This window comes from Chiloscyllium plagiosum, unplaced genomic scaffold (genome assembly GCF_037043375.1).
Source record: "Chiloscyllium plagiosum isolate Xiang-an unplaced genomic scaffold, Cpla_swu_hap1 HiC_scaffold_6, whole genome shotgun sequence".
NCBI classification, from domain to species: domain Eukaryota; kingdom Metazoa; phylum Chordata; class Chondrichthyes; order Orectolobiformes; family Hemiscylliidae; genus Chiloscyllium; species Chiloscyllium plagiosum.
The window spans coordinates 51,789,352-51,933,530 of NW_028270144.1; the positions used below are offsets into that span (position 1 = coordinate 51,789,352).

The following is a 144,179-nucleotide window of genomic DNA, read 5'->3' on the forward strand; positions in this document are numbered from 1 at the left end:
AATACCACACTCAGGTCAATGTCCTATCATGTTGTTAACTGTCACATACACCTCACCTCTGGAAATTAACTCTTTCTTCCAAGGCTGCATTGATATCTGTAGCCAAATTGTCCTCGTGAATGCTAAACTGAGTCGTGTTAAGGTAGTGTTGCTTGAGAGCACACTCAGGAATATTATCCAACACTTTGCTGGTGAGATTGAATTGGTTACATCCTGCTTACTGGAAGAAGTCTTCCACACTGTCAAATTGTTGCTCTGTTTCAGCTGTTATAGAACTGATTGACAAGATGTGTAATTAGTTCAGGACTGCAAGCCTTTGATATATCAGTGTCTTCAATATTTCTTGCGGAATTCTGAGATGGATCGTCCGTTTGCCACTTCTGGCTCATGATAGTTGTAAATATTTTAACTTTTTTTGTCATAAAGTGCTGGACTACTGAATCATGAAGAATGGGGATGTTTGTGGACTGTCCTACTTGGGAAAGTTGTTTAGTTGTCCACCATCAGCCCCAATGCACATGGCAGGACATTAAAAGTTTGATTTGATAGGTTGGGTTGTGGGATCACTAGCTCTGAGCATTTTCTGCTTATACTGTTGTTTAGCATAGAAGAAAACCCTGTGTGGAGCTTTGCCAGCTTGGTAGTCTGTTTTTCAATATGACATTTTTTGCCATTTTCAGTTTTTTTGCAAGATATTGGATATTATGGTTTGTATCAAATTGCATCTATTTCAGCAGTTTGATGCAGTGATTAGTATGCTGGATCATTCAAAGGGTTGTTAAGAGTTGAACTTATTACTTTGTGTCTGGAGTCACATGTAGGCTAGATCATGTCAGGCTGGCTGATTTCCTTCCCCAAAGGACATTTGTGAACCAGATGCATTTTTACAATTATCTAATTGTTTTATCATTGCCATTACTGATGTTAGCTTTTTAATCAAGATTTATTTGGAAAGATTGGAGGCTTTGTTAATTAACGATGATATTAGCACAATAGAAAGGGATGTCCTAAATTCAGGAAATCAAGACATAGAAGCAGTCTAGGTAGAGATGAGGAATTATAAAGACAAGGTCACTTGTGAGAGTTGTGTACAGTAACTACATAGTAGGACAGGTGTTTATCATGGAGGATTATAGCCTATATGTAAACTGGCTACATTACATTTGGTTTTCACCATCAAGATAAGTTTAGTTACTGATCTCATAGTGAAAGCACGTTTGGGTAGCAGTGACCATGACATGTTTTACATAAAATTTAAGGGAGAGGTCTATGGGTCCAAGACAACTATTTTGAATATAAACCAGGGAAATTATGAGGGCATGAAAGCAGAATATGCAAAAGTGATTTAGGTTAAGGGATAGGTCAGTAGATATGCAGTGGCATAACTTGAAGGGATATTCCAGAGAGGGCTGAATGTATTTACATTCTAATAAATAAGAAAAATTCAAAGTGATGGATCCGTCATACATGGTTAACTAAAAAGGTCAAAGATAATATCAAACTCAAAGAAAAAACATATTATTGTGCAAAGATAGGTAGGTCAGGCTTAATAGTAAAGAATTACTAGAAGATTAATAAGCAGGAAAAATATTAAAGAAAGTGAGTCAAAAATAAATCTTTAAATCAGTAACTGAAAGGCAAATAGGAACTCAAGAAAATTACAGTTTCCAGGGAAGTAGTACTGAGTAAACTGTTGGAACTGCAAGTGGACAAAATCACCTGACGTTGATAGATTTCAACCAAGAGTCTGAAAAGAAATAGCCAGTGGAACAGTTGATGAATTGGTTTTAATTTTCCAAAACTCATAAGATTCATAGTTGTGCTTTCAGATTGGAAAAGAGCTAATTATTCAAAGTATTATTCTTTTATTCACAAACAGAGGAAGCAGAAAGCAATAATTTACAGGTCAGTTCGCTTAACGTTTGTCATAGGGAAAGCGTCATAAGCTATTATTAAAGAAGTTATAACAGGTCATTTGGAGGAGTTCAAGTGCACAGATCCCTGAAAATTGCCACCCAGGTTGATATGGTTGTTAAGAAGGCATACAGTGCGTTAGCTCTTATTGGTAGAGGGATCGAGTTTCAGAGCCATGATGTTATGTTACATTGTACAAAACTCTGGTGCGGCCGCATTTGGAGTATTACGTACAGTTCTTGTCGTCACATTATAGGAAGGACATGGAAGCATTGGAAAGGGTGCAGAGAGGATTTACCAGGATGTTGCCTGGTATGGAGGGACGGTCTTATGCGGAAAGGCTGAGGGACCTGAGGCTGTTTTCTTTTGAGAGAAGGTGAAGAGTTGGCTTAATAGAGACATACAAGATGATCAGAGGATTAGATAGGGTGGACAGTGAGAACCTTTTTCCTTGAATGGCTAGCATGAGGGGATATAGCTTTAAACTGAGGGGTGATAGAAAGTGGATAGATGTCAGAGATAGGTTCTTCACTCAGAGTAGTAGAAAGCCCTGCCTGCAACAGTAGTAGACTCACCAACTTTAAGGGCATTGAAATGGTCATTGGATAAATATATGGATGATAATGGAATAGTGTTGGTTAGATGAGCTTCAGATCAGTTTCACAGGTTGACGCAATGTCAAGGGCCAAAGAGCCTGAAATGCACTGTATTCTATGTTTTTATTCCTGATGAAGGGCTTTTGCCCGAAACGTCGATTTCGAAGCTCCTTGGATGCTGCCTGAACTGCTGTGCTCTTCCAGCACCACTAATCCAGAATCTATGTTCAAGGTAATCAGGCAGAGCTAACATTGTTTTGTAAAAGGGAAATTATGCAATTTTTTTAAGTGACTTGTGCTGTACTTAGAGAGAAACCAGCTGATACATTGTGTTTTGATTTCCACAACGCTTTTTATAGGCAACAAGGAATAAGATTTGGCCATTCAGCCCATCAAGCCTGCTCCACCATTCAATAAGATCATGGATGAACTGGTTTTAACCTCATAATTATATATCTCCATATGTCTGATAATCCTTTATCCATTTGGTAATCAAAAATCTATCTACCGCTGCATTAAAAATATTTAAAGAATCTGGATCCTTTTGAGGAAAGGAATTCCAAAGAATCACAACGCGTTGAGATTTTCTTTCCCCTTATCTCTCTCTTAAATGGGTGACCACTTATTTTTAAATTACAACCCATTGTTCTAGATTCTCTCACAATTGGTAAGGATCTTTCTACATCCACCCAGTCAAATCTTCTCAGCATCTTATGTGTTTCAATCATCCCTCACTCTTTTAAACTCTAGATAACACAAGCCTTGTTTGTCTCGCCTTTCCTCATAAGGCAAACCACTCATTCCAGGTATTAGTTTAGTGAACCTTCTCTGAACTGCTTCCAATGTGTTAACATCCTTCTGTAAATATGGTGACCATTACTGTATCCAATACTCCAGATATATAAAAAGAACAAGAGAGGTCAAAGTGAACATAGGCCCCTTAGAAAATTAACCTGTGTTGATAATTATGGTGAACAAGAACATTGCAAAGGATTTAAACAGACATTTTGTACCTTTATGGTGGAAGATACTTCAAACATCCCATTAATACTAAACAATATGGGGAAGAAATTAAGTATCACCATCACTAGAGAAATCCTGTTAGACAAACTAATGGGCTAAAGGCAGATGACTTCCTCGGCCCTGAAGGCTTGCATCCTAGGGTTACGGACAAAGTAACAAGGGTGATAGTGATTTGATTTATTGTTGGTATATGTAGCAAAGTACAGTGAAAAGGTTTTGTTTTGAGAGTACAGGCAGATCATAACATACAAAGACATACAGATCAGAGGGTATTTAGACAGAGCGAGGCACACAAGGTTATGGTTGCACAGAAGGTGCACAAAAGCAAGATCAACATTAGCTTTCAAATTAGAGAGGTCCATTCAGCAGTCAATTAACAGCAGGGATGAAGTCCTTGAGGCTAATGATACATGTGTTTAAGTTTCTGCATCTTCTGCCTGATAGCAGAGGTTGGAAGAGAGTATTACTGGGGTGGGAGAGGTCTTTGATGATGTTGACAACTTTTCCGTGGCAACAAGAAGTGTAGATTGAGTCCATGGATGGGAGGTAGGCTTGCATGATGGTCTGGACTGTGTACACAAGTTTCTATAGTTTCTTATGGTCCTCGACAGAGCAGTTGCTGTACCAAGTCGCTATGGACCCAGATGGAATGCTTTCTATGGTGCATCTGTAAAAGTTGGTAGTGGTTGCATTGTATTCCAAAAAACAATTCGATTCTGGAGAAGTACTGGAGAATTGGCAGAAAGCAGAAAGTAGGCTAACTAACCTAACATCGATTGTTAGAAAAACGTTGAAATCAATTATAACAGAAGTAGTAGCAGCACATTTGGAAAATCATAATTTAATGAATCAAAGTCATCATGAAAGGGAAATTGCGTCTAATTAACTTATTATAGTTTTTTCGAGGAAGCCTCAACCAGAGGGGATAGAGGGGAAGTAGTGTTTTACCGAGGAACCTCGATTATCTGAAGGACAGGAGCAGGGAGTATTTCGTTCAGGTAATTGAATGCTGGATAACATTGTTAGCCAAGCATTGGGACTTTACAATCTTGTTCAGATAATCTGAACTTCCATTAAATCGAATGCCGGATAATTGAGGTTCCTCTGTATTTGAACCTCAAGGAAGCATTTGACAAGGTAACTAATTGAAGGTGAAGTCATAAGTTAGGAGCCGAGGGCTTTGGCGGTAATATATTGGTGTAGATAGCAAATTAGATAATGGGAAGGACATAGTGAGTAGTGATCAGGGGTCCTTTTTAAAGATTGGTAAACTGTAACCAGTGGAGTTCCACAGAGCGCAGTACTGGGACCACAACCGTGTACAATGTATATTTAAGTCACCTTCGTCTCACCAGACCACAGGATTGTTCCCTCAATAAAGAGAGACAATTAGTGGTGATTTAATCTGAAGACCACTACACCTTAGGCAAAGGGAGAGGTTGAGAAGGAGAGTCCTTCATAGTAACCTCAGTCAATGAAAAGAATTGAACGCCATTCTGTTAGAATTTCACTGCTTTGCAAACCAACCATCCAGCCATCTGAGCTAAAACTTGGAGAAAGACAGCAATTATACTGTAGCCAAATTTGCAGACACCATAAAAATAGGTGGAAAAAGCAAGTTGCATCCCGCCAAAAGGGATGCAAACAATTTACTGTGACATTGATAGGTTAAATGGGCAAAAGGTCAGCAAATGGCATATAATGTGGGAAAATGTGCATTTTTTCCATTTTTAAAAGGGAGAACAAAAGAACAAAACATTACTTGAATTGAGAAAATACTACAAAAAGTTCTAACAGAAAAAGTCAAAGCTGGCACATAGGTGCAAGATGTAATCAGGAAGGCTAAGGGAATGTTTGCCATTATTTCAGTTAGGTTAGAATATAGGAACATCTTGCTGCAATTTTACAATTGCAGTTAGGGAGACTGTATGGAGTCATAGAATGATATAGCATGGAAACAGACCCTTCGGTCCAACCAGTCCATGCCGATCATAATCCTAAAGCAAACTAATCTCACCTGCTTGCTCCTGGCCCATATTCCTCCAAATCTTTCCTATTAACGTATCTATCCAAATGTCCTTTAGGTGTTGTAATTGTACCCATTCCCACCACTTTCTCAGGAACGTCATTCCACACATGAACCACCCTCTGTGTAAACAATTTGCCCCTTATATCATTGTTAAGTCTCTCTCCTCTCACCTTAAAAATGTGCCCCCGAGTCTTGAAATTCCCTATCCTAAGGAAAAGACAACTGTCATCAACTCTATCTATCCTTGTCATTGTTTTATAAACTTCTATCAGAACCTCATACGCTCCAGAGAAAAAAGTCCCAGACTATTCAGCCTTTCTTTATAACTCAAATCTTCCATACCCAACAACATTCTGGTAAATCTCTTCTGAACTCCCTCCAGCTTAATAATATCCTTCCTATAACTGGGAGAAAGTGAGGACTGCAGATGCTGGAGATCAGAGCTGAAAATGTGTTGCTGGAAAAGCGCATCAGGTCAGGCAGCACCCAAGGAGCAGGTGAATCGACGTTTCGGCCATGAGCCCTTCTTCAGGAATGAGGAAAGTGTGCCAAGCAGGCTAAGATAAAAGGTAGGGAGGAGGGACTTGGGAGAGGGGCATCGGAAATGCGATAGGTGGAAGGAGGTTAAGGTGAGGGTGATAGGCCAGAGTGGGGCTGTGGGCAGAGAGGTCAGGAAGAAGATTGCAGGTTAGGAAGGTGGTGCTGAGTTCGAGGGTTGGGACTGAGACAAAGTGGGGGGAGGGGAAATGAGGAAACTGGAGAAATCTGAGTTCATCCCTTGTGGTTAGAGGGTTCCAAGGCGGAAGATGAGGCACTCTTCCTCCAGCCGTCGTGTTGCTATGGTCTGGCGATGGAGGAGTCCAAGGACCTGCATGTCCTTGGTGGAGTGGGAGGGGGAGTGCAAGTGTTGATGCAACGGGGTGGTTGGGTTGGTTGGTCCAGGTGTCCCAGAGGTGTTCTCTGAAACGTTCCGCAAGTAGGCTGCTGGTCTCCCCAATATAGAGGAGGCCACATCGGGTGCAGCGGATGCAGTAAATGATGTGTGTGGAGGTGCAGGTGAATTTGTGGCGGATATGGAAGGATCCCTTGGGGCCTTGGAGGGAAGTAAGGGGGGAGGTGTGGGTGCAAGTTTTGCATTTCTTGCGGTTGCAGGGGAAGGTGCCGGGAGTGGAGGTTGGGTTGGTGGGGGATGTGGACCTGACAAGGGAGTCACGGAGGGAGTGGTCTTTTCGGAACGCCTAGGAACCCTCCAACCACAAGGGATGAACTTAGATTTCTCCAGTTTCCTCATTTCCCCTCCCCCCACCTTGTCTCAGTCCCAACCCTCGAACTCAGCACCACCTTCCCAACCTGCAGTCTTCTTCCTGACCTCTCCGCCCCCACCCCCACTCCGGCCTATCACCCTCACCTTAACCTCCTTCCACCTATCACATTTGCAACGCCCCTCCCCCAAGTCCCTCCTCCCTATCTTTTATCACAGCCTGCTTGGCACACTTTCCTCCTTCCTATAACTGGTCTGGAATACTGTGAGCAGTTTTGGCTCCCTTATCAAGGAAAAATATCATTTCGGTGGAGGCAGTTCAAAAAATGTACACTAGATGGAGCTCACTTATGAGCAGAGGCTAAACAGGTTGGGAATCTACTCATGAAAGGTTAAAAGAATGAGAGGCAATCTTATTGAAATACATAGGATTCTGACAGTAGTTGTCAGGATAAATGCTAAGAAGATGGTTCCTCTTATGGGAGAGTCTAGGACCAGTGGTAATAATTTTAGAATAAAGCCACGTCTATGTAAAACTGAGATGAGGAGGAGTTTCTTCTCTCAGAGGGTTGGGAGTCTTTGGAATTCCTCGCCACAGTGAGCTGTGGGAGCAGGTATAGTTAAGTTTGAGAAATTCTTGATCAATAGGGAATCAAGAGTTAATGGGAAAAAGCAGTGCAATCATATTCTTCACATAATATCATGACCAGAACTGCATACAGTACTCCAGCTGTGACCTAATCAAAATTCTGTACAGTATAGTATAAACTAGATTGTAACACCTGGGCAGGACTGGGACTGATGTCCTAAGGCATATATTTGCTGGTGCGATTGCGACAGGTTTAAACTAGACTGGCAGGGGGAGGTGAACATAAACAGGGCAATAAGGGAAATAGAAAGAAATAAAGGAAAGAACAGCAAGATGCAAAAATGGTAAACAAGGCAATGAGAGAAATAGGTCCAAATTGCAAAGAAAAGTTAGGATGATTAAAAATGCTGTAAGGCAAGTGTAGGAGTGAGACCCCCCCCCCCCCCCCCCCACACACAATACCACTAATCCAGGGACAAAGCCTCAGGAGGGAGACAGGATTCAGGCACATGGCAGACTTATATTCAAGCAAAAATTGGTGAATGCAGGGAGTGGGCCAAAGGCTCTTCCATGAATCTGGCTTTGACATGAGCACTCAATTGTTCCATTAATATGCAACTCAGATCAGAAGACAGATCATTGACACACTGATTTTTACGGCAAAAAACAGTATTTTACAAATTTTGTGTTACAATGATCGTAGACATTGTTGTTACTGTGCCCTCTCCTTCCCCTTTAGTGGACCAATAACGTAAAACACATGATCAACATTGGGCATTCCTATAGACAATCCTAGATTCTCTTAGTCTTTAAACAATTACTGTAACCTCTAAGTTTGGGATCTTTCCATGTTGCATTTCAAAGTTACTGGCTGTTCTCTTTTGGTCATGTCTTTGGCTTGTTATCTCTGAGGACCGCTTGAATTCTATTGTTCATTGTATCTCTATCAAACTCCATTACTTTTTCTGTAAAAGACTGTTGCTTCTATTATAGAATTGGTAATATTCATTTTATTATTAACTTTACAATTAGTCCAACTATTATCACTCTTTAGCTAATGAAACAAGATATGCCTGGCTTCTCTTTAATGTTTTCCCTTCATACTTTCATTATAAAGTTTTATAATTACATTGAAATCAATCTGTGTGATTATTTAAAGAACATTTAACTAGAACCTATTAATATTTTAAATAATTTCAAAGAAACGGCTAATTTCTGTGAGTTAACTTCAGCTGATGTTTTTAAGGCTGGACAACATTCGTCCCTTAATCACTAAGAATTAATTACTTTTTGTTGTTCAGTGATATTTCAAAGTTTTTTGATTTGAATCTCCTTATTGTGCTGACTCTGCATTGTTTGGAATCGTGCTGTCCAAAGGCACTATTGTTTCACTAAAAAGCTGAAGTAGGCTTTTTAAAATTTCAACCATTTTGTGCCTCATTAAAACAGGCAGTTCCAGCCAGGCTTTTATTTAAATTCTGGCCATTTTGCATCTCTTAAAAATAGGGGCAGCTCCAATAGCAAACTTAAAGGCTTTGTATCTTAATGCATTAAGCATTTGGTATAAGGTAGATAAACTGTAGGTGCAAATTGAAGTACATGGGTTTGATCTCATAGCCATTATGTAGAATGGTTACAATGAGATCAAACTGGACATTTAGCATTCAGGGATTTTTGTCCTTTCAGAAAGGCAGGAGGAACAGAAAAGGTGGTGAAGTAGTACTGTTAATAAAAGATGAAATGAGGACAGTTGTGAGATAATCTAAGCTCGTATGATGTATTGGATAGAAGTGATCAAGGCTCGGATCATCCAATGGTCGAAGGTAAAGGAGACACAGGTAGGAGTAGGACACTCAAATAGTCATCACACTATAGGAAGCAGCATGATTAATGAATAATTGGTGTATGAAAATAGAAAATTGCAATAATTACAAATGACTTCAATCTTCATGTTGTCTGGTTAATTAAGTTGGATAGGGTAGCTATGACAACAAAATTACAGAGTGCTTTAGAGATGGTTTCCTTGAGCAATATGTCGTGGAATGAACTAAGGAGCAGGCAGGCTAAGTTGGATTTGGTAATGAGTATTGAGGCAGGTTTAATAAATGACCTCAAAGTAAAAAAGTCTGTGAGGAAGTGGTGACCACAATATGACAGAATTCCAGTTTGATAGTGAGAAACTTAGATTGGAAGAACAGTTTTTAAAATTTAAATAAAAGGAATTGGAATGAAATGAGGAGTGAGTTAGTTAAAGTAGATTGGATTGATAGATTAGCAGGAATAAAAGTAAACAAGCAGTGGCAGACATTTTAGGAGGTAATTCGTGAGGCTTAGCAAAAATTTATCCCAGTAAGGAGGAAAGATTCTAAGAGACAGATAAGTCAAGTATGGGGCTAACCAAGGAAGTTAATAAGAATATTATATTGAAAGAAAAAGTATAGCTTCAAAACTGGGATAAATTCAGACTCCAGTAAAAGAGGAGTAAAAGAAAAGAGAAAGAAAATGAACTACAACAGTTTCTAAAAATATTTTAAAAGGAATACAGAGATCAAAGTGAATAGAAGCAACTCAGAAAATTAATCTGGGGAGATAGTTATGAGTAATAAGGAAATGACAGAAGAGTTAAACAGATATTTTGCATTATTCTTTATGGTAGAAGAATATGGGGGAGAAATCAAGCACCATAAGTAGAGAAGTAGTATTAGATAAACTAATAGGCTTAAAGACAATTAAGTCCCCTGACCCTGATGGTTTGTGCGGTTGGAGAGGGTTTAAACTGAAATGACAGGGGAATGGGAATCTATAAAGGGAGACAGAAGAAAGGGAAAAAGGGCAAAAACAAAAGACAATAAGAAATAATAAAAATACTAAGTAGAGAATACAAGGGAAAGAATCAAACAGGGCCACTGGTGGGTGTTGAGTTTCTTTGAAAAGTAACCAATTGGCTGTTCAATTGCATCAGCATCTTCCTGTAGCAGTACAATTCTAACTCCTATATTGCTAGCATCAATTGCAACTTCGAAGGGTTTCAAAAAATTGGGGTAGCTAAAACTGGTGTGGTGGTTTATACTACTTTTAAATTCTCAAATGCTTCAAAAGTTCACTGAAATTTTGTGTTCTGCTTCAGTAAATCTGTTAGCGGTGCCAATACACTGCTGAAGTTTGGAACAGACTTCTGCTAGAATCTGCTTAGTCCCAAAAATCGAAGCACCTCTTTCTTTGAGGTTGGTTATGGAAATTCTTTGATGGCCTTTGTCTTGACATTTTTTGGGGTCAACATTCCATGACCGATGTTATGTCCCAAGAATGTCACCTCTGCCATCGCAAATTCTGGTTTCTTTAAGTTTATTATCAGCTTTGCTTCTCGTAATCATTCAAAGGGCTCTGCCAACTGTACCATGTGATCTTTCCATGACTTGCTAAAGATACATCATCCAGATAAAATGCACAATTTCAACTTCATAACACTATCATGGGGTAAGTGCCAGAGAACTGGAGCACAATTAATGTGGTTGCAATTCTCTTGAAAGCTGGTAGAGATAGACCAGAGAGCTATAGGCCAGTGAGTTTAACACCAGTGGTGGGAATCAATTGGAGAAAATAATGAATGAGAAAATTAATCTCTATTTAGAGAGGCAAGGTTTGATCAGGGATAATTAGGATGGCTCTGTCAGAGAGAAATCTGGTGTTTTTTTTTGAGGAGGTGACGAAGAAAATGAATCACAGAATCCCAACAGTGTGGAAACAGACCCTTCGGCCCAACAAGTCCACACGGACCCTCCGAAGAGTAACCCAGCCAGACCCATTCCTCTAACCAATTATCCTATATTTATCCCTGACCACCATACCTAAACTACACATCCCTGAACAGTACAGACAATTTAGCATGGCCAATTCACCTAAGGTGTACATCTTTGGATTTTGGGAAGAAACTGGAGCAGCCGGAGGAAACCCATGCAGACATGGGGAGAATATGCAAACTCCACACAGCCAGTTGCCCGAGACTGGATTATATTAGATTAGATTACTTTACAGTGTGGAAACAGGCCCTTCGGCCCAACAAGTCCACACCGACCAGCTGAAGCGCACCCACCCAGACCCATTCCACTACATTTACCCCTGCACCTAACACTACAGGCAATTTAGCATGGCCAATTCACCTAACCTGCACATTTTTGGACTGTGGGAGGAAACCGGAGCACCCGGAGGAAACCCACGCAGACACGGGGAGAATGTGCAAACTCCACACAGTCGCCTGAGGCGGGAATTGAACCTGGATCTCTGGCGCTGTGAGGCAGCAGTGCTAACCACTGTGCCACCATGCTGCCTCTCTAAATGGATGAGGGTGGGGCAATTGATGTAGTTTGTATGGTTTTAAGTAAGATTTTTGACAAGGTCTCACATGGGAATCTGATAAAGAAAATAAAAGCTCATGAGATCCAGGGTAACTTAGTAAGTTGGATCAAAAATTGGCTTAGTGAGAGGAGACAGAGGGTGGTAGAAGGCTGAAGGTAGAAAGTGTAATATTCATCCATGATGTAAATGAGAATGTGGAAAAAATAATAAGTAAGTTTACCAATGACACAAAGATTGGATATGTTTTGGTAGAGAGGAGGAAGGTTTTAGCTAACAGGAGGATATAAATGAATAGGTCAGATGGGCAGATCAATGGCAAATGGAATTTAACCCTGATAAATGTGAGGTAATGCACTTTGAAAAAAGGATGCCAACAAAGGAGTACTGTTACGAAGTCAAAAGCATGTATGGTCACTTTAAGATAGAAAGTGCTTTTCTGAATTTAAACTACCTTTAGCTGCCAGCTAAAGGTTGGGCTATTGCAAATGCAACAATTGGCTGTTAAATGGATACCTGAGTTTTGGTTGTTGTTTTGACAACAATTCAAATTTAACCAATTGGTTTAAATTATGTCCAGGATACCGGCAGCCAATGGAATTTAATTTTATTGTTTTGACACCTCAAAACCAATTAATTTATAAGAATTTAATGTGTCATGGGGGTTTTTTAAATCTGGTAATTTGAAAATTCGAGGGAGAGCAAATGCCATCAAACAGCAACCAACTGCTGTACAGCAAAAGAACTAACTGCCCATCTAACATCTCGCTCACAACGAAATTAGATAACACTCTCAATCAAAGTACATTTTCATGGAAAACATATTTACAGTAAAAAAAGAAAGAAGATGGCCCAGGGAGATCAGCAGTCGAAAGATTGAAGACAGTGGAGAAGACCGAGATTGTGTGGTCTTGAAATTACGTTAATGTAATATTTAATAAGTGTGTTGTTAGAACAACATTTTTTAAATAGAGTTAGTGTCAGATAGTAAGTAGTTATGAAAAAGGGGGCTTGGATTTGTGAATAGTTGTTATTATTCGAGTTAAGAAAATAAATTGTTATTTTTCTTTAACCAGTGGAATTTATATTTTAACAGATGATGATGCAAGGTGAGTTTTTCTGGGTGTTTGATTTAATTAACAGAGGTGTTCAACCTCCACATTGTGTGATCATATTCAAATAACAAAAAAAAAGTGAGAGGAGAGAATAGCCCCTTTTATTCAGCAATCACAGTACATGTTTGAGGCGGCAATAGCAACCCAAAATACAGTTCTTAAAAGAGTCAAAAGTCATAGAGTCATAGAGTCATAGAGATATACAGCATGGAAACAAACCCTTCGGTCCAACCCTCCATGCCGACCAGATATCCCAACCCAATCTAGTCCCACCTGCCAGCCCATATCCCTCCAAATCCTTCCTATTCACATACCCAAACAAACGCCTCTTAAATGTTGCAATTGTACCAGCCTCCACCACTTCCTCTGGCAACTCATTTCATACACATACCACCCTCTGCATGAAAACGTTGCCCCTTAGGTCTCTTTTCTTTCTTTCCCCTCTAGTTCTGGACTCCCCGAACCCAGGGAAAAGACTTTGTCTATTTATCCTATCCATGTCCCTCTTAATTTTGTAAACCTCTATTAGGTCACCCCTAGCCTCCGACGCTCCAGGGAAAACAGCCCCAGCTTGTTCAGCCTCTCACTGTAGCTCAAATTCTCCAACCCTGGCAACGTCCTTGTAAATCTTTTCTGAACCCTTTCAAGTTTCACAACATCTTTCCGATTGGAAGGAGACCAGAATTGCATGCAATATTCCAACAGCTGCAATATGACCTCCCAACTCTTGTACTCAATACTCTGCCCAATAAAGGAAAGCATACCAAACGCCTTCTTCACTATCCTATCTACCTGCAACTCCACTTTCAAGGAGCTTTGAACCTGCACTCCAAGGTCTCTTTGTTCAGCAACACTCCCCAGGACCTTACCATTAAGTGTATAAATCCTGCTAAGATTTACTTTCCCAAAATGCAGCACCTCGCATTTATCTGAATTAAACTTCATCTGTCACTTCTCAGCCCATTGGTCCATCTGATCAAGATACTGTTGTAATCTGAGGTAACCCTCTTTGCTGTCCACTACTCCTCCAATTTTGGTGTCATCTGCAAACTTACTGACTGTACCTCTTATGCTCGCATCAAAATCATTTATATAAATAACAAAAAGTAGATACTAAATGAATATTTTGCATAAGTATTTACTGTGGAAAAGGATATGGAAGATATAGACTGTAGGGAAATAGATTGTGACATCTTGCAAAATGTCCAGATTACAGAGGAGGAAGTACTGGATGTCTTGAAACGCATAAAAGTGGATAAATCCCCAGGACCTGATCAGCTGTACCCGAGAACTCTGTGGGAAGCCAGAGAAGTGATTGCTGGGCCTCTCGCTGAGATATGTTGTATCATCAATAGTCACAGGTGAGGTGCCTGAAGACTGGAGGTTGGCAAACGTGGTGCCACTGTTTAAGAAGGGCGGTAAAGACAAGCCAGGGAACTATAGATCGGTGAGCCTGACGTCGGTGGTGGGCAAGTTGTTGGAGGGAATCCTGAGGGACAGGATGTACATGTATTTGGAAAGGCAAGGACTGATTAGGGATAGTCAACATGGCTTTGTGCGTGGGAAATCATGTCTCACAAACTTGAGTTTTTTGAAGAAGTAACTAAGAGGATTGTTGAGGGCAGAGCAGTAGATGTGATCTTTATGGAGTTCAGTAAGGCGTTCAACAAGGTTCATCATGGGAGACTGATTAGCAAGGTTAGATCTCATGGAATACAGGGAGAATTAGCCATTTGGATACAGAACTGGCTCAAAGGCAGAAGACAGAGGGTGGTGGTGGAGGGTTGTTTTTCAGACTGGAGGCCTGGGGAGTGCCACAAGGATCGTTGCTGGGTCAAAAGTGTGGTGCTGGAAAAGTACAGCAGGTCAGGCAGCATGCAAGGAGCAGGAGAGTCTACATTTTGGGCATAAGCCTTCCTGAGGAAGGGCTTATGCCCGAAACGTCGATTCTCCTGCTCCTCGGATGCTGCCTGACCTGCTGTACTTTTCCAGCATCACACTCTCAAATCTGATCTCCTGCATCTGCAGTCCTCACTTTCTCCTAGTTCTTACAAGAGCCCATTTATACTCAGTTCTTACATACATTAAAATGTCATTATTATGGTGTGACATTTTTTACCTCTAGTACACAAAAGTTTGAAGAGCGTCTGTCCTGGGAGACAGGAAATGGATTAAAACATATGCTAAGTGCTGGCTGCTACTTCTGATGGGATGTCTGTCTGTCTGGTTGCATAATTAGGAGGTGTTAATCCCCTTGTCTTTTAAATATTAGTAAAAATACTGGGCCTACATAAGTTAAGAATCGTACTTTTTCTTAACAAAAAAGGATATTAAACTGATTATTGCAGCTTGGTTGTGAGATTTATTTATTTTTACTGGTATAAGTTTCATTCAATTTCATGGAAATACTTAAAGGGATAATGGGCCAGTTAGAAGGTATTTAACAGGTACTTAATGTATTCAGGTCCAGGAGTTGGTTGGTAAGGGCTGATTAATATTATAACGTTTGTGGAGATTTGATGTGGATGGTATTGTTCTGTACGCTGCACTTATTTAAACACTGCTTGTATCAAGGGCTGATAAGGTGTGGAAATGCAGTAATGAGTTTGAAAGATTTGTTTTTAAATCTGTATACTACAGAACCACATTTTTTGAATGAATGAAACCGTGTTATAGTAAATAATTGGTTAGTAAAGGGTTATAAATGAATGAACATAAACCCGATATTAATAAATATAGCAAGCTGGTCTGTGAGTTAATGAAGATACCCTATAACACAATATTTCATAACACTACCTCACAGACTCCCTTTTGATTCTACTGAGACCTCTTGAAGAGAATCACACAATCCTTATCCTAGCTGACAGACTTTTAACAGCTTGGCAACTACACTTTACAAAAAAAAATGCACAGTTGAAATAACAATGACAAACACCATGGTAGTCTGGTCCTGTTGTATTATGAGATGCCCATTTAATGTGGAAGGCATGAATCCAGGCCTCATTTCATCGGACCTTGACAGTGCTGGTATGGTCCTTCCTACTTCACACCTAAGGGTTCCTGTGGGTCTTTTTCACAAGAACCCACTTGGCTGGTAAGGTGTTGTGACCTCTCTCCAGTGAGTTATTCCAGTAAAGACAATAAGATGACAGTCTGCAGCATAGCGGGAGTCTGTGTAAACATTGGCAGTCTGATCCTCTGCTGTTCTGCAGGCTTCAGTCAAAGCCCGTAATCCTGTTGGCTATGCAGATGCTCCAGGGTTAGGTTTCCCAACGTCATGTCAGGGCTGAATGTCTTGAGAGCCCATCAGTTTTCCTGTGGTCTGTAGTTAATATCCATTCCCATTTGCCTTTTGCATGGGCCACACCTGGCTGTTAGAGGTACTGTGGGTTTTTAATTCAAGTCCCTTTTTTCCATATGGTACAACATGGAGATGATCTTGTGTTACGACAGGGAGTAAATCCCCTTTGTTAATTTAAACTGGCAACACAGAAAACATTTATCGTGCGCAGTAATCTGTGAAAATTTGAGAGGCCAAGAATTATATAAATTAAAAACTAATAACTTTATTTCTTAAAGTATAACAGAGAATAATTAACTATCAACTATTTACAATTCCTTTCTCTAACCTATCTTTTACCTTTTCCTTCTACAATACTAGCTGAAAATGTTTTGCTGGAAAAGCGCAGCAGGTCGGGCAGCATCCAAGGAACAGGAGAATCGACGTTTCGGGCATAAGCCCTTCTTCAGGAATGAGGAAAGTGTGTCCAGCAGGCTAAGATAAAAGGTAGGGAGGAGGGACTTGGGGGAGGGGCATTGGAATTGCGATAGGTGGAGGGAGGTCAAGGTGAGGGTGATAGGCCGGAGTGGAGAGGTCAGGAAGAAGATTGCAGGTTAGGAAGGTTACTTCGAGGGATTTGACTGAGACAAGGTGGGGGGAGGGGAAATGAGGAAACTGGAGAAATCTGAGTTCATCCCTTGTGGTTGGAGGGTTCCTAGGCAGAAGATGAGGCGCTCTTCCTCCAACCGTCGTGTTGCCATGGTCTGGCGATGGAGGAGTCCAAGGACCTGCATGTCCTTGGTGGAGTGGGAGGGGGAGTTAAAGTGTTGGGCTTCGGGGTGGTTGGGTTGGTTGGTCCGGGTGGCCCAGAGGTGTTCTCTGAAACGTTCCGCAAGTAGGCGGCCTGTCTCCTCAATATAGAGGAGGCCACATTGGGTGCAGCGGATGCAATAGATGATGTGTGTGGAGGTGCAGGTGAATTTGTGGCGGATATGGAAGTGTCCCTTGGGGCCTTGGCGGGAAGTAAGGGGGGAGGTGTGGGCGCAAGTTTTGCATTTCTTGCGGTTGCAGGGGAAGGTGCCGGGAGTGGAGGTTGGGTTTGTGGGGGGTGTGGACCTGACGAGGGAGTCACGGAGGAAGTGGTCTTTTCGGATGTGTTGCCATGGTCTGGCGATGGAGGAGTCCAAGGACCTGCATGTCCTTGGTGGAGGAAGAGCGCCTCATCTTCTGCCTGGGAACCCTCCAACCACAAGGAATGAACTCAGATTTCTCCAGTTTCCTCATTTCCTCTCCCCCCACCTTGTCTCAGTCAAATCCCTCGAACTCAACACCGCCTTCCTAACCTGCAATCTTCTTCCTAACCTCTCCGCCCCCACTCCACTCCGGCCTATCACCCTCACCTTGACCTCCCTCCACCTATCACAATTCCAACGCCCATCCCCCAAGTTCCTCCTCCCTACCTTTTATCTTAGCCTGCTGGACATGTTTTCCTCATTCCTGAAGAAGGGCTTATGCCCGAAACGTCGATTCTCCTGTTCCTTGGATGCTGCCTGACCTGCTGCGCTTTTCCAACAACACATTTTCAGCTCTGATCTCCAACTTTAGCAGCTCCTGCTGCTACTGAATGGTTAGGTTTTTAAACTGTTCCAGGAGATTGGTGTTACTCCCAGCTTCTGGGGTCTCCTCTTCCTCATTCGGCGATTTCTTCCTTTTCCTTTTTGCCAGCACCCTCTGGCCCAATGGCCTTCCTTCCCACAGAAGTGACACTTGTCTGGGCATTTGTCTTGGGTCTTCCCGGGGTTGTTTCATTTGTCCTATCTGAAAAGGACTTGCAATCTGCATGTCCTCACTTTCTCCTTCTACAATACTAGTCCAATAAAACCCCTGATTAAGATTTACCAGAAATTCAAGTTTCAAAACCAGGCAGTTGTCGAATCTTCTCTTCCTCTGTAGATTTTCTTCTTCTTAGGGATTTCTGTTTCACAGATCACTGATCGGTAAAGATACCTTTAAGAGAGTTATTTTTTGGACAATCTGCACATGCTGGTGGCTTGGCAGTTCTCTCCCAACTGTTCAATTTTTCCCAGTCTTATACCCCCAAGCATCGGATTGTGCCATTGGCTTTTAATATTGTCAATATACTAAGTTCAAATATGAATTTGGCATTTTTTGGGGGTATAATTTAAACTGATTGCCCTAATTCAAATTTGTTTTTGTCTCCAGATAACCAGCTACACTAGCTGCTGGACTAAAAGGTTACATTGGTGCTGTCAGGTAGTTCTGCTAGCTTTTATCTTTCTTAAAGGTACAGTACACCCACATCTTCATAACACTTGTAAAAGTCACAGGTTCCATTTTCAGTAACTTGCAGTCATCCTTGTCCTTTTGATGAACCATTTTACCTGTTTGTCATTGAACTGTAAAGAGGAATTCAGCTGGGTAAGGATATCCATTCCGAGGATTGGCTGAGCTACATGTCCTACCCACATAAAGGTTACTAACTCGTGGGGGCCGAATTCAAACTTTATGGGTTTGGCCCGTTTGATTTCAATCCTGTCGGCTCCTGCTCCATGAGCTGTCCTCACTGGCCCATCTAGTGGGAGTCTGGTCTCATACCTCTGGGGCAAGCACGTCAATTCTGCTCCTATGTCCAGGTTACCCGCCTTCGTTTCACATACGGTCCGTCTCCCTTCTGCTGGCAGAAAACCAGTGAGAGCGTGGAGGAGCACAGGGCAGCCTCTTTCAGTTTTTGTCAACTTTAGCAGCTCCTGCTGCTACTGAATGGTTAGGTTTTTAAACTGTTCCAGGAGATTGGTGTTACTCCCAGCTTCTGGGGTCTCCTCTTCCTCATTCGGCGATTTCTTCCTTTTCCTTTTTGCCAGCACCCTCTGGCCCAATGGCCTTCCTTCCCACAGAAGTGACACTTGTCTGGGCATTTGTCTTGGGTCTTCCCGGGGTTGTTTCATTTGTCCTATCTGAAAAGGACTTGCAATTTGCATCCATATCTCAGTCGAGCTGGTGGGCTCAGTCCACCAAGTCATAGTAATTAGTCTCCCTCTGATCCCAGCCTGGTTTGGTGAACGTTAACATTTTTGTGAGCTCAGGTTTAAGTCCAGCCACGAAAGCAGACTTCAGCGGACCTAAATCACAACCTTACAACCTTGTCATCCTGCACATTTGGGACTCCTGCATACTCTTTCCACATAGTCCTAAACACTTCCTCATATTTTGTGACTTCTTCTGTGGGTTTTTGACAGCAAGCTGTGACTTTTGTTCAATTGGTCTTACGTGAACTATACCCTTGGAACGAATGTTTTATTGCTGTCAGCCAGCTTGTAGTTCCCTCTGAAACTCTCCAAAAGGACCTTTGACTGCATCATGGAGGAGGCGTCCTTCTGTTTTGGTTACAATAACGTTCAGAATCTGTACCCCGTCCCCAGGGATGGAGCATATATATTCCCTTTAATCAGTCCAGGCTTTCCCATATCTTCATTGGCCCCTTATTTGGCTGAGGCATTTCTTTAGGCAACCTGTCCATATTCTCAGGGGTCACAGGTCCATGCACAGTGTGCATTTCAGTCTGTACTAGCGGAACATCCACCTCAATGCCATCTTCTCATCTTTGCCTGACCATTTTTTCAGTCGTTACTTTCCTGGTCTTAAGTGGTCATAAAAATACCAGGAGTATACAGTCCTCAACCCTTTCCCTGCTAGAGACCCTCTATTTCCCAAGCTTTGTTTCTTGTGGAAGTCTCGGGGGATTGGGTACAAATTCTGTGTGGGGTTGGGAATGGGGGAAGCAACTGACAGGACTGTTATTACATCCTTCAATTTCTTGTTCTCTTTTTCAAGCTCCTGATTTTTAAGGTGAGCTGTTTCCTGTTTGGATCCATCTTGCTGCAGTTGTTCATACATTGCTTTTAATTGCTCTTTAAGTTGGGTTACTTCATGGTCATGGGCTGATCAGGATATGACTTAATTTCTCTGGTGAATTTGTCCCATTAATGCAAGGGACCATTTAATTCTGTCTTTATTTTTCTGCTGGGTAGTTTCTCCCCAGACCCGTCTCATGTCATCTAGGGTCCACTGTCCTTGGGGCATATTATACTTCTGCCCGATTTTGGTTAGGGTCTTCCCTAATGAGGTACCTCTAAGTTGATTTGTAACTATTGCAGCATGTTTTCCTCAATTATGTCAGGAGGGGCTCGCCTGCCCTGGATGTTGTAGGCAGTTTCCCAGAGTCAAGAAGGGCCTGTGCCCGAAACGTCGAATCTCCTGTTCCCTGGATGCTGCCTGACCTGCTGTGCTGTTCCAGCAATAAAGTTTCAACCTCACTCATGATCACCCTACTTCACACATCGTGGGCAATTTCCTGCCATAGACTATGTCAGCCAATCTGAGGTCTGGGCACAGGGGATTCAAAATAAAATAGAAAACTCACAAAAGGTTCAGGATCATGTTCAGGGACTAGATCATGACCTAAGAAGGAAGCCTTTTACTCTAGAAGAACTGTCAGTCACCAGTCAGCTTAGACAGTGTCACCAATGATCCTCCCAACTATGCCAAGTTGTGGGATCATGTTCAAATAATGACCAAAATCGGTGAGTGGTGAAAATAGCCTCTTATATTCAGCAATCACGGCACAAGTTCAAGGCAGCAATAGAATCCCAAAATACAGTTCTTACATATATCAAAATTCCATTCCTTTGCTGTTACATTTTTTTTATCTCGAGTATACAAAGGTTTGAAGGACTTCTGTCCTGGGAGACAGGAGATGGGTTAAAATATGTAGGCAAAAGTGAGGACTGCAGATGCTGGAAATCAGAGTCTAGATTAGAGTGGAGCTGGAAAGGCACAACAGGTCAGGCAGCATCCGATGAGCAGGAAAATCGACGTTTCGGGCAAAAGCCCTTCATCAAGAACGAAGGTTAAAACATGTGTTAAGTGCTGGCTGCTACTTCTGATGGGATGTTTGTCTGATCTTGTTGCCTAATTAGGAGGTGTTAGTCCTCTTGCCTTTAAGTTATAAATATTAGTAAAAATGCTCGACCTATATGCCCAAAATAAGTTAAGAATTGTATCTATACTTAATAAAAGAATAAAGGACATCAAACTGATTACTGCAGCTGGCTTGCGAGATTTATTTACTATTTGCTAGTATGATTTTCATTCATTCATGCAATTTCATGGAACCGCTTAAAGGGACAATGGCCCAGTTAAAGGTGTTTAACTGGTACTCAATCTATTCACGTACAGGAGATGGTTGGAAATGGCAGATTAATATTATAATGCTTCATGGAAACTTGTTGAGGATGGTTTTGTTCTGTATGCTGCATTTATTCAGAAGTAAACACTGCTTGTAGGAAGGGGCTGATAAGGTATGGAAATGTGGTAATCGGTTTGAAAGGTTTGTTTTTAAATTTGGATACTACAGAACCAAAGTTTCATGAATGAATGAATGAATGAAACCGTGTTATAATAAATGATGGGTTAGTAAAAGCTTATGAATGAATGAACGAGAACCCAGTATTAATGAATGTAGCAAGTTGGTGAGTGAGTCATTAAAGATAGCCTATATCTCACGAGATCATAACAGGACAAAATGGATGGCAGGACACAAGAAAGCTCAGAGGAACAGATGAATCTTGGGTTGCTTGTCCACAGATCCCTGAAAGTGATAGGACAAGTTAATAGGCCAGTTAAGAAGGCATTTGTGATGCTTACATTTGTCAGCCATGGTATTGAAAGGAGGTGGTTAAGTTCGGAAAGGTTTGGAGGGATATGGGCCAGGAGCAGGTATGTGGGAATGGTTTAGTTTGGGAATATATTCGGCATGGATTAGTTGGACCTAAGGGTCTGTTTCTGTTCTGTATGACTCTATGACATCTGGTTATAGTCCAACCGATTTATTTGAAATCACAAGCTTTCGGAGCATTGCTCCTTTGTCAGGTGAAGTGAAGGAGCAGCGCTCTGAAAGCTTCTGATTTTAAATAAACCTGTTGGACAATAACCTGATACCGTGTGACTTCTGACCTTTATCAGTCGTGGCATAGATCATAAAATGTCAGTTTGGAGCTGATTGGTTAGGCCACAGCTGGAGTGCTGTGTGCAGTTCTGATCACCACATGACAGGAAAGATATGATTGCACCGAAGGGGATTCAGAGGAAGTTCACCATGACATTGTCCGTGGTGGAGCATTTCAGCTAAGAAGACAGTCTGAATAAGCTCAGATTGCTTTCTTTGAAGTAGAGAATGTTGAGGGAGTAGCTTATAGTAGTATATAAGATTATGAAGATTATGAAGGGTAGGGGTACAGTGAATAAAAAGGGGCGGCACAGTAGCTCAGTGGTTAGCACTGCTGCCTCACAGAACCAGGGACCTGGGTTCGATTTCCGCCTTGGGTGACTGTCTGTGTGGAGTTTGCACATTCTCTCTGTCTCTGTGAGTGTTTCCTCCCACAATCCAAAGACATGCAGGTCAGGTGAACTGGTCATTCTAAATTGCCCAAAAATGTTAGGTACATTAGTCAGGGGTGGGCAAATGGGTTTGGGTGGGTTGCTCTTCGGAGGATTGGTGTAGACTTGTTGGGCCGAAGGGCCTGTTTCCATACTGTAGGGAATCTAATCTAAATACTGTTCTCCTTAACTGAAAGGTCAATAACAAGAGGTCTTAATTTTAAAATTAAATGCTGGAGCTTCAGAAAAGGGCCTGAAATACATTGACTGGGAGGATATTTGAGGTTGGAAACCTCACAACATTAAAAAAAAGTACTTGGATGAGCACTTGAAGTGGGAAAACATTCAAGACTATTGCTGGAAAGTGTGACTCCTGTAGGTAGTACTATATTTTTGGAAGTACAGACATGATAGGCTGAAGGACCTCTTCTATACTGAATGATTTTACAATTATAGAGTGACAAAGTCATACAGCATGGAAACTGACTCTTTGGTCAACTTGTTTACACCAACCAGACATCCCAAACTGACCTAGCCCCATTTGCCAACATTTGGCCCATATCCTTCTTAACCCTGTCTTCAAAATATTGTAATTGTACCCATTTCCACCACCACCTTGCAACTTGTTCCATACACGCACCACCCTCTGCATGTAAAAGCTGCCCCTCAGGTCTCTTTTAAGACTTTCTCCTGTCACCTTAAACCTCTGCCCTCCAATTTTAAACTCTCCTATGCTGGGAAAAAGACTTTATAAACCTTGATAAGGTCACCCCTCAGTGTCCAACACTCCAGAGAATAAAGCCCCATCTACAGAAACAAGACGAGTCAGGATAAGGGCAGGAAGGACGTTTCCAATTATCAGAGACTCCAGAACCAGGTCACAGGATGCAGCTAGGCCATGTGGAATTCTCTGCCACAGAATGTGGTTGCGGTCAAAGTATTGAATGTTTTCAAGAAAGAATATAGTTCTTCAGGCTAAAGGAACAAAGGGTAGGAGAAAGCGGGAATGGAATACTGAGTTGGATGATCAGCCATGATTGTTCTGAATGGTGGACCAGGCTCAGAGGGTCAAATAGCATACTTCTGTTCTGAATTTCAATGTTTCAATGCTGATTGAATGGAATCAGAGCAGCTGGAGTTAACCAATAATACTGGTTCCCAAACTGGATGGTCAACTAGACTCTATATAGAGTATAGAGAGATGAATGCAGTCATGAAGACAGATTTGTACCCAATTCTATGGTTGGAAGACTGCATTGATAGGAATCTAAGAGTGATCTATTGAAGGAGTAGTAGTGCTGACATCAAAGGCAAATGACTTTTGTTATACCAATGGATAACAATGTTGATTGATGCCATTTTGGTTGAAGAATGCCTCAGCTACATTGCAGAAGCCTATGAATAAAGTTGTGGTTGTTTTTTGTAATACTTTAGTTTATTGAATTGATGTTATACATACAGTAGCACATGGGAAAAGCATTTAAGATGAGTAGAAGACCTGTTTAAGCAATTACAGTCATCTGACCAAGTAACAAATTTAACCAAAGGTGAATTTGGGAAAACAAGACTAACTTAACTATGATTAGATTACTTACAGTGTGGAAACCTAACACTACAGGCAATTTAGCATGGCCAATTCACCGACCTGCACATCTTTGGACTGTGGGAGGAAACCGGAGCACTCGGAGGAAACCCACGCAGACACGGGGAGAACGTGCAAACTCCACACAGTCAGTCGCCTGAGGCGGGAATTGAACCCGGGTCTCTGGCGCTGTGAGGCAGCAGTGCTAATCACTGAGCCACCATGCCACCCACAGGATATATTGTAGGAAAAGAACAAGTGCTGTCAAAGACAGTGAAAGTGAAAGTTCTAATATAAATCATAATTAATCAAATTAAATCATATCAAATCCCTGTTCCTAAAGGTAAATGAACCATCAAATAAACCACCGCTCCATTCACTACCAACATTTTGGGAAATCAGACATAAGGCTGTGTTCCTTCTCCTGGCTTATAAGCAGAAATTGAAGTGTGGGGGTCTGGTGCAGAAAATCATATCATAATGGTCTGAGGTAATGAATGAGCTCCTATGTGACTGCTGGAGTCAGTAGACTGGTCCATATTCAAGAACTTAGTGGCCAAACTAAATGAGAATGACACTACAATCGCAGACTTCCTTAGTAAATGTAGAGAGGACTGTGCGTGAAAGAAGTTAATATGAGTGCTCCCCAACTGGAAACCATAGATAAACCAGGAGATCACTTCCTACTCAAGTCCACGTCTGACGTGTTCAAGTCAGGTGACCATGACCTTTACAGGAAATCTAGGTACAATCTTCACAAAGCCATCAGGGATGTCAAGAGGCAATTCCAGTCTAAACTAGAATCCCAGACTAACCACGCAAATACATGTTGATAGTGGCAAGGCTTCCACGCTATAACGGGCTACAAAGCAAAGTTGAATAGAATTGCTGACAATAATGCATCCCTCTCTGATGATCTCAATGCATTCTATGCTCATTTTGATCAGAAAGTCAGTGAAATGATGTTACCTGCACTGACAACTGCCGGTCCACCTGTACCCACAGTCATCACACTTACAGATGTCAGATCGGCCTTCCTGAGAATGAACTCAGAAATTGATTGGCTTGGATGGATTCCACAGTTGTGCATTCAGATCCTGTGTGGACCAGCTGGCAGGAATATTCAGACATCTTTACCTCTGCTTACTCTAATGTGAGGTTCGCACCTGCTCTAAGAAGACTACTATCACCCCAGTGCCAAAGAAAATTTCGGCAACATGCCTTAACGACTACCATCTGGTGGCTCTGATATACATTATTATGAAGTACTTTGAGAGGTTAAGTAATGGCACACACCAACTCCAGCCTTCCAGATTGCCTTGTTCCACCACAATTCGCTTACTGTAACAATAGATCCATGGCAGACACCATCTCCCTGGCCTGACACTCATGCCTGGAACATCTGGGTAATATGTCAGACTACTGGTTATTCTTTAGCTTCACCTTCAACACCATAGCTCCAATTCATCTCCAAATTCTGGAGATCTAGGACTCTGCTTTCCGCCTTTGCAATTGTATCCTTGACTTCCTGACCTGCAGACAGCACCTCCTCCATGATAGTCCTCAACACTTGTATCCTGCAAGGCCGTTTTCTCAGCCCCTTAATGTACTCTTTATCCACTCATGATTGTGTGGCCAAATTAAGCTCTAACTCCACTTACAAATTTGCTGATGACACCACTGTCATGGGTTGACTCTCAATGATGAGACAGAGCACAGGAAAGAGTTAGCGATCTTAGTAGCAATGTGTAAAGATAACAACCTTTCTTTCAATGTCAGTAAAATGAAGAAGCTGGTTATCATCTTTAGAAAGCAGAGTGGAGGACACGGCCCTGTCCATACCAATGGTGATGAAGTGGAGATGATCGAGAGTTTCAAGTTCCGAGCAGAAAATATCACCAACAATCTGTCCTGGTCCATCCCTACTGACGCTATATCCAAGAAAGCACGTCGATGCCTCTACTGCTTGAGAAGACTGAAGAAATTTGGTATTTCCACAATGCCGCTTACCAATTTTTACAGATGCAGCATAGAAAACATCCTACTCAAATGCATCACAGCTTGATATAGTAACTGCTCTCGACAAGCAATTACAGAAAGTTGTGAACACAGACCACTCCATTATGAAAATCAGCTTTTCTCCCATTGACTCCATCTATACTTCCTACTATCTTGGGAAAGTAGCCAACGTAATGAAAGCCCCTCCCACCCAAGTCATACTCTCTTCCACCCTCTTCCATCTAGCAGAAGATACAAAAATTTGGATGCGTGCACCAATAGATTCATAGACAGCTTCTTCCCTGCTGTTAACAGACTAATGAAAATACTTTTCATACATTAGAATTGATCTTTCGCTGCACTTTCACTGTAACTGTAACACTGTATTCTGCATTCTGTTCTATTACTCATATGTACTAATGGAAAGTACGATTTGTCTGGATAGCACGCAAAATAATGCTTATCACCATGACTGTACATGTGACAATAATTGATCAAATCAAAATGGGAAGTTTATTTAAGCCGAATGCAGTGTTCCTATCTATTTAATGATCAAGCCCGTGCTTGATCTCTTTTAACATCATATATCATGTTTGTGCCTTTAACAATCTGCTCCACGAATCGCGCGTTACACTTTACTGTCGCCGCCTTTTAATTCGTCATGTCGTCGCCGCGCCTTTAATGTCGGATAAGCTCCTCCCCGTTAGAGTTCGGGTCATTGCCATAGTGACGCCGCCATCATGCTCAGTAAGAAGTTGGTTCTGTCGCGAGCTCGGGCTCCCGATTTGGACACAGTCCGGAGACTGAACCTTTGGTCAGTACGGAGGCGGACAGGGGTGGTTAGGGAAGGGACGGGACGGGACGGGGTGTGTAGAGAGCGAGACGAAGAGGTAACCTTAACCTGAACCTGTAATGTTCACCACCCTAGACAGTAACTACTGTAACCAGTGAATAACCAGCAGAAAACCCAGAGGAATTTGTACGACCTCACTACAACTGGCTTAACCAGGGTTTCAAGGGCTTTTGCCCGAAACGTTGATTCTCCTGATCCTCGGATGCTGTCTGACCTGCTGTACTTTTCCAGCACCACTCAAATCTTGACTCTGATCTCCAGCATCTGCAGTCCTCACTTTCGCCTAATTGATTTTAACTGTTACTGTCAGCCCAAGCTACTGTATTCTTGGCTAGTACCCAGGAGGCATTGTGTTGATATAACCTTGGTCTATTCACTTCTTTTGAGCATCTTCTGTTTTCCTCACCCTTTGTCTTGACTTTAAAATGCTATCTACTACCTACTTGACTGATTAACATACATCTTCCCTACTTTCTGCCTACACCATCAGCTTGAAATGATTTCTCAGTCACTGTGATTATATCCTCCATCTCAATTCTGCTTTCCTTCCACTCGTTGCTCATTATCTTTCTTCAATCCCTCTGTTCCACATAAACTCACTGGATAACTTTTTGCAACTATTCTATGACCTCACTATCTTGCACAACCTCACTACTTACATCATTTTAGTGACAAATTTGGCCATCTCTGATTACTGCCAACCAGTCTGCTCAGACATCCTGTTCACCCCTCTTTTTTTTCTATGTGCTGCTCCTTGAAAAAAACTCTCCAAGTTCCAACACTCAGGCTGGAATCATTTGTTTATTGCATTATTTCTGTTGCTATTGATTTGCACAACTCACTCCACCATATTTGGTACTATGGAATGTGACTTTGTTACCCTACTTACACCCCTAGTACAACCCATGCCTTTGCTTACTTTAGTCCAAGGCAAGTAGGCTTAATTAGGTGTGGTGTGTCATAGGTTTAGTCAATTCACAGCTAGGTTTGGCTGCACCACACAGTGCATTATTTGACTATGGTGAGCTCTGCCCATACAGCTCACTATTGCAGACTATCTTTTTCATTTGCTGCAAATTGTATTCTTAAACTTCCTGCCCCCTTTCAGGAAGTGGGATGAAATCATAGATCTGACATCTTACCATTGAAGATTAAAGCTACCTAATTAGTTCCGTCTGCTATTTCTTTTTTTTCCCCAACCTTCACCACTAGGGTCACGTGTCGAGAGCGTGTTGCTAGAAAAGCACAGCAGGTCAGGCAGCAGGAGAATTCTCCGAGGAGCAGGAGAATCAATGTTTCGGGCCAGAGCCCTTCATCATTCCTGCCTGAAACATCATTTCTCCTGCTCCTCAGATGCTGCCTCACCTGCTGTGCTTTTCCAGCAACACTCACTCGACTCTGATCTCCAGCATCTGCAGACCTCACTTTCTCACTGGTGTCACGTCCCCTGCCCTAGCCATGATTTCACAATATGCTGTACTTTGTCTAGTCTTTCACCCACTTTCTCTGAGCCATTCTCGAACCATTCACTGTTTACAACACAGAGGGAGGTCACTCAGCCTGTCATGTCCATGCCAGTGCTGTAGGTGTTATTTACTCAAGCCACATCCTTGCTTTTTGCCTGTCACCCTGCATGTTGTTCCTTTTCTGTTGATGATCCAATTCCCTTGTGAACGCTTAAATTAAATCTGCTCTCGAGGAAGTGCATTCCAGACTACAATCATACTCAGTGCATGGAAATGCTTCTCGTCTGTCACCATTACTGCTTCTGATAAATTACTTTAACTCTGTTCTCTCTGCTTCCATCAATGAGAATAGTTTCTTCTGATCCACTGTGTCCAGGCTATTCATGCTTAGAAACACAAATCACAGTGATGGGCCGGGTGGTTGCAGGAGGATATAAATGGGTTGGTCAGATGGGAAAATAGTGGCAGAAGAAATTTAACCCTAATAAGTTTGAGGAGTTGCTCTTTAGAAAAAAAAGCATTGTTGGTGAATGGCAGGATACAAGGAAGCTCAGAGGAACAAAGGGATCTTTGAGTGTTTGACGATAGATCCCTTAAGGTGGCAGGGCAGGTTAATAAGGTAGTTAAGATATATGGACACATCTTTGTCAGTTGAGGCAAACGTAAGAACGGAGAGATTATTCTGTACATATAAAAGTTTGACCACCTCTACTATGTGCAGATCTGGTCTCCATGCTTTTGGAAGATTGAATTGCACTCTAGGGAGAGGAAATGCGTCAGAATATTGCCTGGGATGGAGCACTTTAGCCATGAAGAGAGACTGTATAATAGGCTTGGGTGAAGAGTCATCTACCGATTCCAGCATCTGCAGTACTTTGCTTCTCGATAAGTTTGGATTGTTTTTGTTGGAGCAGAGAAGGTTGTGGGGGACCTGATAGAGGTGTCTAAGGGACCTGATAGAGGTGTCTAAGGTTATGAAGGGCATGGAGAGAGTGAATAGAAAGCAGCTATTCCCCTTAGTCAACAACAAGGGGACATAATTTTAAGGTGAAGGGCAGGAAGTTTATGCAGGATTTGAGGAAAGGGTGTAAAGAAGTGAGGGTTCTGAATGCACTGCCTGGGAGGGTAGATAAAGCAGTTTAAAAACTACTTGGATGAGCACTTGAAACATTATAACGTTCAAGGCTTATGGGGCTTAGTGAGGGCAAGTGGCATTAGTGTAGATTTAGCACTTTCGGCAGTACAGACTTGATCGGCTGAAGTGTCTTTTCTGTATTGTATTTTTCTAAATTCACAGTTTGATTAACACCTCACAGAGATTAGTAGTTGTTGGGATGTGTGGGAATGAGCATACATTCTTTTTAAAAGAGATTTTAAAATAGGCTTTCATGAATGGGAGCTATTTTAATGTAGTAAAATTGTAATAGATGTTTTAAACTTAATCATCCAGTCACATAGACCAAAGGGCTATCTGTGCTATCAAGTCTGCGCAGACCTATCCAACCTAATCTGATTTTCCAGCCCTTTAGCAGCCTGCCAGTGCCCTCTGTGCCCACGAAAAGATTGCCTCCTTGATCCCTAGCAGGCCCTATCCTTCCTATGGTTATCCTCTTTGCATATCAAATATCTTTGGTTTCTCCCTAATTTTATTTGCCAATGTTTTCTCATTCTCCTTCTTTGCTCTCCAAATTGCTTTCTTAAGTTATACCTTGCATTTACTATATTCCATTAGGTCCTTTATTGATTTGCTCCCTTTGTACATGCTAAAAGCCTGCCTTTCCTTATTCAGTCCTGAATATTCCTACATATCCAGGAATCAGGAATGTCTAAACATAGTGCCTGAGGTACACCCGTGGAAGATACTTGCTATGTCAGTATGTAGGATCTTCAAGGTCATTGAGTGGGTTACTATGAGTTGGTATGGGATTACAGAGGCTATGGAGGTTTGTATGGAAGGTCCTGAGGGGATTTTGGGGTTGTGTGGGGAGAATGGGTTAGCATGGGGAGGGGTGAGAACATCAAGTGTGAGAACTAGAGAGCTTAATAAGAGTCTCATCAAAAAGAATAGTACAGTAAATTTCTTGGTAGTGTAGATGAGCAGAGATCTCAGTGTGCATGTACATAGAACCCTGAAAGTTGCCACCCAGGTTAATAGGGTTGTCAAGAAGGCATACGGTGTGTTAGCTTTTATTGAGGTCATGATGCAGCTGTACAAAACTTTGGTGTTTTGTACAGCTGTACAAAACTTGGAGTATTGCGTGCAGTTCTGGTCACCGCATTGTAGAAAGGATGTGAAAGTTTTGGAAAGGTTCAGAGGAGATTTACTATGATGTTGCCTGGTATGGAGGGAAGATTTTACAAGGAAAGTTTGAGGGACTTGAAGCTGTTTTTATTAGAGCGAAGAAGGTTGAAAGGTGACTTAATTGAGACATATAAGATAATCAGAGGGTTAGATCAGGAGGATAGTGAGAGCCTTTTTCCGAGAATGGTGATGGCTAACACGAGGGAGCATAACTTTAAACTGAGGGGTGATGGATGTAGGAAAAATGTCAAAGATAGTTTCTTTACTCAGAGTAGTAGGGGCGTGGAACACACTGCCTGCAACAGTTGTCGACTCACCAACCTTACGGGCATTGAAATGGTCGTTGGAGAGGCATATGTACGAGAATGGAATACTATAGGTTAGATGGGCTTCAGGTTGGTTTCACACGGCAGTGCATCATCGAGGGCCGAAGGGCCTATACAGAGCTGTTATGTTCTATGTTCTAATAGGATTCAAAGCTATTTATTGGCTTTTATAGGAATTACATTCACACTTCTTACCCATGATTAGATTAGTGTTTGGTATCATACTTCAGATCCACAGCCAGAATTAACGTGTTCCAGGTTTTTACATTAATAGGTTAATGAGTGATCAGGCTTTGTCAAATTCTAACTCGCTTCCTAAATCTTAAACTTATGTGAGACTCCATAGATTTCAATGATATCTCATCTGATTGCTCCCATAACTTAAATTCTGGCCCTACCTTATCGTACCTCAACTGTTGATTTAATTTGAGATCCAGGAGTTGACACTTGCTTCATGCGTCCTTGTTGTTTGTTTTGTAGGTGATGGCTGAGATAAGCATTTGGCTTGCAGCTGAATGCTTCTGTCTGTTAACTTAAAATTCCCATTGAATGTTTTAATGCAATTAAAATGGATATTTTCAGCCTTTGAACCGAAACTTGATGGAGAAATGTTGATATATAAACTTTATTAACTCCTTTCAAACAAAAGAGCTGAGATCGAGAGGATATAGAGAATTTAAACCCGAATTTGGGGCTAAAAGAAAACTAACGAGAAATATTGGTTTGAGAGAAAGGAAAAATAAGGGAGAAAATATTCAATTTAAATTTTGATGTTTTTAAGACCACCAACAATTCGCAACCTGACTGGATGTGATACTTACTGTGAGAGATTGATATGAGGGATGATTGTATTGAAATGTCAGATTTTGAAGGGTTTGACAAGGCGGATGTTGAGAGAGTGATTTCCCCTCATGACAGAATCTACAAAAATGGGGCACAGTTTCAAAATATATGATCTCCCATTTTAGATGCTGGTAAATAAGAATTTTGTCTCATTGGTGGTTTGTTAGTTTTTGGAATTCTCTTTCCCAGAGAGCAGGGGCAGCTAGGTCACTGAATATATTCAAGTCTGAGTTAGAGACTTGACCCATAAAGAGGCGATGTCATTGAGATCAGGAAAGAAAGTTAAGTTAAAGCCACAATCAGATCAGCTATGACCTCATTGAATGGCTGAGCAGGCTCAAGGGTCCCATGTGTACAATAGGTGTCAGTGATCAGTAATCATTTTTAATAATGATACAACAACTGCTGCATGGAATTGACTTTATTCGATTGAATTATTTAGAATAAGCCGTAAATACAAAGACTTGTACTTATGAAGCATATTCATAACCATTCAATACCACTATGGTAGTGTGAGGAATGACAAAGATTGCCTAAGTGAAAGAACATAGAACATAGAAAAGTATAGCACAGAACAGGCCCTTTGGCCCACGATGTTGTGCTGAGATTTAATCCAAATGTAAACTATAATAACTTAACCTACACATCCTCAACTCACTGCTATCCATTTGCATGTCCAACAGTCGCTTAAATGTCCCTAATGACTCTGCTTCCATCACCACAGCTGGCAACACATTCCATGCATTCACAACTCTCTGCATACAGAACCTACCTCTGACGTCTCCTTTATACCTTCCTCCTAATATCTTCAAACTATGACTTCTTGTACCAGTCAATCCTACCCTGGGGAAAAGTTTCTGGCTATTGACTCTATCTATTCCTCTCATTATTTTGTACACCTCGATCAGGTCTCCTCTCTTCCTCCTTCTCTCCAGAGAGAAAAGTCCGAGCTTATTCAACCTTTCTTCATAAGGCAAGCCCTCCAGTCCAGGCAGCATCCTGGTAAACCTGCTTTGCATCCTCTCCAAAGCCTCTGTATTTTTCCTATAGTAGGGCGACCAGAGCTGGACACAATATTCCAAGTGTGGTCTCACCAGGGACTTGTAGAGCTGCAGCAAAACCTTGCGGCTCTTAAACTCGATCCCCCTGTTAATGAAAGCCAAAACACCATATGCTTTCTTAACAACCCTATCCACTTGGGTGGCAACTTTGAGGGATCCGTGTACTTGCACACCCAGATCCTTATGTTCCTCCACACTGCCAAGAATCCTGTCTTTAATCCTATATTCAGCATTCGAGTTCGACCTTCCAAGCTGCATCACTTCGCATTTATCCAGGTTGAACTCCATCTGCCATTTCTCAGCCCAGTTCTGCATCCTGTCTGTCGCGCTGCACTCTGCAGTCGCCCTCTATACTATCGACAACACCAACCTTTGTGTCATCTGCAAACTTACTAGCCCACCCCTCAACCTCCTCATTCAAGTCATTTATAAAAACTACAAAGAGCAGATGCCCAAGAACAGAGCCCTGCGGGACCCCACTCAACACTGACCTCCAGGCAGAATACTTTCCATTTACAACCACACTCTGCCTTCTGTCAACCAGCCAATTCTGAATCCAGATAGCCAAATCTTCCTGTATCCCATACTTCCTGACTTTATGAATGAGCCTACCATGGGGAACCGTATCAAATGTCTTGCTGAAGTCCATATACGCCACGTCCACTGCTCAACTGTCATCGACCTGTCTTGACACCTCAAAGAACTGGAAAGAAAAAGGAATTTGGAGATTAAATGTTTGGCCAACAGCTTTTACTCAAAATAATGCTAAACGTGCAATTCTCCTTTCTTTGGTAGCCTCTAAGGAGATTACATGGACTGGAACTGTTTACCCAGCTCTAGGTTGGGAGGGCAGTTCAATTAGAATATAGAACATAGAGCTGTACAGCACAGGAACAGGTACACGATGTTGTGTTGAACATGATGCCAAATGAAACTACTCCCTTCTGCCTGCCCTTGGTCCATATCCCTCCATTCTTGTGCTTATCTAAAATTCCCTTAAATGCCCTTATTGTATCTGCCTCCACCACTACCCCAGCAGTGTGTTCTAGACTCCTACCACCACTGTTTTTAAAAAAAACACCTGTCCCTCCTATTTCCTTTGAACCTTTCCCCCTCTCACCTTAAATGCATGCTCCCTGATATTAGACATTTCAACTCTGGGGGGAGTGAATCTGACTGTCAACTCTATCTATGCATCTCATAATTTTATGAACTTCTGTCAGGTCTCCTCTCAGCCAGTTTACGTTGTTTCATATGATACTGATGTTGATAATTGCTAAGGTTTACTTTCTGTGGCGAGTTTGACAAACAAGTAATGCATAAATGCAGTAACTCCTTGAATCTTCTGGAGTTTGGGCATGAGGTGTTATTTTGGTGAGATGAGTGGAGGAGGAACATACAACGTCCAGCAACTTCATAAACCTTTTTATAGTTTCCTCTCACTGGAGTATTTGCAAATTATTGACAGTGAGCATTGTCTACATACTCAGTCTTATGTCATTTGCAGACTTGCAGTTGGAATTTGATGTACTTCTGGATCTTTGAAAGGTCATTATTTTTAAACCAATTTTGGGGTTGACTGTGAAGGAATCCAGCTATAATGAGTATCAACAAGCAATGAGAATTATACTCCTCATTTTAGGGATTTAAAAATTGGAAGTAGTGTTGTGTGCAGTTCTGATCACTGTGCTTTAGGAAGGATGTGGAAGCTTTAGCGAAGTTGCAAAAGAGGATATTGCATGGATCGGAGGGTATTAGCTTTACGGATAGATTGGACCGCCTTGGATTATTTTTGCTAGAGAGTTGGAAGCTTGGTGGGGGAGGTGGGGAGCGACATGGATAGTATGAATCTTTTTTTCAGGGTAATAATGTCAAAACCTAGGGTACATAAGTTTAAGGTGAAAGGGGTAATGTTTAAAGGAGATTTGAAAGGCAAGTTTTGAAGCAGATACAATAGCAACATTTAAGATATGTTTGAATAGAGAACAAAATGTAGCTTTTTGATAAACCATGGATACCTCAGTAAGGCACTGAGAACAGCATTTTGTTGCACCAGGCAAATTTATTTTATCATGATGCTTCTAAATCACTTATCAATTCAAGTTAGGAGATGAGTTCTAAATTTTGAGGCAGTTGTGTGGTAAGGAAGGAACCATCATCTATATCTTGATGTCCTGTTGGCACAAAAGCTGGACTGATGTGTCCCCATCAGTTTTAGCTCATTCAGCTTTTTATAGTATAAGTATAATGATCACTTGGGAGTATTTAGATTTGTTGGATTCACTCTGGGTTTCTCTCTTAATAAAGGTACAGCTGCTCTTGTGTAGCATGACCTTTCTCCCTTAACTGACATAGAAATATTTTGCTAAATTCCCAGTTTACCAATGATAGATTGAAGGTATATACTAAGGTTAAATAGCACTCTGTAACATTAGAAACTTGCAACTAGAAACAAGATGTTGGGACTTTGATGTTGTGGCCATTTTGGAGACATGGATAGAGCACGGTGAGGAATGGATGTTGCAGATTCCAGGGTTTAGATCTTTCATTAAAAACAGGCAAGGTGGTAAAAGAGGGGGAGGCGTGGCCCTGTTAGTCAAAGATAATATAATGGTGGCTGAGAGAACTTTTGATGAGGACTCGTCTACTGAGGTAGTGTGGGCTGAGGTTAGAAACAGGAGAGGAGAGGTCACACTTCTTGGAGTTTTTTATAGGCCCCTCCGCAAAGTTCCAGAGAGATAGAAGAGAGGATTAGCAACATTATCCTGGGTAGGAGTGAAAGGAACAGGGTGGTCATTATGGGGCACTTTAACTTCCCCAACATTGACTGGAAATGTTATAGCTGTAGTATGTAGGATGGATCAGTTTTTGTCCAATGTGTACAGGAGGGTTTCCTGACACAGTATGTCGAAGGGCCGACAAGAGGGGAGGCCACACTGGATCTGGTGCTTGGTAATGAACCAGGCCAGGTGTTTGATTTAGTTGTAGGTGAGCACTTTGGAGAGAGTGACCATAATTCAGTTACGTTTAGTTTAGCGATGGAAAGGGATAGGGATATGCCATAGGTCAAGAGTTATCGATGGTGAAAGGGCAATTATAATGTGATTAGGCAAGAATTAGGATACATAGAATGGGGTAGCAAAATGCAGGAGATGCAGACAATCGAAATGCGGAGCTGGTTTAAGGAACAGATATTGCGTGTCCTTGATAGGTATGTCCCTGTCAGGCAGGGAGGAAGTGATAAGATAAGGGAACTACAGAAATTGCATCTCTTGTTAAGAAGAAGGAGGCTTATGTGTTGATGAGGCAAGATGCTACAGATGAGGCGATGGAGAGTTACAGATCAACTAGGAAGGATTTAAAGAGAGAGTTAAGAAGAGCAAACAGAGGACACGAGCAGTCTTTAGCAAATAGAATAAAACTTTCTATAGGTATGTGAGGAATAAAAGGATGATTAGGGTAGGAATAGGGCCAGTCAAAGATAGAAGTGGGAAGTTGAGTGTGGACCCTGTAGAGATCGGAGCGGTGCTAAGTGAACATTTCTCATCGGTGTTCACTCAGGAAAAGGAAAATATTGTAGAGGAGAAGAATGAGGTACAAGATATTAGACGAGAAAGGATCAAGGTTAGTTATGCACAGGTGTTATCAATTCTAGAAGGAGTGGAAGTAGACAAGTCACCTGGGCCAGATGGGATTTATCCGAAGATTCTCTGGGAAGCTAGTGAGGAGATAGCAGAGCCTTTGGCTTTGATATTTGAGTTGTTATTGTCTACGGGTTTAGTACCTGAGGACTGGAGGATTGCAAATGTTGTGCCCTTGTTCAAGAAGGGCAGCAGAGATGACCCAGGTAATTATAGACCAGTGAGCCTTACTTCTGTTGTGGAAAGGTTTTGGAAAGGATTATAAGAGATAAGATTTATAATCATCTAGCAAGCAACAATTTGATTTCAGATAGTCAACATGGTTTCGTCAAGGGCAGGTCGTGTCTCACAAACCTCATTGAGCTTTTTGAGAAGGTGACCAAGCATGTAGATGAAGGTAAGGCAGTTGACGTGGTATACTTGGACTTCAGTAAAGCCTTTGATAAGGTTCCACATGGTAGGCTGATGGAGAAAATACAGAGGCATGGAATTGAGGGTGATTTAGCAGTTTGGATTAGAAACTGGCTTTCTGGAAGAAGGCAGCGAGTGGTCATTAATGGAAAATATTCGTTCTGGAGTCCAGTTACTAGTGGTGTTTCACAAGGATTTGTTTTGGGACCACTGCTGTTTGTCATTTTTATAAATGACATAGATGCAGGCATAGGTGGATGGATTAGTAAATTTGCTGACGACACTAAAGTCGGTGGAGTAGTGGACAATTTGGAAGAAAGTTACAGGTTGCAGGGGGATTTGGATAAACTGCAGAATTGGGCTGAGAGGTGGCAAATGGAGTTCAGTGCAGCTAAATGTGAGGTGATGCATTCTGGGAAGAATAACAGGATGGCAGGATACTTGGTCAATGGAAAGATTCTTGGTAGTGTAGATGTGCAGAGGGATCTTGGAGTTCATGTGCAGAGATCCCTGAAAGTTGCCACCGTGGATAGTGCTGTTAAGAATGCATACGGTGTGTTAGGTTTCATTGGTAGAGGGATTGAGTTCCAGAACCACAATATGCAACGATACAAAATGCTGGTGCGGCCACACTTAGAATGTTGTGTACAGTTCTGGTCGCCCCATTACAGAAAGGATGTGGAAGCATTGGAAAAGGTGCAGAGGAGATATACCAGGATGTTGCCTGGTCTGGACGGAAGGAGAAAGTGAGGACTGCAGATGCTGGAGATCAGAGCTGAAAATGTGTTGCTGGAAAAGCACATCAGGTCAGGCAGCACCCAAGGAGCAGGAGAATCGACGTATCGGGCATGAGTCCTTCTTCAGGAATGAGGAAAGTGTGCCAAGCAGGCTAAGATAAAAGGTAGGGAGGAAGGAATTGGGGGAGAGGCGTCAGAAATGCGCTAGGTGGAAGGAAGTTAAGGTGAGGGTGATGGGCTGGAGTGGGGGTGGGGCGGAGAGGTCAGGAAGAAGATTGTAGGTTAGGAAGGTGGTGCTGAGTTCGAGGGTTGGGACTGAGACAAGGTGGGGGGAGGGGAAATGAGGAAATTGGAAAAATCTGAGTTCATCCCTTGTGGTTAGAGGGTTCCTAGGCGGAAGATGAGGCGCTCTTCCTCCAGCCGTCGTGTTGCTATGGTCTGGCGATGGAGGAGTCCAAGGATCTGCATGTCCTTGGTGGAGTGGGAGGGGGAGTTGAAGTGTTGATGAGACAGGGTGATTGGGTTGGTTGGTCCGGGTGTCCCAGAGGTGTTCTCTGAAACGTTCCGCAAGTAGGCGGCTGGTCTCCCCAATATAGAGGAGGCCACATCGGGTGCAGCGGATGCAGTAAATGATGTGTGTGGAGGTGCAAGTGAATTTGTGGCGGATATGGAAGGATCCCTTGGGTCCTTGGAGGGAAGTAAGGGGGGAGGTGTGGGCGCAAGTTTTGCATTTCTTGCGGTTGCAGGAGAAGGTGCTGGGAGTGGAGGTTGGGTTGGTGGAGGGTGTGGACCTGACGAGGGAGTCTTTTCGGAACGCTGTTAGGGGAGGGGAGGGAAACATATCCCTGGTGGTGGGGTCCGTTTGGAGGTGGACCTCCAAGGCCCCAAGGGATCCTTCCATATCTGCTACAAATTCACCTGCACGTCCACACATATCATTTACTGCATCTGCTGCACCCGATGTGGCCTCCTCTATATTGGGGAGACCAGCCGCCTACTTGCGGAACGTATCAGAGAACACCTCTGGGACACCCGGACAACCGACCCAACCACCCCGTGGCTCAACGCTTCAACTCCCCCTCCCACTCCGCCAAGGACATGCAGGTCCTTGGACTCCTCCATCGCCAGACCATAGCAACACGACGGCTGGAGAAAGAGCACTTCCTCTTCCACCTAGGAACCCTCCAACCACAAGGGATGAACTCAGATTTCTCCAGTTTCCTCATTTCCCCTCCGCCCACTTTGTCTCAGTCCCAACCCTCAAACTCAGCACCACCTTCCTAACCTGCAATCTTCTTCCTGACCTCTCCGGCCCCACTCCCACTCCGGCCTTCACCCTCACCTTAACCTCCTTCCACCTATCGCATTTCCAACGCCCCTCTCCCAAGTCCCTCCTCCCTACCTTTTATCTTAGCCTGCTTGGCACACTTTCTTCATTCCTGAAGAAGGGCTCATGCCCAAAACGTCGATTCTCCTGCTCCTTGGATGCTGCCTGACCTGCTGCGCTTTTCCAGCAACACATTTTCAGCTCTGGTCTGGACGGAAGCTCTTATGAGGAAAGGCTGAGAGATTTGGGTCTTTTCTCATTGGAAAGAAGAAGGCTAAGGGAGGGATTTGATAGAGACACATTAGATAGTGTAGACAGAGAAAGACTTTTTCCTAGGATGATGACGTAAGAGAGGGCATAACTACGTATTGAGGGTGATAGATTTAAGACTGATGTCAGAGGCAAGTTCTTTACGCTGAGAGTGGTAAGGGCGTGGAATGCCCAACCTTCTAATGTAGTCAACTCAGCCACATTAGGGAGATTTAAACAATCCTTAGATAAGCACATGTATGATTTTGGGATAGTGTAGGGGGACGAGCTGAGAATAGTTTACAGGTTGGCGCAACATCGAGGGCCAAAGGGCCTGTTCTGCATTATATTGTTCTATGTTCTATAAGATTCGCAGTTCTAGAAAAAGAAAGTATAATGATACAAATGACCCTCTCAACAATTCCGTATTGCGTGTTTGATTCTTTAATGAACTTTCAGTAGTTTCGAAAACATTTCACCAGTTTTCTGTTATCAAGCTCAAGAATCTCTCTATGTTAACCCTCAGTATTTAACTAAGAAGAGATACTCAGATTCTTATAATATCTCGTTTGTGCTATCTGGTTAAAAAGGCTGCATGGTGCCCTCCTCAGCATGTTCCTTCCCTTAGTAGAGACTGACATCAGTGTCAAAGAGTGTGGTGCTGGAAAAGCATAGCTGTTCAGGCAGCATTCAAGGAGCAGGAGAGTCAACCTTTCAAGCATAAGCTTGCCATCATTCCTGATGAAGGGCTTATCCTCAAAATGTTGATTCTGCTGTTTCTTGGATGCTGCCTGACCGGCTGTGCTTTTCCAGCACCACACTCTTTGACACTGATCTCCAAGAGACTGACATCAGTTCTTCAGACCCATTCAAGTGTGGATAAGTTCTCTATTTCTTCAGTTAAAATGGAAGTGAACACGTAATCCAAAATAGACCCAAATAGTGATAAAGTTTAGAATTCTTTCAGCCATATGAGACCACAAAACGTTGGAGCAGGATTAGATAATTCGGCCCATTGTGTCTTCTCTGCCATTCGATCACCTTTTCTCTGTAACCCTTGATCCTCTTACCAATCAAGAATCTATTTATTTCTGTCTTAAATACACTCAATGACTTTGCCTCCTCTCTGTGGTAATGAAGATTTACCAGCTTCTGACTGAAGAAATTCTTCCTCATCTTGGTTCTAAACTGTTGTCCCTTCACTCTGAGGCTGTGTTCTTGGGTCATAGTCTTTCCTACTAGTGGAAACATCTTCTCCATGTCCACTCAATCCAGGTTTCTCAATATACTGTAAGTTTCAATGAGATTCCAACCCTCCTGCCCCATCCTTCTAAACTCAACTCTTCATCCCCAGGATCATTCTTGTAAACCTGTTCTGGACCTTTGACAAGGCCAGCACATCCTTTCTTAGATATAAAATTGCTTGCAATATTCCAAATGCAGTCTGACGTAAGCCTTATGCAGCCTCAGCAGTACATTTCTGCTGTCGTGTTCTAGCCTTCTTGCATTGCATTTGCCTATCTAGCTGCCAACTGATACTGCACATAAACTTTAAGATAATCCTGAACAAAATCCCTTTGTGTGTCAGATTTACGAAGCCTTTTCCCATTTAGAAAATAGTCCATATCACTCTTCTTCCAAAGTGCATAACCTCACACTTTCCCACATTTCTTTGCCCACTCTCCTTGCCTGGCCATGTCCTTCTGCAGCCTCTCCATTTACTCAATGCTACCTGCCTATCTTTGTGTGATCTGCAAACAACATGTACTTTTTTATTGTTATGTAATCTAGTGATTATTCTATCACCTTAGCATTTGCATTTTATTGTTTGAAACATTGTGCAAACTACTGAATCTAGTTGCTAGTTCCTAGCTGAGTGGTAATGCAAGTTATGTTGTGTCTCTTGCAATTCTGTCTATGACTGCATCATTTCCTTTAAATTTGATTTTTGTTTTTTGTTACAGGGGAAGTAATCTGAAAGATGTAAGTATATTTTCTTCTTGTGTTTCCCTTGATTGGTACTGTTTAAGAAAGATGAATATGTTTAGAAATCACAGGAAATGAATCTTTGCAAAAAGAGGTTAGAATGTAAGGGTGCCAAACATTCACCTAAACCTGTACAGGGATTGATAAGTTCCTTGGGAAAGTATAACCATAAATCAGAACTGAGCATATGAGGTCCTGCTGCTATTCATGACACCAGAACAATTCTTTGGAGTAATTTAGAAACATTCCTGAATTACTGAATGTTATCCTTTATCCTAAATGTTTATGAAATCTTTCAGTAAGATGGTAGGTAGAGTAGGGTTCTGAGCCTGGGACTCATCTGCTCAGTTCGCTTTTCGTTTCTTTTTTTTTCTCTCTTCTTGTTTCATTTTAATTTTTTTCTTTTTTTATTTTACTTGTTGAGGCTCCCAGTCTGGGCTCGAGTGGGCACAGCGTGGACAATGGCGGGGACATTGGAGGGAGGTTTGGATTCCTGGCAGCTTCTATATTGATGAGGCAGTCCAAGCACTGACGCATGTTTGATGCAGTGGAGGCCATTTTGACTTCCTGAATCTGTCCAATGCAAACTCATGGAGTTAGCAGCGGAGGTGAGTTTGGGCCCTGTATGAGAACTGGCAGCATCGGCAGTGACTGCATCAGCGAAGAGAACCCAAAATTGGCCCATGGCAGTGGTGTCACAGAGTCATAGAGATGTACAGCACGGAAACAGACCCTTCAGTCCAACTTGTCCATGCTGACCATATATCCTAACCTAATCAAGTCCCATTTGCCAGCACTTGGCCCATATCCCTCTAAACCCTTCCTATTCATATACTCATCCAGGTGCCTTTTAAATGCTGTAATTGTAACAACCTCCATCACTTCCTCTGGCAGCTCATTCCAACCAAACACCACCCTCTGCATGAAAACATTTCCCCTTAGGTCCCTTTTATACCTTTTCCATCTTGCCCTAAACTATGCCCACTAGTTCTGGAGTCCCTGCATCCCACAGAAAAGAACTTGTCTATTTATTCTATCCATGCCCCTCATGATGGAAGAGAAAAATTTCTGGCTGTAACAGCTGCTTGTTTTTTGAGGTATTTTAGGTGCTGGAGGTGATTTCCTCGAATTGCAGGAGCAGCAATTACTGTTTCATATGCTGTTGCATTGTTTTGGAACTTTGGGGAAAAAAAAGACAAAACAACAGCAGTTTTGAAAGGGAGAAGAACAGTCAAAGGAAGCACATGGTGAGGTCATTGCAGGAGAGAGAGAGAGAGAACCTGTGCAGTTATTGCCTTTGATGTTTGAATTCATGTATCTGGGAAAATGATCAAACAGTGAAATTCACAACTGATCTTGAAGGAACTGTTGGGCGAAGTTCACAGCACAGAATCAGATAAGTTAAGCGTTGTTTTAAGTGCGGCCTACAGAGAATCTGCAGTAGTGAGTGGAGTAGGTTCTTTCTTGATTATGTTTTTGGAGATATGTCTCTTGATTAACAGTTATGGCTTATACTTTAAGTTTAATGTAACCTGGGGCAGTGTTTGTAGAGGAATAAGACAGTGTTATTTTCTGGGTCTGTAGATTGTGAAGGACCAAAAATGGCCTTTAGTACAGTGATATGTACTTCTTGTCAGATGTGGGAGTTTAAAGAGAGTTTAAGGGTTACTGCGGATTATATCTGCCATAAATGTTGCTGGCTGCGAATCTTATCAGATCAAATGGAGAGACAGTTAGAAGAAGTGAGGAATTTGCAACAGCAACAGTATGTGATGGATGGCAGTTATAGGAAGGGGGGAAAGTTTCAGACACCGTCACGCAGATGGGTTAACTCCAGGAAAGGTAAGAGAGGTAGGTAGCTAGTGCAGGAGTCTTTTGTGGATATATCCATTTCAAACAGGTATGCTGTCTTGGAAAATGTAGGGGTGATGGATTCTCAGGGGAACGTAGCACGAACACCCAAGTTTCTGGTACTGAGACTGGCTCTAATGCAACGAGGGGTACGTCGGGTTCCAAGAGATCAATTGTGTTAGGGGATTCTCTAGTTTGAGGTACAGACAGACGTATCTGTGGCCAGCAGCGAAAAAGCAGGATGATGTGTTGCTTCCCTGGTGCCAGGATCAAGGATGTCTCAGAGAGGGTGCACAATGTTCTCATGGGGGAGAGGGGCAAGCAAGAGGTCATTGTCCACATTGGAACTAATGACATAGAAAGGGAAAAGGTTGAGAGTCTGAAGGGAGATTACAGAGAGTTAGGCAGAAATTTAAAAAGGAGGTCCTCGAGAGTAGTAATATCTGGATTACTCCTGGTGCTATTGAGGGCAGGAATAGGAGGATACAGCAGATGAATGCATGGCTGAGGAGCTGGTGTATGAGGGAAAGATTCACATTTTTGGATCATTGGAATCTCTTTTGAGGTAGAAGTGACCTGTACAAGAAGGACGGATTGCACCTAAATTGGAAGGGGACTAATATACTGGCAGGCAGATTTGCGAGAGCTGCTCAGGAAGATTTAAACCAGTAAGGTGAAGGGGTGGGACCCAGGGAGATGGTGAGGAAAGAGATCAATCTGAGACTGGTACAGTTGAGAACAGAAGCGAGTCAAACAGTCAGGGCAGGCATGGACAAGGTAGGGCTAATAAATTAAACTGCATTTATTTCAATGCAAGGGGTCTAACAGGGAAGGCAGATGAACTCAGGGCACGGTTAGGAACATGGGACTGAGATATCATAGCAATTACAGGGATGGGCAGAACTGGAAGCTTAATGTTCCAGGATACAAATGTGACAGGAAGGATAGAAAGGGAGGCAAGAGAGGGTGGGGGGGGGGGTGTGACATTTTTGATAAGGGATAGCATTACAGCTGTGCTGAGGGAGGATATTCCTGAAATACATCCAGGGAAGTTAATTGGGTAGAACTGAGAAATAAGAAAGGGATGATCACCTTATTGGGATTGTATTATAGATCCCCCCCCAATAGTCAGAGGGAAATTGAGAAACAAACTTGTAAGGAGATCTCCGCTATCTGCAAGAAAGATAGGGTGGTAATGGTAGGAGATTTTAACTTTCCAATCATAGACTGGGACTGCCACAGTGTTAAGGGTTTAGATGGAGAGGAATTTGTTAAGTGTGTACAAGACAATTTTCTGATTCTGTATGTGGATGTACCTACTAGAGAAGGTGCAAAACTTGACTTATTCTTGGGAAATAAGATAGGGCAGGTGACTGAGGTGTCAGTGGGGGAGCACTTTGGGGCCAGCGACCATAATTCCATTTGTTTTAAGATAATGATGGAAAAGGATAGACCAGATCTAAAAGTTGAAGTTCTAAATTGGAGAAAGGCCAATTTTGACGGTATTAGGCAAGAACTTTCGAAAGCTGATTGGGAGCAGAAGTTTGCATGTAAAGGGACGGCTGGAAAATGGGAAGCCTTCAGAAATGAGATAACGAGAATCCAGAGAAATGATATTCCTGTTAGGGTGAAAGGAAAGGCTGGTAGGTATAAGGAATGCTGGATGACTAAAGAAATTGAGGGTTTGGTTAAGAAAAAGAAGGAAGCATATGTCAGCTATAGACAGGATAGATTGAGTGAATCCTTAGAGTATAAAGAAAGTAGGAGTATACTTCAGATGGAAATCAGGAGGGCAAAAAATGGGACATGAGATAGCTTTGGCAAATAGAATTAAGGAGAATCCAAAGCGTTTTTACAAATACATCAAGGACAAAAGGGTAAATAGGGAGAGAATAAGGCCCCTCCGAGATCAGCAGGTGGCCTTTTTGTGGAGCTGCAGAAAGTGGGGGAGAGACTTAATGAGTATATTGCATCAGTATATATGGTTGAAAGGATATGGAAGATATAGACTGTAGGGAAATAGATTGTGACATCTTGCAAAATGTCCATATTACAGAGGACGAAGTGCTGGGTGTCTTGAAACGCATAAAAGTGGATAAATCCCCAGGACCTGATCCCACCCGCCCTCCTCCTCTAACCTAATAATAACATCTGTTGTGGCAAGCAGGTAAGTGCTGAATTTTGCTTGTATTATTTAGACACAGTTTTTTTTTAAACAGTTAGCTTTAGAGGGATGGCAGTGAAGGCAGTGCAATGTTCCTCCTGCAACATGTATGAGGTGAGGGATGCCATCGACGTCCCTGCCGATTACACTTGCAGGAAGTGCACCCATCTCCAGCTCCTCCAAGACCGTGTTAGGGAACTGGAGCTGGAGTTGGATGAACTTCGGATCATTCGGGAGGCAGAGGGGGTCATAGATCAGAGTTATAGGGAAGTAGTAACTCCAAAGATGGCAGATAGATGGGTTACAGTGAGGGGGACTGGGAGGAAGCAGCCAGTGCAGGGACCTCCTGCGGCTATTCCCCTCAAGAACAAGTATACCGTTTTGGATACTTGTGGGGGGGATGACTTACCAGGGGTAAGTAACGGGGCTCAGGTCTCTGGCACGGAGCCTGTCCCCGTTACTCAGAAGGGAAGGGTGAAGAAGAGCAGAGCAGTAGTAATTGGGGACTCGATAGTTCGTGGCACAGATAGGCGGTTTTGTGGGAACGAGAGAGACTCACGTTTGGTATGTTGCCTCCCAGGTGCAAGGGTACGTGATGTCTCTGATCGTGTTTTCCGGGTCCTGGAGGGGGAGGGGGAGCAACCCGAAGTCGTGGTCCACATTGGCACCAACGACATAGGTAGGAGGAGTGCTGAGGATGTTAGACAGGCTTTCAGGGAGCTAGGTTGGTAGCTCGGAGTTAGAACAAACAGAGTTGTTGTCTCTGGTTTGTTACCCGTGCCACGTGATAGAGATTCGAGGAATAGGGAGAGAGAACAATTAAATGCGTGGCTTCAGGGATGGTGCAGGAGGGAGGGGTTCCAGTTTTTGGATAACTGGGGTTCTTTCTGGGGACGGTGGGACCTCTATAAACAGGATGGTCTACACCTGAACCTGAGGGGAACCAGTATCCTTGGGGGGAGGTTTGCTAGTGCTCTTGGGGGGGTTTAAACTAACTCGGCAGGGGCATGGGAACCCAGATTGTAGCTTCAGGGTGCAGGGCCTGGAGTGTAGGGAGGCGAGGAACATGGCATCAATTTCCAAGGAGGGTGCCTGTAAACAGGGAAGTGGCTTGAAGTGTGTATACTTCAATGCAAGAAGTATACGAAATAAGGTAGGTGAACTTGCAGCGTGGGTTGGTACCTGGGACTTCGATGTTGTGGCTATTACGGAGACATGGCTAGAACAGGGACAGGATTGGCTGTTGCAGGTTCCAGGATTTAAATGTTTTAGTAGGGTCAGAGGTGGGGGTAAAAGAGGGGGAGGTGTGGCATTGCTTGTCAAAGATAGTATTACAGCGGTGGAAAGGACAATGGATGAGGACTTGCCATCTGAGGTAGTTTGGGCTGAGGTTAGGAATAGGAAAGGTGAGGTCACCCTGTTAGGAGTCTTTTACAGGCCTCCTAATAGTCCTAGAATCATTGAAGAAAGGATTGGGAAGGTGATTCAGGAGATGAGTGACAGTAATAGGGTGGTTGTTATGGGGGACTTTAACTTTCCTGATATTGATTGGGAAAGCTATAGCTCAAGTTCGTTAGATGGGTCAGTGTTTGTTCAATGTGTGCAGGAGAGTTTCCTGACACAATATGTAGACAGGCCAACAAGAGGTGAGGCCATACTGGATTTGGTTCTGGGTAACGAACCAGGCCAGGTGTTAGAATTAGAGGTAGGTGAGCACTTTGGGGATAGTGACCATAATTCGGTGATTTTTACACTCGTGATGGAGAGGGATAAGTGTGTACTACAGGGCAAGAATTATAGCTGGGGTAAGGGAAATTATGATGCGGTGAGGCATGACTTAGGATGTGTGGCTTGGAAAAGTAGACTCCAAGGCAAGAGTGTAAATGATATGTGGAACTTGTTCAAGGGGCAACTATTGAGTGTCCTTGATAATTATGTACCTGTCAGGCAGGAAGGAAAGGGTCGTGCGAGGGAGCCGTGGTTTAATAAGGAATTGGAATCCCTTGTTAAATGGAAGAGGGCGGCCTATCTCAAGATGAGACGTGAAGGTTCAATTGGGGCGATTGAGAGTTATAGGGTAGCCAGGAAGGACCTGAAGAGAGAGCTAAAAGCAGCAAGGAGGGGACATGAAAGGTCCTTAGTCGATAGGATTAGGGAAAACCCTAAGGCTTTCTATAGGTATGTTAGGAATAAAAGAATGACTAGGGTAGGAATAGGTCCAGTCAAGGATAGTAGGGGGAAGTTGCGTGTGGAGGCGGAAGAGATTGGGGAGACGCTGAATGAATACTTTTCTTCAGTATTTACTCAGGAACAGGGCATTGTTGTCGATGAGAATACTGAGTCACAAATAAGTAGAATGGATGGCTTTGAGGTATGTAGAGAAGAGGTGTTGGAAATCCTGGAAAAGGTGAAAATAGAGAAGTCCCCTGGGCCTGATGGCATTTATCCTAGGATTCTCTGGGAAGCAAGGGAGGAGATTGCAGAGCCATTGGCCTTGATTTTTATGTCCTCTTTGTCTACAGGAGTAGTCCCAGAAGACTGGAGGATAGCAAATGTGGTTCCCTTGTTCAAAAAGGGGAGTAGGGATAGCCCTAGTAACTATAGGCCGGTGAGTCTCACTTCTGTTGTGGGCAAAGTCTTAGAGAGAATTGTAAGGGATAGGATTTATGCACATCTGGATAGGAATAATGTGATCAAGGATAGTCAGCATGGTTTTGTGAAGGGCAAGTCGTGCCTCACAAACCTTATTGAATTCTTTGAAAAGGTGACGAAGGAGGTTGATGAGGGGAAAGCGGTAGATGTGGTATATATGGATTTTAGTAAGGCGTTTGATAAGGTTCCCCATGGTAGGCTACTGCAGAAAATACGGAGATATGGCATTGAGGGTGAGTTGGAGGTTTGGATTAGGAATTGGCTGGATGGAAGAAGACAGAGGGTAGTAGTTGATGGCAAAGTTTCTTCATGGAGTGCCGTCACTAGCGGTGTTCCGCAAGGATCTGTTTTGGGACCATTGCTGTTTGTCATTTTTATAAATGACCTGGAAGAGGGGTTAGAAGGTTGGGTGAGCAAGTTTGCGGATGATACGAAAGTCGGAGGAGTTGTTGACAGTGAGGAAGCATGTGGCAGGTTACAGCAGGATATAGAGAAGCTGCAGAGCTGGGCAGAAAGGTGGCAGATGGAATTCAATGTAGCTAAGTGCGAGGTGATTCACTTTGGGAAGAATAACAAAAAGATGGGGTACTGGGCTAATGGTCGGATACTTGGTAGTGTGGATGAGCAGAGGGATCTTGGTGTCCATGTACACAGATCTCTGAAAGTTGCCACCCAGGTAAATAGTGCGGTGAGGAAGGCATATGGCGTACTGGCTTTTATTGGTAGAGGAATTGAGTTCCGGAGTCCTGAGGTCATGATGCAGTTGTATAAGACTCTGGTACGGCCGCATCTGGAATATTGTGTGCAGTTTTGGTCGCCATACTATAGGAAGGATGTGGAGGCATTGGAACGGGTGCAGAGGAGGTTTACCAGGATGTTGCCTGGTATGGAAGGAAAATCGTATGAGGAAAGACTGAGGCACTTGGGGCTGTTTTCACTAGAGAAAAGAAGGTTTAGGGGTGACTTGATTGAGGTGTACAAGATGATTAGGGGGTTAGATAGGGTCGACAGTATGAACCTTTTCCCGCGTATTGAGTCGGGTATTACAAGGGGGCATAGCTTTAAATTAAGGGGGGGTAGATATAGGACTGATGTTAGGGGTAGGTTCTTCACTCAGCGAGTCGTTAGTTCATGGAATGCCCTGCCAGTAACAGTGGTGGACTCTCCCTCTTTATGGGCATTTAAGAGGGCATTGGATAGGTATATGGAGGATAGTGGATTAGTGTAGTTTAGGTGGGCTTGGATCGGCGCAACATCGAGGGCCCAAGGGCCTGTACTGCGCTGTATTCTTCTATGTTCTATGTTCTATGTTCTAGGTGTACCCTAGAACTCTGTGGGAAGCTAGAGAAGTGATTGCTGGGCCTCTTGCTGAGATATTTGCGTCATCGATAGTCACAGGTGAGGTGCTGGAAGACTGTAGGTTGCCAAACATGGTGGCACTGTTTAAGAAGGGTGGTAAGGACAAGCCAGGGAGCTATAGACCAGTGAGCCTGACGTCGGTAGTGGGCAAGTTGTTGGAGGGAATCCTGAGGGACAGGATGTACATGTATTTGGAAAGGCAAGGACTGATCAGGGATAGTCAACATGGCTTTGAGCGTGGGAAATCATGTCTCTCAAACTTACTTGAGTTTTTTGAGGAAGTAACCAAGAGGATTGATGAGGGCAGAGTGGTAGATGTGATCTATATGGACTTTGGTAAGGCGTTCGACATGGTTCCCCATGGGAGACTGATTAGCAAGGTTAGATCTCATGAAATATAGGAGAACTAGCCATTTGGAAACAGAACTGGCTCAAAGGTAGAAGACAGAGGGTGGTGGCGGAGGGTTGTTTTTTCACACTGGAGGCCAGTGACCAGTGGAGTGCCATAAGGATGGGTGCTGGGTCCTCTACTTATTGTCATTTACATAAATGATTTGGATGCGAGCATAAGAAGTACAGTTAGAAAGTTTGCAGGTGGCTGCAAAATTGGAGGTGTAGTGGACAGCGAAGAGGGTTACCTCAGATTACAACAGGATCTTGACCAGATGGGCTAATGAGCTGAGAAGTGGCAGATGGAGTTTAATTCAGATAAATGCGAGATGCTGCATTTTGGGAAATCAAATCTTAGCAGGACTTATGCACTCAATGGTCAGGTCGTAGGGAGTGTTGCTGAACAAAGAGACCTTGGAGTGCAGGTTCATAGCTCCTTGAAAGTGGAGTCACAGGTAGATAGGATAGTGAAGAAGGCGTTTGGTATGCTTTCCTTTATTGGTCAGAGTATTGAGTACAGGAGTTGGGAGGTCATGTTGCGGCTGTGCAGGACATTGGTTAGGCCATTGTTGGAATATTGCGTGCAATTCTGGTCTTCTTCCTATCGGAAAGATGTTGTGAAACATGAAAGGGTTCAGAAAAGATTCACAAGAATGTTACCATGGTTGGAGGATTTGAGCTATAGGGAGAGGCTGAGCAGGCTGGGGCTGTTTTCCTTGGAACGTCGGTGACTGAGGGGTGATCTTATAGAGGTTTACAAAATTGCGACATCCTTCGTCAATACCCACAACTCCACCGACCTTAGTGTCATTGGCAAATTTACATACCCACCCTTCAACACCCTCATCCAGGTCGTTTATAAAAATGACGAACAGCAGTGGCCCCAAAAAAGTTCCTTGTGGTACACCACTAGTAACTGAAATTCAGGATGAACATTTCCCATCAACCACTGTTTTCTTTCAGCTCACCAACTTCTGATCCAAACCACGAAATCACTGTCATTCCCATACCTCTGTATTTTGTGCAATAACCTACTGTGGGGAACCTTATGAAATGCCTAACTGAAATCTATATACACCATATCAATCGCTTTACCCCTGTATTCCTGATGAAGGGCTTTTGCCCGAAACGTGATTTTACTGCTCCTCGGATGCTGCCGGAACTGCTGTCCAGCACCATTCTAATCTAGACTCTGGTTTCCAGTATCTGCAGTCATTGTTTTTACCTCCTCCACCTGTTTGGTAACCTTCTCAATGAACTCTAGAAGGTTCGTGAAGCATGACCTATCCTTCACAAAACTATGTTGACTCTCCCTAATGAACTTATTCCTTTCTCGATGATTATAAATCCTCTTATCCCCTTTTCCAACACTTTACCAACAACCGAAGTAAGGCTCACTCGTCTGTAATTACCAGGGTTGTCTCTCCTCCCCTTCTTGAACAAGGGAACAACATTTGCTATCCTCCAGTCTTCTGGCACTATTCCTGTAGACAATGACGACATAAAGATCAAAGGCAAAGGCTCTGCAATCTCCTTCTTGGCTTCCCAGAGAACCTGAGGATAAATCCCATCTAACTCGGGGGACTTATCTATTTTCACACTTTACAGAATTGCTAACACCTCCTCCTTGCGAACCTCAATCCCATCTAGTATAGTAGCCTAAATCTCCGTAATCTCCTCAACAAAATTGTCATCTTCAATTGTGCATATCTCCTGCAGTTTCCTTCCCTCTTCTGCATCTAAATCTTGCCTAATGCCATCACATTTGCCTTTTTCCCCAGCTATAATTCTCACCCTGCAGTATATACCTATTCCTTCCCATTGCTAAAGTAAACATAACTGAATTGTGGTCACTATCGCCAAGTGCTCACCTACCTCCAAATCTAACACCCTGATCAGATTCATTCCCCAGTACCAAATCCAATGTGGCCTTGCCCCTTGTTGGCATGTCTACGTACTGTCTGGAAACCCTCCTGCACACATTGGACAAAAACTGACCCATCTAAAGTACTCGAACTATAGTATTTCCAGTCAATATTAGGAAAGTTAAAGTCCCCCATAACAACTAGCCTGTTACTCTCACTCCTATCCAGAATCATCTTTGCTAGCCTTTCCTCTACATTGATTCGGAGGCCTATAGAAAACTCCCAACAGGGTGACCTCTCCTTTCCTGTTTCTAACTTCAACCCATACTTCCTCAAACATCCTTTCTGCCACAGTAATACTGTCTTTAACAAACAGCACCACACCTGACCCTCTTTCACCATCTTCTCTGTTCTTACGGAAACATCTGGTGTCATTAGGCAAGATACTGGAACCTGCAACAAACATTCCTGTCCCTGCTTTATCCATTGAAGTCCCAGATCCCAACCCAAGTTCACCCACCTTATTCTGAATGCTCCTGGCATTGAAGTGGACGCACTTCAAACCACCTTCCTGCTTGGTGGTGCTTGTGACCTTAAAATCTTATTTTTGATCTCACTACTCTCAACTTCTTAGACACTGGAATAGGTTCCCACTCCCCTGTTGAATTAGTTTAAACCCTTCTGAAGAGCATTAGCAAAGCGCCCTCTTTCTCTCCCCCCCAAAAAAAATGTGATACCCCTCTGGTTCAGGTTAGACCATCCTGTTTGTAGAGGTCCCACCTACTTGAGAATGACCCTCAATTATCCAGGCATGAAACCCTCCCTAATGCATCATCCCTGTAGTCACGTGTTCAGTCTACTCTCTTCCTATTCTTCACCTCACTAGCATGTGGCACAGGTAAAAAACCAGAGATATCAACTGTGTTTGTTCTAGCTCTAAGCTTCCACCCTAGCTCCTTGAATTTCTGCCTTAAATCCCCATCCCTTTTCCTACCTCTGTTGTTGATACCTATATGGACTACAACTTGTGGCTGCTCCGTCTTTCCCCCCTCAAGGAACCTGAAAATATGAGCTGAGACATCACAAGGTTTGGCCCCTGGGAGGCAACGCGCCAATGGTGAGTGTCTCTTGTTCCCACAGAACCTTTTACCTGTCCCCCTAACTTTAGAAACCCCAATGATTAATGCTCTGCTTCTCTCCTCCCTTCCCTTTTGAGCAACAGGTACAGTCTCTGTGCCTGAGACCTGTACTCCATGGCTTACTCCCCCCACCCACCGCCCCCCCCCAAACAATGTCCAAAACGGTATACTTGTTATTGAGTGGAACGGCCACAGGGGATCCCTGCAGTATCTGCCAGTTCTCTTTCCATCCCCAACTGTAACCCATCTGCCTTGTTCTTGTACCTGAGGTGTGACTACCTCCCTGTAACTCCTCTCAATAGCCCTCCGCGTCCCGAATGGTCCGAAGTTCGTCCAGTTTCAGTTCCCTAATGTGGTTTTTGAGGAGCTGGAGTTAGATACACTTCCTGCAGATGAAGTCAGCAGGGGCACTAGTGGTGACCCTTACCTCCTAAATTTTGCAAGAGGAACATTCAACTGTCCTAACCTCTCTTCCTACTATTCTAACATGAAATTTACTCAAACATCAGTCCGTTTTCAATCCATGGTTGCTAGCCCCTCTGACCCTCATCCCTTAGACCAGTCAAACTCCCAACCATTCCCAACTTAGCATCTTTTGGGCACAGAATTCATAAGCCATATAATAGTACTGGTACGACTTTGAAGTGCTCATAGAATTTTTTAAAAATAGGCATTCAGCATTGATTTTTAACATTTTCCCTCTTACATACATTTTAAATGCAACAGTGAAAGTCTCATTGAAGAAACTTTAAATCCTCTTATTACCTCTTAATCTTAAGTAAATAAATAAACTGGCATCAAGGAAAGAGCAACTTGGCAGGTCAGAAAACTGTCTATTAAACAAAGCCAGCAGTCTATGTCAAGCTCTCTAAACACCCACCCACCAGCCTACTCACCTGCCCGACAGTATTGGTTGACATGTTGTCTTAACACGTTGGTTAACACTGCCTCAAGGACCTGGCTTCGATTCCAGTCACGTGTAGAGTTTACATGGGTTTCCTCCAGGTGCTCAGGTTTCTTCCCATAGTCTAAATATTTGCGGTTTAGGTGGATTGGCCATGTTAAATTGCCCATAGTGTCCAGGAATGTGCAGGGTGCGTAGATTATCCATGGGAAATGCACAGTTACAGAGATAGGGATAAGGTTGTGGTTGTTCTGGGTGGAATGCTCTTTGGAGGGTTGGTGTGGACTTTATAGGCCAAATGGCTTGCTTCCACATCTAGGGATTCCACGATTCAGTGAATGTGTTCGCAAGATATGGAGCTCGGCTAACCATGTGTAATCAAGCTACAGGGTCAACTACTGTGATATATGATCACAGCTGATGTTAGTATCAGACAAGTTAAATCCCAGACTCAAACCTGGTTTGATTGCTCACATTTTGTTAATGAAGTGATTTCTGGCTGAAACATAAGCCTGCAATGCTTCAATATTGGAACAGAAGTTTATTAACAAAAGGATTGAAAATTAAATATAATAAAACAAACTAACTACTTATACAAATTCAAGGATTTTTAAGCATATATAAAAGTATAATCCAATTAATCCAAAAATGCTTCTTTCTGAATTGCAAAGAAAGAAATACCCAAAGCACATTCATTGAGTACATTAAACAGAACATCACTTATACAGGGTCTCTGATGTATTATATCTAAAATCTCAATACGTTTAAGTCTCTTGTGACTTGAACACTCTGTAGCTTCCTCCTGGAGCTATTAAATGTACTCAGCTTTAAGTAATCCCTTCACAGTTATATTCCAACACTTCTGGTCTGGGACTAGCAGGAAGGTAACAGAGTACACAATATCCTCTCCCTTCTCAGGAGCACAGCTCTATACAGCTGTTCCCATCCAAGGACTTCATACAACTGCACCACTGAAAGTGAAATTAATTGCAGAAGGTTTACACTCTATGGGTGTTTCCGGCAACTTCTGTTTTTGTTTCTGATTTATGGCATGTGCAGTTCTTTGGGTTTTTATTTGTACATGTTCACAAACTGACTTCACCCTAATGCATAGTTTCCACAGCTTTCAGGAACTAATACACAGCATTAATGAAAATAGCAATGACAGAGTATTTTGAGTTTGTCACAGGCAAATAAAAAGTGAACCTGATGTAACCTGAAGAGAGTATCAGGCTGTGGCCTGTCAAGTTTCTCTACCCAGTGAAAATGGGTAATCAGAAATGTATGGAAAACTTCTAAATGCTACCCACTTGTTTCCTATGGATTTATTCAATGTTCATAGAAGAAAACATGGCCCAACACTTGGAATTGGGTGTTACATATTGGTGAGCAATTGATGAGAAAATTTGGCAGAGGATTTTGAGAGATGGTGGTGTGCGGAGGTGTGAAGGTGAATGGTGGGAAAGTAAGTAAACTGAGGTGGAGGAAGGATGAGTATGAAAAGTCAGGGCAGGAGGGAAGGGGTGCAATCTCATGCAGACTTAGAAAATTCTGATAGGACTAGACAGGGTAGTTGCAGGGAAGATGTTCCCAATGTGGAGGAGAGAAAAATAGCTTGCGGTGTTGCTGGAACAGAGGCTCAAGTTGAGGATGTAAGAGTCATGTTTTAACATCTTTTTGTGGGATTGTGATATTGCTCGTAAGCCTATCCCTAAAAGAAAACATAAGAGCAGGAGGAGGCCATTTGGCCCTTTGAACCTGCTCTGCCATTCATCACAATCGTGACTGATCGTCCAACTCAATAGCGTAACTCTGCTTTCTCCCTGTAACCTTTGATCCCATTCGCCCCAAATGCTATATCTAGCCATTTCTTGAATACATTCCATGTTTTGGCATCGACTGTTTCCTGTGGTAATACATTCCACAGGCTCACCTCTCTTTAGGTGAAGAAGTGTCTCCTCATCTCCATCCTAAATGGTCTATCCTGAATTCTTAGACTGTGGCCCCTGGTTCTGGCCGCACTCCCCATCGGGAACATTCTCCTTGCATCTCCCCTGTCTCATCCTGTTAGAATTTTGTAAGTCTATGACATCCCCCTCTCATTTGTCTGAACTCCAGCAAAAACAATCCTAACCCAGTCAATCTTTCCTCATACGTCAGTCCTGCCATCCCAGAATCAGCCTAGTAAACCTCTTGCTGCACTCCTTTGAGAACAAAAGCATCTTTCCTCCGAAAAGATCAAAACTGCGCACAATATTCTAGGTGTGGCCTTACCAAGGCCCTGGTGCAACAACACATCACTGCTTCTGTACTCAGCCCCTCGCGATCAAGGCCAACATACCATTTGCCGCCTTTACTGCCTACTACACCGACATGCAACTGGTGCACAAGGACACCCAAGTCCCACTGCATACTCCCCTCTCCCGATTTATAGCCACTTGGGTAGTAATCTGCCATTTTATTTTGCTTCCAAAGTGAATAATCGCATTCATTTGCCCACTCACCCAGCCTGTCTAGATCATGCTGAAGGATCTCTGCAACTTGGTCTCAATTCACCCTTCCACCCAACTTTGTATCATCTGCAAAGTTTGAGATATTACATTTTGTTCCCTCATCCAAATCATTACTATATATTGTGAATAGCTGGAGTCCCAGCACCGATCTCTGTGGCTCCCCATCTGTTACTGTTGAAGAAAACTCTCAGACTCGGACCTTGTGAACCAATTAGTTTATTACATGATATATCATGGGGAATTCACCGTCCTAACTGTGGCTCGGTGTTATTCCGAAGTACATCAGGATACTACAGGATTATATAGAGAAAACAGCTAGGAGCTGATTGTTAATCACACAGTTTGGCACGTTGGTATTAAATTAGAGGTTAGTCATTAAGTTCAAAACTAAAGCTCTATTATGCATTCTACAAGTGGATAGATCAAATGGTATCATCACCGGCTCTAGTTACACACATTACTCATACTAAGCAGAGATATCCCTAATTGGCTGAATGACCGTGAAGAGGCAATAACTCGACAAGGAATGGAGACTAATTGGAAAGTCTATGTCAGCTTGACTCGTTTTACAGCCTGCACTGATCATTCAGCAAAGGGAGGAGACACTATCTTGAGAAGGAAGATAAGGACAACTGTTTACATTACCTCATAGTAAGGAATGCATAGCCAGCAAAGTTCTAGCTGGGGACACAAAATGGAACTCTCGGCCGAATCAGGAAAATGGCTTCCTGGCAAATAATGTTAACTTTTCCCCAACAGTTACACTCTGCCAATTTGAAAAGGACCTATTAATTCCTACTCTTTGTTTCCTCTCTGCCAACCAGTTTTCTATTCATCTCAATACACTTCCCCCAATCCCATGCACAAGTGATTTGTCAGATGCCCTTTCTGAAAGTTCAAATATGCCACATCAACTGGCTTCTTCTTGATAACTGTACTAGTTACATAGTCATAGAATCCTACAGCAGGGAGACAAGCCTTGGGCCCAAACGGGTCCATGCCAACTAAAATGTCCATCCACACTAACTGCATTTCCCTGCACTTGGCTCATATCCTTCTAAAACTTTTCTATCCACGTATTTGTGCAAATTCACTTTAAATGTTGTTAGTGTATCCACCTCAACTACTTCTGCTGACAGCTCATTCCATATGCGTACCACCCTGTGTTTTTAAAAAAAAGTTGCCCGGTTCCCTTTTATTCTTTCCCCTCTAACCTTAAACTGATGCCCTCCAATCCTCAATTTCCCCACCCCTGGAAAACAGACTGAGTGCATTCACCCTATCTTACCTCTCATGATCTTATGCAATTCTATAACATCCCCCCTCAGTCTCATATTCTCTAAAGAAAAATGTCCTAGCTTGTCCAAGCACTCCCTGTTACTCACCGTTGAATCCTGGCAACTTTCTTGTAAATGTCTTCTGCACTCTTTGCAGTTTAATAACATCCTTTATATAACAGAGTGACCAAAACTGAACACAATACTCGCAAGTGTGGCCTCACCAACGTCCTGTACAACTGCAACATAACTTCCCAACATTTTAACTCCGTGCTCTGACTGATGAAGGCCAGTGTGCCAAAAGCCACCTTCACTGCCTTATCTATCTGTGACTCCACTTTCAGGGAGCCGTGCACCTGAACTCCAAGGTCCCTCTGTTCCACTACAATCTACTACCCAAAGGATTGGTTGCACATGAACTGGAGGGGCACCAATATTCTGGGCGGGAGGTTTGCTAGAGCTCTTTGGGAGGGTTTAAACTAGTTTGCAGGGGAGTGGGAACTAGAGTTATGGATCTGAGGCTGGAGTACCCAGTGTACAACCAGATACAGCGTGCAGAGAGTCAATGAGGAGGGATAGACAGTTGATAGGGGAAAGTAGCAGTCAGTGTGATGGGTTGAAGTGTGTCTATTTTAACTCTAGAAATATCAGTAATAAGAGTAATGAAGTTTGAGCTTGAATCAATACTATGATGTCGTGGCCATTATGGAGACTTGGATATCACAGGATCAGGGATGGATGTTTGATGTTCTAGGGTTTAGATGTTTCAAAAGGAATGGGGACTAGTAAAAGAGCTGGGGAGTGGCATTTCTAATCAGTGTCACAGCTTCAGAAAGGGAGGTCGTCGAGGAGGGTGTCAGTAAGGGTGGAAATCAAACAGGAAAGAAGCAGTCACTTTGTTGGGAGTTTTCAACGGACCTCCCAATAGCAACAGAGACACGGGAGCAATTAAGAGGCAGATTTTGGAAAGGTGCAGAAGTAACAGGATTGTTGTCATGGGTGATTTTGACTTTGCTAATATTGATTGAAACTTCCTTAGTTCAAATGATTTGGATAGAGAAATTTTTGTTAAGTGTGTCCAGGAAGGATTCCTGACTCAATGAGGCAGTATTGGATTTGGCGTTTGGCAATGAACCAGGCCAGGTGTTATATCTCTTGGTGGGAGAGCATTTCAGTGATAGTAATCATAACTCCCTGACCATCATGGAGAGAGATAGGAGCAGACGGTATAGGAAAGTATTTAATTGGGGGAGGGGGAATTACAATGCCGTTGGACAGGAACGGGGGCACCTAAATTGGGAATAGATGTTCTCAGGAAAATGCGTGACAGAAATGTGGAGGTCAAAGTTTGTGAGAAGATTTGCAGCTCGGGTGCTCGTTTAGATTAGATTAGATTAGATTAGATTAGATTAGATTAGATTACTGACAGTGTGGAAACAGACCCTCCGGCCCAACAAGTCCGCACCGCCCCGCCGAAGCGCAACCCACCCATACATTTACCCCTTACCTAACACTATGGGCAATTTAGCATGGTCAATTCACCTGACTGCACATCTTTTGGACTGTGGGAGGAAACCGGAGCACCCGGAGGAAACCCACACAGACACGGGGAGAACGTGCAAACTCCACACAGCCAGTCGCCTGAGGCGGGAATTGAACCCGGGTCTCTGGCGCTGTGAGGCAACAGTGCTAACCACTGTGCCACCGTGGTTTGCCGGAAGCGGCAGAGACAAGCCACTATAAATGCCAGAGGAAACAACACAGAAGTGCTTCACAGGAGGCTCCCAAGCACTGAGGATGTCACCCAGACAGGGGACGAAACGTCTGTAACACAAATTCCCAGCTCAGCGAACAGAACCACAACAACATGTGGAGGTTGTTGGAGCATTTGCTGATAGCGCTGGACAGGTTTGTCCCATTGAGGCAGGGAAGGGATGGTGGAATGAAGAAACCTTGGTGACAAGGGATGTGGAACATCTAGTGAAGAGGAAGAAGGAAGTTTACTTAAAGTTGATTACTTGGAAAACCATAGTTGATTAGAGATAGTCAGCCGGCTGTGAGGGGCAGGTCATGTCTCAATAGCCTTATTGAATTCTTTGGGGATGTGACAAACAAAATGATAAAGGTAGAGCAGTGAATGTGTGGTGTACATGGATTTTAGCAAGGCGTTTGATAAGAGTCCCCATGGTAGGCTCATTTAGAAAGTAAGGAGGCATCAGATACAAGGAAATTTGGCTGTCTGGATACAGAATTGGTTGGCCCACAGAAGACAGAGGATGGTAGTAGATGGAAATTATTTAGCGTGGAGCTAGGTGACCACTGATGTTCTGCAGGGATCTGTTCTGGGACCTCTGCTGTTTGTGATTTTTATAAATGACTTGGATGGAGTAGTGGAAGGATGGGTTAGTAAGTTTGCCGATGACACGAAGGTTGGTAGAGTTGTGGACAGTGTTGTCGGTTGCAACGGGACATTGACAGGATGCAGAATTGGGCTGATAAGTGGCAGATGGAGTTCAATCTGGAAAAGTGTGAAGTGTTTCATTTTGGAAGGTCAAATTTTGAATGCAGAATACAGGATTAAAGCTCAGATTCTTGGCAGTGTGGTGGAACAGAGGCATCTTGGGGTCCATGTCTATAGATCCCTCAAAGTTGCCATTCAAATTGATAGAGTTGTAAAGCATATAGTGTGTTGGCTTTCATTAGCAGGGGGATTGGGTTTAAGAACCGTGAGGTTATGCTGCAGCTCTATAGAGCTCTGGTTAGACCACACTTGGAATATTGTGTTCAGTTCTGGTCACATCATTATAGGAAGGATGTGGAAGCTTTAAAGAGGGTGCAGAGGAGATTTACCAGGATGCTGCCTGGACTGGAGGGCATGTCTGATGAAGAAAGGTTGATGGACCTGAGGCTTTTCTCATTGGAGTGAGAGGTGACTTGATAGAGGTGTACAAGATGATGAGAGGCATAGAGAAAGTGTATAGTTAGAGACTTTTTCCTGGATGGAAATGGCTATCATGAGGGCATAATTTTAAAGTGAGGGTCAAAAATTGTGGTGCTGGCAAAGCATGGCTGGTCAAGCAGCATCTGAGGAGCAGGAGAGTCGATGTTTCGAGCATAAGCTCTTCATCAGGAATGAGAAGCATAGAATCACATTCTTGATGAAGAGCTTATGCTCGAAACGTTGACTCTTCTGCTCCTCTGTACTGCCTGACTGGCTGTGCTTTTCCAGCACCACACTTTTTGACTCTGATCACCAGCGTCTGGAGTCCTCGCTTTCTCCCACATAAGGTAATTGGAGGAAGATTTAGGTGAGGTATTAGAGGTTGGCTCTTCTCACAGAATTGTGGGTGTGTGGCATGCACTGCCAATGGTGATGGTAGAGTCAGATACATTAGGGACATTTAAACGACTCTTGGATAGCCACATAGATGAAAGTAAAATGAAGGATATGTAGGTTAGTTGATCTTAGAGTAGGATAAAAGTTTGGCACAACATCACAGGCTGAAGGGCGTGTACTATGCTGAACTGTTCAATATTCATTCACCATGAACCTTCTACCTAAATTTGATTTTCCAAAATGCAAGACCTAGCACTTATCAATCGTAACCTTCATTTGCCATTTCTCGACCCACTTCCCCAGCTGATCAAGGTCCTGCTGCAATTTCTGATAACTTTTCTCACTGTCCATGATGCTGCCTATTTTAGTCTCCTGTAAACTTACTAATCATGCCTTGTACATTCTCATCCAGATCATTGATATAGATAACAAACAGCAAAGGGCCCAGCACCAACCCCTGAAGCACACCACTAGTCACAGGCCTCCACTCTGACAAGCATCCTTCTGTTATTACCCTTTACTTTCTACCATCAAGTCAATTGTATATTTAGTTTGCCAGCTTCCCCTGGATTGCATGCAATCTGACCACCCAGAGCGGCCTACCATGTAGAACCTTATCAAAGGCCTTATTGAAAATACATATAGACTATATCCACCACCCTACCCTCCTCAACCTTCCTGGCCCCTTCATCAAAACTCTGACAAATGTTTGAGGCATGATCTCCCACGCACAAAGCTATGTTGAATTACACCTAATCAAAGTTTAGATTACAGTGGTGCTGGAAAAACACAGCAGGTCAGACAGCATCTGAGGAGCAGGAAAATCGATGTTTTGGGCAAAAGCTCGGACTTTTGCCCGAAACATCGATTTTCCTGCCCCTCAGATGCTGCCTGACCTGCTGTGTTTTTCCAGCACCACTGTAATCTAAACTCTGGTTTCCAGCGTCTGCAGTCCTCACGTTTGCCTACTCCTAATCAAACCCTATCTTTCCAAATGGTATAGTGACCCTCTGGCGTCCTGCAACAGTCTTATTTCTTTGAAACTTCTCAAGTGACTTACTGACCAAAGATGTTCGGCTTACTGATCTATCATTCCCAGGTTTTTCTTTGTAGCCTTTCTTGAATAAGTCTACAATATTCGCTACCCTCCAGTTTTCTGGGACCTCACCCGTGGTTAACAATGATGCAAAACTATCAGCCAGGGCCTCTTTGGCTTTTGGCCTTTTGCAGTGTTCTTGGATATATCTGGTCAGGACCAGGCGAATTATCCAGCCTCTTATATTCTACTACATCAAACACCAACTCTACTATGATATGGACTATTCCCAAGATATTGTCACTTAATTCCACAGGTTCCCAAGTCATCTTGTCTTCATGGTAAACACACACAATTCAAACAGATTTGTCTAACATGATTTCCCTTCATAAATAGATTCAAGAATTTTTCCAAATTGATCAAATGGCGGTGGTGAAAAGTATGCTTGAGCTATTGCACACTATTTGGTACAGATATACCCACCATGCTGAGAGAGAATCTTTTCTGTGGTACATTGGTACAACTGAAAGATTTGCTCTGCCAATTCAGAGGTCAGTTGAGAGCCACAGTTGAGAGCCACAGTTCCCGCCTCAGGCGACTGACTGTGTGGAGTTTGCACGTTCTCCCCGTGTCTGCGTGGGTTTCCTCCGGGTGCTCCGGTTTCCTCCCACAGTCCAAAGATGTGCAGGTCAGGTGAATTGGCCATGCTAAATTGCCCGTAGTGTTACGTAAGGGGTAAATGTAGGGGTATGGGTGGGTGGCGCTTCGGCGGGGCGGTGTGGACTTGTTGGGCCGAAGGGCCTGTTTCCACACTGTAAGTAATCTAATCTAATCTAATCCAACCATATTCTGCATGTCGAGAGTTGCATGTTGGTCAGGTCAGGTTAGGATGGCAGTTTTACTTTTCTAAAGAGGGTTATTGAACCAGAACGATTTTTATAGCAATCAATGGTGGTCTCAGTAATGGTACCATGAAACTAGCTTCAATTTTCGATTTATTAAATTGATTAGTTGCAATTTAATTTCCACCAGTTTTCCTGATGGGATTTGAACCCTTGTCCTCTGATAATTAGGCTGAGCTTCTGCATCACTAGTCCATCAATGTTGCCACTATATCACCTTAATACAGGATCAGAGGAGATGGTGGGTTGGTGGAATTGAGGGATTTGGAAAGAATGTGGAGTAGCAAGTAATGGTTGGTACATTAAGCTTAGGAAACCATGTGCTAGGTTGAGACACTGAGGAGCTTTTGGTAGTTGTGATTGTGGTTATAGTTTAAAGGTGTGGTTGACTCAAAGGGTTTGGTGAGATGCTGGAATTATAGTTTGTGGTGGTGTTTGTAGTTGAAGGATATGTTCAGAACCTGATGTGTTTTGGGATGCTGAAGAATGTTGTGAGAGATTTGGTGAGAATGAGGAGTGGATAGATAAGACCCAGCTGGATCATTAATTTCCAAGAGTGAAGAAAACCATCTAATGTTTCCCAGTCTGGCCTAAATAAAGGTTATCCAGAGGTGTGTGCAGTATCAGCATGAAGCACTACAGAGAGGCCAAAGAACAGGAAAGATGAAAATTGTGAGAAGCATAGATTCCCTACAGTGTGGAAACAGGCCCTTCAGCCCAACAAGTTTTCACTGACCCTTCAGAGAGTAAACCCCCCCCCCCCCCCCAGACCCATCCCCCTACCCTATATTTATCCCTGACTAATGCACTTCACCTACACATCCCTAAACACTATGGCCAATTTAGCATGGCCAATTCATCTAACCTGCACACCTTTGGATTGTGGGAGCAGTAGTTCAGAAATCCAAGTTGACCAGATGGTGGCACAATCGGATGCTTCAACTGGAGCTCCACCCACTCTTCTTTTTCTTCTCCTTTTTGTTCCTCCTCATGCTTGTTTTCTTTTCCCATTTTCCTTCGATTCCTAGTGAGCGATGATCCCCAGTGGTGGCTCCCAGCCTGGCACAGCAGGCTCCCACTGTGGCCTCCCTGTGTGGCATTGTGACCTCTCTGCCTCTCTCATCCATCTTCTGGCATTGACGTGATGGCATGTCGGCATTACGTGGCATGGCAACCTCCTGACCTAGCACAGTAGCCTCCTGGCGAGGCGTGGCGACCGCCCAACCTGGTGCAACAGTCTCCTGGCATGGTGACCTCCCTTCCTGGTGCACTGGCCTCCCGCAGCAGCCTTCCGGCATGGTATAGTGACCCTCTGGCGTCCTGCAACAGTCTTCCGGCATAGCATGTTGCTGACACGCTGGTGGAGACATGGCTTGGTGCGGACTGGAAACTAGGTGGCAGCGTGGTCTGCTTTACTGAACTTTTTTTTTCTCGCTCTGTAATGCTGGACATTTTATTTCTGTCTTATCTTCAACTCTTGCAACTAAAGAATCTGTGCCTAAGTACTTTTGTATCTAAATCAGCATTCTAGTTGGTGACATATAAACCTTTCACTGTACTCATTGAGTATATGTGTGAAGGAAGTAGAAAAAAATGCATCCCTAGTCAAAAAGTGATAAGGAATGAACCTAGCAAGTACAGAAATCTATAAAAATGTAAAATGCAGGGTACCTTTGCTGAATCATTCTGGTTGTGATGGCGTGGTGATTTATGCAATCTTTAGCATTGGATCTTTTTAAAGTATAAGTTCCCTGCGACTATCCTAACTGTTTATATGTTTATTCCACAGGTCTCCATATTAAGGGAGATGTCCAACATAGAAGTGATTACATTAAGGTAATAAAGCTTAGGGAAGGTGGCATTAGGCAGGCATCTTCCTCCTTTTTTTTTGTATCCATTGCTCATGTAAAGTTGATATGTCTTTAGAATTCGTTGGCTTGTTACAGGTGTTGCTACAGCAATGCCACTCTTGCCGCATGGTACCAAACGTATGTGTGATAGGAATGGAATTGTACAAACATACAAAGAATAAGAATAGGGCACTTGGCTTTTTGAGGCTGCATAGCCATTGAGCAAGATCAACTCTGCATTGCTGCGTATCTCTGATTATCTTTCATCCCCTTGATAATTAACTATCTATCAATCTCCACCTTTAGGGAAAAAAAACTTTAAAAATGTTGCATTCTCTGCCTTTAGAGGACAGGAATTCCAAAAACTGTACCCTTGGAGAAGGAAAAAAGTTTTCTTACCTCTGTTTAAATAGCAGCCCACCCCCCCCCCCGCTAATGTTTAAACTATGACCCCTTAGATTCTACCTTAAGAGGAAACATCCTTCAGGGTTTTACACGTTTAAATTGAATCACCTCCGACTCTTCTGAACTCTAGGTTACAGGCCAAGCCTTGTAAGGCAATCTGCTCATTTCAGGTTTTTGTTCAGTAAACGTGCTTTGAACCACTTCCAGCACATTAACATTCTTCCTGTAAGTACAGTGACAGTGCTGTACATAGTACTCCAGATGAAGCCTCACCAATGCTCTGTATAACGGAAGCATAGCTTCCCTGCTCTTGCAGTCAACTCACCTTGCAATAAAACATTATATTCTATCAGCTTTCCTGATTAATTGTTTTTCCTGCATATTGACCTTCTATGATTCATGCACTAGAACACCCAGATCTCTTTGCAACCTCTTTACCATTTAGGTAACATACTTCTGTTTTATTCTTTCTGTCAAAATGAACTCTTTGTTGCATTGTATTTAATTTGTCAGACCTTTGTCTACTCACTTAACCTGGCTATACTCCTTTATAGGCTCCTAATGTTCTCTCCACAACTCCATTCCAACCTGTCTTTGTGTTAACAATAAAAGTTAGCTTCCTTGCCTTCGGTCCTTCACCGAAATCATTTATTGACACTGTAAGAAGTTAGGCCCCAGCACCAACCCTTGTCATACACCACTCATGACATTCTGCCAGCTTGAAGAAAAAAACATTTATTGCGAATTTCTGCTTCCTATTAGCCAGCCAATTCATGTCAAAGTGTTATTTTCTACATCATGAGCTTTTATTTTCTGCAATAAGCTTGATGTGGCACTTTAACCACCCTGTCTACTTTGGCACCACTTTTAATGAACTATGTACCTGTACCCCTAGATCTCTCTGTTCAACAAAACTCCCCAGGCCCCTACCATTAACTGTGTGAGTGCTTCTCTGATTTGTTTTATCAAATGCAACACCTTGCGTTTGTCTGAATTAAACTCGCTTATCTGCCATTGCTTGGCCCACTGGCCCAGTTGATCAAGATCCCATTGTACTCATAGCCTTCTACCTTGTGCACTCTACCACCAATTTTGGTGTCATCCACAAACTTACTAACTATGCCTCCTATATTCTTGTCCAAATTGTTTGCATAAGTGACAAACCACAGTGGATTCACTGCCGCTCCTTGTGGCACACCACTGGTCACAGACCTCTCAGCCCGAGCCACCAACACTCTGTTGCCTACCATTAAGCCAGTTTTGTGTTCAATTGATCCTGTGTAATTTAGCTTTACTAACAGGTCTACCATACATATCATGTTGATGGCTTTGCTAAAGTCCATGCACACAATATCTATTGCAACACCTTATCTTGGTCAGTGCTTCAAAAAAGCTCAATCAAATTTGTGAGATATGATTTCCCATGCTCAAAGCCACACTGACTACCTTTAATCAGTCCTTGCCTTTTCAAATGCAAGTTGATCCTGGCAGCACTGATATTAGCCTCAGTGGTCTGTAATTTCTTGGCATTTTCTTGCAGCCTTTCTCAACATTAGCCACTCTCTAGTCTTACGGCACCTCCTTGTGGCTGTGAGTGATACACATGTTTCCACTGGGTGTACCACAATTTCTTCCCTAGCTTCTCTCAATGCCCCGGGATCCTGGGGATAACTCAATCATTTGTGTTTTAAGATCTCCGCACCACTCTTTTATGTAATGTGGATTCTTTCTGAAGCATCATTATTTACTTGCCAATGTTCCCTAGCTTTCATGTCTTTCTCCATGGTAAATACTGATGAGAAATACTCATTTTGGATCTGACCCATCTGTGACTCCACATGATTACCTTGCTGATCTTTTAGAGGCCCTATTCTTTCCTGAGTTACTCTCTTTTTTTTGCCCTTGATCTGTTTAGAGTATTAGAGCTGTAAAACATGGACAGTCAACTTATCCATGCCGATCAGACACCCTAAATTAATCTAGTCCCATTTATAGAGTCTTGGAGCTGGACAGCATGGCAACAGACCTTCTGGTCCAACTCATCCATACCTATCAGATATCCTAAATTAATCTTGTTCCATTTGCTAGCATTTGGTCCAAATTCATCTAATCCTTTCCTGTCCATATACCCATCCAGATGCTTTTAAAATGTTGCAATTGTACCAGTTTCCACTACTTCCTCTGGCAGTTCATTCCATACATGCACTGCTCTCTGTGTGATAAAGTTGCCTCTTAGGTCCCTTTTTAAATCTTTCCGCTCTCACCTGAAACTTATGCCCTCTCTAGTTTTGGACCCCCATGCCCCCACAACAGGGAAAAGAGTTTGTCTATTTGCCCTATCTATGCCCCTTGTGATTTAATAGACTTTTATAAGACTGACATCTAAGGAAAATAGCCCCAACCTATTCAACCTCTCCCTTTAGCTCAAACCCTCCAACCTTGGCAAGATCCTTGTCAATCTTTGCTGAATCATTTCAAGTTTCACAACATCCTCTCTATAGCACAGAAGCAAAAATTGGAAGCAATAATCCAAAAGTGGCCTAAGCGATGCCCTGTACAGCCGCAACAAGACATCCAGCTCGTGTACTCAAAGCACTGACCAATAAAGGCAAGCATAGCAAAAGCTTGTCGAATCTGTTTGAAGTCTCCTTTTATCCTATCTGCCAAAGCTATCTCGTGTCCCTGTTTTGCTCTCCTGATTTCCATCTTAAGTATATTTCTATACCTTCTTTGCTCCTCAAGGGATTCACTTGATCCCAGCTGCCCCCACTTGATATGTGCATCATTTTTCTCAATAACTCTAGTCATCCATTGTTCCCTACTCCTGCCAGCCTTGTCCTTCACAGTAACAGGAACATGCTAGCCCTGAATTCTTGTTAACTTGCTTTTCAAAGCTTCCCATTTTCCAAACGTCCCTTTACCTGCAAACAGCCTCCCCCAGTCAACGTTTGAAAGTTCCTATCTAATATCATCAAAATTGGCCTTGCCCCAGTTTAGCACTTTAAATTGTGGACCAGACCTATCCTTTCTCGTAACTATTTTAAAACTATTAGAATTATGGTCACTGGTCCCAAAGTCACTTGCCCTGCCTTATTTCCCAAAAGGAGTTCTGGTTTTGCCCCTTCTCTGACGGAGCCATTTATATATTGATTGAGAGTTTTCCTGAACGCGCACAATAAATGCCTTCTCGATTTATTGTCACTTAAGTACAAGCAATACAGCCAGGTCATAGTAAGCAAGGACATATAGGATGAAAGATAGCTTGGACAGAAGCATAAAGCTACATTGCACAGGGCATGTGCTAACCAGGATCAACATTATTTGAAGTTAGAGAGTCTATTTATTAGTCTAATGACAGCAGAGAAGAATCTGTTCTTCAGCCTGCTCGTGCATGTGTTCAAGGTTCTTGTATCTTTCACCTAACAGAAGAAGTTACAGGAGAGCATTGCTGGGATGTGATGAGTCTTTGATGTTGGCAGCCTTTCCGCGACAATAAGCCATGTAAATTAAATCAGTGGGTGGGAGGTTGGTTTCCATGATCATCTGGGCTGTACACAAAACGTTCTGTAGTTTCTTACAGTCCTGGGCAGAGCACCTGCCATACCAGGCTGTTATGCACCTGGACAGTATGTGTGCATCTGTAAATGGTGCATCTGTAAATGTTGGTGAGGGACTTGTGGATATGTCAAATTTTCTGAGCTACATGATGTGTTGTTGTGCCTTCTTAACCATTGCATCTGCATGGCAAGTCCAGGTTGTCGGTTGTCGTCACTCCTAGGAACTTGACGTTCTTCGCCCTCGACACATCAACTCTGTTAACGTAGATGAGGCGTGTTCTCCTTTCTTTCTAAAGTCTGTGATCAGTTCTTTAGTTTTACCAACGTTGAGAGAGCGGTTGTTCTCATAACACCATGTCAGCAACTATTTATTTTGTGTATTCTGACTCCTCATTGTTTGATATCCATCCTACCACGGTGCCATCGTTAGCAAACTTGGAGATGCCATTCATTCAGAATTTAGCAACACAGTCATGGGTGTACAATGAGTCCCGAGAATGCATCTTTATGGGGGCTTCAGTGTAGGGTATTATCATGGAGGAGGTACAGTTATCTGTCTTCACTGATTGCAGTCTGTGGGTCAGAATGCTGAGAAACCAGTTGCAGATGGCAGAGCTGCGACCTAGGTCTTACAGTTTTGTTTGATTACAGCTCCGCCTTTAATGCTATGAGCAGGAGTCTGATGTAAGTGACCTTTTTGTCCAGACGTTGCAAGGATGAGTGCAAGGTAAGGGAAATGGCATCAGTGTGGACCTTTTGGATGATAGGCAAATTGTGGAGGACCAAGGCAGCCTGGAAGACTAGAGTTGATGTGGGCTATGACCAGCCTCTCAAAGCACTTCATGATTATTGAGCTCACAGCCACTGGGCAGTAGTCACTGGGGCACAATATATGTGCTTTCTTAAGTAGTGGGCTAATGGTGGTCTTGAAGCAGTTGGGAACTTTGGCTTGTCAGAGGGAGAGGTTGAAGATGTCGGTGAATACCTCCGCCAGTTGGTCCATGTAGGATCTAAGTGTTTGGCCATGGACTTGGTCTGGGCCTGTCGCTTTCATTGGGTTGACTCCCCAGAAAATCGATCTGATGTCTGCAGCAGTGACAGTGGGCAGGAGTCTGTATGTTTGGTTTGGCTCTGTAATTTGGTCAGGTACTGCCGCTTGGCGTCCCCTGATAGCTTTGTGGAGGTCACATCTGGATTTTCTGATTGGGTCTGTGTTATCCAACTTGAATACCGCACATCTAGTGTTCAGTAAGGAGTGCATTTCTTGGTTCGTCCGAGGTTTCCAGCAGGAGAACACCTGGTACAGAATCCTCCACACATTTGCTAATGAAGTCAGTGACAGTGGTAGGATACTAGTCTACGTTTTCCATTGAGTACTTGAATACTGTCTGGTCCACCAATTTCAGGCAGTCCTAGTGATGGTCTTCTGCTGCCTTGGATCAACATTGTACTTCGTTTTGTGAAGGATTCTCCCATTTTAGCTTCTGCTTGTGAGCTGGGCATTGTGATCTGATTTTCTGAAGTGTGGGTGGGGAATGGAGCAGTAGGTGTCTTTAGTTGTGTGGCAGTGGTCCAGGATGTTTGGTCCTCCAGTGGGGCAGGCGATGTATTGATGGTACTTTAGCAGCACTTTCTTGAAGTTACCGGCCATGATGAATAAGGCCCATCCAAACCCTTAAAATTGTGGCAGTCCCAGTCTATGTTTGGAAAATTAAAAACCCTTGTTTTACAACCCTATTAATCTTACAGCTATCTATAATCTTCCTACATATTTTTCCTTGTGTTCCCACTGACTGTTGGGGTGGCCTTTACTACAATCACATCAAAGTGATCATTCCCATATTTCGTAGCTCCATCGACCATAGACTCACTGAGTCATCCTTCAGGAATATCCTAAATACTGTTGTGACTATTTTCCTAATCAAAAATGCCTATTTCACTCCTTTCTTATGGAGTCATAGAGATGTACAGGACAGAAACAGACCCTTTGGTCCAACTTGTCCATGCTGACCAGATATCGTAAATTAATCTAGTCTCATTTGCCAGCACTTGGTCTATATCCCTTTAACCCCTTCCTATTCATGTACCCATCCAGATCCCTTTTACATGCTGTAATTGTACCAGCCTCCTCCACGTCCTCTGGCAACTCATTCCATACACGCAGCACCCTCTGTGTGAAGATGTTGCCCCTTAGGTCCCTTTTATATCTTTTCCCCTCTCACTCTAAACCTCTGCCCTGTTGTTCTGGACTCCCCCAACCCATGGAAAAGACCTTGTCTATTTATCCTATCCATGCCCCTCATGATTTTATAAACCTTTATAAGATCACCCCTCAGCCTCCGACGCTCCAGGGAAAACAGCCCTAGCCTCTTCAGCCTCTCCCTATAGCTCAAATCCTCCAGCCCTGGCAACATCCTTGTAATTGTTTCTGAACCCTTTCAGGTTTCACAACATCAGAATTGCATGCAATAACCAACGTCTTGTACATAGTCCTGTTCATCTGCCTTACCTGTCAGGCTTCTTGCATTGAGATAAGTACAGTTTAATTCATCAGGTTTCCCTTCTTCCTTGCTATGCTCTTGCCTGCCTTGTCTATTTAACTAACTTCCTTGAATTCTGTACAAGCCTCAACTTTCTCTTTTGTCTGACTACTGTTTATGGTCCCACCACCCCCTCAAGCAGTTCTAGCAAATCTCCCCCTGAAGATTCGTCCTCTATATCATGATCATCACAACATTTTAGAAGTATTTAGGTAAACATTGAAATGTAATAGCATACAAAGCTAAGGGCCATGACATTAGGGGTGTGGATAGGGTAAATAGACAAGGTCTTTTCCCTGAGATGGGGGAGTCCAGAACTAGAGAGCATAGGTTTAAGGTGAGAGATGAAAGATTTAAAAGGGACCCGAGGGGCAACTTTTTTCATGCAGAGGGTGGTGCATCCGTGGAATGAGCTGCCAGAAGAAGTTGTGGAGGCTGGTACAATTACGACATTTAAAAAGCATTTGGATGAGTATATGAATAGGAAGGGTTTAAAGGGATATAGGCCAAGTGCTGGCAAATGGGACTAGAGTAATTTAGGATATCTGGTCGGCATGGACAAATTGGACCGAAGGGTCTGTTTCTGTGCTGTACATCTGTATGACTCTATAACTAGAAAATGGGATTAGAATAGATACTTAATGATTAGTGTGGTCAAAAAACTCCTTTCAGTACTGTAAAACTGATCCTGTGACTTTTTGGTTACTAAAGGAGTGAACATGGTACAGTTCATGTCAGTCTGCTTCCCCACCACCCCTCAAAAGGAAGAGTGAGTAAAAAGATACATGATGGAGATTTTTTATTTTCTCTTGACTGAGATAACAATTGGAGTATGGGAGAGTCGGAAATAAACCAAGATTTTAGGCGTGGATCACTATCTCTCAGAATCATTGTGAAAAACAAAAATGGGTTTGACTGAAAGGTCCTTCACAGTTGTGTAATGGCTGCTTAATTGTTGGGGTTTGTGCAGAAAAAACAGGTGCTTTGATTGAAGTGCCATAGAGCTACTGAAACTGTAGTGGAACCAGCCTTTAGCAAGTTCATAGAGCTGTTTCACTTACTGGGTTTTCTCTGTGGGTTTTCTTAGTTAAACACTGAGAAATTTGTTTTTTTTTCTGTGCAGTGCGAACAACATCTCCTCTCTAGTAGATTTCCAATACTGTCAGAATATTAGTGAGCTTTACCTCCGCAAGAACAATATTCAGAAACTGGCAGAGATCTGCTACCTGAAGGAACTGCATCGCCTCAGAGTACTGTGGCTATCGGAAAATCCTTGTTGTGGGGCAGACCCTCACAAGTACAGAATGACTGTCCTGCGCAACCTGCCACACCTACAGAAGTTGGATAACCAAGGTACAGAAGAATTCTGTTTCTGCCCCAGTGATTTGGAGATATTTAGAATTGTTTTGTCTTAGAGATCTAAAGCACAAAAAAAGGCCTTTCAGCCCATTGTGTCCATGCTGGACAAAAAACAACCACCTGACTATTCTCATCCCATTTTTTCAGCACTTGGCCCAAACCCTTGTAATCCTTAGCATCGTAAGTGCACATCGAAATACTTGTTAAATGTTCTGATGTTTTCTGCCTGTTCTGCACTTAAAGGTATTTCAGATTCCCACCACCCTCTGGATGAAAGTTTTCATTCATATCTCTTCTAAGCACTCTGTGTTCACCTTAAATCATTGATCCCTCTCCAAGGAGAAAAGCTTTTTCTTTTCTACATATCTAGGCCCCTAATCATTTTAAGCATGTCAATTATGTCCCCTCTCAATCTCCTCTGCTCTAAGAAAAACAACCTTAGTCCGTCTAATCTCTCTTCATTACTGAAATCGGGATTTGTTTGTAGGACCTAAATATTTTGTTCAGGAATGGGGACTGGCATTACTGACTCCTGAGTCACTGCAGTACATTTTAGGACTGAAGTTACTAAAACATTTCAGGGAGTCTCCTTACCTGAGACTCCACACTATACTGATAAAACTATATTTACATTTACAGTAAGTTTAAAATATTTACCCTGTTCAAACATTGTTGCAAGCTGTGGAAATTATTCAAATGGTCCAACCAATATCAAGATATAGTTGCCATTGTCTTACCAGACCATTGGACTGCTCTCTCATTAGAGAGAGAGAGATGGCTGGTGGTTGATTAACGTGAACATCACCATGCTTCAGGTGAGGAGGAGAGTCCTCCATGATAATTTCAGCTGGTGCAGTAATTGAACCAACACTGTTTGCATCACTCTGCATCACAAACCAGTAGTCAAGCCAACTGAGTTAACTGACCCCCAACTAATATATTGAATTGGTAAAATGTGATTCACTCTGTAAAAAATAATGTAACTACGCTGGGAGTGTTGACAAGACTTTGCAATGGAATCTGTTTGCATCTAGATTAGATTAGATTACTTAAAGTGTGGAAACAGGCCCTACAGCCCAACAAGTCCACACCGACCCGCCGAAGCACAACCCACCCATACCCCTACATTTACCCCTTACCTAACACTACGGGCAATTTAGCATGGCCAATTCACCTGACCTGCACATCTTTGGACTGTGGGAGGAAACCGGAGCACCCGGAGGAAACCCACGCAGACACGGGGAGAACGTGCAAACTCCACACAGTCAGTCGCCTGAGGCGGGAATTGAACCCGGGTCTCTGGCGCTGCGAGGCAGCAGTGCTAACCACTGTACCACCGTGCCGCCCGTAAATCTAATAGTGACCATAATATAATGCACTTAAACATGATAGTGAAAATGATGAGCAACAAGTTAATAAAGCTGTTTTTGAGGAAATTTGATAGAAATATAGTTTAAAGAAGATTTGTAGCTCTGGATGTAGGTTTGGTCGCTGAGCTGGAAGGTTCACTTTCAGAAGTTTCATCACCATACTAGGTAACAGCTTCAGTGAGTCTCCAGACGAAACACTGCTGGTGTTTCGTGTTTTCTATTTATATATTTGGGTTTCCTTCAGTTGGTGATGTCATTTCCTGTGGTGATGTAATTTCCCGTTCTTTTCTCAGGGGGTGGTAAATGGGGTCCAAGTCAGTGTGTTTGTTGATAGAGTTCGGTTGGAATGCCATGCTTCTAGGAACTCTCATGCGTGTCCCTGTTTGGCTTGTCCTAGGATGGATGTGTTCTCCCAATCGAAGTAGTGTCCTTCCTTATCTGTATGTAAGTTCTTTGTCTGGAGGCTCACTGAGGATGTTACCTAGTGTGGTGACGAAAAGTCTGAAAATGAACCTACATCCAGAAATACAGTGCGTATCAAAGCAGAATTATGAAAGGTCAGTTAGCTCACTTGGCTGATTTGTGATGGTAATTAGAACAGCACTGGCTGAGGTTACCATGAACGACTCTCCTTCTCAACCTCTTCCCTCACCAGAGGCGTAATGACCCACCAATGTCTCGCTAATGAGAGAGCTGCCATATGATTCTAGTAGGATGATGATGATTTTACCATAAGACTATAACAGAGAGGAATAGGCCATTATGTTCCTTGAGCCTGCTTTGGCATTCAGTAGGATCATGGTTGATCTGGCGTTCTTCCCATCCACTCTTTTGCATTTCACTGTGGAGCATCCGTGACACTGAATAAACCATGGATAACATATTCAGTGAGGTGGTCACGCTGCAGATGTAGATTGAGTAGATAGGAAGGATGGCCACCAGGTAGTGTAGAAGAAAGCAGTGTAGGAGTATAGTGCAGATGTTCCCTGTTGCCATCCACCTGTCTAACATATATAACGTTTGTGGGCGGCATGGTGGCACAGTGGTTAGCACTGCTGCCTCACAGCGCCTGAGACCCGGGTTCAATTCCAGCCTCAGGCGACTGACTGTGTGGAGTTTGCACGTTCGCCCCGTGTCTGCGTGGTTTCCTCCGGGTGCTCCGGTTTCCTCTCTCAGTCCAAAGATGTGCAGGTCAGGTGAATCGGCCATGCTAAATTGCCCGTAGTGTTAGGTTAGGGGTATGGGTGGGTTGCACTTCGGCGGGTCGGTGTGGACTTGTTGGGCCGAAGGGCCTGTTTCCACACTGTAATCTAATCTAATCAAACGTTTTGGATAGTATTGAGAGAGATCATAGTACAGGGGAAAACAATGGCAGCTAAATTCATGGCACTACGCATGGGTCTGCTGCACAAGAAGTGAGGAACAGGAATGGCAGGGCTATAGTGGTGGGAGATTCAGTTGTGGGAAGAGACAGGTATTTCTATGACCACAAAAGACTTTCCAGGATGATATGTTTCCTACCTACTAGGGGCAGGCATATCGCTAAATAGCTGTAGAACATTATGAAGATGGAGGGCAGATAGACAAGAGATTGTGTCCACAAGTCCCTCACCAACATTTACAGATGCACCATTGAACACATACTGTCCAGGTGCATCTGTATGGCTGCTGCTCTGCCCAGGACTGTAAGAAACGACAGTTTTGTGCACAGCCCAGATGATCACAGTAGTTTTGATCTCGGGCGTTTCATTACCATGCTGGGTAACATCATCAGTGAACCTCCATTGAAGCGCTGGTGTTGTGTCCAGCTATCTATTTGCTTCTTGGTCATTTAAGGTGGGTGATTTTTCTGGTTCTTTTTCTCAGAGGTTGGTAAATGGGATCCTTATACACTGATGAAGGAGGGCACCACTTCAACTGGGACAATACATCCGTCCTAGGACAGGCTAAACATATGCATGGGAATTCCTAGAGCCTGGCATTTAAACCAGAACGCCATCAATTAACGCATTGATTTGGACCCCATTTATGAACCTCTGAGAAAAAGAACGAGAAATTATATCACCCATCTTAACAGACATATAAACAGAAAGCAGGACAGAACACAAGTGTGGCCTAAACCAAAGTCTTATAAAGCTGCAACATGACATCCTGACTCTTGTACTCAATACCCTGACTAATTAAGCTGCAGATGAATCTGTCCTTTTCAGTATCCGTATCAGTGACCACTGCACAGTCCTTGTGGAGCCTAAAGTCCTGCCTTCGCATTCAGAATAATCTCCATTGTGTGGTGTGGCACTATCACTGTGCTAAATGGGACAGTTATGTCTTCTGGGACCCAAGTAGTATTGCTGAGCTACTTTTGGTGGTGGAGATTGAAACTCCTCCCCCCTCCCAGAGTAGAGTTTGTGCCGTTGCCATCCTCTGTGCTTCCTCTAAGTGTTGTTCAACATGGAGGTGTACCAGTTCACCAGCTAAGGGAGGATGGTACATAGTAATCAGTAGGAGGTTTCCTTGCCCACGTTTAACCTAAAGCCATTAGATTTGATGGGGTCTGAAGTCAATGTTGAGGACTTCCAGAGCAATTCCCTCCTGACCATACACCATTGTGCCAGCATCCTGCTGGTGAGGCAGGATGGTGATGGTGCTGTCTGGGACATAGTCATGCTCACAGAATCATACCTTGCAGACAATGTCAGGCTGTTGCTTGACTAGTCTGAAAGACCGCTCTCCCAATTTCACTACTAGCCCCCAAACATAAGCGAGGAAAACTTTGCAGGGTTGACAGGGCCGTTTCTGCCATATCATCGGTAAAGTGAAGAAAGGTTCATCAACAGTGCTATCAAGCAGCACCTACTCAGCAATAACCTGCTCAGTGATCCCATGTTTGGGTTCTGCCAGGGCCACTCAGCCCCTGACCTCATTACAGCCTTGGTTCAAGCATGGACAAAAGAGCTGAATTCCAAACGTTAGAGTGAACAGCCTTTGACATCAACTGTTGCATTCGACCAAGTGTGGTGTCAAGGAGCCCTAGCAAAACTGGAAACCATGGGTATCGGGGGAAAACTCTCCTGTGGTTAAAGTTATACCTGGCACGTAGGAAAGTGATTGTGGTTGTAGGAGGTCAGTCATCTCAGCTCCAAGATATTTCTGCTGGAGTTCCTCAGGGTAGTGTCCTAGGGCCAACCATCTTCAACTGCTTCATCAGTGATCTTCACTCCATCATAAGATCCGAAGTGAGGATATTTGCCAATGACTGCAATCAATGTTCAGCAGCATGCGTGATGACTCAGACACTGAAGCAGTCTGCGGCCAAATGCAACAATATCTGGACAATATCCAGGTTTCGGCAGACAACTGGCAAGTAACAGTCATGCCACACAAATGCCAAGCCAAGACCATCATCAATAAGAGACACTACTTTCAATGGTGTTACTGTCACATTTACCCTCACTGTCAACATCCTGGGAGTTATCATTGATCAGCAGCTCAACTGGACTCACCATATAAATGCAGTGGCCACAAGAGCATGTCAGAGGCTAGGCATACTGTGGTGAATAACTCACCTCCTGACTCCCAAAAGCTGTCCACCACAAGTCAGGAGGATGATGGACTTGCCTGGATGAATGCAACCCCAACAACACTGAAGAAGATTGACACCATCCACGGCAAAGCTGCCTGCTTGATTGGTACTCCATCCACAAGCATCCATTCCCTTCACTACTGACGCTCAATAACAGCAATGTGTACTATCTACAAGATGCACTACAGAAATTCATCGAAGATCCTCAGACAGCACCTTCCAAACCCATGACCACTTCCATCGAGAAGGACAAGGACAGCAGATATATGGAAACATCACCACCTTGAAGTTCCCCTTCAAGCCACTATGTTGGAAATGTACCACTGTTCCTTCACTGTCACTGAGTCAAAAATCCTGGAATTCTCTCCCTAATGGCATTGTGAGTCAACCCACAGTAGCTGGACTGCAGCAGTTCAGGAAGGCAGCTCACCACCACCTTCCCAAGGGCAACTAGGGATGGGCAATAAATACTGGCCAGCCAGTGACTCCCACATCACACACAATTAATACTTTTTTTAAAAAATGTACTCCGCCTTTACCACCCTATGTACCTGTGTGGCCACTTTCAGGGAGCTATGACCTTTATTGCTGTTCCGAGTTCCGCCCTTAATTGGATACTTTTCCTTAACATTTGATATCCCAAAATGCAGCACCCAGATTAAACTCCATCTGCCATTTCTCCACCCATATCTGCAACTAATCTGCATCCCACTGTAAGACATGACCTGCCCTGCACAAAGCCATGCAAACTGTCCTTAATTAGGCATGCTTTTTCAAATGTGCATAAATCCTATCCCTAAGAATTCTCTCCAGTAGCTTCCCAACAACTGTTGTGAGACTGAACAGGTCCACTCCTGGAATATCCCTATTTCTCTTCTTGAACATAGGAACACCATTAGCTATTCACCAGTCCTGCGGGTCCTGTGGCTAGCAATGATATAAAGATCTTGGTTAGTGTCCCAGTCACCTCCTCATTTGCCTCTGTCCGTAACCTGAGGTTGGGGACTTATCCACCTTAATGCTCTTCAATTGATCCAACACCACTTCTTGATTTCAAAATGCCTGAGCATATTACGATGCTCCACACAAATCTCACTATCCTCCATATCCTTCATCTGGGTGAATACCGATGCAAAATACTAATTTAGGATCTCGCTCATGTCTTCTGCCTCCAAGGACAAGTTCCCTCCTTTTAGCCTTGAGTGGTTCTATGTTCTCCCTACTTATCGTCTTGTTTTTAATGTATCTAAAGAATGCCCTGGGATTCTCTTTAATGTTACTTGCTAAGGTCATTTAATGGACCCTTTTTGCATTCCTAATTTCCTGCTCAATTATTTTCCTGCTTTCCTTACTGGCCCTGTTAGATTTTAACTTCCTAAACCTTGCATGTGTTTCTTTTTTTTTATTATTAAATTCACAACCTTGTTATCCAAAGGTTCCTTACCCTTGCCATCCTTGTCCTTTCTCCTTACTTGAACATGCCTGTCCTATAATGGTAGTGTTGTCCCAGTCAAATTCATGTTGCTTGTCATCTGCGTGTGTGGCTACCAAGGATAGCTGGTCGTGTCATTTCGTGGCTAGTTGGTGTTCATGGATGCGGATCGTTAGCTGTCTTCCTGTTTGTCCTATGTAGTGTTTTGTGCAGTCCTTGCATGGGATTTTGTACACTACATTGATTTTGCTCATAAGCTCAAGCAACATGAATTCGACTGGGACAGCACTACCATTATAGGACAGGCCAAACAGAGAACAGCCAGGGAATTCCTAGAGGCATGGCACTCAACCACAGATTCAATCAATCAATAAGCACATCGATCTGGATCCAATAAACCGGCCACTGCAGCAGACAGCTGGAACTGACAACCGGAAGCGACAGATTCAAACCACCAGAAATGCCGGAGGAAAGATCACAGAAGCGCTTCACAGGAGGCTCCCAAGCACTGAGGATGTCACCTAGACAGGGGACGAAACGTCTGCAACATACATTCCCAGCTCGGCGAACAGAACCACAACAACGAGCACCTGAGCTACAAATCTTCTCGCAAACTGTGATTGCACCATCTTATTTTTGAGCTTGACCAATATTGCCTTAGTGGCTGAGTCCTCCAGTATGTCCTTTCTGATGGCATACATAACATTCTCCCAGATTAGTAATACAACTGCTCCACCTCATTTACCTTCCTCTCTATCTCGTCTAAAACAATGAAACTCTGGAGCATTGAGTAGCCAGTCATGTCCCCCTCTCAACCAAGTCTCTGTTATGGCCACAACATTGTTGTCCCATGTACTGATCCAGGCCATAAGCTCATCTGCCTTACCTATAATACTCCTTACATTGAAATATGTACACTTCAGCTCATTAGTACCATCATGTTCGTTTACCTGTCTCTACCTGTCCTTTTTTTTTTCTAATTCACTTGTCCCAAAATCTGTTTCCCCGCAATCCCTCTACTTGCTGATCTGCTGATCTGCTGGTCTGGCTCCCAGCCCCCTGCCATTCTAGGTTAAACCCTCCCTAGTAGCACTAGCGAACTTCCCTGCAAGGTGTAGATAGATTTTTAGATTTCGATTCCCTACAGTGTGGAAACAGGCCCTTCGGCCCAACAAGTCCACACCGACCCTCCGAAGAGCAACCCAGCCAGAATCATTCCCCTACATTCACCCTGACTAATGTACTAACACTACAGGCAATTTAGCATGGCCAATTCATCTAACCTGCACATCTTTGGACTGTGGGGGGGAAACCGGAGCACCCGGGAGGAAACCCACACAGACACTGGGAGAATGTGCAAACTTCACACACAGTCACCCGAGGCAGGAATTGAACCCGGGTTTGTGGCGCTGTGAGGCAGCAGTGCTAACCACCGTGCTGCCCTGTAGGGGTAACAAAGTATCAATGGGATAGAGCACTTTAAGGACAGCAGTCATAACAATCATAAATGTTGTGGAGGTATGGAAAAGGACAAGGCTATGTCAAAAATCAAAGTTCTCAACTGGGGGATGGTTGATTTTCATAAGATCCAATATGATTTGGCTAGAGTGGACTGGGAGTAGATACTTTTGGGGTAAATCTGTCTCAGAACAGTAGGCTGTATTGCAAGAAGAAAATATGGAGAGTATAGGGTCTTCATATTCCAATAAGGAAACAACAAGTACACCAGTGCTTCATCGGAGGCCCACTGATTGATTATGTTACCCAGCATGGTGACATAAAGTCTGAGAACAAATCTTCTAGTTCAGCAAGCAAACTTACAATCTCTTAAGTCTCTTTATGTACTTTTTTTTTGGAAATGCAAATATATTCATCTGCCAGTTCCCCCTTATCCTGCCTCAAAGCATTCTAATAAATTCCTTTTAATGAAGCCATGCTGACTCTGTTTGCTTATATTATGGTTTTTCGAAATGCTCTGCTATTGCATCAATTATCATACATTTTAACATTTTCTCACTGACATTTTTTGTTCTCCCTTTCTTTTTGAATAAGGCTGTTACAATCCCTTGGACCTAGCCCAAATGTAGGAATTATTAGATGTTTAGTATCATTGCATCCATCATCTCTGTAGTTGCAACTTTTAAACACTTATCAGCCTCTGAACCCATAGTTTCCTCATTAGTTTTCTGTACTGTTAGTTGCTGCGTTTATTCAATCATCTCTCAGCCACCCCATCCTCTGCTATGAAGATTGATGTAAAGTACTTAGAATTACAGTTAAGTTTATTGTCACATTAATCAAGTACAGAGATACAGGAATATAGTGAAAAGTTTAAAAAGTCTCCATCTTTATCAACTTCTCTAAATTTTTTTTGGTTCACCATTGTTATTTCCCTATCCTCATAATTGAAGGCCCTCTTGTTCTTTTATATTTAAAGAGGCTCTCATTTTTATGTGATTTGCTAGTTTCCTTCATAATTTACTTTTTTCCTTTTTATTACTTTTTGGATCATTTTATATTGGCTTTTTTCTATTTCCCGCTAACCTCTTCCCAAATTATATACTTTCTCGTTCAATTTGATGTTGTCCTGAACTTCCTTGGTTTCCCATAGGCAGTTTTCTCCATTCCTGGAATAGTTCTTCCTCACCGGAATATACAGTTGTGAAATGGAGACAGACAGCCTAATCAAATCAGATTCCTTACCACTATTCGCAATACAGTAAAATGAAAATCTTCAAAGACACTAAACGTTTGACTCCAGTAGTACCTGCCAGTCCTTTTTGAAGAACCAATCCTAGAATTTGTGAATATTTAAAACGGGTGTCATGTTTATACTTTAAACAACAGACTTACCGATGTATTAACCAAACAGTAACTTTAACAGAGCAAACTTAAACAACAAAGTAATCTAATGAATGTCTGTGATTTTAAGCTTAACAACCTTTGTTTTCAGTCCATTCACACAAAAGCCTAGATAGACAAATACAATTAAGGGATAATTTAGAAAAAATGTAAAAATAGCAAAACTTGCCAGACTACTTCAATAGATGATAGCAGGAAGTTAGGCAGGGACGTCTCAAAACATCATGCAGTAACATCAACAATCAAATCTCTCAAACTCGTCGTTCAAAACAATTTAGAGAAAGCTCCGGAACATATCTCTGTTTGATCGTCATGTTTTCTCTCACACTAGCTGATGCTAATTCCCACGTACTGACCTCATTAATGACCAAACATCTGCCATCTGATTATGCATACTATCACTGTGGCGTCGAAGAGTTTATAAAATTTAGGGTGGCACGATGGCTCAGTGGTTAGCACTGCTGCCTCACAGCACTAGGGACCGGGTTTGATTCCAGTCTCTGGCGACTGTGTGGAGTTTGCACATTCTCCCTGTGTCTGCGTGTGTTTCTTCCGGGTGCTCCAGTTTCCTCCCACAGTCCAGATGTGCAGGTTAGGTGAGTTTGCCTTGCTAAATTGACCCAAGTGTTTAGGGATGTGTGGTTTAGCTGCATTAGTTAGGTGTAAATTATAGTATTAGGGTAGGGATCTGGGTGGGTTACTCTTCGGAGAGTCAGTGTGGACTTGTTGGGCCATATGGCCTATTTCCACACTGTAGGGATTCTATTCTAATCAAAATTATTTGATCAATTCTTTAAGCAATCTGCATTTAACTGTAGGCTTTGTCTCAGAACCAAACATCAACTTAGATTAAAGGTCACCTCTCAACTCCCAGTTCACAGCTCCGAACCAAAAATGATTTTAAAAAAAATACAGTAATGAAATATTAGTGAGGATTCTAATATGCTTCCACTTTCAAAAACATGAAACACTATTTTAAGTACACTTAAGTGACAAACAAACACAAAACTCTGTCATTCGTTCTTTCTCCCACCAGATTACTCATGTCCATCCAACATTTTGTCATGTTCTTAAATTTTCAACAGTTTACATTCTGGATAAAGCATCAGGAGTTACATTTTCTTTCCCTGACGTATGTACAGTTTCTATGAGAAACAGCTGCAAGATTAAGCTGTATAAAAATAGTCTTTGAGTTTTAACTTTCATTGATATATTCAAAAATACCTGATTTTAGTGAGAGAGTCATAAAATGCAGAAACAGACTCACTGGCCTGCCATGAGTATGTCGACCAACAAACACCAAACAACACTAATTCCAATTACATGCACTTGGACCCTAGCCTACTATGGGGAGAAAGTGAGGTCTGCAGATGCTGGAGATCAAAGTTGAAACTTTATTGCTGGAACAGCACAGCAGGTCAGGCAGCATCCAGGGAACAGGAGATTCGACGTTTCGGGCACAGGCCCTTCTTCAGGAATGAGCAGAGAGTGTTCAGCAGGAGAAGATAAAAGGTAGGGAGGAGGGACTTGGAGGAGGGGCGTTGGAAATGTGATAGGTGGAAAGAGGTCAAGGTGAGGGTGATAGGTCGGAGTAGGATGGAGGCGGAGAGGTCAAGAAGAAGACTGCAGGTCAGGAAGGCGGTGCCGGGCTGGAGCGATTCGGCTGAGACAAGGTGGGGGGAGGGGGGATGAAGAAACTGGTGAAGTCCAAGTTCATCCCCTGTGGTTGGAGGGTTCCCAGTCGGAAGATAAGACGCTCCTCCTCCGACCGTCGCGTTGTTGTGGTTTGGCGGTGGATGAGTCCAATGACCTGCATATCCTCGGTGGAGTGGGAGGGGGAGTTGAAATGCTGTGCTACAGGGTGGTTGGGTTGGTTCGTCCGGGTGGCCCAGAGGTGCTCTCTGAATCGCTCCGCAAGTAGGCGGCCTGTCTCCCCAATATAGAGGAGGCCACACCGGCTGCAGCGGATGCAGTAGATGATGTGGGTGGAGGTGCAGGTGAATCTGTGGCGGATATGGAAGTTTCCTTTGGGGCCTTGGAGAGAAGTGAGGGGGGAGGTGTGGGCGCAAGTGTTGCACCTCCTGCGGTTGCAAGGGAAGGTGCCGGGAGTGGAGGTTGGGTCGGTGGGGGGTGTGGATCTGACAAGGGAGTCGCGGAGGGAGTGGTCTCTACGGAAAGCTGATAGGGGAGGGGAGGGAAATATATCCTTGGTGCTGGGGTCTGTTTGGAGGTGGCGGAAGTGACGGCGGATGATGCACTGTACATGGAGATTGGTGGGGTGGTAGGTGAGGACCAGTGGGGCTCTGTCCTCGACACGGTCCTGTCCCCATTAGTCCAAGAACTCCCCACCTACGTTCGTGACACCACCCACGCCCTCCACCTCCTCCAGGATTTCCGCTTCCCCGGTCCCCAACGCCTCATCTTCACCATGGACATCCAGTCCCTGTACACCTCCATCCCCCATCACGAAGGACTCAAAGCACTCCGCTTCTTCCTTTCCGCCGTACCACCCAGTACCCTTCCACCGACACCCTCCTTCGACTGACCGAACTGGTCCTCACCCTGAACAACTTTTCTTTCCAATCCTCCCACTTTCTCCAAACAAAAGGAGTAGCCATGGGCACCCGCATGGGCCCCAGCTATGCCTGTCTCTTCGTAGGGTATGTGGAACAATCCATCTTCCGCAACTACACTGGCCCCACCCCCCATCTTTTCCTTCGCTACATTGATGACTGTATCGGCGCTACCTCGTGCTCCCACGAGGAGGTTGAACAGTTCATCCACTACACTAACACCTTCCACCCCGACCTCAAATTCACCTGGACAGTCTCGGACTCCTCCCTCCCCTTCCTAGACCGTGTTGATTCGGTCGCCTGTTTCTATCTCAGGCGACCGAATCAACACGGACATCTACTACAAACCAACCGACTCCCACAGCTACCTGGACTACACCTCCTCCCATCCTGCCCCCTGTAAAAACGCCATCCCATTCTCCCAATTCCTTCGTCTCCGCCGCATCTGCTCCCAGGAGGACCAGTTCAAAATACGTACAACACAGATGGCCTCCTTCTTCAAGGACCGCAATTTCCCCCCCAACGTGGTCGACGGTGCCCTCCACCGCATCTCCTCCACTTCCCGCTCCTCCGCCCTTGAGCCCCGCCCCTCCAACCGCCACCAGGACAGAACCCCACTGGTCCTCACCTACCACCCCACCAATCTTCATGTACAGCGCATCATCCGCCGTCACTTCCGCCACCTCCAAACAGACCCCAGCACCAAGGATATATTTCCCTCCCCTCCCCTATCAGCTTTCCGTAGAGACCACTCCCTCCGCGACTCCCTTGTCAGATCCACACCCCCCACCGACCCAACCTCCACTCCCGGCACCTTCCCTTGCAACCGCAGGAGGTGCAACACTTGCGCCCACACCTCCCCCCTCACTTCTCTCCAAGGCCCCAAAGGAAACTTCCATATCCGCCACAGATTCACCTGCACCTCCACCCACATCATCTACTGCATCCGCTGCAGCCGGTGTGGCCTCCTCTATATTGGGGAGACAGGCCGCCTACTTGCGGAGCGATTCAGAGAGCACCTCTGGGCCACCCGGACGAACCAACCCAACCACCCTGTAGCACAGCATTTCAACTCCCCCTCCCACTCCACCGAGGATATGCAGGTCATTGGACTCATCCACCGCCAAACCACAACAACGCGACGGTCGGAGGAGGAGCATCTTATCTTCCGACTGGGAACCCTCCAACCACAGGGGATGAACTTGGACTTCACCAGTTTCTTCATCCCCCCTCCCCCCACCTTGTCTCAGCCGAATCCCTCCAGCCCGGCACCGCCTTCCTGACCTGCAGTCTTCTTCTTGACCTCTCCGCCTCCATCCTACTCCGACCTATCACCCTCACCTTGACCTCTTTCCACCTATCACATTTCCAACGCCCCTCCTCCAAGTCCCTCCTCCCTACCTTTTATCTTCTCCTGCTGAACACTCTCTGCTCATTCCTGAAGAAGGGCCTGTGCCCGAAACGTCGAATCTCCTGTTCCCTGGATGCTGCCTGACCTGCTGTGCTGTTCCAGCAATAAAGTTTCAACCCTAGCCTACTATGCTCTGGCAGTTTAATTACTCATCCAGAATTGTCTTAAATACCGTGAGAGTACCAACCTCCACCAACCTCTCAGGCAACAGTTTCATATTTCTACCACATTCCTCTCAACACTTACTCTGACATAGCCCATATCTGTGCCGACTGATGCGATTTAAACTAATCCCATCTGCCTGCACGTGGTCTGCATTCCTCTATTCTCTGCCTGTTCATGTATCTACCTCAATGCCTCTTAAGCTTTACTATGGTATATGTTTGCACTAACTCCCTTGGCAGCGTGTTCCTGGTCCCTACTGCCCTCAATTTAAAATAAAATTCTTGCACATCTCTTGTTAGCAATCCCCCTCTTTCAGTCTAATCTGTCTATGCCTCTCACAATTCTGTCTACCTCAGTCAGATCACCTTTAGTCTCCTCCGCCCAAGGAGAACAAATCCAGCCTATCTGATCTCTCCTCATAATTGAGAATTTTTGTCTCAGGCAGTATTTGGGTGAATCTCCTCTGCTCCTTGTCCAATGCAATTGTGTCTTTCTGGCAACTAGAAATGCACACAGTATTCCATCTGTGGCCTAATTTTATAAAGTTTTAACAAGATTTCCTTGCTCCTACATTCTCCATCCCAGCTAATAAAGGCAAGCATCCCGTATGCCACCTTCATCACCCTGTATATTTGTGCTAACATCTTCAGGAATCTGTGGAGTTGTACACAAATGTCCCTTCGTTCCTCAGTACTTCCAACGGACCTGTCTTTCGTTGTGGGCATCTTTCCCCTATTGAGTGTCCCAAAAATGTAATAGCTCATACTAATCGGGATTAAATACCATCTGCCATTGCTCTGACCAGATTGTCATCTGATTAATATCATTCTGGAACCATCCTCCTCACTATCAATGCCACCACCAATTTTCATATACATAATAAACAGCGACGGTCCTAACTCTGATTCTTGTATTATAGTACAATCAGGAAAATATTCCTCCCTTTGCCTTCTATTTGTAAGCCAGTTTTGGGTTCAGTTTGACAACTTGCCTTGGATCCCATGGGCTCTTAACTTTTAGACCATTCCATGGGGAATCGTGTTAAAGACCTTACTAAAGTCCATGTAAATGTATATATTTAGTAATCTTTTGAAAAAAACTCAATTAAATTTGTCAGACAGAATCTCCTACTATCAAATTTGTGCTGATTGTCCCTGATCAGTCTGTACCTTTCCAAGTGTTGACTAATTCTGTACTTCGGAGCTTTTTCTCGTAGTTTCCCTACCACTGACATCAAATTAACTGACCAATAATTACCTGGCCTATTCTTGCTGCCCTTCTTGAAAATACTAACCACATTAGCTATCCTCCAGTCATCTGTCACTTCACCTGTGGCCAGCAAAGTATTAAATATCTCTATTAGAGCCCAAGCAATCTCTTCCTTTGCCTCCATAGCAGCCTGGGAAACATCTCATCAGGCCCTGGTGATTTATGCATCTTTATGCCTGCTAAAACATCTAATACCACCTCCTCGTTAATTTTAACATGGTCTATAATCTCATTCCTGTAGAAGGGCTCATGCCCGAAACGTCGATTCTCCTGCTCCTTGGATGCTGCCTGACCTGCTGCACTTTTCCAGCAACACATTTTCAGTTCTGATCTCCAGCATCTGCAATCCTCACTTTCTCCTATAATTTCATTATCCTAGCTAAAAGCCTACGATGTCTTTTGCTTCTATGAATATGTATATGTTAATTTAAGACCTTACCCATGCCACTGGCTCCAAGCAATGGTTGCCCCTTTGATCTCTAAGAGGTTCCACTTTTTCCCTGGTAATCCTCTTACTCTTAATATACTTCTAAAATGGTTTGGGATTTTTTTTTGGTATTATGTACCAGAAATATTTTGTGGTCTACATTTGCCTTCCTCTAATTTCCTTTTAAAGCAACTCCATACGCTGTATATATTTGAGTGGTCTCCCCTGTTTTTAATATTCTGTATCTGCCATATGCTTCTCTCTTCTTTATCAAACTCTCAATATCCCTTGATGTCCAGGGTTCCCTGGACTTGCTTCCCTGCCACTTGCTTTTAGAGAAACATGCTGGTGCTGAACTCTCACTGCACTACTTTTAAAAGATTTCTACTTTCCAAATTTGGACTTAACTGCAAATAGTCGGTCCCAATCAATGTTTGTCAGATACTGTCTAATGATACTGAAGTTAGCCTTATCTGAATTTAGATGTTAACTTCTGTACCATCTTTAACTCTTTCCATAATGACTTTGAAAATTATGGTTACTATAGCCAAATTGCTTGCCTAGTGAAACTTCAGCTGCTTCATCAGTATCATTAAGTAGGATTAGGCTTAGCACTGCCCTGTCTGGAGTAGGCCTATAGGTATCCCCTTTTACACCACTTTGCTTTTACAAAAGACCCACATTAGTACCTGTTTTCGCTAACCGAAGGAAATCTGAAAAAGATTTTCGCTTTTATGAAGCAAGGTAAATCTTTTCCCTTATAAATTAATGTTTCTTCACTTTACACCATTTCAGCTTACAAAAAGTTTCATAGAAACTCTCTACTTTCAGATAGCAGGAGATACCTGTGTGGATAGGCACTAAAAGGTCTCCTGTTTGCACTTTAAAAGTTCCATCCCATCTAATCCTTTCAAAGGAAGGCGATCCCAGTTAATGTTAACAAAGTTGAAATCTCTTACAACTTTGTTTCTTTTGCAGCTTTCTGTGATTACCCACATATCTATTCCTCTACCTCCCTCTGACTGTTGGGAGACCTGTGATGTAATCCCAACATAGTAATCATCCCATCTTTATTTCTAAGCTCTACTCAGATGGTAGGCCTCTCATCTACGATATCCTCCCTCATTACTGTGATGATGATTTCCATTATCAATAATGCAATGCCCCACATCTCTTGTAAGCACTGTATATCATTCTGTAAGCTTCTGTACCCTAGAATGTTAAGTTGCCAGTCCTGTCCTTCCTCAAGCATGTCTCAATGATTGGAACAATGTCATATTTCCACGTCCTGCTCAGTGGTCCAACTTCATCCGTTTTACGAGTCAAACTCCTTGCATTAAAATAGATGCATCTTAGCTTTCCTGATCACCTATGTGCCTTCTGCCCATATCCGAGCATTCCTTCTGTATCTGTGTCAGAGAATTGAGCCCAATGGGTCAGAGACCACAAATGAGGATCGTAGTGAAATTAATAAGCGGTTTATTAAACAAAGCAATATTGTGGAAGGGCAGTTAACCAGGCTGATACAGAACTGATTCTGTGCACAGATGGCCAAATGCTCTTCCCAGAACAGAAAGTGCAGGTATATTTTGTAGGGGTACAACACAAAGGTGATAATTGTAAAGCAGTTACAGTATAATGGTGAAAATTGTAAAGAGATTAGATTAGTTACAGTTACAGTGTGGAAACAGGCCCTTCGGCCTAGCAAGTACACACCGACCCGCCGAAGCGCAACCAATCTCCTACATTTACCCCTTCACCTAACACTACGGGCAATTTAGCTCGGCCAGTTCACCTAACCTGCACACTTTTGGACTGTGGGAGGAAACCGGAGCACCCGGAGGAAACCCATGCAGACACGGAGGGAATGTGCAAACTCCACACAATTCCTGAGGCAGGAATTGAACCCCGGTCTCTGGCGCTGTGAGGCAGCAGTGCTAACCACTGTGCCACCTTGCCGCCCACAAAACAAGATTAAAACAAGAAAAAACTGAATGGAAGTCAACCAAGCATCTGGCAGTAGCAATTCATTTGTAATTGACACAGGAGTGGGTGAGAATATCTTCTCGAAGATTCTTCATTGTATTTCTCATCAGTGTGAATACGTGTAAATGTTACTTCTCCTGGCATCCAGGTCTATCCATTGTGTTCCTCCTGTGAGCAAAGTATTCTGGGGTCTCCCGGTCTGCCTCTTTTGTTTATGCGGTATCGGTTTCAATGGGAAAGGAAACTTCCCCTTAGGATGTTGGGACTGCAGTGCTAATCTGGGCTAGAGCTGATTATGAAACCTGTTTTAGGAAGTGTATTCTCTGGTCTGGGAATGGCTTGGCCATGTCTGCTTTTTATGTTAGCCTGTTTTGCCAAGACTGGGGTACTCTGGATAGTTTCTGTATGTGTTAGCAGGCTTGATTTCTGTGTTTACAGGCCAGCTTCTGTGTTTTTTATGTGACCATGCTCTGGATCGACAATATGGTATATCTTTTTTCCCAAGGATCTTTGATCCTTGCTCCCAGCTTGCATCTATGGACCTGTGCCCCATCCCCCTGCTATATTAGTTTAAAAGCTCCCAGGCAAGGGTATTGGACCCATTCCAGCTCAGGTGTAACCTATCCAGCTTGTACATGTCCCAACTACCCTTGACCTTACTTTCTCTCAATTCCTCTTGCAGTACCTGTTTCTTTTTTCACTCATGTTTTGGTACGAACATATACTATGATTGTCCTTCCCTTTCCAAATGCCCTGCAGCTGCTCTAAGACATCTGTCACCTTAGCACGGGGAGACAACATACAATTCGAGAATGTTGTTTGCTACCTCAGAACCACCTGTCGGTTCCCCCTACAATCAACTTCCCTCTCACTAATGTTCTCCGAGTCTTTTTCCTCCCCTGCTGTGCAACAGAGTCAAGTTGTGCCACAAACATGGATGAAGCCCGATACTCAACCCCCACACTTCACCCACCAAAAGTATCCAACACAGTATATATGTTTGAGAGGGGAGTAGCCACAGGGAACTCCTGCACTCCCTGTCTATGATTACTAGTTTTTCTGGTTGTCACCCAATACTTTTTTGCATGTGTAGCCCTTACTTGTAATGTGACCAGCACACTTAGCATGCTACCTATGACCTATGACATCCGTAGCATCAATAATGCTCCATACTGAGTCCAGGTGTAGCTTCAGCTACCCCATGAAGTCAAACTGGAGTTATGGTTGGACATTCTTAGTAATCCTGGAACATTTCTGTTTCATTCTAATTTCATGCTGATCTGTACTGTGAAAGAATTGAACTTCCCAAATGGCCCCAATGGAAGAAACCAATCGAAAAGATATTAATGCTTCAAAGAATTAAACTAAAGCTAACAGACTAAAGCTGAAAGTAACCGGGAAATATTATTCAACCAAAGTCCTGAATTGCTCTTTAAATACCTGTCTGATTTTTTTGGGCCATACACAAAAATGTGTAGCACCACATGTAGTCCCAGTGTCTCTTTTGACTATCTTTCTTCAGTATTGTTCAACTACTCTCCTAAAAATCCGGTGCTCGGAAAGCCTCAGGTTTGTTTATCTGAGCTCCACAGGTATAAACATGCAAGTGTAGCAGGTGGTAAAGAAGTAAAATGGTATGTTGGCCTGAATAGCAAGAGAATTTGAGATCAGGAGCAGGCATGTCTTGCTACAATTAGTCAAGCCTGTGGTGAGATCACACTCTAATATTGTATGCAGTTTTGGTCTCCTTATCTGAGGAAGGATGCTCTTGTTATTGAGGGTGTGTAGTGAAGTTTTACCAGATTAATTCCTGGGAAGGCAGAACTGACATATGAGGAGGAATTGGAGTTAGGATTATGTTTGCTGAAGTTCAGAAGAATGAGGAGGTTCTTCTAGAAATCTATAAAATTCTAAAAGGACCAGACAGGATAGGTGGAAACAGGCCCTTCAGCCCAACAAGTTTCTACACTGTAAGTAATCTGTTCTAAAAAGAAATGTACAAAGAATGTTCCCGATGGCTGGTGAGTCCAGAGCAGGGGTCACAGTCTAAGGATTCAGGGTAAGCTATTTAGAACAGAGATGAGAGAGATTTTTTTAACTCAGGGAGTGGTGAGCCTGTGGAATTCACTATCATAAAAAGCAGTCAAGACCAAAACGCTCTGATTTCAAGGAGGAGTTGGAATTAGCACTTTGGGACAAAAGGGATCAAAGGATATGGGAGGGGGTGGGAGAGAAAGCAAAATTGGCAATTGAGTTGGATAATCCACCACAGTGAATGGCGGAGCAGACTCAAAAGTCTAAATGGCCTATTCCTGGTCCTACTGTCTATGTTTCTAGGATGATCTCTCACCAGGTACACTTGTGAAAGTCCAAATAGCGTAGCCTTTCTAGAATCCCTCTCCTTGCTCAATAATATTCTGGAACTCTAGTAAGAATCACACAGTTATTTAACTTCAGAAGCAAAAAGAGAAATTGCTGGGAAAGCTCAGTGGGTCAAGCATCATCTATGCAGAGAAATCACAGTTTACGTTTTAGGTCGTGACCATTCCTCAGAGGAAGGGTCACTCGACCCGAAACATTAACTCTGAGGTCTCTCCACAGATGCTAGACCTGCTGAGCTTTTCCACAACTTCTGTTTTTGTTTCTGATTTACAGCATCCACAGTTCTTTGTTATTTATCAAGCCTGGGTAGCTCAGACGGCTTTCTTTTGATTTCAGCTTATTCAGCAACACATGCACCTTTATCGCCACACTTCTGCTCACTTTCTGTTGAGAAATCAAATTAGATTTTCAGAGTTTTTATGTCTGTTCTGATCACAGACTAAAAAGTACTTTCTAAATCTTAATTATTAATCCCAATTAGCTTTCACTTCCATCCCATTTCTTTAAAGATTGCTAGAACAAACTGAGAACCTGAGTTTTTGGGCTTCTGTTTCCGCTCCGGACAGTCTCAGAAACAAAATACTGTGTTTAAAATAACAGAATTTGCTAGATCTTTCACAATAGTGTGTGTGTCTATTCTTAAAAACCAGGTGCAGTCTCAGCTTTAGAAACCAAAAAATGCAATGGGGTGAGAGCTAAGATCAACCAATTCCTATTTGATGTTGTGAGCTACATTGGAAAAGATGGCTTGTAAGAAAGGATCACTCAATTAGTGCATGAGATATGTAGGTTACCTTATGAGGAAAATTTGGACAGGCTGGCCCTGTTTCTGTTAGAGTGCAGAAGAATGAGAGATGAATTTATGATCCTAAGGTGACTTGACATGGCCAATGCTGAAAGGACGTTTCCCCTTGTGGAGAGTTTAGAAATATAAGATATTAATTATCACTATTTCCCATTTAAGACTAAGTTATTTGGAATAGATTGACATTTGGAACCATACTCCAATCAGCCATGGTCATATTGGATGGTGAAAAGAATCAAGGGGCTTATTGACTTTCTCTTACTCCCTAATTTGTATTTAAGAGTCACACAGAATACAAATATCCAGGATTTGATTCTTGACCTGTTAAAGTTTTCTGGTTTCTTGGTAGTTGGGAAATCTGGATAGTTGTGGCTAGATATTCCCTGGAATTGGTGAGCTTAGCAAGTAGAAAACCTGTCAATTGTTTGGAGGGAGGGAATCTGAATATTAAATTCTCTTATTGGTCAGGCCAGCAGTTAAGTGTCATCAACTTTGAATTATCATGGAGAGTGTTAGGAGACTATCTTAATTTAAAACAGTTTATGTTTTCGAAATACTGTTCCACAAGTGGTAGGTGAGACCAGACATTTCTGTGTATTCAAAAATGGATCAATACCTGTACATACATGATTGACAAATGGTCTCCTCCCTGTGCATGTAACACATGTTTGGTGGTTTCACTGTTGGCTGTGATCTGGTCTAAGATATTTTTGTATCTTTGTAAGCATAGGATCTGACACAGCTGTGATCCACTAATTGTCTTGGGTCATAAATATGCAAAGTGGCTGAGGATCAGAACGAACTGAATGGCTTATCCAATTTAAGTCAGCAGGTTTGAGTTAGACAGAGGTGCTGGAAAGGAACAGCATTCTGCAGTTAATGCAAGTTTATAAAATTGCTCTTGCTGAAATGTTCTCATTGATCTGTTACAGTTGTGACAGAGGAGGAAGTGGCTCAGGCTTTAGACGATGGAGAAGAGATGGTGGCCATGCACAGCAAAGAGCCCATGGAGCCAATAAGGAACTGCTCGAGAAGAGAAGTCAGCATCTCTGAATCAAGCACTCAAATGGAAAGTGATGTCTTGAGTTTCAGGATGGAAGAGACAAAGTGAGGAGGGGACAGTGTTAGCTTTCTGTTTGAATTTAATCAGGAGGGTCAGTTCACAATTTCCCTGTCACTCATCCCTGTTCAGAGATGAGTATTTAACAGTGAGCTGCACATAGCAGGACTGAATGGCCACTCAGTAATCTAATTGAAAAGTTTCTTGCCATATCTCTATGGAAGGGTTTTTTGTCTGTCTTAGATTTTATACAAGAGGTGTCATGTTCATTTCTGAAAGGGATCTTGATGCTTGTGAATGTTCTATTCTCCGTTTGGACATAACTGATCTCAAACATCGCATTCTTAAATTCTACTTTCCTGTTCCCCCCCATTACATCAGTGGAAATTCCTTATTAGGGACAATATGGTCTCTTTAAGGATTGTACTGGATTTAACAGTCAGCCCCAAATAAACTTGTAGCCTATTTCACAGCAATAACATATTGAGGGTGGCAACATAAACAGGCTGAGGGTCAGACTTCCTCCTCTCATTGATAGGAAGTCCAGCCTTGTGAGCCAATGGCCATGGCATGACCAGCTGGGACTGCAAGGAGTCCCTGGGAAGAAGGTCATGGTGGCAGGTGTAACGTTGATGGCCTAGTTGGTTAGTGACCCCAGCCCTCTTTTTCTGGGGCACAGGTTGAAGCTGAGTGGAAAAGGAATTGGGCTTTACATGCCACAAAGACTGCCACCCAGACTGTAAGATTCAGCAGATTGAATCCTAGAGCACAAGAAGTCATTTAGCTCAACTTGCCTGTACTGCCTCCATGAAAGAGAATTGAACCCACTCTTCCCCATTATCCCTATCACTATTCCATTTCTAGAAATTGATCTAATTTTGTTTTGGACATCTGCTACCTCCCACCTTTCATGTAGATTGTCCTATCTCATAGTTGGAAAACACCTCATCTGTCTCACTCTGGCCTTTTGTCACTTCCTGGCCCAATGTTTAACCGATTATCTGAACTCAGAGGTATCTGGTTGCTGAGCCTTCTTTCTTATTCTCAAACAATGCCACGTGGGATTCAAACAGTTAGGTGGTCGCTTTTGAAAAGCGCAAATGTAATGGGCCAAAGGGCTGTGTTGACAACGATGTAATGGGGCTGAATTGCGTGTTGAGGCCATTGATATTTTGGTGCTCAATTTCATACTGAATATTCACAGCTCTTAAAGGGGACCATCGTTGCATCGGTTTGGGCTGGATTTGCAAAACAATTGTCTCTTCATACGCAAGAGAGCCTGAGGCACTTAACAGCCAACTCAGGACACCAGAAAAGAATGCAGAATTGTTGGTTAAACCAAGTCCCATAGATAAAAGTCAGTCTCTAATTCCCTGCTGCCCAGATAGCAACCTGATTTGTAATGTTTATAACATTGAAAGTGGAAGGAAAAATCTCAAGTATATTGAAAATTTGGTAACATCAGAAACTGCTTGTAGGCAGTATTATTTTACCTTTCAGAAACTGTTCTGGAGAATATTCACACTTGCAAATATCTGTTCTTATTCTATGCAGGGTGCTTCATTCTATATCTAATCTTACACTTTCTGTGAATGTTTGGTGGGCAGTGTAGGAGTCGAGAGTGTGGTGCTGGAAAAGCACAGCAGGTCAGGCAGCATCCAAGGATTAGGAGAATCAATGTTTTAGACATAAGCCCTTCCTGATGAAAGCCTTATGCCCAAAACGTCGATTCTCCTGCTCCTTGAATGCTGCCTGATCTGCTGTGATTTTCCAGCACCACACTCTTGCCTCTGATCTCAAGCACCTGCAGTGCTCACTTTCTTCTGGGCAGTGTAGAAGGAATATTGCAATGTACCTTCAGCTGTGCCTGCCTTATGAGTATTTATGGGACCATATAGAGTGAAATTTACTTAATGTATTTAACCTGGCTTGTACCTTCTCTAAGGAGTAATTGATGGGATAGTGTAAATGTCTTTACATGCTATATTTAACTGTGGTGTAGCTGACTCACTGTAAATCAACATAAACTTAAAAAGACAAAAAGGGAGAAAATAAACTTTGAGGGTAAACTAGCAAGTAATATCAAAATGGACAGCAAACACTTTAAGTATATAAAAAAAAAACAAAGAGAGAGCCAAGTGAACATAGGCTGCTTAAAGAATGATGCTGAAGGAACAATTAGCACCCAGGAAGTGGCAGAGTTCAAGAAATACTTTGCCCTCATGGTGGAAGACACTAATCACATCCCAGAATTACTAAATAATCAAAGAAGGAAAGAAGATTAGTAATTTCAAGAGAGGAAAAGTATTGGGGAACTATTGGGGCCAAAGTCCAAATTGTCCCCTCTACCATGATGGGTTGCATCTTAGGTCTTATAAGAAGTACCTACGGAGAGAGTGGATACATTGGTAATAATTTATCAAACAAACTTAGATTCTGTAAAAGTCTGAGATGTTTAGAAAACTGTCAATTCAAACACCCTTATTCAAAAAAATGAAGGAGGCAAAAATAGGTAAGTATTAGCTTAACATCTGTTATTGGAAAAATGTTAGCCTCTGTTATGAATGATTTAATAGTAGAGCATTTAGAAATATATAATACAAGCAAGCAATTTAGCTTCATGAAGGGAAGTTTATTAGAAATCTTTGAGGAAGTAAAAAGTAGGATAGATAAAAGGAAACTAATATCTTTAAAATATTTGATTTCCTTAAAATAACATACCAAACATCAGGCTGGTATTGGGGTACTGTGTTAGCAGGGATGGAGAACTGGCTAACTGACAGGGATAGAATGGCATTTTCATGGCAACTTGAAATTGTGCCACAAGGATGGGCTGATTCCTATCACTGATTCCAATCAAGCCTACGGTTAGATGTGATTAAAGACAGTGAGTTTGAGAGTCATTCATACAGGAGACCGATCCAGAGTGTGTGTGTATCAACCGCAGAGTTATCCACCGAATAACTTATTTTATGCACAATGATGGCAAAACCAAATCCCTGAAAGAAATACAGTATGGAATCTCTCATGTTTGTATATCAGACAGATTAGGCCACAGAAGTGTATGATTTCAGGGTCACATTTATTGATTAAACTGGGTTTCCCTCTAGTAAAATCCGTGAAGAACTTGGAATGAAACCGCTGGGAAGAGACAAATTTTTCTCCTCTGTTGGAGTGAAGGACCGAAATTCCTGCAATGGCACCCAAAGGGTGAGTGAAGTATCTGTTATGTACCATTTGATAGAACTATCTCTATTCTTTCTATGAAATAGCTGCCAATAAGTCCCACTGCTTTGTAAAATTTTGCTGTTCAAGTCCTTTTTTGTGAATTATTATTGACTTCTATTACTGATACACTCCTCTTTCCAGGCAGCTCACTTCCATCTACTACAAACCGACCGACTCCCACAGCTACCTGGATACACCTCCTCCCATCCTGCCCCCTGTAAAAATGCCATCCCATTCTCCCAATTCCTTCGACTCTGCCGCATCTGCTCCCAGTTCCAAAAACACACAACCCAGATGGCCTCCTTCTTCAAGGACCGCAATTTCCCCCCCGACGTGGTCGACGATGCCCTCCAACGCATCTCTTCCACTTCCCGCTCCTCCGCCCTTGAACCCCGCCCCTCCAACCGCCACCAGGACAGAACCCCACTGGTCCTCACCTACCACCCCACCAATCTCCATGTACTGCGCATCATCCGCCGTCATTTCCGCTACCTCCAAACGGACCCCACCACCAAGGATATATTTCCCTCCCCTCCCCTATCAGCATTCCGTAAAGACCACTCCCTCCGTGACTCCCTCGTCAGATCCACACCCCCCCACCAACCCAACCTCCACTCCCGGCACCTTCCCCTGCAACCGCAGGAGGTGCAAGACTTGCGCCCACACCTCCCCCCTCACCTCCCTCCAAGGCCCCAAAGGAAACTTCCATATCCGCCACAGATTCACCTGCACCTCCACACATATCATCTATTGCATCCTCTGCACCCGATGTGGCCTCCTCTATATTGGGGAGACAGGCCGGCTACTTGCGGAGCGTTTCAGAGAACACCTCTGGGACACCCGGACCAACCAACCCAACCACCCTGTAGCTCAACATTTCAATTCCCCCTCCCACTCCACCAAGGATATGCAGGTCTTTGGACTCCTCCATTGTCAGACCACAACAAAACGACGGTTGGAGGAAGAATGCCTCATCTTCTGGCTAGGAACCCTCCAACCACAAGGGATGAACTCGGATTTCACCAGTTTCCTCATTTCCCCTCCCCCCACCCTGTCTCAGTCAAATCCATCAAATTCAGCACCGCCTTCCTAACCTGAGATCTTCTTCCCGACCTCTCCGCCCCCACCCCAGTCTGACCTATCACCCTCACCTTGACCTCTTTCCACCTATCACATTTCCGACGCCCCTCCCCCAAGTCCCTCCTCCCTACCTTTTATCTTAGCCTGCTGGACAAACTTTCCCCATTCCTGAAGAAGGGCTTATGCCCGAAACGTCGATTCTCCTGTTCCCTGGATGCTGCCTGACCTGCTGCGCTTTTCCAGCAACACATTTCCAGCTCACTTCCATATCAAAACCATTCACTCCTTCACACAGGGTCACATATGGTTTTTGTTATTTTGATCAGAGTTCGTCTGGTGACCTAATTTGCCACAATGACTTCTCCCCAGTTTCTTGGAAGTCCTTCGTGATAATGAAAACTTATTAAATCTGTCATTGTAACCTTCCTTGTTGTAAGGAGAACAACCCTGTGTTTCTCCAATCTCTCCAAAGTCCCTCTATCCACGACACCGTACAGGGAAAGTCCTTCTGCACCCTTTCAAATGCTGCGACATCTTTCCTGAAGTGTGGTGCTTACACTTGACACAATAATGAAAGCAAAATACTGAAGAAGTTGTAAATCTGAAATAAAACAAAGTACTGGAGAGATTCAGCAGGTCTATCACCATCTGTGGAGAGAGAAACAAAGTTAATGTTTCAAGCCCGATATGATTCTCCGGCTTGATATTTCAGCTTAGGCCTACCTCAAGGATTCCCTCTGCCTCTTTCTTGTACTGGCAGGTTCATCTGTTCATTCACTGTTCTCCTTTCTCTTGCATGCTTCCATTTATACTGCCTGTTCTTATGCTGCTTTCAGAGGAAACCATTTCATACACCTCGGAATTAATGTGATCTGAAAGTGTTTGTCTATTTCACCAGCATTATGACAATCACTCCATAAGACATTGGGTAGAAATTAGGCATTCAGCCCATCAAGTCTACTCCGCAATTCAATCATGGCTGATAAGTTTCCCAACCCCGTTTTCTCACTTTCTCCCCGTACACCTGGATCCACAATCACTATCCTCCTCATTAGCTCACTTGGGTGGATGGTTGTTTTATGATGCAGAGTGCATTTATCAGATTCACTTACCGCACCACCTGAGGTTAACATGAAGGTCCTACTTTCTTAATCATGTCGATCGCCTGAAGCATGGTGATCCTTAGATTAAACTCAATGCCACTCATCTCTCTGTAATGAGTGGGTGGCACTATGGTGACTTTACCTTACATTTTTTTACTGCATTTTCCAGCTTCATGTCACCTACAAAATTTCAGTTTTTGCACTGTCCACCAAATTCCAAAATAAAAATGTCTCGAAGTCCAGAGCACTAAGCACTGGGGGACCTGAACCTGAATTTCCTTCTTGTCTGAAAAACAAAAGTTCAACATTACTCTGCTTTCTGACTCTTTCTCAATATGCAATGACTGCACTGATATTCCGATGGATTTTAGTTTTGCCAGCAAGCCAGGAGAAGTTAACCTTTATCACGGTGGCACAGTGGTTAACGCTGCTGCCTCACAACGCCAGAGACCCGGGTTCAATTCCCGCCTCAGGCGACTGACTGTGTGGAGTTTGCACATTCTCCCAGTGTCTGTGTGGGTTTCCTCCGGGTGCTCCGGTTTCCTCCTACAGCCCAAAGATGTGCAGGTCAGGTGAATTGGCCATGCTAAATTGCCCGCAGTATTGGTGAAGGGGTAAATGTATGGGTGGGTTGCACTTTGGCGGGTCGGTGTGGACTTGTTGGGCCGAAGGGCCTGTTTCCACACTGTAAGTAATATAATCTAATCTAATCTAAATCTAATTTGAATGTCTTTAGAAAGTGACTGCACTCCCCTTAGGAACTGTCTCCACTCCTTCATCAACTAATCTATCTAATTTAGTCAGATGTAATTTATCTTTAACAACACAGTTTAAATTCAAAAAAACTCTTCCTATCATAAAGTGACCATACATACATTCGACTGTAACAGCTCTCACTCAAGAAAAACATGAACCATTACAATGAAAAGATGGATTTTTTAAAATCTCTAATTATTAACACCATTACAACATGTCATTAGCCTAAGTTATACCTTTCATATTAATTCTGCACACATATATAACTGATTAGCAAGGTTAGATCTCATGGAATACAGGGAGAACTAACCATTTGGATACAGAACTGGCTCAAAGTTAGAAGACAGAGCGTGGTGGTGGAGGGTTGTTTTTCAGACTGGAGGCCTGTGACCAGTGGAGTGCCACAAGGTTTGGTGCTGGGCTCTCTACTTTTTGTCATTTACATAAATGACTTGGATGCGAGCATAAGAGATACAGTTAGTAAGTTTGCAGATGACACCAAAATTGGAGGTGTAGTGGACAGCGAAGAGGGTTACCTCAGATTACAACAGGATCTGGACCAGATGGGCCAATGGGCTGAGAAGTGGCAGATGGAGTTTAATTCAGATAAATGCGAGGTGCTGCATTTTGGGAAAGCAAATCTTAGCAGGACATATACACTTAATGGTAAGGTCCCTGGGAGTGTTGCTGAACAAAGAGACCTTGGAGTGCAGGTTCATAGCTCCTTGAAAGTGGAGTCGCAAGTAGATAGGATAGTGAAGAAGGCGTTTGGTATGCTTTCCTTTATTGGTCAGAGTATTTAGTGCAGGAGTTGGGAGGTTATGTTGCAGCTGTACAGGACATTGGTTAGGCCACTGTTGGAATATTGCATGCATTTCTGGTCTCCTTCTTATCGGAAAGATGTTGTGAAACTTGAAAGGGTTCAGAAAAGATTTACAAGGATGTTGCCAGGGTTGGAGGATCTGAGCTACAGGGAGAGGCTGAACAGGCTGGGGCTGTTTTCCCTGGAGCATCTGAGGCTGAGGGATGACCTTATAGAGGTTTACAAAATTATGAGGGGTATGGATAGGGTAAATATCCAAAGTTTTTTCCCTGGGGTCAGGGAGTCCAGAACTAGAGGTTTATGGTGAGAGAGGAAAGATATAAAAGAGACCTAAGGGGCAACATTTTCATGGGTGGTACGTGTATGGAATGAGCTGCCAGAGAATGTGGTGGAGGCTGGTACACTTGCAACATTTAAGAGGCATTTGGATGGGTATATGAATAGGAAGGGTTTGGAGGGATATGGGCCGGGTGCTGGCAGATGGTACTAGATTGGGTTTGGATATCTGGTCGGCATGGACAGGTTGGACCGAAGGGTCTGTTTCCATGCTGTACATCTCTATGATTCTATTGGCTAGCTGAAAGAAGACATAAGATGGTGCTTGATGGGAAATATTCATCCTGGAGTCCAGTTACTAGTGGTGTACCGCAAGGATCTGTTTTCGGTCCACTGCTGTTTGTCATTTTTATAAATGACCTGGATAAGGGCATAGAAGGATGGGTCAGTAAATTTGCAGATGACACTAAGGTCGGTAGAGTTGTGGATAGTGACGAAGGATATTGCAGGTTACAGAGGGACATAGATAAGCTGCAGAGCTGGGCTGAGAGGTGGAAAATGTAGTTCAATGCAGAAAAGTTTGGGATGATTCACTTTGGAAGGAGTAACAGGAACGCAGAGTACTGGGCTAATGGTAAGATTCTTGTTAGTGTAGATGAGCAGATAGATCTTGCTGTCCATGTACATAGGTCCTTGTAAGTTATCACCCAGGTTGATAGGGTTGTTAAGAAGGCATACAGTAGCTTTTATTGGTAGGGGGATTGAGTTTTAGAACCATGAGGTCATGTTGCAGCTGTATAGAACTCTGGCCGCACCTGGAGTACTGCGTACAGTTCTGGTCACTGCATTATAGGAGGGATGTGGAAGCTTTGGAAATGGTTCAGAGGAGATTTACTAGGATGTTGCCTGGTACGGGGGAAAGGTCTTATGAGGAAAGGTTGAGGGACATTAGGCTGTTTTCTTTAGAGAGAAGGTTGAGAGGTGACTTAATTAAGACATGTAAGATGATCAGAGGGTTAGATAGGGTGGACAGTGAGAGTCTTTTTCCAAGGATGGTGATAGCTAGCCTGAGGGGACATAGCTTTAAATTGAGGGGTGATAGATATAGGACAGATGCAGAAGTTGTTTCTTTACTCAGATAGTAGGGGCGTGGAATGCACTGATGCAACACTAGTAGTCTAACCAACTTTAAGGGTATTTAAATGGTCATTGGGTAGGCATACAGACGAGAATAGATTAGTGTAGGTTGGATGGGTTTTAGATTGGTTTCACAGATTGGCACAACATCGAGGGCAGAAGGGCCTATACTGTGCTGTAATGTTTTATATTCTATGAAGAGAAGCAAAACAGGTAGTAAACTTAAAGAAAACATGCTGTACATCTCTATAATTCTATTGGAATCAGTCAAATCTTTTCTACACTTTTTCTTTTAAATCTCTAATAATGCATCTGCTATCACATTTTTACGACCCACAACACGTACAATTTATAAATTAAAAGTCTATAAGATACAATGAAATAGTCTCTTTTTTTAAAAACTTTAAATCTTTCCAAAAATGTGAGAGGATCGCCTTCGTATACACAACTGTATCCAATACATTGTTTGTCACATAAATATTAAAATGTTGTAAGGCCAATACCAAACTCAATAATTCTTTTTCGATGACAAAGTATTTTTTCTGTTGGATATTGAGTTTTTTTTCGAAAAGTTGTCAATTGGCTGTTCAATTCCATCATCTTCAAGCATCAATACAGCTCCAACTCCTATATTGCTAGCATTGATTGCAACTTTGAAGTGTTTCAAAACGTTAGGTGCTGCTAAAGCTGGTGCTGTGGTTAATACTGCTTTTAAATTCTCAAATGCCCATGGCGTTATTCTGTCCACCAAAATTTTGCATTCTTCTTTAGTAAATCTGCCAGCGGTGCCACCACACTGCTGAAGTTTGGAACATAACTTTGGTAAAATCCGCTCAGTCCCAAAATTCGAAGCACCTCTTTCTCGAGGATAATCATGGAAATTCCTCGATGGCCTTCATCTTCCCGTTCTTTGTGGTTAACCTTCCATATCCAATGTTATGCCCCAAGAACATCACCCCTGCCGTGGTGATTTCTGGGTTCTTTAAGTTTATTACCAATTTTGCTTCTCGTAATCGTTCAAAGAGCTCTGCCAACTGTACCATGTGATCATTCCATGACTTGCTAAAGATCACTACATCATCCAGATAAACTGCATAATTTGTTAATCCAGCCACACTTCTGTTCATGAGCTTTTGGAATATAGCCAGTGCGTTTTTCATTCCAAAGGGAATCACTTTGAATTGCAAGCCCGTTTGAAGTTACAAGCACAAAAAGTTCTTTCGCTTTCTATGATAAAGGTATCTGCCAATAACCACCAGTAAGCCCAACTTTGTGATGTAAGTGGCTTGTCCAACTTTCTCTATATAGACCTCCAATCAGATTGGAGTCTGATTTAGTTACGGCGCTGACCTTCCAATAGTCCATACAAAATGGTTGAATCCCGTCAGGTTTGGGAACTAACACGTTTGGCAAACTCCACTCATTCTGACTCCATTCGATGATTTCTTCGTTGAGCATTGCATCAACTTCCTTTCGGACTTGTGTGGCTTTGGGAGGATTATTCCACCCCATGCACAATAGTATTAGTCGTCTCCATCTTTCTCCTGCATATGTCCTCATTCTGCTGCAACTAACCTTTCAACTGGGTTCTTTACTATTCTATGCCACTTCTGAATGACTTCCTCATTATTTAATGTATTTTCAGGCACATCAAAATCCACACCATCGAGATTTGTTTCCTCACTCTGCGGGGCAGTAACTAACTACTGTTTCACCAGTTCCCTTTCTGTATTATAGTAAAGTTTCAATTTATTCACATGATGTACCCGATACAGTTTTTTTCTATCCGACATTTTTACCAGATTGTTTACCTAACTCAACTTTTCCTCAATTTGATAGGGACCACTAAACCTGGCTTTGAAGGGATCCCCTACCACTGGTAACAATACTAATAGGGCGGCATGGTGGCTCAGTGGTTAGCACTGCTGCCTCACAGTGCCAGAGACCCGGGTTCAATTCCCGCCTCAGGCAACTGTCTGTGTGGAGTTTGCACATTCTCCTTGTGTCTGCATGGGTTTCTTCCGAGTGCTCCGTTTTCCTTCCACAGTCCAAAAAAGTGCAGGTTAGGTGAATTGGCCATGCTAAATTGCCTGTAGTGTTAGGTGAAGGGGTAAATGTTGGGGAATGGATCTGGGTGAGTTGCTCTTTGGAGGGTAGGTGTGGACTTGTTGGGTCGAAGGGCCTTGTTTCCACACAGTAAGTAATCTAATCTAATACATCAATGCTATGGGAAAAAGTCCGAATTTTAGAGTTCTTATCTGCCACCTGCTTCATTCTATGCTGTCCCCTCTTCAGGTGCTGTTTAGCTAATTCCCCTACCCGATTTAATCTGTCCCTTGCCTCAGACACATATTCCAAATGTGAGATCTCCAACTTCAGTCCTATCAATCTTTCTTCAATTAACTTCAAAGACCCTCTCATTTCATGTCCGAATATTAACTCAAAGGGAGTAAACTGAGTAGATTCATTTGGGAAATCTCTAATGGCAAACAACACGAATGGGATAACTTCATGCCAATCATTTGATAATCCTGACAGTACGCTCTTCACATTGTCTTCAGGGTCTGATGCCACCTTTCCAAAGCTCCGTGGGATTCAGGATGGTACACATTTGATTTAAAGTGCTGTATGCCTAAGGTATCCATGACTTCTTTAAACAGCCTAGCAGTAAAATTAGACCCTTGATCTGACTGAATGTCTTTTGGTAGCCCATACCAGATAAAGAAAGCTACAAACTCCTTCAGAACCCTTTTTACCTTAATACTCTGTAATGGAATTGCCTCCAGAAATCTTGTAGGCACATCAAGTATGGTTAGCAAATATTAGTTCCCACTCTTAATTTTAGGGAGGGGACCTACACAATCAATCATAACCCACATGAAACATTTTCAAATGTGAGAATTGGCAAGAAAGGTGCTGGTTTTATTACTGCCTGTGACTTACTTACCATTTGGCATGTATGACATGTACGGCAAACTTGAACCATATCCTTATGCAGTCCAGGCCAATAGAAGTGCTTTTGCACCTTAACCTGAAATTTCCTCACACCTTGAAGACCTCCTAATGGTAATTCACGTTCTATCCATAATATTTCCTGTCTGTATTCTACCAGCAACAAATCTAGTGCAGTTCCACCCATTTCTCCTCTGCACTAAGCTGCCGTGGTCTTCATTTTCATCTTGGGATTCTATCCTTAAAATAATAACCCACAAAAGTACAGTCTGATTCCTTTTCTGAGTATGCATCAACATCTTTTATTGTCTCTCCTTTCTGTTGCAAGTCCATTAGCCTCTCAGGACTAAACACCTCTGCCTGACCCGCTGTTCAGGTTTATCCTGCACTATTACATCAAAGAAGGTGTCAGTTAACTGAACTTCAACTCCTTCGACTTTCTCTTTAGGTTTTCCTTCTTACTGTAACTTATGACAGTTGGATCTTGTCACTACACAATCTGGGAAAATTCCAGGGTATTTTTCTTTTAACTCCTCAGTTCCCTGGTCTGTCTTTGGCTTATTTGTCACAAGTGGTGTCACCCCTGCCTTGGATCCTGCTAGGTTGTTCCCAAGAACAAACTATTCGTGGAACTGGCAATCTGTCAATCACTCTCACTGTTACTTCCCCAGTCTTGATTTGGCTCTCTAACCTGATCTTGAACATGAAACCTAACCTGAACATGAAATTTCTGTCCATCTATTCTACAAATTATTACCTTCTCAGGTAACCTGTCAAAGTGTGCAAATACTTTCATCTCTTACTATTAGAGTGTGAGCAGATCCCATATCTCTTAAAATTGTAACTTCTTTTCCTTCTTGCCCTGTTCTTCCTGGGTAAACTTTATCCACAGAGGTGAAGTCCTTATAGAGATGGGGCACTAACTCTAGACCCAGCCCCTGCCTAGGCTGTGCACTCCCCTGCAGCTCCTTGACTGTTCTCAGGGTTTCCTTTACTACTTTCACTAATACCACTGCCTTATCCTCTTTTACCACATTTTTTCCCATGGTGCCTTTGTTCAACGACCAGTATGGTGACTTTCCGTGTCCCACCTTACCACAATGGAAACACCTGAGGCCTTTCACCTCCTTTCCATCATCTTGGGCTTCTTTTTTTCACTGGTAAGTTGGTGTGCTCTACTCTTTGCTTTGTAGTGAAGGGTCTCACTCTCTCCCAATTTCTATTCCTCAGAGGATGAAATTCCTGTCGGACGCTAAATTTCACCTTATGCACCAATGCATATTCATCTCTCATCTCTGCCACTCTTCTCACTTGAACTTTCTGTTCTCTTATCATATCTGGAAGTGGGTTTTTAAACTCCTCCAGCAGAATAATCTCTCTTAGAGCCTCATCGTTCTTGTCTATTTTTAAGGCCGGCAAACAGCTATCAAAATTATTATGTTTAATTCATTCGAACTCAACATAAGTCTGACCTTGTTCCTTCTTTGTTTCTGAACCACTGTCTATACGCTTCTCGTACCAATTCATGGGTACTCAAAATAGCCTTTTTGACATCTGCATAATATTTTGACACTTCATCTGACACGCTACAAATATCTCACTCGCTCTGCCTACCAGCTTAGCCTGAACTAGCATTACCCACAAGGACCACTCCATCTGCCTAGCCAATTTTTCAAATGAAATAAAAAAGACTTTGACATCTTTCTTGTCGAAATGTGGCAGTATTTTAACATATTTGTGTATATCCCTACCTTCTCTCTTCAATTCCAACCTTTTAACTTGACTTTCCCAATTAATTTGCAACTTCTGAAGTTCAAATGCTCTCTCCCTTTCTCTTTGCTCAGCCAAGAATCTTTTCTCCCTCTTTATCTTCTAACATGGCTGTTATTTCCCTTTCTTTATCTTCTTACTCCATTTGCCTCAATTGCAATTTAAGCTTTTCTAACTCTACTGCGCTTTTCTGTTTCTCTGATACACCTAAATGCTTGACCAACTCCATTATAATTTTAGCTTTCCATTTGTCCCTGGTTAAACCCAATTCTAACCTATTTGCTAATGCTAAAAGTATATCCTTCCTCTGTCTTAACTTTCTTGGCAAATTTGGGAAGTATCTTCAAACCCCAGAACCTCTTCAGCAATGTTAAGAGCAGTTTTCTTCACTTTTAATTTAACCAACCACAAGTAACCAAAATTAAATAGATTTTTCATTTAAGTTTTATTTAAAGATCAAGGACACTTATTGCCGAGTGTTTAAATCTGCTGGGACCTTTTGGACTCCACATCTGTCCGAATCCCTGACTGGATCTGTGTAAACATGTTCAAATCTGTCTAAATCCAGGATGACGAGCACCAAACTATTGCAACATGGAGTTGAACCCCTCTGTTAATTAAAACCAAACACCTCGTAATCTGTTAAAATATGTGAGAACCCCTAAATTCCACTTCTTAAAGAAAAATAACAATTCATTTTTTTCTAACTCTAATAATGAATGTTAAACAAAAAAAAACTATTCATAAATCCAAGCCCTCCACCTTTTCTTAATTACTTACTGTCTGACCCCAACTCCCTAAAATAATATGCTGTTCCAATAACACAGTTATTAAACATTACATCAACTTAATCTCAAGACTACAGTCTCTGTCATCTTCAGTGTTTTCACTCTTCTGGGTGCTGATCTCCCTGGATCGTCGTCTTTCTTATTTAATGCAAGTATGTTTCATATGGAAAGTACCTTTGATAGACAGCATTTTATAATTTCTTTGACAGCAAGATATTTGTTGCTGTTCAGCTCTGATCGATGGCAATTGCCGTCCTAATTTTCAAAATATCAGGTTAATATACCCAGCCCAATGACACATTAAATTTTTATAATTTAATTGTCAAAACAATAAAATTCAAATTCTATTGGCTCTGATATCTTGGGCATAATTTAAACTAATTGATTAAATTTGGATTGTTGTCCAAACAACAACCAAAATTCAGGTATCCATTTAACAACCAATTGTTACATTTGGAACAGCTCGACCTTTAGCTGGTAGCTGTGGCTATACTTTAAATTCAGAAAAGAACTTTCTATCTTACATGCTTTCTCCTTCATAACACTGTAGACTGACAGTACCCTCCTCACTATCAATAATACCACCAATGTATTTTTCTCTTTCCAGTGCACTTCCAATGTCCTGAGTGCTGTTCTTTTGCTCTTGAAAGAGCTCGATGGAGATGGGCTGGAGATTGTATACAGAATGACAGAGCAAAAACTCCGAATATTGCACAGGAAAGAGACTGAACAGGACCAATGAGCTATAACCAACCAAGCTCACAGACAGTGCAAGTTAATTTTGACTCATGGGAGCTGTATAAAAATTCAAGGAAATGCCAGAGAAAATTAAAACTGTGACTTGTAGAGTTGAGGTGAAGCGACTTCACTGAAGTGTTATCATCATAGACCTAGAAGGTATCCATCCCATTATTTACGTACCATTATCCTCCCTAACAGGAACTGCTTTTCGTAACTATTGAAGTAGCTGTATAGATATTTCCATTCTTGTAATCACCACTCCTGGTTTAACTGAAGAGTCCAAATTCACCAGTAAACCCTCAAATTAATGCAAATCTGATTGGGGAGACTGGTTGTGTTACTGTATAAAAGATAGCAGCACAATAAAAGGGAACATTTGCAAGGAAAATTAATCTCATATTTCCTCTCTAAAGTTTTAAGGATTTAATATTGCTTGTTAGAACTTCTTTGTCCTCTTATCCTTGCAACCAGTACTTAGGCATCCATTTTTGCCTCAAGTAATGATCTGAATAAAAATCTACTATGAAAATGCTTTCTATCATCAGTGCATCAATGTGCAGAGCATGGACCTTGACAAGAGCAATGCCAAGAAAGTCCTGTGTTTGTATTACCCACAAATTTTGTGTGTCCAGTCACTCACTATCTGAAGACTTCTGATGTTTTATTATGGACAGTTTAATTAAGCTGGTGTTATCCCTCCTGTTTGAACAGCCATCACCACCAACTTTTGCATGGACAAACATGACCAAGGAACAAGTAAGCAAGTGTAAGTGTTGATGGAGGAGGGACTAGAGGGAAACCTACGATCAAATTCAGATCCCAGTGTAGTAAAACACATGAATTTATTTATTTAGACCACAGGTTTTATGAATTTTCTGGACTTTCCTATCTCTCGCTTGCTGTCTGGACCAAGATAAGAATGCAGTAGCCTCATTATTTCCAAGTATGTTATAGCATCCTCTGAAAGACTCCTGACTGTAATGTGAGTAACTAACACACTTGTGTTTTTGTTTTCAGAGGGATAAACTGGTGTATTAATGAGAGGTGCATGTAGGTTAACAATATGTTATGTCACAGAGGTCAAACCCCTCTGCTAATTAAAACTAACGCCCCGGAAAAGCTCACCTTGCCTCATAATCTGCTAAAAATGTGAGTGAAAGAAAATCTCTGATTTCCATTGTTTAAAGAAAAAAACTAACAATTTATTTTCATAACTCTTAACAGTGAACACTAAACCGAAGGGTCTGTTTCCATGCTGTACATCTCTATGACTCTATAAAACCTCGAGCCCCCTTTTTCTTAGCTAATCACTATCTGATTCCAACTCTGTAAAAATGCTGCTCAAATAATGCTAAACGTTAAACTAAATCTCTCAAAGTCCATACCGTCCCTCATGCTGTCTTCCTTCTGGTCTTGTAAATCTGCTGCTTTCTTCCGTCCTTCTAAATTGGCTGTTTCCTTCCATCCTTCCGATCCTGCTGTCTTCTCTCTGGGTCGTCTTCTATGATTTTCTTTTACTACCAGTATCCTTGTATAAAATTTCTTGAAACCTTTAATAGATGATGCATTTTGAGAGATTTCTTTGAGATCTTTGTTTCTTCGCATGGCTGTTGGCTCTGACTAATTTTCAAAATGCCCTTCTATTCCCCAAGATTCATACCTCTCGATGTTGTCAGTACAATCAAATTTAGTTGGTTTTTGGTATCCTGGGCATAATTTAAATAATTGGTTAAATTCAGATCTGTTTGCCTTAATATCAAAACAACCTCAAGCTGATAGTTACATATTATCAATTCTCTGCACTCCCTGCACTTGTTAGTTGGTCACAGATATGTGCTGTCACAAACTCTCAACTCATAAAAGGCAGCTCTCTCTTAAAGTGACGATACGCTCTTTCGACTTCATAACAAATATAAAAAGCAATTATTCTATAATTGCATTTTTCAAGCTTCATGTTTGAAACATGGAAATGTATTTCAGAACTCAATTCTTTGAGATGTTTAATTTATTGGATTTTATCTTTGATAGGGAGGGGGTGAGCAGGTCTAGGTGGTGGCATCACCACTGAACGTAGTGAAATGGTGGAGGATGATTTGCTAAATACAGAGGATGACACGGTGGAAGGTACATATGAGGAGAATCCTTTCATGGTTATGGAAAGGAGTGTAAGGGGTGACAGCAGAGGGTGAGAAATGGGTTTTACATTCAACTATTAAAGAATGAGTGGTGGGCAGGTGGAGGAGTTATTAAAGATGAAAGATAACATTACAGAAGTATTGCTATTGAAAATTGCATTATGTGACCAAAGGCGATGGTAACAGAAGAATTGGGAGAAGCGGAATAGAGCCTTCACATGACATCAGAGCATGAGGAAGTTACTTAAGGGAATAGTGGAATTCTGCACGTGTGATAATCTTCACTAGAAGTAGAGATAGAGAAGTAAAGATTGAAGAGTCGAGCATAGACCCTGTCGAACCAAGTAAAGTGTGGATGTGGGAAGCAAAAAGTGACAGTGATACAGAATTCAGTGTACCTAATTAGAGTTGAGGGATGGTCTCCTGAGTGTGAATGTGACATGTTTGATATGTCCTACAGAAGGAAGACAGAGCTGGCACCCATGCAGTATCCAAATTTGAAAGAAGTTGAGTTGAAGGAGAGTTAGTTCAGAGAGAGAGAAGTCGAGCTGGGTGCAGACAGATGGGTTGAATGGCACTGCTTGGACATCTTTTTGAGGAAGGTACGATAGAGTCTTCAAACTATCCCAATGAGATTTAAGCTGTAGAGAGAATAAATAGACATGATATAGAGAGAGTTAGGGACAGGAAATTGGAAATGTTTAAAATAATGGAAAGCATCATAAAAGTCAAAAAAGCAGAGAAATTGTTCAACCTTTATAAATCTCTGGGTAGGTCACACGTTAAATATTGCATCTCGTTCTGAAGCATCAACTGTCTGAAAGATGTGAGAATGGTTGTGAAGGTTTAGAGGAGATTCACAGATATTATATCAAGATCTGAAGGGATTTAACTGCAACACAAGGATGTAAAATTGTTCTCTGGATAAAGGAGTTTGAGGGGCAGTCTGATAGAGATTGGTTTAAATGCCACGATATTCAGGAATTCCATTCAGAACTTTTAAAAAACAGCACAATAATCTACAATCTCTTTGAATGGATCTTGTCTGTGCATGGATTCCACTTGGAATCTGTTCTTGAAATTTAATTCCACTAAAACAAAGGGTACGCATGAAGTAATGAGACAGGTGGCTGACAACTGAGGCTTGGAAAGTTTCACACTATCGTTTCACTGTCCCTGGTGGTATCATGGCCGAATAGTTAGAGGCACCGAGTAGTGCAAAGACTGTAGACTCTAACAATACTCTGACAATAGTACTGAAGACTGGTGTTCCAGAACTTGCTGCTCCCCTAGCCAGCAGTTACAACATGAGTATCTCCCTGACAAAATAGCCCAGGAACATCCTGTACACAAAAAGCAAGTCAAATCCAACCCAACCAATTACTATCCCATCAGTCTACTCTTGATGTAGTGATAGAAGGAATGCTCAACACTACTATTGAGTACCATCTGCTCAGCAATAACCTGCTCAGTGACACCCAGTTAGGTTTCAGCTCATGACCTCATTACAGCCTTTGTTCAAACATGGACAAAAGAGCTGAATTGCTGAGGTGAGGTGAGTGACGATCCTTGACATCAAGGCTGTATGCAATCGAGTGTGGCATCAAGCAAATTAGGATCAATTGGTATGAGGGGCAAACTGTCTGCTGGTTGGAGTCGTGGCTGAGAAATGGGAAGATAGTTATTCTTGTTGGAAGTCAGCTCCAGGACATTGCTGCAGGAGTTATGGCTATGCAAGGAACTGAGACATATGGACCAATGGCAGGCAGAAAGGATTAGTTTCATTTGGTGTCATGTTCAGCACAACATTGTGGGCCAAAGGTCCCATTCCTTTGCTGTACAGTTCTCTGCTCTATGACCTCAAGGTAATGTCCTCAGCCCACCATCTTCGTGTTTCATCAATGACCTTTCTTCCATCATAAAGTCAGAAGTGAGGATGTTCGAAACTGATTGTACAATGTTCACAACATCTCTGAAGCAGTCCAATTCAAATGCAAAAAGATGTAGACAGTATCCGGGTTTGGGCTGACAAATGGCAAGTAACATTCACGCCACACAAGTGTCGGGTTTTGAGCATTTCCCTTCAGAAATAATCTAGCCATCGCTCTCGACACTCAAAGTTGTTATCATCACTGAATCCCCTCACTATCAACATCCTTGGAGTTCAATTCAGTTGGACTCCCCATATAAACAGTGTCTGCAAGAGCAGATCCGATCCAAGGCGAGGCATACTGCAGCGAGTAACTCCACTTCCTGACTCTCCAAAGACTATCCAAATCAGGAGTGTGATGGAATACTCCCCACTTGCCTGGATGGGTGCAGCTTCAACAATTCTCAAGAAGCTTGATACCATCCAGGATAAAATCAACTCCTACACATCATTCCACTCCACAAGGATCCGCTCCTTCCATCACCTATGCTCAGCAGCAGCAGTGTGTCCTATCTACAAGATGCACTGCAGAAATTCACCAAAGATCCTTGCAGCAGCACCATCCAAACCTACAACCATTCCTAGCAAGGGCAGCAATACTGGGAACATCACCACATGCAAGTTCCCCTCCAAGTGACTCTATCCTAAGTTGGAAATGTGTCATGGTTTCTGGAATTCCCTCCTTATTGTAGACTGCAGCGGTTCAAGAAAGCAGCTCAAAACCACGTTCTCAAGGGCAACTACGGATGGACAATAAATGCCGGCTAGATGCAACTCACTCTGACACACTCCAAATCACACAACCTTACTCCCATTCACTTCAACTGATTGCAATTCACTCTTCACTTGATTTCATTCCAGTTTACTTGATCACACTCCAACATCATACCAATTTCCAGTCACTCCAACATGCTCCTCTTCATTCGATTCCCCCCTCCAATTTACTCGAAGGGTGGCTCAGTGATCCTCACAGAGCCTGGGACCTGGGTTTTATTCCAGCCTCAGGCAACTGTCTGCATGGTAATTGCATATTTGCCACCTGTCTGCATGGATTGCCTCTGGATACTTCTGTTTCCTCCAACAGTCCAATGGTGTGCAGGATAGATGCTGAAAATGTGTTGCTGGAAAAGCGCAGCAGGTCAGGCAGCATCCAGGGAACAGGAGAATCGACGTTTCGGGCATAAGCCCTTCTTCAGGAATGAGGAAAGTTTGTCCAGCAGGCTAAGATAAAAGGTAGGGAGGAGGGACTTGGGGGAGGGGCGTCGGAAATGTGATAGGTGGAAAGAGATCAAGGTGAGGGTGATAGGTCAGACTGGGGTGGGGGCAGAGAGGTCAGGAAGAAGATTGCAGGTTAGGAAGGCGGTGCTGAATTCGATGGATTTGACTGAGACAAGGTGGGGGGAGGGGAAATGAGGAAACTGGTGAAATCCGAGTTCATCCCTTGTGGTTGGAGGGTTCCTAGGCGGAAGATGAGGCGCTCTTCCTCCCCCACCCCAGTCTGACCTATCACCCTCACCTTGACCTCTTTCCACCTATCACATTTCCAATGCCCCTCCCCCAAGTCCCTCCTCCCTACCTTTTATCTTAGCCTGCTGGACAAACTTTCCTCATTCCTGAAGAAGGGCTTATGCCCGAAACGTCGATTCTCCTGTTTCCTGGATGCTGCCTGACCTGCTGCGCTTTTCCAGCAACACATTTTCAGCTCTGATCTCCAGCATCTGCAGTCCTCACTTTCTCCTGCAGGATAGATGGGTTAGCCTCGGAACTGCAGGGTTACAGGGCTGGAGTAGGTGAATGGATCTGAGTTGGATGCTCTTCGGAAAGGCCGTGTGGACTCAATGGGCTAAATGGCCTGCTTTCACATTGCAGGGATGCTATGATTCTATTGTCTCACAACATATCACTCTACTTCACTCCAATTTTCTAATTCAATCCAGCTCACTCTTCCTCATTTCAAATCACACAAACTTACTCCATCACACACCAACACTACAACTCAACCCAACTCACTCCACTGCACTCCAACGCACCCAAACTCCATCCAAAGCACTCAATCTCTCTCCAACTCAATCCATCTCTTTCTATTCACTCTAAGTCATTTTAGCACACTTCAAATCACTCTACATCACTCCCAATCACTCCACCTCAATCCATCACTTCTTAACCTAATCTACTTCACTCTAATAAAGTTGATCTAACTCACTCCCACTTACTGCAAAGCACTCCCATTCATTCTCCTTCACTCTACCTCAGTTCAACCAAATGTACCGTACACCAAATGTTTTTACTTCTCCCAACTCACACTGATACAATTCAAATTGGCTTGAGGGTCGGAAAATACTAACTCCAAACCAATACTAACCAAACCAACTCCAAATACTAACTCCAACTCTTTATTCCTTCCTCCAGTTCATTACATCCCATGTCAACTCTCACTAATTTACTCCAACTAACTCCACCTCACTCCAATCCACTCTATCTCTCCAATTGAATCTACTTCACTCCAACTTAGTCTAATTCACTTGAACTCACACTAGCACACTCCAATTATTAAACCTTACACTCACTTTCAATCACTCCAATTTGCTTGACCTCACTCTAATTTAATTTATCTCACTCCAATTCACTCTACTTCACTCGAACTCAACCTGACTCATTCCAAATCTCTACCTCTGTCCCTCACATTCCATGTCACTCAAACTTACTCAACCTCACTCCGAATCACTTCAACTAATTCTACACCATACCAATTCACCCCAACCCACTCCATTTAAGTCCAACTCATTTTACCTTGCAATAATATACTCCATCTCTCTACAACTCATGCAACCTCACTTGAAATCACACACCTTATTCCAGATCAATCAACCGCAATCCACTTGCTCTGCACACTCCAACTTTCACTTTCTCACTGCAATTCACTCCCATTCACACTACTTCACTCTGTCTTACTTGAAACTCACACAAATTCACTCTTTCTCACTCAAACACGGCCTAACTCAATCTAACAATCCATCTCATTCTACCTCACACTAATTCATCTGCCTCACTCCAACTCATACTACTGCTCTTCAACACATTCAACCTCGCTCCAACTCACTCTGCTTCACCCACCTCACTAACTCACTCTGACACACTTCAAGTGGCTCTACCACATTCTACCACTACATTCCAATTCCCTCTATATTACTCAAGCTTAACTCACACAAATTCACTCTTCCTTGCTCCAACATTCTTCAACTCAATCCAACTCACTTAATCATACTCTGCCACATTCCAATTCTTCCCCAGTTTACACCACACTCCAAATCAATCAATCTCCCTTCCATTCCTTCCAACACACTCTACCTCACACCAAGTCACACCACCTCAGTCCAATACATTGAATGTCCTATCAAATCATTCTACTGCACTCCTATTACTCCAACTCTCTTCAAATCACTCAAATTTATTCTGCCTCTCTTCAATTCACGCCAGTTCACTCTGACACAATTCAAGTCAGTTTAACTTAGTTCCACTCACTCCAAATCACTCTTCCTGGGATAAACTTGCATGATTTCCCTCTTCCTCTCTACAGCACTCCAACGTATTCCAATTCACTCTTCCTCACACAAACTCATTTTAATTCACTGTCACCTTGACACCCTCCAAATTGCTCTACCTCTCCCATTCACTCCACTTGACTATTTTCTCACTCTACCTCATTTCATCTTGCACATCTTTATTCTTCTTCACTTCTTAAACTCTTTAATTTTAGAATTAAGGAGAATCCAAAGAGTTTTTACAAATACATTAAGGACAAAAGGGTAACAAGGGAGAGAATAGAGCCCCTCAAAGATCAGCAAGGTGGCCTTTGTGTGGAGCCACAGAAAATGGGGGAGATACTAAATGAGTATTTACTGTGGAAAAGGATAAGAAAGATAGACTGTAGGGAAATAGATGGTGACATCTTGCAAAATATCCAGATTACAGAGGAGGAAGTGCTGGATGTCTTGAAACGGGTAAAGGTGGATAGATCCCCAGGACCTGATCAGATGTACCCGAGAACTCTGTGGGAAGCTAGAGAAGTGATTGCTGGGCCTCTTGCTGAGATACTTGTATCATCGATAGTCACAGGGAAGGTGCTGGAAGACTGGAGGTTGGCAAACGTGGTGCCAGTGTTTAAGAAGGGTGGTAAGGACAAGCCAGGGAACTATAGACCAGTGAGCCTGACGTCAGTGGTGGGCAAGTTGTTGGATGGAATCCTGAGGGACAGGATGTACATGTATTTGGAAAGGCAAGGACTGATTAGGGATAGTCAATATGGCTTTGTGCATGGGAAATCATGTCTCACAAACTTGATTGAGTTTTTTGAAGTAACAAAGATGATTGATGAAGGCAGAGCAGTATATGTGATCTATATGGAGTTCAGTAAGGCATTCGACAAGGTTCCCCATGGGAGACTGATTGGCAAGGTTAGATCTCACGGAATACAGGGAGAACTAGCCATTTGGATACAGAACTGGCTCAAAGGTAGAAGACAGAGAGTGGTTGTGGAGGGTTGTTTTTCAGACTGGAGGCCTGTGACCAGTGGAGTGCCACAAATATCGGTGCTGGGTCCTCTACTATTTGTCATTTACATAAATGATTTGTATGCGAGCATAAAAGGTACAGTCAGTAAGTTTGCAGATGACAACAAAATCGGAGGTGTAGTGGACAGCAAAGAGGATTACCTCAGATTACAGCAGGATCTTGACCAGATGGGCCAATGGGCTGAGAAGTGGCAGATGGAGTTTAATTCAGATAAATGCGAGGTGCTGCATTTTGGGAAAGCAAATCGTAGCAGGACTTATACACTTAATGGTAAGGTCCTAGGCAGTGTTGCTGAACAAAGAGACCTGGAGTGCAGGTTCATAGCTCCTTGAAAGTGGAGTCGCAGGTAGATAGGATAGTGAAGAAGGCGTTTGGTATGCTTTCTTTTATTTGTCTGAGTATTGAGTACAGGAGTTGGGAGGTCATGTTGCAGCTGTATAGGACATTGGTTAGGCCACTGTTGGAATATTGCATGCAATTCTGGTCTCCTTCTTATCAGAAAGATGTTGTGAAACTTGAAAGGGTTCAGAAGAGATTTACAAGGGTGTTGCCAGGGTTGGAGGATCTGAGCTACAGGGAGAGGCTGAACAGGCTGGGGCTGTTTTCCCTGGAGCGTCGGAGGCTGAGGGGTGACCTTATAGAGGTTTACAAAATAATGAGGGCCATGGATCAGGCAAAGTCTTTTCCCTGGGGTTGGGGAGTCCAGAACTAGAGGGCATAGGTTTAGGGTGAGAGCGGAAAGATTTAAAAGAGACCTAAGGGGCACCTTTTTCACACAGAGTGTGGTATGGGTATAGAATGAGCTGCTAGAGGAAGTGGTGGAGGCTGGTACAATTGTAACATTTAAAAGGCATTTGGTTGGTTATATGAATAGGAAGGGTTTAGAGGGATATGGGCTGGGTGCTGGCAGGTGGGACTAGATTGGGCTGGGATATCTAGTTGGCATGGATGGGTTGGACCGATGGGTCTGTCTCCATGCTGTACATCTCTATGACTCTATGACTCTAATTCAATCCAACTCACTCAGCCTCACTCCAATTCCCTCCAGCTCGCACCATCATACACTAAATCACTCTATCTCATATCCACTCCTTCAAACGCCCCACACCAAATCACACCACCTCAGTCCAACATACTCAACCTCCCTCCAACTCATTCTACCTCATTTTCACTCAATCCTAATTGCTCCACCACTCTCCAAATTATTCCAACTCAATCTGCCTGTCTCTAACTAACACTACTTCATTCCAAATTACTCTGGCACACTCCAAATCAACCTGTCATTCCCACTCATTCTATTCACTCCTATTACCTTTCCTTCACTCTACCTCATTCTCACTCACTCCACTTCACTTTAACTCAGTCCTACTAACTCTGACAAACTTCAAAACGTTCCACCTTATTCCGACACACTGAAATTCACTCCTCTCCCTCATGCTGCTCACACAAACTTCCTCTTTCATACCTTGTCACACCCAGTCATTTGAACACACTCTACCTCAGACTACCTCAGTCCAACACACCCCAACTTCCCTCCATTCAACCACCAATTCATCCATTTCACACCACCATATTCCAAATCAGTCTATTTCACTCCCACTCCTTCCAATGCATTCTGCTTCACAACAGCTCATACTACATTAGGCCAAAACCCACACATTCCCTCCAACTCAATCTGCCTCTATCCAACTTGCTCTACTTCACTCCAAATAATTCTAACACACTAGAAATCTATTAAGTCACTCCTACAAGAGAATGATCAGAATGAGGGAACAAAACAGCTTCCCAGCCAACAAGACTCATTCTTGATTGAAAGGTTTATGCCCAAAATGTTGATTCTCCTGCTCCTTGGATGCTGCCTGACCTGCTGTGCTTTTTCAGCACCGCACTCTCAAGCATGAGGGTAGGGCTGATCAGGGATAGTGGAGAAAATTTGTGCCTGGAATCGGAGGATGTCAGGGAGGTCCTTAATGAATATTTTGCTTCAATATTCACAAGTGAGATAGACCTTGTCATTTGTGAGGACAGTGTGAAACAGGCTGATATGCTCAAGCAGGTTGATGTCAAGAAGGAGGATGTGCTGGAAATTTTGAAAAGCATGAGGAAAAATAAGTCCACTGGGCCAGACAGCATATACCAAAGGTTACTACAGGAAGCAAGGATGGCTGCACTGTTGGCACTGGCTACTGGAGTGGTACCAGAAGATTGGAGGGTGGCATATGTTATTTCCTTGTTCAAGAAAAGGAATAAGGATAATCCTGGGAATTATAGACCAGTCAGTCTTACGTCGGTAGTGGGAAAATCATTGGAGAGGTTTCTGAGAGACAAGATTTATAATTATTTGGAAAAGCACCACTTGATTAGAGATAGTCAGCATGAGGGACAGGTCATGCCTCACGAGCCATATTGAATTCTTGAGGATGTGACAAAATACATTGATGAATGTAGACCAGTGGATGCGGTGTAAATGGATTATAGCAAGGTGTTTGATAAGGTTCTCCATGGTAGGCTCATTCAGAAAGAAAGGAGGCATGGGATACAGGGAAATTTGGCTATCTCAGTACAGAATTAGCTGGTCCATAGAAGACAGAAGGTGGTAGTAGATGGAAAGTACTCAGCCTAGATCTCATTGATCTGTAGTGTTCCACAGGGATCTGTTCTGCAACCGCTGGTCTTTGTGATTTTTATAAATGACTTGAATGAGGAAGTGGAAGTGTGAATTATTAAGTTTGCTGATGACACAAAGATTGGTGGAGTTGTGGATAGTGTGGAGGGCTGTTGTGGGTTGCAGCAGGATGCAGAGCTGGGCTGGGAAGTGGCAGATGAGTTAAAACTGGAAAAGTATGAAGTGATTCATTTTGGAAGGTCAAATTTGAATGCAGATTACAGGGTTAAAGGCAGGATTCTTGGCAGATTGGAGGAACAGCGGGATCTTAGGGTCTACGTCCATAGATCCCTCAAAGCTGTCACCCCAGTTGATAGGGTTGTTAAGAATCCTCTCATTTATCTCTCTACCCTGCAGGCATTCTGCCTGTATTCCCGATGAAGGGCTTTTGCCCGAAACATCAATTTTCCTGTTCCTCAGATGCTGCCTGAACTGCTGTGCTTTTTCAGCACCACTCTAATCTAGAATCTGGATTCCAGCATCTGCAGCCCTTGTTTTTACTAGGGTTATTATGAAGGCATATGGTGTGTTGGCTTTAATTAGCTGTTTAAGAGTTGTGAGGTTATGCTGCAGCTATATAAAGCCCTGGTTAGACCACACTTGGAATATTGTGTTCAGTTCTAGTCGCTTCATTAGAGGAAGGATGTGGAAGGTTTAGAAAGGGTGCAGAGGAGAGTTACCAGGATGCTGCCTGAACTAGAGGGCATATCTTATGAAGAAAGGCTGAGGGAACTAGGGCTTTTCTTATAGGAGTGAAGAAGGATAACAGCTAACTTGATAGAGTCATAGAGATGTAAAGCATGGAAACAGGCCCTTTGGTCCAACCCGTCCGTCCTGACCAGATATCCCAACCCAATCTAGTCCCACCTGCCAGCACCCAGCCCATATCCCTCCAAACCCTTCCTATTCATGTACTCATCCAGATGCCTTTTAAATGTTGCAATTCTACCAGCCTCCACCACTTCCCCTGGCAGCTCATTCCATACATGTACCACCTTCTGAGTGAAAAGGTTGCCCCTTAGGTCTCTTTTATATCTTTCCCCTCTCACCCTAAACCTATGCCCTCTAGTTCTGGACTCCCCAGCCTCAGGGAAAAGACTTTGTCTATCCATGCCCCTCATAATTTTGTAAACCTCTTTAAGGTCACCCCTCAGCCTCCGATGCTCCAGGGAAAACAGACCCAGCCTGTTCTGCCTCTCCCTTTAGCTCAAATCCTCCAACCCTGCCAACATCCTCGTAAATCGTTTCAAGTCTCACAACATTTTTCTGATGGGAAGGAGACCAGAATTGCACGCAATATTCCAACAGTGGCCTAACCAATGTCCTGTACAGCCGCAACATGACCTCCCAACTCCTGTACTCAATACTCAGACAAATAAAAGAAAGCATACCAAGGTGAACAAGATGACAAGAGACATAGCCAGAGACTTTTTCCCAGGGCAGAAATGACTATCATGAGGGGGGCATTATTTTAAGGTTTATGGAAGATATCACAGGAAGGTTCTTTACAGAGAGTTGTGGGCGCATGGAATGCACTGCCAGCGGTGGTGGTAGTCTGATGCATTAGGGAGATTTAAATGTCTCTTGGATAGGCACATGGATAAAATGTAAGGTTGTATGTGAGTTTGAATTTAGAGTAGGATAAATGTTTGGCACAACATCGAAGGCTAAAGTGTGTACTGTGCTGTACTGTTCTATGTTCTTAAAATCTAATGAGGATCATACTAAACTGCATATCTCAGTGAAACAAGCAACTTTAAACAACAAAACATTCAATTAATCAAATATTTTCAAATCTTATACTAAACTGCATATATCAGCATAATAAACAGAAAAACATCCAATTCAATCTACATTTTTAAAATGTGATGCAAACTCTCGAACAGTGCATATCTCAGTGTGGTAAACACCTCAGCACATCAAAATCACCATTATTAACAAAGTTCTTTGAACTTGATGCTGATGTTCCCACAGTGTGTATCTCAGTGTGATAAGTACATTGGCACATCAAACTCACAAAGTCAATTAAACTTTTTTTAAAATCTAATGCAGGTCATTTTAAAGTGCATATCTCAGTAAAATTAGCAAATTTGAACCGCAAAATATTCAGTGCAGTCAAACCTCTTAAATTCTAATGTGCATCATTCTAAACTGCATATCTCAATGAGATAAGCAAATTTCAACAGTGAAACATCCAATTCAATCAAATACCTTAAAATCTAATGAGGATCATACTAAAGTGTAAATCTCAGTGAGATAAGCCATTTTGAACGGCAAAATATCAAATTCAATCAAACTTTTTCAAATTTGATGTCGATCATATTAAAGTGCATATTTCAGAAAGGTAGGCACACTGGCACCTCAAAATCTGGAAGTCCATCAAACTTCATGAAATCTGATGGAGATCATACCAAAGTGCATATGTCAGTGAGACAAACAGCTTTGAACAGAAAAATATCCAATTAATTAAAACTCCTTAAAAGCCAATGAGGATCATACTAAAGTCTACATTTTAGTGAGATAAGCAATGTTGAACAGTAAAACATCCAATTCAATTGAAATCTTCGTTACCAAACCAACTTCTTTAAACCTAATACTAATGTGCCCGCTGTGCAAATTAGCACATCAAATCTCTAAATCAATCAAACTTGTTAAAACCTGATTCAGAATGTCCTAATAGGCACAATCAAGTGAAATAACCAATGTTCAACAGCATAACATCCAATTTAATCAAGCATTTTAAAATCTGATGTAAATGCCCCTACAGTGTATGTCTCAGTGAGATAAGCAACATTGAACAGTGAAAAATACAGTGCAATCAAATGTGTTACAATCCGATGAGGATCATAGTAAAGTGGATATCTCTGTGAGAAAAGCTATTTTGAACAGCAAAATATCCAATTCTATAAAACTTTTTAAAACCTGATGTGGATGCTCCTCTAGTCCATATCTCAGTGGGATATACACTTTGCACATCAGAATCTCCAGGTTCATCAAACTTCATAAAATTTGATGTAGATCATACTAAAGTGCATATCTCAATGAAATAACCAAGGCATCCAATTCAGTGTATTTCTCAGTGGGATCAGCACATTGGCATATTAAAATCTCTAACTTAATCAAACTTCTTAAAATATAATGTAGATCATACAAACCTGCACACTCGGTCAGGTAAGCACATTGACACGTCAAAATCTCTTTCTGATGCAGATCATTCTAAAGTGCATGTCTCATCAGATTTAGAACTTTGAAGCGAAAAAACTCCAATTCAGTCAAACTTCTTAACATCTAATGCAGATGCTCCCACAGTGCATATCTGAGTGTGATAAATACATTGGCACACCAAACTTACAAAGTCAATTAAGCTTCTTAAATTCTATTGAGAAACATACTAAACTGCATATCTCAGTGAGATAAGTAACTTTAAACAGCAAAACATTTAAAGCTGTCAAATGTCTTAAAATCTAATGATGATCATACTAAAGTGTAAATCTCGGTGAGATAAGGTATTTTGAACAGCAAAATATCCAATTCAATCAAACTTTTTAAAACTTGACATGAACGTATATCTCAGTAGAATATGCGCTTTGCAAAATCTCTAGGTCCATCAAACTTCTTAAAATTTGATACATACTCATAAACAGTTTCTCTCTCTCACACACACATGCACGCGCAGACACATGTAACTCTACGGGCTGTTTTCATTTGCATAAATGCAATTGCCAATACTATTTTGTTCAAAAAGCACACAATCTAAAAGCAGTCAATTTTTGTGACATTACATTAATTCCTACTTTAGAAGTATACCAGTCTGGCTCAAGATTGGGATACAGGCAGACTCTAACCTCACACCTTTAATGCATTGTCTGAGCTGAGATGTCACTCTTTTTTATAAAACCTTAAGTTGTCTTGAGAATGTGACTGGAAATAAGTTCTGGGATTTACATATTAATGAACCAAAACCTGCAGCCCATTCTAAAAGTTGAAATATTGAACAGGTTTTTCAATATATCATTTCAGTTGCAGCACACTGTGATCTTTTGCTATAAATTCTGTGTCTTATGATCCTGCTCCACCACTACCTGATGAATGAGCAGTGCTCTGAAAGCCAAATAAAGTTGAACTATACCCTGGTGTTGTGTAATTTTGAACTTTATCTTGAAAGAGACAGAGTTACCGTCTCGGCTTCCTTCATAGACTTTGTAACATTGTCTTCATACTTAGTTGCTATCATCTACATAAACTAAATCTCAAAAAGGGTAATCTCAGGGTATCACTCAGATGTGGCAAAACCCACGATCAATGCTGTTATTTTGTCAGTGTCAGTTGGTTTGTAAATTAAATGGGGAAAAAATCTTCTGCTGTCTAATCTTCACTCAACATCTGTAAATATTTGACTTACTTGTGATACTAATTAAGTTAATTACATAGGAAAATGAATGAGAATGGAGAAGGAACACTTCAGCTGTGGAATAGAATATGTGTATATTTAATATTGAAAGTGATTAGCCACAATTCATTAATTTAGTCAGAATCACCCAATTAGCATGCTTAACCATGGTTAATTGTTGGCACTAATATATTATCATTGCTTAATTTAGAGCACAAAATACACACTGATTGTAATTACACTGATTACTGCAGAAAAAATGTTCCGTTACAAACGATAAATATGCGGCAACGCTAAAGCTTATTTGAGGATTCCAACTACGAATGTTAAACAGTACACTCTATTGTTTGATCTGGTTCTGAAAGAAAATTGGCTAGTTAAAGGAAATTGGAAAAAGACACTGACAAGGTGGAGAATGGGCTAAAATATTTAAGAGAATTTGATATGAATGTGAAGCATGCTTCTTGCTTTCTTTCAAAAAAATATTTTATTCAAATTGAATAAAGTTCAACACAATAAAGGTGCAGAGAGATAAAGGCAATTAAAACCAAATTATTAGATTGACAAAGCTACAATTTTTTTAAATCTCCAAGGTATGGAGAATGTAACAGCAAAGAAGTAGCAATGAGCTTGTGTGTAATCATAGCAAACTTCAGCTATTAAATTTAAATAAATAAATGATAATAACATTTTCTAAAGTGTTGAATGCAGTTTCACAGTGATTCACAACCACACACAAATTAAAATGCAAAAATATTAGAAAATGTAATCTATTCTCATTACAATGCTTATTGAAGCCAAAGTTGAGATCCTCAAGTATCAGAGAGCATGCATTGAAGCACAGCAGGCCTGAGGCAACACAGTAACTTAGTGCTTAGCATTTCTGTCTCACAGCATCAGGGACCTATTTTAATTCCACCTTTGGATGGCTGTCTGTTTGCACATTCTCCATGTATCTGCATGGGTTTCCTCCACAGTCTAAAGGTGTGCAGTTTAGGTGGATTGGCCTTGCTAAGTCGTCCAGGGATATGTGTGACAAAGCTGCCACCTTAAAAAGATTATTTTGTCCTGGGTCTTTTTTTGAAGATAGGCTGTAAAAGCAGGGGTACCGAACTAGCTATTGAAAATGACTTAAATAAACAAATTAGGAAACCTTTAGGTTTTTTTTAAAAAAGGTTGAAACAATGGAAATAGCTTGAACTGGAGTGGCCAGCTCTCACAGACCAGGCTTTCTTTTTTTTTAGTTTCAGCAGTCAGAAACTGTTTGGCGTCTCAGAAAAGTTGGAAGCTTCAGTGAATGTTTCCTAGTTGCTGCTTTCTCTGAGATCTCTCTTGATGTTGTTTCCTCCTGGACTGGTTAAGGTTTCCAATTATTAAGTTATTCTAAATTCTTCTTTCTTTCATTTGTATTTTAACTATACTGTTTAAATAAGTTGTGTTTAGCTTAATTTTGAGCAGTTTGACCAGTTGAATCGCATCTGGAGCATCGCATTTCACACCTAGCTTTAAAATAAGAAAATGTTAGGGTCGAGGTGACCTTGTTAAAATATTTTGAGGTGTCTGGTCCATAACAAACTGGGGGTTCTTGTCAAGATTGAAATCTATTGTTTCAAATGGGGTTTAACATTTTCAGACTCAAAGGTGATGAGTGGTAGGTGTGCGTCTTTTGTTTCGGAGTGTTGAATTCAGTTGGTTTAAACAAGATGATGGCTCTTTCAGTCATGAAGAGTTTTTTGGGGATGGAAGAAGTGACTTCAGGGGTTTTACAAAAGTGAGCCAAACAAAGCTGCTGGTATTAGCAGACAAGCTGGAGTTGGGGGTGCCTGGATCTACAACAAAAGACGAGATAATTGTAATAATAGCTCGACATTTAAAATTGCCAAAAATACCACCGAAATCTTTGGAAATGGCTAAAGTTTAATTACAACTGAAGCAGTTTGAATTAGAGGCAAAAGATAAGAAAAGTATGGCCGTGGCACAACAAAAAGGAAGAGAAAAGGAAATGAACAGTTGAAACGATGATTAAAAGCAGAGGGAAGAAAAAGGAAAGGAAGGCCTAGCAGGAGAAAGAAAGAGAAGAAAAGTATTTGAACTTCAGATGGTGGCAATTAGTGAGGAAAGTTGATTTAAAAGGATGGAGGTGGAGGTAGAAGGTAGCCTTGGTGAAGAGGATAGTGATGATGAGCAAACCCATCGTAGACCAAGAGCTGGTGGGGATGTGTTTAAAAATGTCCAAGCATTGCCTAAGTTTGATGAGAAGGATACAGAAGCCTTTTTCATTTAATTTGAGAACGCGGCTAAACAAATGAAGTGGCTGGAGACCATGTGGGTTTGTTGATTCAAAAAAAGGTTAGTTGGCAGAGCTGGTAAGGTATTTGAATTACTGTCAGAGGAACTATCTGGGGAGTATGAAGAGATGAAGAAAGCCATCTTAAGTGCATATAAGCTAGTGCCAGAAGCCTACATACAACATTTAAGGAATCTAATGAGGGAAACTGGTCAAATGTACAGTAAACGTGAAAGGATCAAACAAAGTAATTTTGATGAGTAGATAAAATCATTGAAAATAGATTAAAAATATGATGCTCTTAGAGAGACAATTATTTTGGAGGAGTTCAAAAATTCACTTCCTGGAGTAGTGAGAACCCATGTGGAAGAGCAGAGAGTTAAAATTGCAAGATTAGCAGTTGAAATGGCCAATGATTACGAATCAAACTTTGGCTTCCAACACCAATTTCAATCTGTGAAGAATAGAATTTGGGAAAAAGTGAAATGCTCAGGTGTTAAGGGAAAATATTAATGATTATAAAGACAGTCTATCACAGGGTAAAAAGGAAGCCCATGAAGGGCAAAGAGAAGTTCAAAAGCTCAGCTATTTTAACTGCAATAAAGTAGGCCACATGAAGTTGCAGTGTTGGTGGTTTAGAAAAAGCACTGGAAAGATGGTTGTAGGAAAACAGGATAAACCAGTGAATTGTGTTGAAGTAGTAATGGAAAGCACAGTGGAAGCTAAAACGCTGCAACAGAATGTACAACCTGGTTAGAGGTTAGTTGAGAAGAAAGTGCCAAATCCTCTTAAACAGAGTAGTTTGACCAGTTGCATCACATCTGGAACAGGCACTTTAAAATAAGAAAAAAAGTAGGATCTTGGCTACACTCCTAAATTATTTTGAAGTGGTCTGGTCTGGTCCATAACATATGTGCCTAGGTGGATTAGCCCATTGTAAATGCAGGTTTAAGGGGAAAAGGTAGGGGAGTAGCTCTGGATGGTATGCTCTTCAGAGAGTCACTGCAGATTCAATTGGTCAAATGGCTTGCTTCCTCACTGAAGGATTCTATGATTACTTCTGGTAGTTATAAGACTTAGATTTACAGCTCAATAATCACAACTATATTAAAGGTAAGACATTTAAATAACAACTTCATTGTTATGAGGCTGCAGAAATAATGTCTAGGAATGATGGTGAAGAATATTTAAAGTAAGAATAAAACAACTCACAATCACCTGATGAAGGAGCATCGCTCTGAAAGCTAGTGTGCTTCCAATTAAACCTGTTGGACTATAACCTGGTGTTGTGTGATTTTTAACTTTGTACACCCCAGTCCAACACCAGCATCTCCGAATCATAAAATAAGAATGGCTGAGTCGATGAATTAAGGAGGATTGAAAGCACACAAGGTCAAGATGACTAAATGTGCTTCAGAATATTTGCTGCTGAGGACACCAGTACATGTTGATTGAACTGAATGTTGAATAAGTCCTCAACGTCAATCCACACAGAACATTTTTTGTGTGACATCATAACCCTGATGGCTGATGAAGGTGGTGAGATTTTCTTGCCAGTGGAACTGGATCTATCTTCTTTTAAGGATCGTGAGTCAGCTGATGTGCAACAGAATTCCCACATTAAAAGATGTTCTGCACAAGGCATCTACCCAGAGGAATTTAACTTTCCCAGATGCGATTCAACTGGTCAAACTGCTCAAAATTAAGCTAAACACAACTTATTTAAACAGTATAGTTAAAATACAAATGAAAGAAAGAAGAATTTAGAATAACTTAATAATTGGAAACCTTAACCAGTCCAGGAGGAAACAGCATCAAGAGAGATCTCAGAGAAAGCAGCAACTAGGAAACATTCACTGAAGCTTCCAACTTTTCTGAGACGCCAAACAGTTTCTGACTGCTGAAACTAAAAAAAAAGAAAGCCTGGTCTGTGAGAGCTGGCCACTCCAGTTCAAGCTATTTCCATTGTTTCAACCTTTTTTAAAAAAAACCTAAAGGTTTCCTAATTTGTTTATTTAAGTCATTTTCAATAGCTAGTTCGGTACCCCTGCTTTTACAGCCTATCTTCAAAAAAAGACCCAGGACAAAATAATCTTTTTAAGGTGGCAGCTTTGTCACACATATCCCTGGACGACTTAGCAAGGCCAATCCACCTAAACTGCACACCTTTAGACTGTGGAGGAAACCCATGCAGATACATGGAGAATGTGCAAACAGACAGCCATCCAAAGGTGGAATTAAAATAGGTCCCTGATGCTGTGAGACAGAAATGCTAAGCACTAAGTTACTGTGTTGCCTCAGGCCTGCTGTGCTTCAATGCATGCTCTCTGATACTTGAGGATCTCAACTTTGGCTTCAATAAGCATTGTAATGAGAATAGATTACATTTTCTAATATTTTTGCATTTTAATTTGTGTGTGGTTGTGAATCACTGTGAAACTGCATTCAACACTTTAGAAAATGTTATTATCATTTATTTATTTAAATTTAATAGCTGAAGTTTGCTATGATTACACACAAGCTCATTGCTACTTCTTTGCTGTTACATTCTCCATACCTTGGAGATTTAAAAAAATTCTAGCTTTGTCAATCTAATAATTTGGTTTTAATTGCCTTTATCTCTCTGCACCTTTATTGTGTTGAACTTTATTCAATTTGAATAAAATATTTTTTTGAAAGAAAGCAAGAAGCATGCTTCACATTCATATCAAATTCTCTTAAATATTTTAGCCCATTCTCCACCTTGTCAGTGTCTTTTTCCAATTTCCTTTAACTAGCCAATTTTCTTTCAGAACCAGATCAAACAATAGAGTGTACTGTTTAACATTCGTAGTTGGAATCCTCAAATAAGCTTTAGCGTTGCCGCATATTTATCGTTTGTAACGGAACATTTTTTCTGCAGTAATCAGTGTAATTACAATCAGTGTGTATTTTGTGCTCTAAATTAAGCAATGATAATATATTAGTGCCAACAATTAACCATGGTTAAGCATGCTAATTGGGTGATTCTGACTAAATTAATGAATTGTGGCTAATCACTTTCAATATTAAATATACACATATTCTATTCCACAGCTGAAGTGTTCCTTCTCCATTCTCATTCATTTTCCTATGTAATTAACTTAATTAGTATCACAAGTAAGTCAAATATTTACAGATGTTGAGTGAAGATTAGACAGCAGAAGATTTTTTCCCCATTTAATTTACAAACCAACTGACACTGACAAAATAACAGCATTGATCGTGGGTTTTGCCACATCTGAGTGATACCCTGAGATTACCCTTTTTGAGATTTAGTTTATGTAGATGATAGCAACTAAGTATGAAGACAATGTTACAAAGTCTATGAAGGAAGCCGAGACGGTAACTCTGTCTCTTTCAAGATAAAGTTCAAAATTACACAACACCAGGGTATAGTTCAACTTTATTTGGCTTTCAGAGCACTGCTCATTCATCAGGTAGTGGTGGAGCAGGATCATAAGACACAGAATTTATAGCAAAAGATCACAGTGTGCTGCAACTGAAATGATATATTGAAAAACCTGTTCAATATTTCAACTTTTAGAATGGGCTGCAGGTTTTGGTTCATTAATATGTAAATCCCAGAACTTATTTCCAGTCACATTCTCAAGACAACTTAAGGTTTTATAAAAAAGAGTGACATCTCAGCTCAGACAATGCATTAAAGGTGTGAGGTTAGAGTCTGCCTGTATCCCAATCTTGAGCCAGACTGGTATACTTCTAAAGTAGGAATTAATGTAATGTCACAAAAATTGACTGCTTTTAGATTGTGTGCTTTTTGAACAAAATAGTATTGGCAATTGCATTTATGCAAATGAAAACAGCCCGTAGAGTTACATGTGTGTGCGCGTGCATGTGTGTGTGAGAGAGAGAAACTGTTTGAGTATGTATCAAATTTTAAGAAGTTTGATGGACCTAGAGATTTTGCAAAGCGCATATTCTACTGAGATATACGTTCATGTCAAGTTTTAAAAAGTTTGATTGAATTGGATATTTTGCTGTTCAAAATACCTTATCTCACCGAGATTTACACTTTAGTATGATCATCATTAGATTTTAAGACATTTGACAGCTTTAAATGTTTTGCTGTTTAAAGTTACTTATCTCACTGAGATATGCAGTTTAGTATGTTTCTCAATAGAATTTAAGAAGCTTAATTGACTTTGTAAGTTTGGTGTGCCAATGTATTTATCACACTCAGATATGCACTGTGGGAGCATCTGCATTAGATGTTAAGAAGTTTGACTGAATTGGAGATTTTTCTCTTCGAAGTTCTAAATCTGATGAGACATGCACTTTAGAATGATCTGCATCAGAAAGAAATTTTGACCCGAGTGTGCAGGTTAGTAAGATCTACATTATATTTTAAGAAGTTTGATTAAGTTAGAGATTTTAATATGCCAATGTGCTGATCCCACTGAGAAATACACTGAATTAGATGCCTTGGTTATTTCATTGAGATATGCACTTTAGTATGATCTACATCAAATTTTATGAAGTTTGATGGACCTGGAGATTCTGATGTGCAAAGTGCATATCCCACTGAGATATGTACTAGAGGAGCATCCACATCAGGTTTTAAAAAGTTTTATAGAATTGGATATTTTGCTGTTCAAAATAGCTTTTCTCACAGAGATATCCACTTTACTATGATCCTCATCGGATTGTAACACATTTGATTGCACTGTATTTTTCACTGTTCAATGTTGCTTATCTCACTGAGACATACACTGTAGGGGCATTTACATCAGATTTTAAAATGCTTGATTAAATTGGATGTTATGCTGTTGAACATTGGTTATTTCACTTGATTGTGCCTATTAGGACATTCTGAATCAGGTTTTAACAAGTTTGATTGATTTAGAGATTTGATGTGCTAATGTGCTAATTTGCACAGCGGGCACATTAGTATTGGGTTTAAAGAAGTTGGTTTGGTAACGAAGATTTCAATTGAATTGAATGTTTTACTGTTCAACATTGCTTATCTCACTAAAATGTAGACTTTAGTATGATCCTCATTGGCTTTTAAGAAGTTTTAATTAATTGGATATTTTTCTGTTCAAAGCTGTTTGTCTCACTGACATATGCACTTTGGTATGATCTCCATCAGATTTCATGAAGTTTGATGGACTTCCAGATTTTGAGGTGCCAGTGTGCCTACCTTTCTGAAATATGCACTTTAATATGATCGACATCAAATTTGAAAAAGTTTGATTGAATTTGATATTTTGCCGTTCAAAATGGCTTATGTCACTTTAGTATGATCCTCATTAGATTTTAAGGTATTTGATTGAATTGGATGTTTCACTGTTGAAATTTGCTTATCTCATTGAGATATGCAGTTTAGAATGATGCACATTAGAATTTAAGAGGTTTGACTGCACTGAATATTTTGCGGTTCAAATTTGCTAATTTCACTGAGATATGCACTTTAAAATGACCTGCATTAGATTTTAAAAAAAGTTTAATTGACTTTGTGAGTTTGATGTGCCAATGTACTTATCACACTGAGATACACACTGTGGGAACATCAGCATCAAGTTCAAAGAACTTTGTTAATAATGGTGATTTTGATGTGCTGAGGTGTTTACCACACTGAGATATGCACTGTTCGAGAGTCTGCATCACATTTTAAAAATGTGGATTGACGTTGAGGACTTATTGTACACCCCAGTCCAACACCGGCAGGACCTGTGCAGAAGTGAGGTTGGAGCAGGGAAACTGTTGGGAAGGCAAGTGATTGCTATTTAAGTAGGTGTGTTCTTCAAACTCTGCGGCACATCTGGGAGGGGGAGAGTTACCTGGATACTTTGTTTCAGGAGGCAGGCACGCCCGGAAGATTAAGTAATTCAAATTCAGTAAGTGTTCAGGGACAACAGGGTGTGACTGTAAGTGAGGCAGGTAGGGGGATTCTGAGTTCGGGAGTGGAGGAGCCTCAGCCCCTGACCTTGTCCAATTCTTGCTCCCTGTACGGATGATGGAAAGGGATGACCACAGCAACAAGGTGCAGAAAACCATTCAAGAGGGGGGAGCAAAAAGACAAGTAGTTGTTATAGGAGATTCTATAATTAGGGGGACATATAGTATCCTATGCCAGCCGGATCGGGAGTCTGGCATGGTGTGTTGCCTGCCCGTGCCAAGGTGCAGGATATCTCTGACTTGCTTGAAAGGATATTGGAGCAGGAGGGGGAGGATCCAGTTATTGTGGTCCACGTTGAGACTAACAGCACAGGCAAAGCTAGGATGGAGGACCTTTTTGGGGATTATCAAGCGCCAGGAAGGAAATTGAAGTACAGCTCCTCAAATGTCATAATCTTCGGATTACTGCCTGAGCCACGTGCCAATTGGCGTAGGGATGAGAAAGTTAGGCAAGCAAACACATGGCTAAGGGATTGGTGTGGGAAAGAGGGGCATTGGCATCAGCATCTTTACTCAAATTGACAAGTGTTACAGGCACAATGAAACAGCATTCCCCACAAAAGCCTGGCTCCGATGGGCTACATCCAAGAGTTCTGAGGCAGTTGGCTGAGGAAATAGTGGATGCGTTGGTTGTGATCTTTCAAAAGTCACTGGAGTCAAGGAAAGTCCCAGATGATTGGAAAATTGCTGTTGTAACCCCCTTGTTCAAGAAAGGATCTGGACAAAAGATGGAAAATTATAGGCCAATTTGCTGAACCTCCATTGTTGGTAAAATTCTAGAATCCATCATTAAGGATGAGATTTCTAAATTCTTAGAAGTGCAGGGTTGGATTAGAACAAGTCAGTATGGATTTAGTAAGGGGAGGTTGTGCCTGACAAACCTGTTAGAATTGTTTGAAGAGGTAACAAGTAGGCTAGATGGAAACCAAGTTGATGTTATCTGTCTAGACTTCCAAAAGGCCTTTGATAAGCTCTTCATGGGAGGCTGCTGAGAAAGGTGAGGGCTTTGAGAATTGGCTGTCTGACAGAAGGCAGAGAGTTATTTTTATATAATATAAAGGTTATTAAATATAAAAGGTTATTTTTTTGAATGGCAGCTGGTGACAAGTGGGGTCCCATAGGGTTGTTTTGGGGCTGCAGCTGTTCACTTTATATATTAATGATCTGGATGAAGGGACTGGGAGTATTCTGGTGAAGTTTGCCAATAGTTAGGACAGGCAGGTAGTATTGAGAGGGTGAGGAGGCTGCAGAAAGATTTAGACAGTTTAGGAGAGTTGTCCAGTAAATGGCTGATGAAATTCAACACAAGCAAATGCGAAGTCTTGCACTTTGACAAAAAGAATACAGGCATGGACTATTTTCTAAACGGTGAGAAAATTCATAAAGCCGAAGTACAAAGGGATCTGGGAGTGCTAGTCCAGGATTCTCTAAAGGTTGACTTGCAGGTTGAGTCCATGATGAAGAAAGCAAATGTAATGTTGTTATTTATCTCAAGAGGGTTAGAATATAAAAGCAGTGATGTGTTTCTGAGACTTTATAAAGCTCTAGTTAGGCCCTATTTGGAATACTGCATCCAGTTTTGGGCCCCACACTTCAGGAAGGACATACTGACACTGGACGGTGTCCAGAGGAGATTCACAAAGATGATCCCTGGAGTGGTAGGCCTAACATACGATGAACGGCTGAGGATCCTTGGATTGTATTCATTAGAGTTTAGAAGGTTGAGGGGAAATCTAATAGAAACTTACAAGATAATGCATGGCTTAGAAAGAGTGGATGCTGGGTATTTTCTTCCGTTAGGTGGGGAGACTAGGATCCGTGAGCACAGCCTTAAAATTAGAGGAGGTGCAATTTAGAACAGAAATGAGAAGATATTTCTTCAGCCAGAGAATGGGGGGCCTTTGGAATTCATTGCCAGGGAGCGCAGTGGAGGCTAGGTCGTTAAAAGTCTTTACGGTGAAGATTGATAAATTCTTGATCTCGCAAGGAATTAAGGGCTACAGGGAGAGTGTGGGTAAGTGGATTTGAAATGCTCATCAGCCATGATTAAATGGCGGAATGGACTCAATGGGCCGAATGGCCCATTGCAGTATTATAGGGTTTTATAGTATTATAGGGTTTTTACAGTGATCCGCAATGATTTTCCTCTTGTCTAAAAATAAAAGGTTAATAAGTGGGTATTTTACTTGAGAAGCCTCGGTGTCCAACCAGATTGATTGTGGATCAGACAAGACCCAATCAGCTATGTAACTTAATAGGGAACTTAACTGATATTTCCTAAAATCTGGGAAGTCCAATCCTCCCCTTAATCCTCCCCTTGCCTATGGAAGCTGTAGCATCTTCAGCTTAATGAGGGTCCGTCTATGATTCTAGATAAAGGAACCCAACCAGCCATATAATTTACGTAGTGCCAGCCTCGGCAGCATCAACGGAAGCATTCTCATGTCTTATGGTCCTATCAGTAAAAGATGAGGCTATGTACATTTTATGCAGTATAAATGTCACACTTTGTCTGCAAAAATTTGTTTATTTTTGTAAACTTGTAAAAATGTTAAATTTCTAATAAAAATATGTATAAAAAAAATAAATGTTGCCAGCAGGCTAAATTTGGATGTAAATAAAACAATTTTTGCAGACAAAGTGTGACATTTATACTGCATAAAATGTACATAAAATGTACAAACTCTCAAGTACAAACATTGATATACAATTAAATCTTAAATATACAACAGCCAAAATTTAACAAAAGAAAAATACCGAGAAAGAAAAAAAACAAAACTCAACTAACCAGAGTGTATATTTAAGTCTCTTACATTATTCAAATAAGAGAGAGAGAAAAAAAACAAAAAAAAACAATGGATAACATAGAAATTGGGTAGTGAGATACATGCTCGGAATGTGTTAACATCAAATGTAACAAAACCCGTACTCGTGCGGGATTCCTCTCCTAAGGGACCAGCCAGGTTCGTAATCTCAATTAAATAAGAGCCCTTGTTAGGATAGCCGAAATATCTGTATTTATGTAATTCAAGAAGGGCCGCCATATTTTATAAAATAATTCGGTCTTTCGGTGCACCATATTTGTAAGGACGTCAAGGGGAATACATTCCATAATTAATCTGTGCCAATTTGAAAGTCCAGGGGGACTTTCAAAGCCCTCAGCCACCCAGTTCACCAAAATATTTTTCCTTGCACAGAAAGAGAGAATAGAAAATAGTCTCTTCCCATACATGTCCAGAGAGGGAAAGTTCGAAAAGCCCAAAAGGAGAGATACAGGGTCCACTTTAATTTCCGTTCCTAAAATTTCTATCAGGGTACTTTCTACTTTAGTCCAGTATCTACGGATCTTATGACAGGTCCAGAGGCAATGTACAAGAGTGCCCACCTCTATTTTACATTTGGGACACGTTGGAGATGCTCCTGCCTTACATTTTGCCAATCGATCCGGTGCTATATGGGCCCTATGAAGTATCTTCAGCTGGATAGCCTGAGTTCTGTTACAGATGGTGATTCTTCTGGCGTTTTCCCAAATGTCATTCCATGTTTCTATAGAGATTTCTAGTCCCAAATCCTGATCCCATGTTTTAAGCAAATTGTCCATATCTCCCGATACTTCATCATGTAGTAAATGATAAATAGTACTGATGGAGGATACCCCCATTGGTCGTAGTACTCTACATTCTCTATCTGATTTACAAAGATTATCTAATAACGTAGTCTTCTTCTGTATATAGTCTCGATTTTGGAAGTATCGATAGAGGTCTCCATTAGGTAATCCGAATTTCTGACGCAGCTGTTCAAAAGACATCAGGACCCCATCTTCAAATAGGTCCCCTAGACATGAGATACCCCTGGATCTCCAGAGTTTAAAAGTGGCATCTGTAAACCCCAGTTGGAATCCCCATGCTCCCATTATCGACGCATAGGGGGATGTTTTATGTGAGTTGCCCTCATTTTGCCGCCTTATATTCCAAGCTTTAATTGTGTTTAGTATTATAGGGTTTTTACAGTGATCCGTAATGATTTTCCTCTTGTCTAAAAATAAAAGGTTAATAAGTGGGTATTTTACTTGAGAAGCCTCGATGTCCAACCAGATTGATTGTGGATCAGACAAGACCCAATCAGCTATGTAACTTAATAGGGAACTTAACTGATATTTCCTAAAATCTGGGAAGTCCAATCCTCCCCTTGCTTATGGAAGCTGTAGCATCTTCAGCTTAATGAGGGTCCGTCTATGATTCCAGATAAAGGAACCCAACCAGCCATATAATTTACGTAGTGCCAGCCTCGGCAGCATCAACGGAAGCATTCTCATAGGGTATAGGAGACAGGGCAGGACATTCATTTTAATTAGTGCTATTCTACCCAGCCAGGAAATTGGAAGGTCTCCCCATCGCTGGAGGTCCTGCCTTATCCTTTCCAGTAAATGCACAAAGTTAGCCTTGTACAACTGACCAAATGCTGGGGTAATAAAAATGCCTAAATATAAGAAACCCTCCAGGGACCAACGAAAGGGAAAATGGGGTCCACTAAGTGGGGTATCATAGCAAGATCACCCATTGGCATAGCCTCCGATTTTGAGAAATTAATTTTATAGCCTGAGAATGCGCTTAATGTATTAATAACTTGGATTAAGCGAGGTATGGACATCAGAGGATTACTGAGGAATAGAAGAACATCATCTGCATAAAGGGTAATTTTATGTTTACCTGTACCCAATCCTCGGGGCCGTTATATTAGGATCAGCTCGTATAGCTTCTGCTAGTGGTTCAATTATTAGCGTAAATAACAATGGCGAGAGAGGACATCCCTGACGGCAGCCCCTTCCCACACTGAAGCTATCCGAACCTAATCCATTGGTAACCACAATTGCTTTGGGATACAATGTTGAGACCCATTTGGTAAACACCTTTCCAATGCTAAACCTTTCCAATGTGTAAAACAAATATGACCATTCAACCCTATCGAATGCCTTTTCCGCGTCTAATGAAACTACTACTCCTGGTATCTTTCCCTGATGGCAGGCTTGAATCATATTCAAAACCCTGCTAATATTATTGGATGATCTATGGCCCTTAATAAACCCCGTCTGATCCTCCTTTATGATATGTGGCAGTACCCTTTCTAGTCTCAATGCTAATGTTTTAGAAAGGATTTAAAAATCTACATTTAGCAAGGATATTGGTCTGTATGACATACAATCTTCTGGATTCTTTCCTTTTTTAATGATAAGAGAGATATTTGCCTCTTTCAGCAAAGGCGGGAGACAGCCCTGACTATATGCATAGTTATACATGTCCATAAGTGGACCAGCCAATATTTCTGTAAATTCTTTGTAGAATTCAGCTTGAAAGCCATCTGGGCCAGGTGCCTTACCGCTGTGAAGTTGCCTGATTGCGTCAAGTATTTCTTGGACTGTTAGGGGAGCATTTAGGACCGATACCTGTTCCGGAGTTTGGCCCGGAAAGGTCAAATTTTTAAAAAATGATTGCATCCTCCTAGTCCTGTCTTCACAATCCTGCGATTTATATAAATAAGAATAAAATTTTCTAAAGATTGCATTAATCTTTTTATGATTATGAGTCAAAATACCTGTACTTTCCTTGATAGACGTAATAGTTTGAGGGGCCTTTTTTTTCTTTGCAAGAAATGCTAAATATCTACCCAGTTTGTCGCCAACTTCATATAACCTTTGTTTTGCAAATAATATTTCCCTCTTAGCCGTTTGGGTAAGCGTAGTGTTTAGAGCTGTCCTAAGGGCCGTAATCCTTTGCAATTTAATAATAGGTCTATCAGCGTATGCTGTTTCAGCTGTTTTTAAGCGAGTTTCGAGCAGATGCTGTTGTTCTTTCAATTTTTTCTGGGTCGCTGAGTAGATGATCAAACTTCGCGCGTAAGCTTTGATGGTCTCGCATATCATTGATGGGTTGCTAGCCGTACCTAAATTAATTTCTAAAAAAGTTTTAAATTCTTGAGAGAAATATGGAATGCCGAGGGGATGTCCCATTGTTCCTCGCCTTGGTTTCCATATATACAGCAGCGTGGTCGAAAATTGCTATACTAACTATTTTACAGGATGATATGGAATTGTATGACGGGCACCAAGAGCCATCAATTTTGAAAAGGCTTCCGTTATAAATTTAAAGGGGTGTGCCGGGGGGCAGTACAAATTTAAAATCCTGTATTCCTCTCCAGTTATAAGGGCTTTAATCAAAATATATCGTCCAGGTTCGTCTTTTGTCTGATTTAGGATTTTGAAAGGAAAATTCTTCCGAACAAGAATAACAACTCCCCTACTTTTTGAGCGAAAATAAGAAAAAAAGGCCTGATCAAATCCACCCTGTCATAATTTCAAGTGTTCTTTATCCAAGAGGTATGTCTCCTATAGGAGAGCTATATCAAGTCTTTCTTTCTTAAGATTTGATTATATTTTCTTCCTTTTGACTGGCGAATTACTCCCCTTGACATTCCAGGTGCACCACTTAACCGACTGACCAGCCATAATCATCCGGGCAAATCCGAGACCCCTCGGGAGGGGAAACCCTATCCAGAACATCCCGAGCATAGAGCATATAAAATTCACAAAAATAAAGGCTCTCTAATACACTCAAAACAGTATAATAAAAAACTATTTCTAAATAATAAAAAAATATAAAACGTATTTAAATGGAGATTCCCAGGGGGTGTCACTTCCTTTCCAAAGGTCCATCGTATCCTCTCCCAACCAATGCTCCACCCTTGAGCCAGGCGCTCCTCAATAGGATGAGGAGAATTCAGATATATTCCAAAGCTAGAGTTAACAGTGAGCACCCTACCCCCACCCACACCAACACCTGGATATATTTAGTAATGTTAATACCATGTATAAACATATATAACTATAAAATTACAACCTCAACAAATAATAATTAAATATAATAATACAAAATAACAAGGGAAAACAACCCCGCTCCTAGAGACAGAGGTAAAATAGAATAAGGTAACCACCTCCCCCCACCAACATTAACTATACCCCCCGGCTTATATATATATATATATATATATATATATACACACACATACATATATATATATATATACACATATATATACATACCCACATACATACTTAGAATAATAAAAAAAAACCCAAGGGGGGGGGAGAAAATCGTTAAATAGAGAACAAATAAATAAATCCCTCTCCCCACCCTCCAAGATAATATTAAACAGTAAGGTAAGAAAAAAGAAAAAGGGGGGGGATATAAACCGGAGTGGGGGAAAGGCAAACCAACATCCATTATCTCTTACAATTTATCTAAGAGAGTCCAAAAATTCCTTAGGCTTTTCTGGCGATCCGAAGTTATACACGGATCCTTCATAGTAAAAGCGTAGCGTCGCTGGGTAGCGTAAGGAGTACTGAATATTTAAGTCCCTTAAACACTTCTTCGCCTCATTGAATGCCGTCCTCTTTCGGACCAGAGCTGGGGAAAAGTCCTGGAATAACATGATCTTGGATCCTTTATAGATCATGGCTTGGGAATCTTTTCCAAGGTTTCTAGAAGCTTCTAGGAGTATATGCCTCTCCCTATAGCTCTGCAGCCGGAACAGGACCGGGCGGGGGCGCTGGTTCGAGCCGGGCCCGCGTATTGCACCCTGGTAGGCCCATTCCACCCTTATCTGGCCTGATCCAGCCTCCAGATTTAAAAGCTGTGGCAGCCACTGTTCGAGAAACACTGTAAGCTGGCCTTCCTCTTCCCGTTCGGGAAGGCCCAGCAAATGAATATTTTTTCGACAACCTCGATTATCGAGGTCATCAATGTGATTCTCTAAGGTCTGGACTCGCTGTTCAAGAGTCTGGACCCGATCCACTGCCGATTGCGCTTTAGTTTCGGAGGTCGCGGCCTTTAGCTCCGCCCCTCCGACTCGGCGCTCGATTTCTTTAATGTCTCGGTCGTGCTTTTGCAGCGCGGCCGAGAGTGAGTCCCATCGACTTCGGGATTCTTCAATGAAAGCGTCGATCTTCGCATCGAGTTTAGAGATGATTTCTACAAGGCTTGCCACCGCAGGTAAGTCCCCCGGGGTGGCTATGGACGCCTCTGCTGCAGCTGGAGAGGGTGGGGGAGGGGTTCCTGCTTGCTGAGAGCTGCGGGCTCCCTTCCATTTGGTCATCTTTACTAAAGATTAGATTATTTAAATGTAATACTAAGCAACTAATTAAATTAAACAGCTATTTTAAATCATTTGGTGAGTGCGGTGGGGGTGGGTGACCCACTTTACCCAAGTCTTGGGAGGAGCACTATAGACTCAGACTTGCTGGGTTGCTGCCATCTTGGATCCCCGCTGGCAACATTTATAAACCTGACACTGGACATACAGGCATTTGATGTTTGGCATCAATTTTCTCATTCACAATAACAATCAATTCATTTGCAGGCATAGATGCCCAGGGAAATCAACTTTTAAAAAATGTGTTGAGAATATGTTGCTGGAAAGCAAAGCAGGTCAGGCAGCATCTGGGGAGCAAGAAAATCGATGTTTTGGGCCGGAGTCCTTCATCACGAATCATTCCTGATGAAGGACTCCAGCCTGACATGTTGATTTTTCTGCTCCCTGGATGGTGCCTGACCTGCTGTGCTTTTCCAGCAACACATTCTCAACTCTGATCTCCAGCATCTGCAACCTTCACTGTCTTCCTTTTAAAAAATGTGGGCAATCCTGAATCTGCTGCATGTTCTCTGTGTTCAAATTCTCCTGTAACCCTTCCATTGTTCCTCAAATAACCCTCTCCCAACACCAACCACCAACATCTTTATCCAAGTTGACAAGTGTTACAGGCACAATGCAACACCACTCCCTGCAAAAACCTGTCCAAACCACGCACACGTTAACAACTGTACTGCCATTTCTTCACTGTCAGTGAAAATACCGGAAGTCCCTTTACTACCATCACTATACCCTGCAGTGTTCAAAAAGTCAGTTCACCACTAGGAAAGTTAGGGACGGAGCAACAGATGTTGGCTTTGGTAGTTATATGCCTTGAATAAGGAAAATTATTGGACTCAAAGATGTTGAGTTAGCCTTGGGATGTCATTATCATTGTTGAAGATGCAATAATTACTCCTCTGCTGCCTGTTGATTCATCTGCATTTTTGTTGGGTGCCACCTACTTAGTTAATTGTGCTCTTTATTGAAATTATTTTTCATAGAAGCCTCTGGGATATCTTTTATAAACCTACCATGCACTGTTTCTTTATAATTGCTATGTCTACCTACTGCTGTGCACACTCTCTGCTTGGTGGGATCTTTGGCAGCTGACCTCCATAAGTCCATGAAAGCCTAGTGCCTCCGTTTCTGATGATGAGTTGCAATAAATAATAAATATAATAATAAATATCAGGGAGCTTGCTGAGCATGCCACCCATGTCCAATACAAACAGATAACGCTAATGCAAAATATGCATGCTTGCAATATCAACAGACCATGCAGTATCAATGCAGAGAAGTACAAAGTTGACATTTTGTCAGAACTGGGAGAACTTAAGAGATGAATCAAATTTTGCAGGTAAAACAGGTTGGGAAGGAAAGGAACGAATAATTGAGGGAGTCAGTGGTAAGGTGGGTGGTAGGCAAGACAAAATGACAGAGGCAAACATGGTGCAGGCCAAACTGGGAAATGCTGAGATGGCCATAGCATACAATTGGGAGAAGTGCATTATTGGAGCTTGGTAATTTTTATTTTTAATATAAATGTGGAAATTTGTGCTGGACTTCCTAAAAATAAACTTGTGAAATGGGGATGTGAATTCTGATCGTCTTTTGTAATTCAGTTACACACCTACCTGCAACCCATTTCATCCAAAGACTGCACTTCATCCCAAGTCCCCTTTGTATGATCGTGAAGAATCAACTGTTATTGCACAATCGTGTGCACTCGCTGGGTAAACTTGTCTTTATCATTGGATTTGGTGTACTTAAAAGGAATGACTGTTGTTTGCTATCACCATGACTGCCGGAAGCACTCTCAATGCCTGCATTAAATACTGGGACCGTCCATGAACCCAAACAACTCAAAGCCATTTCAACAACTGTGGATCCGAATAAACTGTATTAGAAAAACAGGAATTGTTGGAGAAAATCAGCAGGTCTAGCAATATCTGTGCAGAGGTAGCAGTGACAACACTTTGGCTCCAGTAACTCGTCTTCAATATATTGCGTTCGTTTTCGGCCAGTTTAACACAATCATTCAGGATTGCCAATCGCACCGCGCTGCTGGGAGGGGCACACTCTGCATGTGGGATGAACGACATTCTACACCTGAGGAGGATGCTCCTCATGAGATCCTTTCCCGCTTGTTGGGTGCCGACTTCCGGTTCCAGGCTCACGTCAGTGACGTCATAGCGCTGACGGCAGGAAAACAAGGAAGATGGAAACTGGTGACGACGCTCGGGCCTGCCGTCCTCCTGCTGTGGCGTGCTTCCATTTTTGAGGGGTCCACCATGCAGGAAAATTCTCAAAACAGCCACCAACCAGTTTGCAATCACACAACCGTTAAAATGAATACGTTTTGAGTCTTGAAATGATGTGTGTCTTGAGACCTCAGAAGGAGTAAGTACTCCTGTCCTTACTCACCCTGGGTGCGTTATCTCATATCAGGGCCAAAACGATTTCTCTGATACTTAAACTACGAGCAGTCACCAGGGCAGTTAGGGTGAACAATAAATGCCGGCCTTGTTAATGATGCCAACAATGACGCGTCGAGATTTAATAAAATGCAAATTATTGTTTTAAGAAAACATAAAGTCCACGCTTTGTCCCAATATCACCCTTTTAAATAAAATCAGGCACAAGCATTTATCTTGAAGAGACGTCAATCTCAAATCAAGGGATAGCCGACGACAATGAGAAGGGAGATGAAATTGAGGAATTATTACAACAAGGAAAGACACTATTTGGTCCAAACTGCCTTATTAGCTGTCATAAGGTGTTATCTCATTAGGTCCCCACCTGCTGTTCGTTCTCATATAAAGAGATTTTTTAACACAGTAGGTAATGTCTTGAGTGTCTTGATCACATTAATGGTGGAAGCAGATACAATAGTAACTTCCAAAAAGGAATGTGCATTATAAGCAAAACAATTGCTGGATAATGGGGAAAGAACAGCAGAGTGAATCTGATTGGATAGACCTTTCAAAGAGCTTTCATAGGCACAATAGATTAAAATTAATTCTGAGCTGAATAATTGTATGTCCACTCCAGTAGCAAATTGTGCAACCAAGCAAGTGATTCAGTGGCATTTTCCTGAAGAGCACTGTATCTTATGGTGGTGTAACCTACACAATACTTTTTTTTCTGTTTTAGTTGGCAATTTAAGACTGAAATTCTGGACTTTCTGCTAACATTTTATTACATTTTGAAGTGTTGTGTCATTAATTTAGACAGTTATAGATTGAGGGTAGGCCATCTCTATCATCAGCTGAAAATGTGTTGCTGGAAAAGCGCAGCAGGTCAGGCAGCATCCAAGGAGCAGGAGAATCGACGTTTCGGGCGTGAGCCCTTCTTCAGGAATCCTGAAGAATCCAGCAACACATCTTCAGCTCTGATCTCCAGCATCTGCAGTCCTCACTTTTTCCATCTCTATCATCAGGCTGACTATAAATACTGTGATGTAAGTTAGTTCATTTAAAACAAACTATATAACAAGCTCTATTTATTGCAGATTAAGGTCAAGGACCAAGGTGGAATAATGATATTGTCAGTCTGCAACCGTACTTGCCATCGAGAAAATTCCTAATGCTTTGCCCCTT

General features: G+C 42.3%; 1 protein-coding gene across 3 annotated transcripts; it reads left to right on the forward strand.

The window, feature by feature from the left end:
- Positions 1-26,933: 26,933 nt before the first annotated feature.
- Positions 26,934-109,008, forward strand: cfap410 (cilia and flagella associated protein 410). 3 transcript variants are annotated; one of them, XM_087988001.1, is made up of 8 exons: positions 26,971-27,010; positions 41,377-41,395; positions 45,306-45,416; positions 64,577-64,623; positions 72,263-72,492; positions 93,696-93,870; positions 96,934-97,033; positions 108,344-109,008. In XM_087988001.1, exons 4-8 carry the CDS (start codon positions 64,595-64,597, stop codon positions 108,476-108,478), a joined length of 669 nt encoding a protein of 222 aa, XP_087844127.1. In that variant the 5' UTR covers positions 26,971-27,010; positions 41,377-41,395; positions 45,306-45,416; positions 64,577-64,594; the 3' UTR covers positions 108,479-109,008. The 3 variants fall into 3 exon arrangements, with proteins under 3 accessions (XP_043547404.1, XP_087844127.1, XP_087844126.1); XM_043691469.2 differs by lacking the exon at positions 45,306-45,416 and having other exon boundaries at positions 26,934-27,010; XM_087988000.1 differs by lacking the exons at positions 26,971-27,010; positions 41,377-41,395; positions 45,306-45,416 and adding an exon at positions 41,869-42,006.
- Positions 109,009-144,179: the final 35,171 nt, after the last annotated feature.

Excerpts from the sequence above, each read along its gene's own strand:
- cfap410 (XM_043691469.2), top strand. The coding sequence starts at position 26,937 with ATGCTCAGTAAGAAGTTGGTTCTGTCGCGAGCTCGGGCTCCCGATTTG. Across the intron at positions 64,624-72,262 it reads ATAGAAGTGATTACATTAAG|TGCGAACAACATCTCCTCTC; the intron begins GTAATAAAGCTT and ends TTTTCTGTGCAG. Across the intron at positions 72,493-93,695 it reads ACAGAAGTTGGATAACCAAG|TTGTGACAGAGGAGGAAGTG; the intron begins GTACAGAAGAAT and ends GATCTGTTACAG.